Source organism: Eubalaena glacialis, chromosome 3 (assembly GCF_028564815.1).
Source record: "Eubalaena glacialis isolate mEubGla1 chromosome 3, mEubGla1.1.hap2.+ XY, whole genome shotgun sequence".
Lineage (NCBI taxonomy): Eukaryota > Metazoa > Chordata > Mammalia > Artiodactyla > Balaenidae > Eubalaena > Eubalaena glacialis.
The window spans coordinates 182,872,742-183,001,270 of record NC_083718.1 but is presented as its reverse complement, the minus strand read 5'-3'; the positions used below and the strand labels follow the sequence as shown (position 1 = coordinate 183,001,270).

Below are 128,529 nucleotides of genomic sequence, written 5' to 3'. Positions count from 1 at the left end.
TTCTTAACCCGCCCCAAGCTCTTTACCTTGCCATGTAATCCACTTCCACCCAACCCCGTTTTTGAAATCCAGAAGGTTAAGTAAGGTCGTCTTGGCAGAGCATGGAGGCTTGCCACTTTTCCAGTCTGAGCTTTGTTTCCTTGCCACTCTTCCTTTTGAAGTACCTTCGTTTCCCCAGTGGAGTAATTGTCTTTCTATATTCGTTAGCCGTGTAACGTACCTTCAAAGCCTCAGAGATATAAGGTTTAAAAGAGGGAGCTTGTTTGCGAAAAAGGCACCTTTCGGGGCTCCTAAAGACTGACGTGGCGGTTGCAATTTGGCATTTTATCGTCGCGAGCACCTGCTAACTCGCCACGCCGAGTCCGAGGTCAGTCCAGGTCATCGCTATGGGCGGAGCCACTCAGTGGGTCCTACCTCAGGGAGATCTTTCTTCCTGGTGGGAATTTTGAGTTGATGCCAGATTACTAACAGGAACTCTTAGCTAGCTATCTCGAGGCTGTTGAAGTTCTAGCAAGCAATAGAATTCTACTCTTGCTAACAAGGCTATACTGTCATTTGAGGCTTGGAAATGACCAGATCAAGAGTCCCTTGAATTTGCAGAACTTCTGTTAGAGATTCTGCCTTAACAAATTATGGTTAATGAGAGTATTTAAAGACAAAGTTCCTACAATAAGGATAATGCTACTAAAAAAGGGGAAGAAAAATTTGAGTATGTGCGTTTTGCAATTTTAGATAGGCATAAAATCAGAGTTCTTATGTGCTGTCTAATAATTAGAATCTTGGGAAACTGATCTCGAGGGAAACAATGTATTTAAGTTGAAAACTATGGAGAACAAAAGTAACCTGGTTTAAAGCCACTTTTTCGGGTGAATGTTTTTTAAGTAAAGGGTTTAGGCTTGGGTGTGTGTTTAAATTATCTTGTGGGGGTGGGCAAAACACAAACTCCTTTTATTAGTTCGTCTCACCGTGCCCCTCCCACCAGCTAACAGTATACAGTGAAATCTTTAGTTGTGACTCTTGCTGGTTCTGTTTTCTTAGAAAAAAACATTTTAAGTTAATCTCCTGTCCTCAAAGAGAGTTATCTTGGGACTTCCTTGGTGGCGCAGTGGTTAAGAAGCCTCCTGCCAAAGCAGGGTACACGGGTTCGAGCCCTGTCTGGGAAGATACCACATGCCGCGGAGAAGCTAAGCCCGTGAGCCACGACTGCTGAGCCTGCGCTCTAGGGCCCGCGAGCCACAACTACTGAGCCCGCGTGCCACAACTAACTGAAGCCCGCGCGCCTAGAGCCCGTGCTTCACAAGAGAAGTCACTGCAATGAGAAGCCCGCGCACTACAACGAAGAGTGGCCCCCACTCAACGCAACTAGAGAAAGCCCGGGCGCAACAACGAAGATCCAACGCAGCCAAAAATAAATAAATAAATAAATAAATAAGAGAGAGTTATCTCGAGGCGAATGCTTTTCAACCCAAGAATTTTCCAAATAAAACTGTAAGGGATGGTTCCTAGGACTTTTGTAGTGTATAGCCTGAAAAAATTCTATTACCTCCTTTATCAAAATACTGAAATTTAACTTTTAAATATACATTTAAAAATAATTCCAGCATTTAACTCAGAAATGCATCATGTCCTACCTAGCCTTTAAACAGAATGTGGTTTTATTTTAAGCCAAAGGTTTCAAGTGTCTAATTATGGAATATTATGTAAAATTAGCAATCATTACCATCCTGAAGATTAATAGCAAAATATTGAAGCAGTTACGTGATTTAAAGAAGCATTACTGGGACTTCCCTGGTGGCACAGTGGTTAAGAATCTGCCTACCAATGCAGGGGACACAGGTTCGAGCCCTGGTCCGGGAAGATCCCACATGCCGCGAAGCAAGTAAGCCTGTGCGCCACAACTACTGAGCGTGCGCTCTAGAGCCTGCGAGCCACAACTACTGAAGCCCGTGTGCCTAGAGTCCGTGCTCTGCAATAAGAGAAGCCACTCATTCACTGCAATGAAGAGTAGCCGCCACTCGCCACAACTAGAGAAAGCCCGCGTGCAGCAAGGAAGACCCAACGAAGCCAAAAATAAATAAATAAAGGGCATTGCTATTAAATAGCAATAATTTAATTAAAATGGAAACAGGTTTTTTAAAAAAAATTATTTATTTTTATTTTTGGCTGCGTTGGGTCTTCGTTGCTGCACGCGGGCTTTCTCTAGTTGTGGCGAGGGGCGGCTACTCTTCGTTGCAGTGCCCGGTCTTCTCATTGGGTGGCTTCTCTTGTTGCAGAGCATGGGCACTAGGCGCATGGGCTTCAGTAGACGTGGCACTCAGGCTCAGTAGTTGTGGCTCGCGGGCTCTAGAGAGCAGGCTCAGTAGTTGTGGTGCACAGGCTTAGTTGCTTTGTGGCATGTAGGATCTTCCCGGACTAGGGCTCGAACCCGTGTCCCCTGCATGGCAGGCAGATTCTTAACCACTGCGCCACCAGGGAAGCCCAGAAACAGTTTTAAAACATATTTGGAACAAGTTCATGATGTTTTGAATTCTCTACTTCAAACTAGAGCAAGGCTTTCAGAGGAGCAGTAGGGGAGCTTAACACCCAAAGTCTGAAAATGTCAAGACACATGTAATAAGTTACTAAATATATTTTATTTGGTATTATTGTTTTTGAGATTCCATCAAGTGCACTTTGATAGTCTTCTCTGAATTAAATAGTAGCCTTGATTTGCATTATGTGTATTCTGCTGACTTCCTGATGTTTAAGTGACAATCTCTTAGACCTGGGGTGTTTTTGCTATTGTATATCACTTATAATGAAGAGGTTAAGTTTTTTCTCACATGAGGATTAGTAGTAGAATTTTAAAAGGTTGAATGAACTCTCTGAATTAAATAGAGAATAGTAACGTTTTGTTCATGTGGGATCTGTTAACATAAATATGTTGATTTAATGTAGTGAAGTATCAGCATTTCAGAGGAGCCCTAAACTAAAGTAACCCAGATGCTGACTTCCAGCTCATTTTACTGTAACTTTTTCTAATTATAAGAGCAATATATGTTAACCAAAGAAAAGTTTAGAAAATATAGATGAATAAGAACTTAAAAAAAATTGAATTCTACCACATAGGCACAACAATCATTAATATTTGCAAGTATCCTTCCAGTCTATCTTTTATTCAGTGCCATAAACGTTAGTAAATTGTATTCACAATTCTATTAGGTATAATCTACTGTATAGCACAGGGAACTCTGCTCAAAGTTATGTGGCAGCCTGGATGGGAGGGGAGTTTGAGGGAGAATGGATACATGTATATGTATGGCTGAGTCCCTTTGCTATGTACCTGAAACTATCACAACATTGTTATAATTTATTTATTTAAAATAATTTATTTATTTGGCTGTGTTGGGTCTTCGTTGCTGCACGCAGGCTTTCTCTAGTCCTGGCGAGCAGGGGCTACTCTTCGTTGCGGTGGGCGGGCTTCTCATTGCGGTGGCTTCTCTTGTTGCGGAGCACAGGCTCTAGGCACGCGGGCTTCAGTAGTTGTGGCTCGCGGGCTCTAGAGCGCAGGCTCAGTAGTTGTGGCGCACGGGCTTAGTTGTTCTGCAGCATGTGGGATCTTCCCGGACCAGGGCTCGAACCCGTGTCCCCTGCACTGGCAGGTGGATTCTTAACCACTGCTCCACCAGGGAAGTCCCTATCACAACATTGTTAATCGGCTATACTCCAATATAAAATAGAAAGTTAAAAAAAAATAAAAAATAAATGTTAGGTATATTAGCAGTATTTCCTCATAGAAGGAAGAAAGTTACCTTTAGCAACTTTCCAAGGCAATGGTGGAAATATAAAAATTGATTTTTTAAAAAAGAAAATATCAGCCATTATATTCATTTCTGGAAAACCAAAAACAGTGTGTAATAAATTATTTAGCTTTCTTAGAGAATTGAACAGTAAAGTAGATTATGAAGTGTTATGCTGAAAGAATGATTTCGAGAAGGACTAGCTAGCTAATACTATTCAACTGACTGGAGTTTTGATCATTTATGTATGCATAATTTCAGTACAGTGAGCCTGCTGTATCAAAATAAATCGATCAATAGACTGGTCTGTCTTTTTCACTAGTTGACCCTCAGAACTAGCAAGATGTCAAACACTCTTTGACAATAATATATTAGTGTTGTCTGTTTTATTTTCTACTGTTTAGGAAAAAGCAAAAAGGAAAAAACAAAAAACAAACCCTGATTCTAATAATAGGAGTTTGTTAGTATTGACAAGTTCTCATGTGGTTGGGTCTTTGATCATTTTAGAGCTAGTTAATATATTTTTATATGATGCCTTTAGGAACAGTGTTTATATTTTAAATATATGTTTTCTCATGAAACAGTTCAATTTTAATAGTGTGGAACTCGATTGGTAACAACATTTTTGTTAAATATCTGGTAACTATTCTGTTCTCCTGTTTAGATGGTGATAGTAATTTATCTGCTCTATTGGCTAGGTTAGCATTCAGAGCCTGAGTTTGAGGCTCAGATGCTTTCCCCAACTGGGCTTCCATTATGCATGACTGAACTCTTTGAGCACATCTAGCATGCTAAATACAGGTGCTCTTCACAGTGTGAAAGTAAGACCTGATTAAAAACACACCTGTTTTAATTCCACTTTGCAAATGCCTCTGCTTTAATGTCACCTTTCTGAATTATCTTTCACACTCAAATGGGGAAATTCACTTCACCATCCATTTATCATAGATGAGAGAAGAGATCACACCCTACTTTCTGATCGTTTTCAGTGAGCGTCAATTATTAATTGTTAAACTAAATTAAAAAAATCAGAATAAGAGTGGGTTGTATTTCTATTGAAAACATACAAAAATAAATGCTTATGAAAAAAGTTTGTAAATATTTGTAACAAGGACGGAAACAGAGAAAAGCTTTCCCAGTGTTTCCTGTTACATTGCCAATAAACATGAAAGCACTGAGAAAACCCAACACTTGATTTGGGGCTGTGCAAAGGGCATGTACTTATCAGTTTTGTTGTTATTAAGAGTTTTGCAATAGAAAAAGTCAGCAAAAGAGTGCAAGGAACTTCGTACTTGATATGCAATCACTGCATGTTGATTTGATTATAAGACCTGGCTATAATCCTGAAAATGTTATAAATTGATCATGGTATGTTTTTAACTTCAACTGATGCTTACTTTTGATATTCATATGAAATTAGCAGTCAACTTAATAGTATTCATGATACTTTTATGCTGTGTTACTTCCAAATACTTTTACATATATTATATCATTTGATACTTCTAGCAACCTTACCAGGTAGAGAAAACAGATATTTTTATCCTCGTTTTGCAGATAAGGGTATTGAGACTTTGAGGATTTAATTGATTTTACCTAGGCCATATAGCCAGTGACAAAATTGGAACTGGAATTTTTGACTATTTATTTATTTATTTATTTAAAAAAATTATTTATTTATTTTTGGCTGCATTGGGTCTTTGTTGCTGTGCACGGGCTTTCTCAGAGCGGGGGGCTACTCTTTGTTGCGGTGCGCAGGCTTCTCATTGCGGTGGCTTCTCTTGTTGTGGAGCATGGGGTCTAGAGCGCAGGCTCAGTAGTTGTGGCGCACAGGCTTAGTTGCTCCGCAGCATGTGGGATCTTCCTGGACCAGGGCTCGAACCCATGTCCCCTGCATTGGCAGGCGGATTCTTAACCACTGTGCCACCAGGGAAGCCCCTGGAATTTTTGACTCTTAACCCAGAGGTACTTCCATTATACTATAATGTCTCTCATTCATACCATCAGTGTTTTTCAGTATCCCCCAAAGTTCAAGGTCAAGTAGCATTATGCTGAAAGAATCTGTAAGGAGCATGGACATTACTTTTAACCTGCAAATATTAACTTTTATAGAGATGGATAGAATTCCCACCTGAATTGCTCATTTGAACTTAGCATGTATAATGTGAACTATTTTTCCTTCAAATGAATCTGCCTTATTGAAATTAGAATAATATTTTTGGGGGCATCATAGGAACACATTAAAAATTTGAACAGAAATGAAATTTGTTTTACACATTAAATAATCTGCATGTCTATTTAAGCTGATGTATTGACATTTTATAAACTGAGAATTCTCTTTTGAGAAGTGTGTATCAGATTTTTTAAAACCCAAGAAGCTAAAATGAACACCTTGTGTGCTATTTTTGGTGCCTGTAATTCTGAAAACAAGTATTTTGATGAAAGTAACACTTCAAGAGAATCTGAGTCTGAGGTGCTATCAAATGATGTTTAATGGAATTCTGCTAGCATATATATATATATATATATATATATATATATAGTGTGTGGTGTGTGTTTGTGTGTGTGCGCGTGCAGGCACGTGCCTCGCTGCTTGTGGGATCTTAGTTCCCTGACCAGGGATTGAATCTGGGCCCTGGGCAGTGAAAGCGTGGAGTCCTAACCACTGGACTGCCAGGGAATTCCCTAGCCTTTATATTGTTAAACAGAGACGGTTTCTCAGTCGTTTGATAAATCTCTGGTAAAATGAGAAATGATAATTAACTTAATTTGGCATTTGCTAATCGTCTTTTTGATATCCTGTGATCTCTAAAGGTCTTTGGGAGAACTTTAACTCAACTTTGTTTAACAATTTGTATGTTAGTAATTTTCCACCACAATTTCTCTTCTGTTACCTCCCAAAGGTGGGGAGCTTGAAAGTATTTGCAAACAACTTTGTCCATTTTAAATTAAATTTTATATAAAAATTATGTATCTACTCTGCTTTTTACATGGGGAAACAGCACTGCTGTAACAAGACCTTTAGGATAATCTAAGAGAACTACATTTAAAAAATTTAGCTGGCAAACATGTTGCTTTTAATTTTCATTTAATGTCTCCTTATTCTTGTGCCATGGAGAAAGCATAAATACCTCTTAATTGGTTCTTTGTTTTAGCTTATCCTTTTACTGTTCTGTGGGAGTCATAGATGGATACAAAATACCACATTTAATAATGACTCTAACTAGGCTCTCTTCTAATGATTTTGCTCTAAAAGCCCCACCCCCCCTTTTTTCAGCCCTTGAATTTTCTTCAGCATGATTTTAACTGAAGGCTGCATTCAAGGTGAGATATGCCCTTTATTTCTCTAATTGCAAGGTAGTGTTTTCTGAATCCTCTTCTTTGTCTGTTGCCCCTTTTAATGTGATTGAGCTCAGCCTTTTCTGTTCTTCCTGGTGACACCAAGAAGATGCAGCTAATTCAGGGCCTATCAGGTTTTATTTATTTTATTTTTATTTTTTAAAATTTATTTTATTTATTTATTTATTTTTGGCTGCGTTGGGTCTTCGTTGCTGCACGCGGGCTTTCTCTAGTTGCGGCGAGCGGGGGCTACTCTTTGTTGCGGTGTGCGGGCTTCTCATTGCGGTGGCTTCTCTTGTTGAGCACGGGCTCTAGGTGTGTGGGCTTCAGTAGTTGTGACTCATGGGCTCAGTAGCTGTGGCTCGAGGGCTCTAGAGCACAGGCTCAGTAGTTGTGGTGCAAGGGCTTAGTTGGTCCGCGGCACATGGGATCTTCCCGGACGAGGGCTCGAACCCGTGTCCCCTGCTTTGGCAGGCGGATTCTTAACCACTGCGCCCCCAGGGAAGCCCCGCCTATCAGGTTTTAAATGAGTAATTTACATAATATTTTAAAATATGTTTCAAATTGTGGTTGCTAATATTTAAATTTATGCTTCGTGGAAAAATGCCCATTGGTTCAACACTAACTGCAGCCACATATACAGAACTATGAAGTTCGTGAGTTTAGTTAACAGTGTGCTGGCCTGACACTCCTTATGTGATAGTTGTGGCAAATGTAAATGGCTAATCCTACATCTGAATGTAGGTTGATTTGCTTTCACTTTTACTGAGGAATCAATTCCATAATATTTTCAAGAACAAAAATTTCCATATCATTTAATGACTGATTTGCATGAAGACAAGGTCAACCTCTGTGGTGGCATTAAAGGCCTTAACTGAATTATGAATGAGTGCCACTATTGTGGTGGTGCTTTTTCTAACTTTTCTAAACCACCTCTTTTCGTTTCTGCGTGTTACTGGCCGCCCCCCCCTCAAAAAAAGTGTGTTGAAATAGAAAATGTAAACATAAGCCAGAAAAATAGCATAGAAAAAAATTAAATTACCTGGCTCAGAATCTAGAATTTTTAGAAGTAACTTGTCAAAATCCAAAAATTATTTCAATGGATGGTAAGGTTATTACCTGAGCTAGCACATCTTGTTCTGTAATTGTTGCAACTGTGTAAGACAGGGGCTTCCTTAGCCTTCTAACATCCTGAGAGAGGAAGGAAGAGAGATGATCTCAGTTGAGCAGACCTGCTGAGATCAAGTTTAAGTATAGTATAGACTATTAAACCAAATACAAGAAAAGTTGATGTGACTCTCTGACACATCATTAAGAAGCTTATGTTAAACTATATGGCAAACAAAAAAACTACTTGGAGCTTTACCATCTGTGGAATTAAAGAAACAATTTATGCACAGGTGACCCCATATATTAGTGCTATTTATTATGGTGACCATATTTTCCAATTCAAAATAGCACAGTTTGATAATAAGTTGGCTTGTATCAATATTTATGGAGAAAGTGAATGAGATCGAATATTTAAAATCTGGTCTGTACCTAAAGCACTACACCTGTGATATTTTATTTCTGTAGATAGAAAATGTAAAAGAAAGCTGAGTTGCTGACTGTTCTAAAAAAGTCCATTTTTCTGGACTCAGTACTGTTGCCTTAATTTTGTGGGTTTTCCCCGGGGTTCTGTAAACTAAAAATTCAACTGTAGGCTTTAAAATTTAAAAGCTTTTAGGCCTGGAAAGGCTGGAGTTCTAATCCCCTCCTCGGCTTAGATATTAAATTATAGCAAATCCTCTGAGGGGAACACCATCAGACATGTAACCGTCTCACTTCATTCAGTTCTATTCCTGGTATGCCATTACGATCAGCAAAGAGAACGTGCAAACGGTTTCGCAAGATTCTATATAAAATAAAGTTGCTTAATGTTACAAGCTAATGATTCTTGGGAGGGATGTGTTTCTGAAGCCGTCACAGCTTAGCTGGGCCGTGAGAAGGGCGGCCTTGTTCTGACACTTTCCCAAGCAGGCGCGGCTCTAAGTGCCCGGAAACGCCAGAAGCTGGCCAAAGGTGAGCAGGGGAAGAGGTCCTGGCTTCTCCTAGGAGAGAAGCCTTGGCAGCCGCTTTGACACGCAGCCCTGTGAATACCAACCCCCTTTCTCTCTTTTATTCCCCCAGGCCAGCGCCTGGGACCCCTACTCGAGGGGCTGGAGGCTGCGCCTGCCTCTGCAAGCGCTGCACCCCAGGCCTGACAGGGCGCCCGCCCTAACAGAGTGCTGCGCGCCTGCGCACCGGGACCGAGCGCGCGAGCGTTCCTTCCAGGCCCTGCGTTCCTCCCTCCCCCGCGCGCCTGCGCATCGGCTGGGAGGAACTCGGCGTCTCAGCCTCGGCGGGCTGTCGGGCGGCTGCGCGCGCGCCCGCGGTGAGGGAGGCGGGTCGCGCGCGCCGGTGGGAAGCGTCCGGCTGCCACAGCGCCAGCTCCGTCGTAGTCGCTGCCGCCCGGGTCTCGCTCGCCCCTCCTACCCGCTCCCCCTCCCGCCGCCGCCCGGGCGCATGCGCTGCCGGAGCGCGGGGGTCGGCTTCGGGTGTGTGGTGGCGGCAGAGCGGAGCTGCGAGGCCCGAGAGTCAGAACCTGGGGGAGAGGGATGGTCTCTGCACGGGGGGGAGCCGGAGGAGCCGCCGCCGCTGCCGACGCCACCGCCGCAGCCGCCGCCGCCGCCGCCTCGGCGCCCGCCTCCCAGCGCTGACGGGCTCGTACGAAGCCGGCGAGGGGGAACCCGCACCAGCGGTCGCCGGCACACCGCCCAGCATGGTCCGGGAAACCAGGCACCTCTGGGTGGGCAACTTACCGGAGAATGTGCGGGAAGAGAAGATCATCGAGCATTTCAAACGGTGAGTGACACGAGGCCCGGGGCCGCGCTCTCTTCTCGGGCGCCGCTGCCCCCTCCGGCCCGTTGCCGGCCCCTCCCCGTGCGCGGAACTGGTGAGGAGACCCGGGCCAGACCCACGGACGGGTGCGGGGGGCGCGCGGCTGCCTGGCCGCTGCTCGGCCCGTGTCGCAGCGTTGGGCCTCGGGCCTCGGCGGAGCGGGCCCGGCTGCCGCCCTCTCCGTTCCCAATAAGGAGGCGGCTGTCGCTCGGCCTCCGCGAAGCCGGCGCCGGGAGGGTGCCCTCAGGCTGGCCAGCCGGCGGTGGGGTCGCGTCCTAGCGCGCCGCTGCCCGGGCTCCGAGCAGCCGCCCCCGCCGGCCCGGCAGATGCGGCGGAACCGAGCCGCCGCCGGGCCGGGACCCGAACCCCTACTCCGCCCCGACAGCCCCCGGCTCGGCCAACTCCAGAGTCCCGCAGCAACTCGCGCTCCTCGCCCTGCGGACGCGTGGACGTGTCTGACCTAGAGAGGGTTTTGTGGGAAAGGAAAGGTTATACAAAAACAAAAGTCTTGGTAGGTATCGTAGGGATGTCTCGGCACTGGGAAGACCCTGCTGGATTTTAGGGACCTCTCACGGAAGGTTCACAGACCTAGAAACTAAATGGAAATGGCAAACGCAAATGTTTTGGTTTCTTCCCCTTGTTTATGTGGGGTTGGGTGGAGGGTGGTGTCTGAAAATAAGTTGGTGCGTCTGTTTCGGCTCTTTTCGCCTTCCTCCCTTCAGCGCTCTGGGGTCCCTGGGTGAGGAGGATGGTGGGGACCGAGTGCTCGCAGAGGAGGAGCCACCTCATGTAGCAGAGTCCCCACCGCGCTGTGCTCCTAGCCTCGGGAATCTCCGCTGCTGCGGCCGCGCCGGCGTTAACACTGCAGAGCTTTTTAAAAAAGGATGGTGTTTCCCTCCCACCCAGAATTCCTAAATCAGTGGTTAAAAAACGCATGCCTTTTCAGATTAGAAGATGTAGCTCTTTTAAAAAAAGATGTAGCTGTTAAAAAGGTTCTTCCCAGAATATTTTTTTTTGTTCATGGCGTAGTAGGAATGAATGTTCTTGATACATTTTACTTATTTAGTAGCTTTTACCGTTTGTTTTTGTTTTGTGAAATCTATGTGGGTCATAGCTGATAGAGCCCTCCATGTGAAATACTGAAAATGACGGTTTACTTACACTGGTGTAAATTGAGAAGGACTGTAGCAGATATGTGGTTGTCCTCGAAAATTACTGTTTCTTGCGATATTAAAGACTTCGGAAGGTTTTAAGTTTGGTATACTCTAAATTCCTCTTACTATCTAGTGAGTGAAGGGGAAATTATGGAGCGCCCTTATTAGTGAGTCACCATGGGAAAAATAGATTGCGTCGCTTGCTCTTGAGCAGCTTGCATAAGGAAATGGAAGCAGAGGCAGCGGAGCTCCGCTCTTTCAAATGGAGGATCATTGATTCTGTTGGTGGTTGCTGTTACTGGGGTATTAAATCTTCACCGCTGGAGCGCGCGTCTGCGCGTGTCCGCGTGTGAAAAGGAGCCTGGAATAGTGAGGCCATTCATAACCCACTAAAGCTGTCCTCGGCAGGACTGGGGGAGGCGCGCTTCCAGGGACTCCCGGTGTTTACTACGTTGTGCTGAGAAATCAGGCAGCGGGAAGGCAGGAGCAAAAACTCGCCTCTGTCGCCTGTGACAAAGGGGAGATCTCGGGCTCAGTGGGGAAACAGATGGGAACGCTCCGTGGCGCGGCTCCACCCCTTACCCCATATGGAGGCCCCATATCTTCAGTGTTTTGGTGGAAAAATCATTTAGGTGCAGATTATTGGACTGGAAAAGCCACTTAGATGTGCTCACTTTTATCTCCTTGTGGACCTTCTCTGTAGGTGTCTGCCTGGGAAATTCGTATGCACCGACGTGCAAACACGTGCATTGCAGCATTTGCTTTGCCCCCTCCGTATCATGTGGTCAGACGTGTCATTTCGCATTATGCAGATTCTAGAGACACTGTATGCCTATCGCGGGGAGTTTGACCCCTCTGCAAGATGAGGGGTTCGAGAGGAAAGAGGAAATCGTCCGAGGGAGTTTTGGAAGGTTTTTTAAGTGGATGGTGCTGCCGGCCGGCTTGTGTGAATGACTTTCTAAAATGGCGGCCAGGACCCACTTCAAGTGGGAATCAGCAGAGCAGATCTCAGAATGCACAGAGGGAGGAGCGGGCAGAGGATGCGAGCTGCCTTGGAAAGCGGCGGTCTGGAGGAACGTTGCTGTATTAAAGAGGGCTTAGCTGGCACATTGCTCACGACTGCATTTAAAGGAGTGTGTTACCTATTGCAGAGCAAAAGCAGATGCTATTGATAAGATTATCTTAAAACTAAGTAGACCTAGTGTCCCTGAAATTCCTTTATTTTAAAAGCGACTTTTGAAAATTTTAAACAAGTTTGCTTAGTTCTTTGGGTAGATAGTGCATTCTTAGTGGGTTTAAAGAGTGTAAAAAAGGTTTACAGAGAAAAATCTCCTCTTTACCCCGACCCTGGGAATTCCAGTTCCCACTCTCCCCTTCCCATCTCCACCCGCTAACAGGTAATCTCTATTTCTGGCTTCTTGTGTATCCTTAAAACGGGTACAAGAAATGTTCTTGCTGATCCAGCTGTGAAGCTAAATGGACTTTGTTTGGAGAAATTCAAGGTCTTTTATCCTTATTGTGGAAAATGTTTTGTAAAGTGTGTGGTTGCTACCGGGAGGAAAACTAAATGTGAATAATTTAAGTAAAAGGGATAAAACGGTGCTTGTACCAGAATGAGAATTCTGCAAGAAAATTTAAGAACATTCAATTCTGATGTCTTCTAGAAATCATAATGAGAAAAACCATGCAATACCTATACTAAAACTGAGGTTAAAGTGCCTACTTTTACCGTTTTCCCTAGCTGATTTCAGCATTAACTAATAACTGTTTTACAGGATTAAGAGGTGTACACTGGGAATACATCATATAAAATGTTTTCAAAATGAATGTTCTCGTAATGGTGATTAGGCTTTTGTAGTAAGTATTTGGATTAAAGAACGATTAAATGAGGCAGCTTTCGGAGCAGGGCAGTTTAAGAGGCATTTTGGGATGGAGGGTCAGAGCCAATTCTTTTATTTATATTTTGATCAGTGTTTTTGGTAGAAAATAGGTTGAGGGAAGGTTGCTGATTTGGCTTTTTTTCCCTCTGTGCCAAAAAAAGAGCAAACCTTTAAAATATAATCAGAACATTTTCAAAATTTGGCTTTACCTTCTTGCAATAAGAGTAATCTATTGTGCTCATGATTTTAACAGCATTCAATATGCTGATTGAAAAGAATTAAATGAGTATTTCTGAATCAGATTTAGTTAACAAAGATCCATTGCAGGGGCTGAATTTGCACAATAGAGAAAGTCCTTTCCTTTGTATGGTATGTTAGCTGGATTGAAGGGGGAAGGGAGGAGTTATACAACAATTGGTCGCTGTCTTAGTTGTTAGAGGGAGAGAGGTGTGTGCAAAGGCGACTCCCTGAATTAGAATGAGCAAATGAATAGAACCCTTTAAAGGACATAAAAGTCTCTGTATCTTATTTTCAGGTTTGAAGTAAATCACATATTCAGGTTCTTCCCATCCATTCTCCAGTTCTAGAGAGTAAATTAAAGATCATGCAGAGGTTGAGCAAGGTAGCAGCTCATGTAACAACTTTGTCAAAGAATGAAACTCATTTAAAAGTGTTTTGTTTTGTTAACTTTATCTTGCTGCAGTCACTTTATTTTTTTAACATCTTTATTGGAGTATAATTGCTTTACAATGGTGTGTTAGTTTCTGCTTTATAACAAAGGGAGTCAGCTATACATATACATATATCCGCATGTCTTCTCCCTCATTTTGCTAACTTTACATGTCCAATCATAATGGTTTTCCTGCGTTTAAATAGCTGGAATATATGTTATGTTACATGAATTTGGTTTACTTCTGGGACGCAATATAAAGTATTGTGGTAAAGTTTCCTTGTCCTTACATACTCCTATAACTAGAGATACTTTTAGACTTAAACAAATTTGACTCCCTAGCCCGCATCACTGCTACATGGTTTATTCTCTTGAGCTGAGCCAGTTTCTTTGAAGAAACACCTCTGTTTTTGAATGTTATAATTTTGAATACCTATTTTCATGACAGGCTTTTTGAACATTAAAAAAAAGTAAAGTAAAATAATTTTATACTTATCTAGAGAAATAGCATTAGAAACTAATATAGAATGCTTGCGATGTATTTTATTTCCTGAGTTAGAATGCTTCTGGCAGATTGGAGGAAAACATAGGGCCCAGTGCCCAGAAGAACGATGGTGTTTGACTTGTGTAGAGGGCACCTTTTCCCAACTACCTTTCTTGTGGACCCTTGATTGCTCAGGCGTTGTACTGTTTGGTATGCTTATGAAGAGATTTCGGGGTTGATTTAGGAGACATTTTTAATCCTGTAAGCACTAATGGTTTGGAAAGATTTGTATAGAAGTTATAGAGATAGTGGTAATGTGGAAGTTTTTCCAAATAGTCTTCCAGGTCTCATTTTTCTCTCAGTTTGAAATTTTGCCTAAATTTAAAAAAAAATTGAAATATTTCATGAAAACTAGCATATTCCAGTTGGGGACTATATATTTTTTTGCTTTTACTTTTAAGACTCCCTAGTGTTTGAGCTGTATTTAACTAGTCATAGTATTTAGAGTAAACACTGCAGGCTGAAAAATACCTTGAGTATGTATATTCATTCAGATTGTGCTCCTGAATGTTGATATTGGATGATTTGAAATAAATAGTTGTTTGTCAACTTTAAACTGACATATTAGTCTGCTGAACAAGGAGACTAATAAATAAAGTAACACTTTTCTTTTTTCTTTTTTTTTAAAATTAATTAATTAATCTATGGCTGTGTTGGGTCTTCGTTTCTGTGCGAGGGCTTTCTCTAGTTGTGGCAAGCGGGGGCCACTCTTCATCGCGGTGCGCGGGCCTCTCACTATCGCGGCCTCTCTTGTTGCGGAGCACAGGCTCCAGACGCGCAGGCTCAGTAATCGTGGTTCACGGGCCCAGTTGCTCCGCGGCATGTGGGATCTTCCCAGACCAGGAGCTCGAACCCATGTCCCCTGCATTGGCAGGCAGATTCTCAACCACTGCGCCACCAGGGAAGCCCAAAGGAACACTTTTCTGTAGTTCAGTTTCTAACCTTTACTGTTTGTTTTGTTTAATGTTTTCTTTATTATTATATGTCTTACAGCTACTCAAATTTTTTTTTAAAATTTTCTTTCTTTCTTTCTTTTATTTTATATTTTGGCTGCGTTGGGTCTTCGTTGCTGCGCCCGGGCTTTCTCTAGTTGCGGCAGGCGGGGGCTTCTCTTTGTTGCGGTGCGTGGGCTTCTCATTGTAGTGGTTTCTCTTGTTGTGGAGCATGGGCTCTAGGCGCGCGGGCTCAGTAGTTGTGGTTCGCGGGCTCTAGAGCCCAGGCTCAGTAGTTGTGGCGCACGGGCTTAGTTGGTCCGCGGCATGTGGGATCTTTCCGGACCAGGGCTCGAACCCGTGTCCCCTGTATTGGCAGGCGGATTCCTAACCACTGTGCCACCAGGGAAGCCCACTACTCATATTTTGAATGAAAATAGCATACTGTATTGTAGAAACCAATTAGGATGTTTAATCAATTTATTAGAAATTATATAATTTTGTGTGCTGTCTAGCTGGTTTTTAGTGTGTGGAAATACGCTTTGCAGTGAAAAGATGTTCTTGGTATAATGTTAAAGTATTGCAATATTCCGATTTTTCCCCCTACATGTGTCACTGTCTGCCAAGTTGAAAATTATAAACATCTAAAAAAAACCCACAACGGGATGTCGCTATAAAACCCTAACTTAAATTTAGTGAATTTTTGGATTTAATTACTTAGGATTTCATTTTGAGTATAGGGATGAATTGAAATCTAGCATGTTTAAAGATTTTTATTATATAAGAACTGCTCCACCTCTTACAGCTAAGGAATATTTCTGGGAAAATTCAAATGGAAGACACCTATTATTGCTTGTGTTATGTACTTGGTGCTAGATTTTTAGTCCAGCATTAAACTCTGGGGGTATGTGTATGTCTTTGTATCTTTGTATTAGATGCTGAGTTTGGGTTACATTGACAAATGAAATGAAGATTTTTCTGTTTATATCTTGTATTGACTTTGTAACATTCTTATGTTTACACACAGTATATGTACTTTTACATATAATACATTTATAGTTTCTTTGATTCTTAAAGTTGACTCAGTGATTTTTTAAAAAATACCCCATCATTTTATTCCTTTGATTAAAAAACTAGGATATTTTTACTCTACTTAAAAACACTTCGTATTTTACAAACTACATTTGATGTATAGTGATTTGCATCTTTTGTAAGTCAATAAATTGGTAAGTGGTGGATTTTTGTTTCAACCATTAATTTTTAAAATTTATGCTGTCTGCAATAAAGGCTCTTTTTCACTCAAGATTTTTTTATTCTTTATTTTTTTAATGTTTTAATTTTTATTTTTTGGCCACGTGGCACAGCATGCAGGATCTTAGTTCCCCAACCAGAGATCGAACCCATGCCCCCTGCAGTGGAAGCAAGGAACCCTAACTACTGGATTGCCAGGGAATTCCCCACTTAAGATTATTTAAGTAACCTTGGATGAAAAGAAAAAAGATTTTAAAAGTTTATCACTTTACTATATCAAAAGGATGTTAGAATGAAAACTATTACTATTTAGACCAGAATTTAGGAGGAGGTACTTAAATTTGGATAGGAAAATAGTATATCTTTATTTTCACTAACTTCTTAATCAGAATTTAGCATTTCCATCAATTATAACTATATTGTGGTGTAGTACCAACATGATAGTATTAGTAGTACCTGTGATGATTTCACCACCAACACCAGTCAGATGTATTTTCATATTTTACATTACAGTTGCAGATATTTCATTTATGCTCATCACAACTTGGAAATGACAGTAGCTATTAGACCTGCTGCTAAATACTTAATGCATCAATAAAGATGCATATATATATTACTGTATGATCAATTGGTGTTGTGGATATACTTTTAAAACTTTACCTTGGAGAATTTTGAACATACACAAAAGTAGAAAAATAGTAAATAAATCTCATGTACCCATCGTTCAGCCCCAATGACCATCAACCATGACGTATTCTGCCTTATGAGGAAAAATAAAGCAGAGGAGGGGATGGAGAGTAATGTGAGTGGGAGTGATGAGGAAGGCCTCTTTGAAAATACGGCATTTGATACACAGGAATGAAGGCCTATCCATACACCTAGATCCACTTCTCGCCTTCCTGTGTGTTTGTTTGTTGTTGTTGTTGTTTTTCATTTAAAATTTATTTTGAAATAGTTCAGGAAAAGTGCAAAGAATTCCCACATTCCCTTCACACAAATTCCTCAGTTGTTAGCATTTTGCCACATGTGCTCCATTACCTTCTCTTGTCTTTTCCTGGCATGACATCCTTAAATTCTCCAGTGTATATCTCCCCAAAACTGCATTGCACCATACAGTATTTTCGGCAAGGAAATCAACATTGGTATAGCACTATTACTCAATCCATAGACCTCATTCAAATGATGCCAGCCATCCCAACAATGTCCCTCTTTCCTTTTTGGTCCAGGATCCTAGCCAGTACCATGTATTGCCTTTGGTTGTCATGTGTCGTCCGTCTGGAACAGTTTCTTACCCTAATTCTCATGTGCCTGATAGTCTTAAAGAGCACAATTCTTTTTTTATTTTTAATTAATTTATTTATTTTTGACTGCGTTGGGTCTTCGTTGCTGCGTGCGGGCTTTCTCTAGTTGTGGCAAGTGGGGGCTACTCTTCTTTGCGGTGTGCGGGCTTCTCACTGTGGTGGCTTCTCTTGTTGTGGAGCACGGACTCTAGGCATGCGGACTTCAGTAGTTGTGGCACGCGGGCTCAGTAGTTGTGGCACACGGGCTTAGTTGCTCCGCGGCATGTGGGATCTTCCCAGACCAGGGCTCGAACCCGTGTCCCCTGCATTGGCAGGCGGATTCTTAACCACTGAGCCACCAGGGAAGCCCAAGAGCATAATTCTTTCATTCTGCAGGCTGACCCTCTACCCAGGTCTGTCCAGTATTACCTCATGACCAGATCAGGTCTTAAAATCTTGGCAGGAATACCAGAGAAATGATTCTGTGCTTTTTCAGAATATGGAGACAGTATTGGATCCATCCCACCACTGGTGATGTTAACTTTGATCACCTAGTAAAGTTAGTGTCTTCACCATTTTCCCCCCTTTATTTGATTAGCATTTTATGGGGAGATATTCCCATATTACACTGTTAGTCTCTTCCATCATCAACCCTAAACCCAGTAGCCTTAGCATCTATTGATAACTTTTGTTTTAATATTTATTTATTCATTCATTTATTTTTGGCTGCATCGTGTCTTAGTTGTGGCATGCGGAATCTTTCGTTGCAGCATGCGGGCTTCTCTCTCTAGTTTTGGTGCACGGGCTCAGTAGTTGTGGCGCGCAGGCTTAGTTGCCCCGTGGCATGTGGGATCTTAGTTCCCCGACCAGGGATCAAACCCACATCCCCTCCATTGGAAGGCAGACTCTTAACCACTGGACCCCCAGGGTAGTCCCCCATTGATAACTCTCGACTGTATTATATACTGCTGTGATGGTTGCCAAATGAGAATCTATTACTGTGATTTCTTATACATTTATTCTGCTGTAGGTAAGAATTTTCCATAATTATATTTGGAAATATATATACACACACGCATATATATGATTTCCATTTTTTTCAATGGGTTTTAATTCAGAACTTGCTTATTTTGATACCCAAATCATTCTAGATTTGACCAGTGGGAGCTCCTTCAAACTGGCTACCGTGTCCTTTTGATATCTCCCCACTACTCTTTTAAGCATTTCTTTATTTCTGGCAACAACAAAGGCTCATCTTGTATTTTCCCTTTCCCAGTCCTGTAATCAGCCATTCTCCAAGAGACTCTGGTTCCTTTTAGGGAGGGATGGTATTTAGAAACGCAAGATCTGGGTGCACAGTTTACCCACTGTTGCAGAGCTAAGAGGATATGTATTGTCTGTGTACACATGTATATATGTTTACATGTATATATAATACATGTATCTCTATATAATATATTTTGAAACTGTGTTCACACATGTTTCAGTTCATGAGGATTCTTTCTAACCTCCCCATTTCCATGTTTATAAATCCCTTCTCAGACAGTGAGAAACCTCTCATTATTCTCAATATATTTACTTACTTGCCCAGTATGTTCTCAGTGTAACTAATAGGCCAACCACTCTGCCTCCCCCACTTCTGCCTGCCACCTCTGGGCACCTCACCCCTGCTGCCTCTGCATCAAATCACCTCCCTCTTGCCTTTTCTCTTTGGAAACCAACATTGTGGGGGAGGTGGAAGGCAAGGCAAGAAAAGGAAGGTGGGGCTGGAAATGACTTGCATGTTTTTATCTTCAGTTTTTTCTCTCATAGGAGACAACTTGTGGATGAATGAATTACCTGCCTCTGGTGCCATTTGTAAGCAGATTTAGAGCTACCCCACTTTTAAAATTTTAGTTTTGGTTCTACTTCCACCACTGACTTTATGACGTGAGGTTAATCACAGGATCAGTATGAGCTGTATTATATGCTGAGTCATTCAGAAGAGGGGCTAGTAAGAAGGGAGTTTGTTTTTTAAGTATCATCATTGCTTCATTTATTTGGGCGTCAGTCACTCACTTTGTGTGGTATCTCAGCAGAATCTTGCCCTTGCCCTACTTCCCCCCAAGCTTATTGACCTCAACCTTATTTCTTTTTTTGTTTGTTTTAACTTAAAAATTTTAATACTAATTTTAAATTAATAAGTTTTAATTAATTTAATTCTTAACTGAAGTATAATTGACATATAACATTATATTGGTTTCAGGTGTACAACATAATGATCTGATATTTGTATATATTGCAAAATGATCACCACAATAAGTCTAGTTAACATTCCTCACCATACATAGTTACAAAAAACGTTTTTTTTCCTTGTGATAAGTACTTTCAAGATTTACTCTCTTAGGAACTTTCACATATGCAATACAATATTAACTGTAGTCACTGTGCTGTACATTATATCCCCATGACTTATTCATTTTATAATTGGAAGTTTATATCTTTTGAGCCCTTTCATTCCACCCATCACCCCAACCCCCAACCACCAATCTGTTTTCTGTATCAATGACTTTTTTTTTTTAAGATTGCACATATGAGTGAGTTCCTATGGTATTTGTCTTTCTCTGACTTACTTCACTTAGCATAATGCCCTCAAGGTTTATCCATGTTGTTGCAAATGGCAAGATTTCCTTTTTTACGGCTGAATAGTATTCCATTGTGTGTGCGCGTGCGTGTGTGTGCGCGCGCGCATGTGCGCACACCACATATGCCACATGTTCTTTATCCATCCATCAATCCCTGGACACAGGTTGTTTCTGTATCTTGGCTTTGGTAAATAAAATGCTGCAGTGAACATGGAGATGCATATCTTTTCAAATTGGTGTTTTCCGTTTCCTTGGTTATATACCCAGAAGTGGAATTGCTGTGTCATATGGTAATTCTATTTTTAACTTTTTCAGGCACCTCCATACTGCTTTCCATAGTGGCTGCATCAACTTTTTTTTCTGCTCCCTCTACACTACTCTTCACCCCTGTCCAAAGAGTTCCTTAATGAATTAAGAATCTTATTCCTTTGCACAAGCCCTACAATGTGTATAGTTGGTATTATTTTGAAGTAGATCCCAGACATCTTATTTAATCCACAAATATTTCAGTGTTTATCTCTAGAAGATAAGAACTGTTTAAAGATATTCAGCAATACTGTGGTATATCCTTATTTCAAATACCCAGTCAGTATTTTCAAATATCCAGCCAGTACTCGAGTTTGTAATTGTTTTAAGAATCTTTTTTTTTTTTTTTCACTCAGGCTCTAAATAAGGTACATAAAATATATTTTAAAAAGTTTATTGAGGTATAATTTGCATACAGTAAAATGTACCTATTTCAAGTGTTGAGTTTGTTGAATTTTGAGAAATGTAGGCATCCTTGTAATCACCAGCACCACAGTCAGGATACCACAGTTTATTTACTTACTGATGGACATGGGACTATTTAAACCTTTTTTAATCCATAGGTTTTAATCTCTCTCTCTGCTTACAACTAATTTGTTGGAAACCAAGTTGTAGAGTTTCTCAGTGTGTGTTTTGCTGATTACATGCCTGTCCTGTGGTATACATTAACATCACCTTTTGTCCTCTGTATTTCCTGTATGTTCAAAAGTTGATAATCGTATTTCAATATAATTGGTTTCTTTGTAATTTGTGCATTTTACTTGATTAATTTAATAATAGTCCGAGAAAGGGTTTATAGGTTTCACTGGCTGTCAAAGCAGTCCGTGGAAAAAAGTGTAAGAAATATTGGTTTAGGCTAACCATTATGTTAAGAATAGAATGCTAGCAGTATATTTAAGTACTTACTTTAGCTTTGACATAAAAAGGTTGAGGTTATAAAGTTAAGAATCACCGAAAAACTTTAAGACTAGTAAACAAAACAAAGATAGTGTCCTGTGAATAGCTTTATTTTTCCCCTCCTCTTTTTCCTCTTTGTAAACTTATAGGATTAGAATTGCTGTTTTTCTTGTGGGAATATTTTTCTGTTTTTTCATCCACCGCCCCCCTCCCCCCCAGTTTTATCGTATAAATCGTGGAATCCTTAGATTTTTAAAGGTTGTTCCTTTTAGTCAGCTTGAATTCTTTCAATGAAGTGAATTTCAAGCACATCCAATGTTAGAATTAAATGCCATAATAGATATTAATTTCTATTATATGGGTGGGTTCAGCCTTAATCAAAGAAAACAAGATTTGTAAAAATCTCAATTTATAGAGAGTATCTAAAATTCAATTAGTGTGTGATGCTGTATATAAAAAAGACAGGGAATTCCCTGGCAGTCCAGTGGTTGGGACTCTGTGCTCTCACTGCCTAAGGCCCAGGTTCAATCCCTGGTCGGGGAGCTAAGATCCTGCAAGCTGTGCGGCGCGGCCAAAAAAACAAAAACAAAAACAAAATAAGACACCTTAACTCTTCAGTAACACATTTATTTGTTTATTTATTTAAATATTTATTTTGGCTGTGCTGGATCTTCGTTGTTGCACTCGGGATCTTCCTTGTGGCACGTGGGATCTTTATTGCAGCATGTGGACTCTTAGTTGCGGCACGCGAACTCTATAGTTGCGGCATGCATGTGGAATCTAGTTCCCTGATCAGGGATTGAACACGGGGTCCCTGCATTGGGAGCACGGAGTTTTACCCACTGGACTACCAGGGAAGTTCCCAGTAACACATGTATTATCTAAAGTAGATACATTTATTTTCTCCCATAAATTGAATGGGTCGGATTATAAGATTTATAAGGGGACTTCCCTGGCGGTGCAGTGGTTAAGAATCCGCCTGCCAATGCAGGGGACACGGGTTCGATCCCTGGTCTGGGAAGATCCCACATGCCGCGGAGCAACTAAGCCCGTGCACCACAACTACTGAGCCTGTACTCTAGGGCCCGCGTGCTGCAACTGCTGAAACCCATGCGCCTAGAGCTCCGCAACAAGAGAAGCCACCGCAACAAGAAGCCCGAGCACCGCAATGAAGAGTAGCTTCCGCTCGCCGCAACTAGAGAAAACCCGTGCACAGCAACGAAGACCCAATGCAGCCAAAAAATAAATTAAAAAAAAAGAAAAGATTTCTAAGGTCTTTTTGGTTTAGAAAATCTTGTTCTAGGGCACACCGTGTTAGAACTGGTAAAGGGTCTTTATTGGCATGGAAAAATATTAAATGACAAAACAAGGTGTAAAATGGGACATGTAACATCTCTATGGGATCAGTGAAAATCTATACGTGACTCTCCTTTGTATATGCTCACTGTGTCAGCTTTTGATACAAATGGTGTTTCTGTTGATAACTGAAAATCTAAAGTGAGAGATGAATAAGTATAATATTAAAAGCTCTCTCATGCAAAAAAAAAAAGAAAATCTCATTCTACCCATTCTTCATAGTGCATAAAGGTCACTGGAATGCTGTGAAGATTTAAAAAAAGTATATTTTGATGATTAGTTGGATTATAAAAGAGCTTAATATCTAGAAATACTGTGTAGCCATCATACAAAACATTGGCGTGCCAGTTCCTTTCAGATGAATCATTCTCCTAACCAGCTATGCTCATCAATCAAAAATAGTCTTTCTTGGGTTCAGACTTAAGTGGCATTTGTAAAGTTTCAAATAGTTTTAAATTATATTGCAGTTAATTTAAAAAAATGGTGTCTGTGCTTTGTTATACTAATCTAAGGTGTATAAGGATATACTCTAGTTTTTCTTGTCACTTATACCTCTCTGTTATTTTTTTTTTTTAATGAAATAGCCCTTTCCACGGTGGTTTTTGACACAGATTATTCCTTTTCAGCATAAGTTTGCTGTGCCAGTCTAAAAGTAGATGTATAAAAGGAACTTTCATCACAGCTTGGGGTTTCACAGGGTTATGACATTTGATTTCCTTTGTGTTGATCTTATTGGAAATTTGTATAAAGTTTTTGCTTGTAAAGAAAAGCTTTTTGGTTCTAGAGATTATAATTAATGAATAAAGTGTTGACTGGAGAAGTTTGCATATTTAATAAGTTTCAGGAATGATTGGCATAGAGACTGGTGACTTATTTCTTAATTTAATAGGCTTAATTTCCTGCAGAGTTTTTATTGGGAAGTATGATTATTTAAAAGTTTATAAACCATTGGAATTGAGTAGAAAAACCCAAAGACCTTTTAAGATTAAAGAGTGATGAAGAAGACCCATTTCCTTAATCTGGAAATATAGGTAGTCTTTAAAGATTTACAGAAATACAGTGGTGGATGAAAAGAATATGGAATTTATGTATATTACAAAAAGATCACATTTGTCCTGATTCTATTCTAAGTAACCATATATTGTGAAATAAGGATAGAAGTCTAATCAAGTGAAATATTAGAGGAAATTTATAAATTTCTCAAAGTCTTTTTTTAAACTGTTATTTAACTAAGAAGTAAGCCATAGGTTAGAAGTTAATTTCCTTCTCAGCAGTTGTACTGTAATAGTCCTATTAAGCCAGGTAGGAAGCACATTTTCAAAGAGTCCTTTGCATTTACACCCCGGACTCTTGATGTAGATTTTTGTTAGTTTCTTGGCTTCTGCTACTTCAACTTTGTTTTCTCCAGCCTTCCCCTTTTGATCAACTTGCCTTGCTCCTTTTTTTCTTCATCTAACTATTTTATTTACTGCCATTACTTTAAGAAATGGTTAATCATGGTCATTTGCATTCTATTTACAATTATACTTGAGCTTTTCTCAGTACTGTGTAAATCAGACACATTTATGAAGTTGTTCATGAATTATTGTGAGAAGAAACGTCCAAATGTTAACTTAGTGGCCACCATCGTTGTCTGTATTCTTGCACTGTGTGTGTGTATATATATATATATATATTTATATTTATATATATATATTTATATTTATATTTATATTTATTTATTTATTTATTTGGCTACACCGGGTTTTAGTTGTGGCACGTGGGATTTTGCGGCGTGTGGGATCTTTAGTTGCGGCATGTGGGATCTTTTAGTTGCAGCATGCGGGATCTAGTTCCCTGACCAGGGATCGAACTCAGGCCCTCTGCATTGGGAACATAGAGTCTTAACTGCTGGACTGCCAGAGAAGTCCCCATCACTATATATTTTGACTTTTAGAGTGTAAACTCCTCCCTCCTATTCTCTGAAGAAGTACCTTATGAATTCTTTCTAAGATTGTCTAAAAGATTCGGGCTTCCTATTTTATGTAACCAGTAACATCTAAAGATCATAGAATCTTTGGGATTTTTTTCTCCTTATAATTGGATAATCTTTCAGAGGTTTACATATCAGTTGCGCACTATCTTTTTGTTAACAATTAATTTTACTTAGTAAATAGTTATTTTGCACCATTAGATTGGTGCAAAATAATGCATATACGTATTTTTTCACTGAAGTAATGGTGCCGGTAATAGTTCTGAAGAATTTTGTCATTCAAAGCTTTACTGAAAACATTGCCTTTTCCCAAGAGTTGTAGTCATCAAGTTTTCATGTACAGGAATCTAGGCACTAACCATGGATTTGATGAACAGCTGACTATAGTTTTGTTGGTTGAATTAAGCTTATCTTCAGTCTTCCAGGTTTTCTTAAACCTTTTCTAATTAGAATCAATAAATCGTTTTTCATTTTTAAAAAGTAATGTATTATGTTCATAGAAGCATTTACAATAGCCAAAAGATAGAAGCAATCTAAGTGTTCATGACCCATGAAAGGATAAACAGAATGTGTGACAACAAAATATGTATCATGGAGGAGTATTCAGCCTTAGAAAGGAAGGAAATTCTTCTTTTCTAAATTGAAGTATTGTTGATTTACAATATTATGTTAGGAAAGGCAATTCTGACACATGCTTCAACATGGGTGAACCTTGAAGACTTTATGCTAAGTGAAATAAGGCTGTCACAAAAGGACAAATATTGTATGAGTCTACTTACATTAGCTTCCCGGAGCAGTCAAATTCATAGAGAAAGTGGAATGGTGCGTTGCTTTTTTTTTTTCTTCTTTTTTTTTCTTTCTTTCTTTTTTTTTTTTTAACTGTTATAAGCAGTGTTGCTTACTAAGCAGTCTATCAAATTGTCTTCCTAAGAGGTTTCTCTAATTTATACTCCTGCAGACAGTGTTATGAAAGTATCTATTTTCTTAGACTCTAGCTAATATCTAGGTATTATTAAAATTTAGGTCTTTGTGTTGCATGGCACTTTTTTTTAAAATTTGGATTTTTGAAATTTTGAGTGGAAATTGAGCAGCTTTTTTGAGTGTGTTTGTTCTGTTTACCATTTTGTGTGTATGGGTGTATTTTTAAAGAATTTCCTGGAACTTCCCTGGTAGCGCAGTGGTTAAGACTCCGTGCTCCCAATGCAGGGGGCCTGGGTTCGATCCTTGGTCCGGGAACTAGATCCCACATGCATGCCTCAACTAAGAGTTCGCATGCCACAACTAAGGAGCCCGCCTGCTGCAACTAAGACCCGATGCAACCAAATAAATAAATAAAATAAATATTAAAAAAAAAAAATTCCTATTTGGGTATTTTGCCTCTGTTTTGTTTGGACCTCTGTCTCCCTTGATTTGGAAGAAGTTTGTATATTTAGGAAATCACTTATTTCTCATGTGCAAGTATTTTTCCCCATTTGTCTTTTGACTGTATTTTGCTATTTAGGAGCTGTAATTTTTATGTGGTTTAATTTATATGGTCTTTTCCTTTATGACATAGGGCTTTTATCTCAGGCTGAGTGTCTTTCCCAGACCGAAGACTACAACAAACTAATATATATATATATATATATATATATATATATATATTTTTTTTTTTTTTTGGCAGAGAGAGAACACAAATCAGCAAAATATTACAAATCATTCTCCCGCCCCCCCCCTTCTTTTTCCACCTCTCCCCCATTCCTCCAAGTAGAGAAACATTTTAGGATATTAGCTTTTTCTAAAATGGGGCTAGGGGCCTGTGTTTGACTGCCCTTTGCTGGCTTTAGGGATTCTGAGTCTGTTTTTTTCATCTTTAGTAATCATTTGTACTTACTCCAAAGATAAAGTGATTAAAGGGGAATATATTAATTATTTAAGAATAGTTTTAAAATCTTTTATACATAAATTTATTTCACAGTAGATTTCCTGAAAGAATTCTATATCTCCATGAAATGAAGATAGGTTTTGGCTGTCATCTAATGGGTTACTTATCTTCCCAGGCAGGCATGCTTGAAATAGAAAGTGTCTTCCTTAAATGTGCCCATTTACAGGAAACATGGCAGACAGTTGATTTGTATTGAGATAACGCAGACACTTGTGACTAAAGGAGATGTAAAATCTGTTGTATTAAAAGACGGTGACAGGGACTTCCCTGGCGGTCCAGTGGCTAAGGCTCTGTGCTCCCAGTGCAGGGGGCCCAGGTTCAGTCCCTGGTCAGGGAACTAGATCCACATGCCGCAACTAAAGATCCCGCATGCCACAACTAAGACCCGGTGCAGCCAAATAAATAAATATAAAAGACAGTGACAGGTACTATTTTTTGTCTTTTTTCTTTTAATAACAGTTTTAACGAGATGTAATTCACATGGCATAAAATTTTTCCTTTGAAAAGTGTACAGTTGTTTTTAGTATATTTGCAGAGTTATGCAGCCATCACCACTAATTTCAGAACATTTTCATCACTCCAGTATGAAACCCCCATACCCATTAGCAGTCATTCCCCATTCTTCCTTCTCCCCATCTCCTGGAATCCACTAATCTATTTTCTATTTCTGTGTATTTGCCTATTTTGGACCTTTCACATATATATGGAATCATAAAATATGTGATTGGCTTCTTTCCCTTGTAGTGTTCTCGAGGTTCATCCATGTTGTAGCATGCGTAAGAACTTCATTCCTTTTTATTGCCAAATGACATTCCATTGTATGGACATAATACCACATTTTAAAAAATCCACTCAGCAGTTGAACATTTGGTTTGTTTCCATTTTTTTGGCTATTATGAATAATGATACTGTGAACATTTCTGTATGTGTTTTTATGTGGACTTCTCTTTTCAGTTCATACCTAAGGGTAGAATTACTGGATTATACGGTAATTCTAAGTTTAACATTTTGAGGAACTGCCAAATTGAATTCCGAAGTGGCTGTACCATTTTACAATCTTACCAGCAATTTATTAGGGTTTAGATTTCTCCTTATACTTGTTATTGTCTGTCGCTTTTATCAATATTCTAGCCATCCTGTTGCGTGTGAAGTGGTATCTCATTGTGGTTTTGGTTTTTATTTTCCTAAAGTCTAATGTGGTTAAGCAAATTTTTGTGTGTTTATTGGCTGTTTGTATATATGTTTAGAGAAATTGTCTATTTATATCCTTTGCCTATTTTTAAATTGCATTATGTCTTTTTCATTGTTGAGTTGTAAGAGCTCCTATCAGATAAATAATTTGCAAATATTTTCTATTTTCTGGGTTTATATCAATTTTTGATCATTGTCTTTGGATAGAGTAAAACTGTTAACTTGTAGTTTATCATTGTCATGCTAACAATTTAAATTTATCTTTGTCATTCTAGATAATTGTTAAAACAAGTTCTTCTTTTGGATTTTAACTTATTTTAACTGATTTAATGAGACATATGACATATTAAAAATATTACCGTCTTATTTGGGTATGTCCAAACTGCAGGAGTTTTGCCATCTAAGTGTATGATTCTGAGCTACTTACTACATTTAATGGTTTGAAGTATGGGGGGTATCAGTAATTGTGAATGAGGTAGCTTTAATGTCTACCTCTACTATGTTGATGACAAGAAATAGCTGTGATTAATTTGAAAAGATTGGGATTGTACACTTAAAAATGGTTAAAATACTAATTTTATGTTATATTTTATCACAATAAAAAACTTGACCTGTGATTATGTAGGAAAAATGTGGCCAGCTCCAATTTAAATGCTGTTATGATGCATTATTTAAGTTTCTAGGGGATTCTGCCTTTTGGCATTCTTGAAGTATTTGTAGTCACTGGTATAGGAAATAAAATAAAGGTCTAACACAGAGGGGAAACCAGTCTTTTGGTCTAAATATAGGATCAAGTGGTTGATTTATAAATTAGTAATTCCTTCATAAAAATTTTTTACTATAAAAGGGTTATATAAATAAGTGTTGATGTTACTGCATTATTGCAGATAATTTGGTGGTTGTAATGGATATATTTATGACCCAACTGTCTGAGTTTGGAAGAGGAATGATTTTGAATATTTTCGTAATATAAAAAATAAGAAAACACAAATATTTATTGTTTCTACTATTAAAGGTCACCCAACCAGACTGTAATACTCATCTCTTAGGCCTCTTTTTTTTTTGGCTGTGTTGGGTCTTCGTTGCTGCACGCAGACTTTCTCTAGTTGCGGCGCGCGGGCTTCTCATTGCGGTGGCTTCTCTTGCTGCAGAGCATGGGCTCTAGGCACGCAGGCTGCAGTAGTTGTGGCACGCGGACTCAGGAGCCGTGGCTTGCGGGCTCCAGAGCGCAGGCTCAGTAGTTGTGGCGCACGGGCTCAGTTGCTCTGTGGCATGTGGGATCTTCCCAGACCAGGGCTTGAACCCGTGTCCCCTGCATTGGCAGGTGGACTCCCAACCACTGAGCCACCAGGGAAGCCCTTCTTAGGCCTTTTTATCCCTTACAGCATGCTCATTTGCTTTTTGCTTTCTGTCTATTCATACTTATTGATCATTTTCTTTTGAATAAGGAACAGCTTAGCCATGATGGGGTGGAAGGGTGGAAAAGTGGGCAATACACAAAGAATTGATAGTTTGATAAAATATGTAATCTTTGGAAAGTGATGTATTGGGTTTTAGATGAATGGGTGTTTTAGGTTAATTGCATGCCTCTTCAAAGAGGCTGATATTCTCCTCATTACAATTCTGTAAGTCTATCCTGAATAACAGGTAGACGTTTCAAGAATGACTTGGGGAGGATTGTTTTCTGTAGTAGGAGGACTTGTGTGAAAACGAATAGTGGCTATTCTTTGCTTATTATTAATAGGGTCACTTGCAAAAAAAGGTAGGATTAAAATTAATAATTACATTCTTATTGATAAACCAGCTAATAATGGATGAATGTAGTAACTTTTAGAAAGAAAGGGTATTGAGAGAATTCATTGGGTTTTAGCATACTAATGATCTTTAGCTTTATGTATTTGGTGTTGCTTTGGAAATTAACAAAGTAAGTTTCTTGTAGGGTTGAGGAAAAGTTTAGAATAGGAGGAATCTTCTTTTCACATATCAAGGAGCTGAAAATTGTAAATAAATCAATTCCATGAGACTAGGGATCTTTGTTTTATTCCCTGATATGCATCCAGTGCCTACAACAGTGCCTGTTAAGAACCATAAAATTAAAAATAATTGATTCAGGATTAGAACCCTACTCTTTTCTCATAGTGGAGGAAAAACATTAGAGTATATCATGATGCTCTCAAATGTAAAATGTGTGGCCATTAATACACTGCAATTATATTCTTCAAGGAAATGCTAAGGACTATATAAATTTGACTATATAAATAGTCACATGTTGAAAGACCAGACATCTCAGCAAATCTGGCATTGTTTTGGGTTATTTTAAAATTCTCTCTTAAAAACGTAGAAGAATTATAGTGTATGTTGATCAATTTAATATTTTTTGATGGTGAATATTTTTGACCAAACGGAAGCCAATTTAATGTTGTTTTTTGATTGTGCTTTTTTGAAGACAAACCCATTAGATTGCTATATACTGCAGCTTGTAGCAATCAAGCACACTTTCTTAATTTTATGTTCTCATTTAAAAAAAAATTAGGTTTTCTTGATTCTTTAAAAATTACAAATGAGTTAACTTATTACTACAACCTTTGACTATGTAATTTAAGAAAATATTTTGTGCATATTACTGGAGACTATTCCATAGGTTCTCTGAAAACCTGTAACTAAGGCTTGATGTTTAAAAAAAAGAAATACTATTTAACTGTGGTTTTATTATTTTTGCTCTTTTTTCTTTTTTAATTAATAGATGTCAGTAAATGTTTCATTTGAATACTTAAGGAATACTTGAATACTATAGGAACTGTGTTGTTTTGGAAAGAGTAGATAAAATCAGGACATCACATTTACATTTACCAGCTGAGTTCTCATGGCTGTGAAGGGTTAAGCAGGTTTTTTTTTTTTTTTTTTTTTTTAATTTGGGAGTTTCCAGTCTTCTCAGTATAGAAGATAATGTAATACCTGATAAAGTTCTCTTATGTTAAATTTGGAGATAAATTCATATTTTGTTTCCAGAGTGTACTCTCCTTATGTAAAAATTATGGGAACCGTGAGCCCACCCTTTTGAGGACGGAGGGCCATTTGACTTTGTTCTACACGCATAATCTATGCATTAAGTATTTGGTCCTTCTTTTCAGTATTGCATTTAGCTCTTTGTTATTAAGAATTTAAGCTTAAATATTTGTTTTCCCTGTATTATGCTTTGGCTGACTGACTTTTTTGATGGGGAATTGGCTGATGCTTCCCTCTTTTTTCTTTTTTCTTCTTTCTTCTTTCTAATAGAAAAACCTATGTGGTCTTGGGCTTAGTGATAAGTTGTGTGTGTGTGTTAAAATATACAAAATTTATTATCTTAACCATTTTTAAGTGTTCAATTCAGTGCCATTAAGTGCATTCACAGGGAATTCTCTGGCGGTCCAGCGGTTAGGACTCGGCGCTTTCACTGCCAGGGCCCAGGTTTGATCCCTGGTCGGGGAACTAAGATCCTACAAGCTGCTTGGTGCGGCCAAAAAAAAGTGCGTTCACAATGTTATGTAACCATCAGCACTATCTATTTCTAGAATTTTTTTCATCTCACACAAAAACTCTGTGTCATTAAGCAATGTCTCCCCAGCCCCTGTTAACCTCTGTTCTACTTTCTGTCTCCATGAATTTGTCTATTCCAGATACTTCATGTAAGTGGAATCATAAACTAATTGTCCTTTTGTGTCTGGCTTATTTCATTTAGTATGATGTTTTCAAGGTTTATCCATGTTGTAGTGTGTATCGAAACTTCATTTCTTTTTATGTTTTAATATAATATTCCATTGTTTGTATATACCACATTTTGTTTATCCATTCATCCATTGATGGACAGTCAGGTTGTTTCCATCTTTTGGTTTTTGTGAATAATGATGCAGTGAACATTCGTGCAATGTATCTTTTTGAGCCCCAGTTTTCAGTTCTCTTGGGTATATACCTAGGAATGGAATTGCTGGGTCATATGGTAATTCTGTGCTTAACTTTTGGAGAAAAATGCCACTTTCCATAGTGGCTGCACCATTTTACAGTTCCACCAGCTATGCAGGAGGTTTCAAATTTCTCCATATCCTTGCCAATACTTGTTTTGTTCTGTTCTGTTGTCTTTTCTAATAGCAATCCTAGTGGGTGTGAAGTGGTATTTTATTGTGATTTTGATTTGTATTTCCCTGTGACTACTGATTTTGAGCATCTTTTTCTGTGCTTATCTGCCATCTGTATTTCTTCTTTGGTGAAGTGTTTTCCCTATTTTTAATTTTTATTTTTTTTTACAAATCTATCTATCTATCTATTTATCTATCTATCTATATTGGGTCCTCGCTGCTGCGCGTGGGCTTTCTCCAGCTGTGGCGAGCGCGGGCCACTCTTCGCTGCGGTGCGCGGGCTTCTTATTGCGGTTGCTTCTCCTGTCGCGGAGCATGGGCTCTAGGCACGCGGGTCTCAGTAGTTGTGGCTCGCAGATTCCAGAGCGCAGACTCAGCAGCTGCTGCTCCGAGGCATGTGGGATCTTCCCAGATCAGGGCTCGAACCCATGCCCCCTGCATTGGCCGGCGGATTATTAACCACTGCGCCACCAGGGAAGCCCATCTTCCCTATTTTTTAAAAATGGGTTGAGTTGTAAGATTTCTTATATTCTAGATACAAGTCCTTTGTCAGATACATTGGAAGGTATTTTTTTTAAATGTTTGTATGGAAAGAGCTATTTCAGTTTCTATCATTTTCTCCCCAAATTTAAGAGATCCTTTCATCAGTTAATTTACCCCAAGTAATTTCATTACATCTAGTTCAGTTGCCTGATGAAACTGGATTTTAAGATTATGTTTCCCTTGTGAGAGGTAATAACTTAAATCATACTGGAGGATATAAAAGGAAAGTTCGGCTTTCTGATAATGTTGTCAGCTTCTTCAGGGGAAGTGTAAAATTATGATCTTGGGGACTTCCCTGGTGGCACAGTGGTTAAGAATCTGCCTGCCAATGCAGGGGACACGGGTTCGAGCCCTGGTCCGGGAAGATCCCACATGCCACGGAGCAACTAAGCCCGTGTGCCACAACTACTGAGCCTGTGTGCCACAACTACTGAAGCCTGTGTGCCTAGAGCCTGTGCTTCACAGCAAGAGAAGCCACCGCAATGAGAAGCCCATGCACTGCAGCAAAGAGTAGCCCCCATTCACCACAACTAGAGAAAGCCTGTGCACAGCAACGAAGACCCAATGCAGCCATAAATTAAAAAAAAAAAAAAAAAAATTATGATCTTGGATTGCCAGCATATAAGAGTGCTATATTTAAAAGTGCTGTGCCCTTCTTTCTAAAATGCCAAATTATAAGTATACATAAGAGTCTGTCAAAAGATTTTCTGATTTATTAATTTATATAAATAACAGTTATACATAAATTATAAATTTTAACACTTTTTCTTATAATCCCCTGGAAAAGAGAATTAAATGGCAAAAGATTACGTTAAAAACTAGACTGACACTTGCAAATGCACAAAATATTTGAATTTATTTTGCCTTCCAGTAAGAAGTGTTTGAAGTCATCTCATTTTTTCACTAAGATCATTTTCACTTAATGAATTAAATTAAAATGAGATATGTAAAATAGCTATTTTTAGCTACAGTTTTTACTTTAATGAAAATCTCTTAAGATTGGTAAGTTACTTTGATTATCTTAGGTATAATATCCTTTTTTAGAATGTAAAAATTCCTAAAAACTTCTGAGAGTCATTTCAGCTAAGTGTTCCAGAAAGGTAAAAGGCAGTTTATAGTAAATACTATATTTAAAAAATGAGAGCAATAAAATAATGTGGTAAAAATGTTTGTAAATATTTGCCTCAGAAAAGAAAAATGTGAGTTTAAAAGCCATTTTAAATTAACTCGCAGCCCTTTCCCCGTACATGCATAATGTAAATTGTTTAAAAATAACAGTTTATAAAACTATTTTTGGAAAATTATTACTATGCAACAATAACATTGACTTTATTTTTTTTCAGATATGGCCGCGTGGAAAGTGTCAAAATTCTCCCCAAGAGGGGTTCTGAAGGAGGAGTGGCTGCCTTTGTGGATTTTGTGGACATCAAAAGTGCACAGAAGGCTCACAACTCAGTCAACAAAATGGGAGATAGAGACCTACGCACGGATTATAATGAACCAGGCACCATTCCGAGCGCTGCTCGGGGATTGGATGATACAGTTTCCATAGCATCTCGTAGTAGAGAGGTTTCTGGGTTCAGAGGAGGTGGTGGAGGGCCTGCTTATGGCCCCCCACCATCACTTCATGCACGAGAAGGACGTTATGAGCGGAGACTTGATGGGTAAGTTCCAAGGTTTCTGTAGGCAGGTATTTTGTATTTGATATGGTGAAACAGAAACTCATATTTAGGGGCCCCAGATGGATTTAAAGTTTTGGGCATTCTCAATGTTTCCTATTTTGGGTTGGAAACGGAAGTGATTTCTATCCCAGTGGCTGGTATCTTATGGAATCGTAGAGGATATTTCCTGCAGCTGGTTGGATATCTACTCCTGAGATATAAAGTGGTGGAGGATTTTGTATGGCAGCATCATTTTTGGAGTTACCTGTCTTCTAGAATTAATTATTCCTTCTCTTGGATAATGTTAAGTCTTTCCTTGGATATATCCCTTCTACCTGATGGAGCTACTTGGCTACAGATTTTGTGGTTGTACTATATGGAATATTTCTGGAATATTAGAGCCTACAGATTCTTTTAGAATTTGATATCTGCTCTCAATTTTCACTACACAAAGTGTACAAACGAATTGGATTGTCACCAAAAAACCTAGCAGACCATATGATTCAGCCTCTTGGATTCTACAAACAATACTTTAACCTGGAAATGTGTACTTGGATGAAGAAGAGTGAAGGCAGTGCTTCATTTTTCCATTTTGGATCTACACAGTTTCCATGTTGGAATTATACTCCTTGATGGAATGGGGAAAAATTGAGATGCTGGACGTTCCTAAATCCTGGAATATAGCCATTCTTTTCTATTTGCTGGAATGTATGGGATGTCGTGCCGTCAAGATCCCATTAGCCCAGGAGAAGAGGATTACTATCTTGTTTCTTAAGCAAGTTGCTGTCCAATTGAAGGTACTTTAGCTTTGAACACATGGTGACGATCAGTTGTGGATACAGCAATCAAAATTGACTGTGCTGGATGGCTACAAAGGTGAACTGTTGGCCAGCAACTGTGCCTTCCTCATTTGGTGGAATCATAGAGGATATTTCCTCTTCTGTCAGCTGCCTGATTCATACTTAGGGCTGGACATTTTTGTGAATGTGGATCAATTTATAATTTTCTGCTATCTCAAGAAAGAAGTCTGGGGGTTTGAGAGTTACAGTTTGTCTGGGACTGCTTGCTTCCAGTGGAATTATTTTATCTGGTCATTAAGATTTTTTTTTTCCTTGTGGTTCATCTAAATATCATTTGACACCCTTACCCATTAAGAAGGTGGATTACCCCCATAAGAGGGGCCAAAATTGGGGAAGTTATGTTCACAATTCTCTCCCTAGATTTAATTGGGATTATAGGTCGTGTTTCCACACTTGGAAAAGGTTGGTATGTCCTGACCTGTGTATATTAGCCCCTCTCCTAACCCAAGTCAAACTTTCTTTTTTTCCCACTAACTCTAGAATCATTTAGTACTAATAGATGAATCAAAGAATAGCTATTAGATTTCAGCTCTGCTAGCTCTTGTGCCTGCCTTCTATATCTTCCTAATGGATAAGAACTTTGCATATTTATAAAATATCAGCTGTAGCAGTAATTCTCCTAGAACTAGTGCCTGTTGCTTCTGTTATATCATTAATAACAGCTCTTACTGATTAACATTTGATAGGGTACTAATGGAATTATTTATGAAATTCTCTCTTGTCTCAAAGGAACACCTCTTGTTTGTTAGATGTTGAAATATCTATTCAAATTCCAGAAATAGTGAATAAAAAAGGAGAAAATCATTTAATATATTTAAGTAGGAAAGATAATACTGAATTTTTGCCATGCCAGTTGCTTTTAATAATAAGAGTAAAAAGAAAAAACAGCCTAGGAGAAGGTATGGTTGCTAAGTGAAATGGTGGGTGAAAATGAAGGTTAGTGGAGAGATTTGGAATCTAAGCACGTACTGGGGACATAGTATTAGTTGTAAGATTTTGCCACATATTCTTCATTGGAGAGATTCTAATTCTTCTATGTCTTTCATGATTCCTTAATCACTTTTGATAGAAGATAGACCCAAAGGTAAGGTTGAGAAGAGACTCAACCTCATGTTTGAGATTCAAGTGAAATTGTCTTTTAGGAACTCTCTTAAGTAGAGAACTTAAGATTTCTTTGTAGGATTGGAATCGGTTTTTAATATTAACACGTAATTGCATGTGTGTAATTGTACATGCAACAGTTTTTGTACTCTTAGATTGACAAGTATTCATGCCCTACAGGAAGATTTTTTAAAGTTAAACCATTGCTAATAGCAGTCTTGAGCGTATCTTACGGTTTCCCAAGTTGACTTATTTCATCAGAGGCAATTTGAATATAGCTGAACCCTAAGAGAATATATTTCCTGTAACCATTAAGTAATACATTAACCCATTGAATCATGGAATAGGCATTTTAAAAATTATGTGGAGTTTGATAGCACAAGAAGATAAAATAACCATTATTCTTTAATTAGTTAAGTTTATCATAGAATAGCATGTGGCAGCCCAATATTTTTATATCCCAAGTGGTTTTTTGGTTTGATTTTCTTTTTAAGATTTCATTTTTATTATTAAATGTGATTGTTTGGGCACAACAATTTACATAATTTAGTAATTTTTATAATTACCCAAGAAGTTGAAAGTTAATGAGAAAAAGTTACACTTAACATTTTTTTCTGTACTTCTTTGAAAATGCCCTCCTATTGCTGGGACATGGGCATGCATTGCAATGGGGCTTTCATGTCTGTGTGAAAAATCTATCATGGAAATTTTGCCTGAAATACATTTGCAAAGTAAATAAAGTTTGGTATATATTTTAATCAGATGAAAGTATAGAAAACTTTCATATTAAAATGAAAGTCTCTTCTTGTTCCATTAAATTTAAAATAAAAAGGAGATGGCATATGTATATTTCTGTATATAAGCCAGAAAATCCCTAATAAAAAGAACAACTGACCTGCAGAACACTAGTCATGAAAGTCCAATATACAATTACAACAGTGATTTCTCAGCTGTGAAAATAAGTTTTGGAGTCAAGTAAAATGTTAAGCTTATTAGTGTTTGCTTACTAAGTAGGTTAATGCTGTTTAGAAAATGACCAGTTGCAAAGAGAAAGACAATGCTCAAGTGAATGTTTGCATGACTTGCTTTTAGTTTTGCTTTCCCCTTTCTGATTGATTAAATATTTTTCCCCCCTCCTAAATGCAGGGCTTCAGATAACAGGGAGCGTGCTTATGAACATAGTGCCTATGGACACCATGAACGGGGGACGGGAGGATTTGATCGGACAAGACATTACGATCAGGATTACTATAGAGATCCTCGCGAGCGGACTTTACAACATGGGCTCTATTATACTTCTCGGAGTCGAAGTCCAAACCGTTTTGATGCTCATGACCCCCGATACGAACCTAGGGCTCGGGAGCAGTTTACACTGCCCAGTGTGGTACACAGGGATATCTACAGGGATGATATTACCCGGGAGGTACGAGGCAGAAGGCCAGAGCGGAATTACCAGCACAGCAGAAGTCGCTCACCACATTCATCCCAGTCTAGAAATCAGTCTCCTCAGAGGCTGGCTAGCCAAGCGTCTAGACCCACAAGGTCCCCTAGCGGCAGCGGCTCTAGGAGTAGATCCTCCAGTAGTGATTCAATCAGCAGCAGCAGTAGTACCAGCAGTGACAGGTAGGTTAACAGCCTTTTGTTGTAACAGATGAGCTGTTGAATAAATTGTTACAAATTTGCTACTATCAGTGGTACTGATTTTTAGTATAGTAATATTTTTAAAAGAAAATAATCTTGGATCATGTATATAATGAATGAAGAAACTTTGATTAGCATTGTGGCCATTGAATTAACCATTCGCCCAAGTACTTAAAGCTAAATGGTGATTTGCAAATACTGTTTCATCCTCCAGTTGCTCAATATTAAAATTGCCAAAAAGGAAGAAAAGTAGTAACGTTAGTTGTATGAAGCAAATCTTGTGCCATATAATGAACTTTTAAAAGTTCTTAATTTCTTGGGTATATAATACTATTTCTGTTATTTGGTTGAAAATTTGTAAAAGCGCTGTTTGGGTAAAGATGTATTGGTGAAATATATTGTTGACACGTTTATTATCAATGTATAAGTTAACTTATGTACATTTTAACTAATTTTAACATCAAGATGGTAGTCAATTTATAAGCTCAAGTAGGAAAGCTTTCTTTAAATTCAGGTTGTAACTTTGCTGTTCACTAAGGCTGAGTAAGCTCATTTCATTAGTTGGGAATTTTTTTACAAAGGAGTTTTATTCCAAAGATGAAAATAATAAATTGAAAATAATCTTAACAAGAAACAGCTTAGAAGTTAGGTATATGGGTTTTGAAATAATAGATCAAGGTAGACAGTATACTCCTTTTATAATCTTTGGACAAGTTACTTAAGCTCTCTAGGACTCAGCTTTCTCATCTTTTATAAGAACCATGCTTCATAAAGTTATTTTGAATATTAAAATGAAAAAATACGTAAAGTGCTTAGCTTGATACCCATATATGTTAAATAAATACAACCTTTAATAACTGCTAGCTATAATTATTACTACTATTCAGTACTTCACATGTTGATAGTCTTTTGAGTATTTCCCATTTCTAGTGATTGTTATTCAATCTGTTAATCTCAGATATTCTAGTTTTAAATTTAGGTGGTGTGTGTATTATTTATTTATTTTTTATTTTTTTGTCTGCGTTGGGTTGTAGTTTCGGCACGCGGGATCTTTCTTTCGTTGCGGCGTGCCGGCTTCTCTCTAGTTGTGTTGCGAAGACTCCAGAGTGTGCAGGCTCAGTAGTTGGGGCGTGTGAGGGCTTAGTTGCCCCAAGGCATGGGGGATCCTAGTTCCCCGACCTGGGATCCAACTGGCATCCCCTGCATTGCAAGGCCGATTCTTAACCACTGGACCACCAGGGAAGTCCCAGGTGGTGTGTGTTTTATTTTATTTTATTATTTTTTGTTTGTTTGTTTTTATAAATTTATTTATTTATTTATATTTATTTTTGGCTGTGTTGGGTCTCCGTTTCTGTGCGAGGGCTTTCTCCAGTTGCGGTGAGCGGGGGCCACTCTTCATCGCGGTGCGCGGGCCTCTCACCGTCGTGGCCTCTCCTGTTGCGGAGCACAGGCTCCAGACGCGCAGGCTCAGTAGTTGTGGCTCACGGGCTTAGTCGCTCCACGGCATGTGGGATCTTCCCAGACCAGGGCTCGAACCCGTGTCCCCTGCATTGGCAGGCAGATTCCCAACCACTGCGCCACCAGGGAAGCCCTGGTGTGTGTTTTAAATTTACAAGATACAGATTCTTCAACCTGATTAAAAATGCCCAGATTATTTTTCCTTTAGTATTGCCTGTTTAGAATTAATTTTAAAAAAAGTAAATGATCATGGAATTGATAAATGGCTCCTTTTAGCCTCCTAAATTTTCAAATTCAAAATAATAAATGAAAACATTTTATATATCTCTCTGTCTACCTAGATATAATTCAAACATTCTAGAAGATGTAGCATATTATAATGAAACAAGCACTTAGTTTAGGAAGTCAGGAGAGTTAGGAAGTCAGGAGAGTTAGTTTCTGGCTCCAGCTTTGCAGCTCTGTGACATGGGTAAAACCCTTAACTTCTTTTGATTTCATTTGGTATATTATTGAGTTAAGTGATTGACAGTATTCATTTGAATTCTATAAACTGATTATAAAATCTTGTCATGATTCACTTTCTTCTACGTAGAATTGTCTAAGATACTCAAGTTTTTAGTCATTTTCCCCAGACCTACCTCAATAAAGGGATGGCACTGCATTCCACTGGATCAAACCTTTTTTTTTTTTTTAAATAAATTTATTTATTTATTTGTTTATTTTTGGCTGTGTTGGGTCTTCGTTTCTGTGCGAGGGCTTTCTCTAGTTGCGGCGAGTGGGGGCCACTCTTCATTGCGGTGTGCGGGCCTCTCACTGTCACGGCCTCTCTTGTTGCGGAGCACAGGCTCCAGACGCGCAGGCTCAGCAGTTGTGGCTCACGGGCCCAGTTGCTCCGCGGCATGTGGGGTCTTCCCAGACCAGGGCTCGAACCCGTGTCCCCTGCATTGGCAGGCAGATTCTCAACCACTGCGCCACCAGGGAAGCCCTGGATCAAACCTTTTTGAGAAGCCAACCAATTGTGGAAGTGTGGAAGTTAGAGGTGAAACATAATTCACAGCTTTCAGGATGGCATTGTACTTTTGGTGGGAGTTACAGTGGTTTGAGATCTGGCCCTTGGCATTGTGGGCTCAGAAGCTTGAACCCAGAGGTGATCTGATGAATTTGATGGAGCTAATTCCCTATTTACATAATCAAAAGAAACAGTTATATGCTTCTGAATATTTACATTTAGAAAGATAACTGCCCCAAAGGCAGGATGAGCTTGGAAAATCTACATGGGGACTAAATTACAACCGTAGAGGATATATTCTCTTCTGTCAGCTGCCTGATCCATACTTAGGGCTGGCAGTTTTTATGATTTAGGGCTGTGAAGGGTATGTATTCTTCTCTTCAACAAGAAGAGACGGATTTTAGGCTAGACAGGGAACATTGTGAGCGGAAGGAACAACTTGAAGAGATACGAGCGGGTGGAAGAATGTTTTGAGAGCAGCAAATAATTTAGTATGACTTAACCATGCTAATGTTTTTGGGTTTTTTTCTTTATGCAGAGATGAGCCGTTGAAGGATTGAGAAGGGAAATATCTTGTTGAGATCTGCTTTAGAAAGGCATCTGGGGACTTAGAATAGGAAAGACAGAGATTCCAGTTAGGAGACTCTTTCAGTATTTTGGAGAAGGCAAACTTGGACTATGAGAGTGCCTAACTTGGGAAAAGCAGAAGGGACATTGTATTAAGAATCAGATTATGTTGATTTATGAAGAACAGCATCAACTTTTTTTGAAGATATGACCAAATGATGAGCCTTTTGGTGTCATCCTGTAAGAATAGGGCCAGGTCTTCCTTTGTGCACACTGCAGAGCCAACCAAGTGTTTTTATTGCCCTTCTCTGAGTACATGTTCAAATAGTTGAAGTACTTAGATATAATTCTTAGCTAATAGGAAGGTAAAAGCAAAATTGATGTAAATAGTTAAAAGATTTGGTCATTATATTGTGATTGAAGCAAGTACAGAGAAATAAAATCCTTTAGGGTTCAGAGTATATCCATTATCCCTGGGTTCATCCCCCCTTTTATCAGATGTCCTCTTTTCCTCTATAATTATATTGATTTCAGAATGTAATATTTTGAGATGTTATGTCAACTCAGAATGTTTAATGCCCTTTTGGAAGAACTAAGTTCTTTTTTGTAATCTTTAAAACTTGATTGTGAAATGGTGACATTCCAAGTCCTTTAAAAATGTTTAAAAGCAACATGTTATAGTAGACAAAATATAGCTTGTTTTATCTATGAAAACAAGTTGCTATTCTGTCTGTATGACTGACTGGGAAATTAATCATCCTCCATCCCCCTTAATTGTTACAGCTTTGGTGAACAGATTCCTAGCAGTGCATTTCAAATGACTAAACGTGGGATTGATGACAGTCTAGTTGTGAAGTCCTTATAAGTGATACACTTAATGTTTCTGCCAAACTATTCACAGTATTTAGCTGGTGAGAAGTTTGGGGGAGGAGGGGGGCTTAATGTTACACACTTTCCTGTGTGCAGCCCTGTGCTGCTGTATGTCTATTTCTTTCTCTGCCTTGGTCATTTAGGGAGTCCCTTTGCTTTTCAACATAAAAATTTAAATACATAAATTCCACAAAAGCATTTATTTTAAAAGTCCTTGATTGAAGTTGAACGTATTTTATTTCTGTAGTTCCCTATCAGTTTTTTTTTTCTATCATCTTGTAAGAATTTGCTTTAATTCAGGTTAAAGGAGTTGAAGAATTTATTGAAATTAAATTAGTTCGTAATATCCTTTCCTACTATCTTAAAGTAATTTTAACTGAGATTTGTTTCTCCATTGTTTACTTTGATCACAACTAAAGATGATTAGACTGGCTCAGGGTCCCTGAACCTTTTTTTTTTCCGGCTGTGCTGCGCAGCTTGTGGTGGGATCTTAGTTCCCTGACCAGGTATTGAACGCAGACCCTCAGCAGTGAGAGTGCGGAGTCCTAACCACTGGACTGCCAAGGAATTCCCGTTTAAATTTTTATTATTATTATTTTTTTGGTCCCTGAATTTAGATGCAGGGGAAAAAATTACATCTTTTCACTAACCTGAAAGTGAATTAATAAGCATTGCCTCCCATTATATGAAAGTAGCCAACAAAAAAACAGTAGATTAACAGTATGACTGACTTTGTTCTCAGTATAAATACACAGGTAATTTATGATTATTATAGTTGCAGAGATCTCAAAATTGGGCTTATATTAATCATTACTGGGAAATAGTTATTAAACTCAAGTGTTAGGTATTGTTATTTAATGTTAATAAAGGCATTACTATATCACAAAAATTTTAAACATTTTAATAACTATGTCAGTATAATTTGTTTCCATTTAATTCCTATTTTATTTTATGCATTTAGAAACATTATTCTGAAAAGGAGTCCATAGACTTCACCAGATTGCTGAAAAGGGGTCCTGGCTCCTTTGGAGCTGCAGTTAGCCCTTGATTTTATATCCTGTAAAGGTTTACAGAATGAATGAGGGGAAATGGATGAAAAAGTAATGGGAGGGAGTTGAGATTTGGATAATCCAAAACCTTTTCTTATTTTATCCCTTCCCCCTCAATAGATTACTTCCCTAAATCTTCTTTCAGGGTAAAGTTAACTTTTTTTGGGGGGGGGGCCCTGCTGTGAGTCATGTGGCATCTTAGCTCCCCTACCAGGGATCGAACCTGCGCCCACTACATTGGAAGTGTGGAGTCTTAACCACTGGATCGTCAGGGAAGTCCTAAAGTTAACTTTTGAGTTTATATTCATCCATCTATTTGTTTAACATATATTGCTTATTTTTTGCACCAAATTTATGAAATAAAATAGCTGGTTGTATGGAGTCCCAAGAATAGAGCCATTTTGGATTAAACATTGGCTGTGGCTAATCCAAAACAAAATCTACATATGTCTAATTAAGAGTTAACATGTAATTAAATTAACCTGGGTGTCTATGACTAGGTACATCTTTACAGTTTTATCAAAGGCAACCCCATCTTCTGCCCCCTTAAAAATTTTGGAGGTGTCTTGTCAGCCTTTTTCTTTTTGTTCCTCTGAATCCTTTTGGTTTGTCTAAAGAAGAATATGTCAAGTAACCTACAGACTTTTATTCTTTCTAATCACAGAAATAGGCATTTAGATGGAAACGCTTAAAATAAATGTAGTAGGAGTAAGCACAGAAAACTACATGAAAATAACTGTAGTGGGTGACATCTCATTGTCTCTTGTCTCTGTGGCTTTCAGTAAGCCCTGTGGCCTTAAATTGTGCTTAGTTTACCTGTTTGAAGAAATCAGAATTTTAGAGCAAGCTTTCTTCTTAAGTAGATTTTAAGAATTGAAATAAGTTGATTTAAAAACTGTATGTAGGGAATTCCCTGGTGGTCCAGTGGTTAGGACTCCATGCTTTCACTGCCCAGGGCCTGGGTTCATAAGTTGGAATATATAAGGAAGACGCTTGGAGACAGGAAGCGGGAGAAAAAGACACACATACAATATAAGTTCCAGGACAGGAAAACTAGCATGTGAAATAGTCTTTGTGGTGTTTGTTTAATGTAATAAGAAAAGCCTATAGACCTGCAGGCAATCAGACTTTTCAACTCTGATGCCGTATTAAGATAACGGCATGCTTTATGCCCGTCTCTTGTCCAGTATATTAGCTTTGCATTAGAATAATTACTTTTTATTGAAAGGGAAATGAAAAGTCTTTCTTATTGCTGGTATTATTTGTAGAACTTGTTTGTATGTTTCTTTTATATGTTTTGAATAAAATATATCAAAAGTTGTCTACAACCGTATTAATTTTTTTCTGTTAGAAAATATAAGAATATTTTACCTGAATTATAGTTAAATAGTAATTAGAATATTGACCAAATTCTGGATTTTTACAACAGTTAAAGTTAAAAGAAATGTGACCCTTTTAACTAAATAAGTATTAACACGACGACAGTCCCTAATATTTTTTTTTTTAATAAAGACCAATTCTGCTAGTCATTTTGTGAATGATCTAGACGTTTTATTTTTATTTATTTATTTTTGGCCGCGTTGGGTCTTTGTTGCTGCGCGCAGGCTTTCTCTAGTTGCGGTGAGCAGGGGCTGCTCTTCGTTGTGGTGCGCAGCCTCTCATTGCGGTGGCTTCTCTTGTTGCAGAGCACGGGCTCTAGGGTGCGCGGGCTTCAGTAGTTCTGGCGTGTGTGCTCAGTAGTTGTGGTGCACGGGTTTAGTTGCTCTGTGGCATGTGGGATCTTCCCCGACCAGGGATCGAACCCGTGTCCCCTGCATTGGCAGGCGGATTCTTAACCACTGCGCAACCAGGGAAGTCCTGATCTAGATGTTTTAGATTACAATTTCTTAGAGGGGGAATTTTTTCAAATATCCTTTTGTCTGATTTCATGAGGAAGTTTTGCAGTTCATTTAGTTTATGAGAGAGAACTTCCTTTCAAATTCATGTAGAAAAATTTTCAAAATTGCTGTCATTCTGAAGCTTTGTGGAAGAACATGGATGAAGCTGAAAATGTAGTTCCCAGTGGTTATTGGATATGGTGGCAACGCATGTATCAGAGTGATAGTGACAGTGTACTTTCCATTTCTCTTAAAGTATGCTTATTTAGAATGTTGATTGGGGGAAGGAATGCTCATTTTATTACCTGGCTATATAATTTGTTATGATATATATTACGTGCTAGAACCTGTCAGATACGGCACCAGTTTTAACAAGTACATATATGAAGTAAGAGTCAGTTTCTTAAAGTTGTTAAAGGAATTAATAATTAGTGGGTTTTTTGGTGATCGTTGCAATGCTTACTCATAAAAGCACATTTGTCTGAAGTTTTATCATCAAAGGTGATCTTATCTATAATAATGAATAGTAGATAATTTCTGTTTAGCCGTGTGTGCTTTGAAGAGAAATACACCCCCCATATATATTAATGTATACATAAATTTTGATTTTTATTGATTTATTTGGCTGCACCGCACGGCATATGGGATCTTAGCTCCCCGACCGGGGATCGAACCCACGCCCCCTGCATTGGACGCGCGAGTCTTAACCACTGGACCTCCAGGGAAGTCCCTATTTTTTTTTTGGAAGTCCCTATTTTTATTTTTATTTTTATTTTATTGGTAGTATTTTTTTCCATTCTCATCAGTGGCAGGCAAAATGAAGAGCCCATATTTTGGAAACAACATTCCTTTGTAGGCTATTGTGTAGTTTGTTACTGGGCAGTAAGCTATACACTTCTGTCTTTTGGGGTCATGTTAGCCAGCCAAGCCTTTTTTTGTGCTAAATGTGGAAAATGGACGTGTTTGCTTTCTAATTGCTCTGGTGGGCTTAACTTTCATTATGGAGATTTATAAATCAGACTAGTTCCTTTCTGTTTTTACTTTTTTGTCAAGTACAGCATTTCAGTAAGGCTTTTGAGAGGTGTAGTTGTTGCCAGTTTTAGCGTTCTGTGCGGAATGGGCAGCTGGCTTCGGAAACAAGTGCGGGACTGACCCATATTTGCTGTATTGGGAACCTTGCTTTCATTTCGAGCCTCTGCTGCTAGGGAAATGAGAATGAGGTAGGCTTAGATCTGAGAATAAATGAGGAGAGTTCATTGTGCGCAGCCTGAGCAGCCAGTGCCTCTGAATATGGTGGGGAAGGCTAGGAACTGCTTGTTTGTGACTCAAACCAGACTAAACTGGAATCATCCAGTTTGAGTTGGCTGCTTGCCACCTCCCAGAGGCTTCCTTATTTTGCCAGAGTTTTTGCCTGGCCCTCAGCCCAGGGGGCGGGGCTTGCGCACTGTGACCGGCCGCTTAGGGGAGGAGAGGCTGTGAAGTGGGTGCCAGTTAACCCGGGTTTGTTCATGGGAAGGAGGCACTTCAAATAAAGGATTGAGGAGCCGAAGACTGGAAGCTGGTGTGAATGCTACTATTTTCAGTGCATCTTTCCGTTATTACTCCCTTGCTTTAACTGTAACTTTCTGTCTTATGCCCCTTAGAAACTAAGGCTTGAAAAACAGCTTCTGCCATGCTGCTGCTTGGGTACATCACAGCATGGTCTGCGTTTAGTATTAAAGAATTTATTACCAAAAAATTAATTAATTACCAAAGTTCCCCAGGAACTTGCTTTTAGTTGTTAGTCTGTTTGCAGTAAAGAACTCTCTCCCATGCCCCTTTTCATTCTTTCCACTGGGGTTGTGCTGGAGTTTATTTTGGTTTGATTGATTGTTAGGTGGAAGGAATGAAAATAGGTTTCTGGGGTAAACTTGTGACTTGGTATCTTGTGAGTTTTAATTTAACCTTGAAGTAAATTTTTTAAATGTTGCCTTAAAAATTAACAAAAAGTAATTCACATTAAAGTCCTAAACAACAAACTTTAAAATTAAAAATGCTATGCTAGATTGTATTTGTTTGATTTAGAAGCGAACTCTTAAAAAAAATGCTTAAATTGCATATTTTTAGTGTCATGACTGCTTTGTGCATAGCCTCTGTGTCAGCTTTCCTCTTTGACAAGGGAGTTAAACATGGCCTAATTCCTGATCAGAGAACACTCAGAAGTCACTAAGAAATATTAAAGCCACAAATAAAGGGGTACATTTATTTTTGTCTTTATCAGTGCCAGGGCTATATAGAAAATGTACGTTCCTATAACCTTGCTTATGTTTTAAACTTTTGGAATGACATCGTAACCTCTGTTAGTCTTTTTTACTTACGGTGAAAGTTTACTCAGAGCAGTTTCAGAGACCTTGTTATTCTCTTTTATCCTTTTTGGGTTGTTTTCACTTGGAGGCCTTCTATAGTCATTCTCAGAAGTCATGGTATAATTTTACCCTGCCCTGAACAAAGGGATCATCCATGCACAGAACTAAAGGAAAATGTGGTGTTCTCATTTTAAAATAGACATTAGCATTTTCTGAAGCTCAGAATTAGCCAAGATTTCATTACCCACACCCTCTCCTTAATTTTTTTAAAAAAATCTGTGTCTTAGACTACAAACTAAGTGCTTGCCTTTATCTATAAAGGGTAGTTTTGTGATTGCTTCTCCTATGAGAAAATGGAAAGAGCACCCTCTGATAATTTATTTACTTAAATTATTAGTCATTACTTAATCTAAATGCTGTTAGGGTTTCCTGCTGCTACAAATTGTACAAAGTCACTTCTGTGGAACATCTTCCTAAAAGTCTACTTTGTAGGATGAATGAACTTCCTCTTTCCAGGTAGACAAGATAGTGAAATATATTTTAAAATTAACTTTGCAAAACAGAGTTGGTTTTTCCTAAGAATCTGAGTTACACTCTTTTTAATTTAATTTAATTTATTTATTTATTAATATTTATTTATTTGGCTGCGTTGGGTCTTAGTTGCGGCACATAGGATCTTTCGTTGCGGCTTGTGGGCTTCTCTCTAGTGATGCATGGGCTCCAGAGTGCATGGGCTCAGTAGTTGTGGCATGAGGGCTCTTTAGTTGTGGCACATGGGCTCAGTAGTTGTGGCACCTGAGCTTAGTTGCGGTATGTGGGATCTTATTTCCCCAACCAGGGATCGAACCTGGGCCCCCTGCATTGGGAGCTTGGAGTCCTAACCACTGGCCCACCAGGGAAGTTCCTAACATGGTCTCTTATTTAAGGCTGATATGCTTGTTTATTGGGGAGCTTTCTGGTTCTAGAACTAGGTTGTCCAATACTGTATCCACTAGCCACATGTGGCTATTGAGCACTTGAAATTTGGCTAGTCTTTGCACCAATACTGATTCACACTATAACATGGATGAACCTCAAAAAAATGCTTAGTGAAAGAAGATGGTACGAATCATATGATTCTCTTTATGTAAAATGTCCAGAATAGGTAATTACAGAGACAGAAAGTAGATTAGTGGTTACGTAGGGCTGAGGATGGAAGAGAATGGAGAGTGCTGCTAATAGGTATGAGGTTTCTTTCTGGGGCAGTGAAATGTACCAGAGTTACATTATGGTGATGATTGCATAATTCCATAAATATACTAAAAACTATTGTATACCTTTATTTTTTATATTTTTATTTTTTAAAATTTTATTTATTTTTGGCTGCGTCAGGTCTTTGTTGCTGTGCACGGGCTTTCTCTAGTTGCAGCGAGCAGGGGCTACTCTTCATTGTGGTGCGTGGGCTTCTTATTGCGGTAGCTTCTCTTGTTGCGGAGCATGGGCTCTAGGCGCGTGGGCTTCAGTAGTTGTGGCACGCAGGCTCAGTAGTTGTGGCTCGCGGGCTCTAGAGCGTGTGGGCTTCAGTAGTTGTGGCACTTGGGCTTAGTTGCTCCGCGGTGTGTGGGATCTTCCTGGACCAGGGATTGAACCTGTGTGCCCTACATTGGCAGGATTCTTAATAACCACTGTGCCACCAGGGAAGCCCCAGTAGAACTATTTTTAAAAACACAGAATTTTGATGATATAGCACAAAAAAAAGTATTACTGGTTTTTATGTTGACCGCATGTTGAGATAATATTTCAAGTATATTACATTAAATAAAATACATTAAATTTCACCTGTTCTTACTTTTTAAATTTTATTTATTTATTTATTTATTTTGGCTGTGCCGGATCTTAGTGCAGCACTTAGGATCTTCGTTGCGGCATGTATATGGGATCTAGTTCCCCGACCAGGGATTGAACCCTGGCCCCTGCATTGGGAGTGCAGAGTCTTACCCACTGGACCACCAGTGGGTAAAAGTCCCTTACTTTTTAAAGTGTGGCTATTTAAACATTTTAAATTACATTTTTGACTTATATTAAATTTCTGTTGCACAGCACAGAATAGAAATGAGCTCTATCAAGATAGAATGTCATGGAGTGATTTATGTGTCGATTTACTGCTTTTCATTTTGTTTAAAGAATAGAGTCCACTATTTTTATTCTCAAGACCCTTCTATTCTTTTGAAATTATGGATTAATGGAAAAGGCTCTTGGGACTTATAAGCTTAAAATATATATTGAACTGTTTTGCAGATTCTGTCTTTAACAAATTTAGGATTGGTCAGGCTAAAATATTAAAATGCATGTTGATTTCCAGGGTGGCCAAGGGAATGTCTCAGCTGTTGAAAAACTTTAATATGTAAGTCCCCAAATAAATTAGTTCAATCCCCCAAGAAGAAAATTAAGTCATCTTAACCAGAATAATTTTTTTTAATTAAAAAAGAAACACACACACACACACACACAAATCCTTAATCTGAAGGTAATTTTGAAGCGATGGCTAATACTTTTTTTTTTTTTAATTTATTTATTTATTTTTGGCTGTGTTGGGTCTTAGTTTCTGTGTGAGGGCTTTCTCTAGTTGCGGCAAGCGGGGGCCACTCTTCATCGCGGTGCGCGGGCCTCTCTCTGTCGTGGCCTCTCCCGTTGCGGAGCACAGGCTCCAGACGCGCAGGCTCAGTAGTTGTGGCTCACGGGCTTAGTTGCTCCGCGGCATGTGGGATCTTCCCAGACCAGGGCTCGAACCCGTGTCCCCTGCATTGGCAGGCAGATTCTTAACCACTGCGCCACCAGGGAAGCCCGGCTAATACTTTTGATAGAGGTTTAAAATGTGTCTATTAACAGGCATGGAGTTCCGGTGTTGGAATTAGAATAAGACACACATTTTATAGATGCTCGTCTTGCTTCTAGATATGATTTATGTAACCACACCTGGGGAGTTCCATGGTTCTTTGAATGTTATTTTTGATTGTGTGGGGAGGGGCACAGTAGCTTCCTGAATGTGCTGTGTCATGGTGGTTGGAGCCATTTGGAGTGTAGCTTTGTGTTTGTTTCCACTGGAAGAAACTGCAGAGGAGTTATTTAAGTAGAAGGACTTTAGGCTGGCGTTTCTTAGTAATTTGAAGTCATTTGTAAATAATTAAACAAGTGCATCAAACCGGGGGTGGCTTTAGGCTTCCTGGTGGGGAGTTAGGTGCCCTTCTAACCTCTTGAGTATGGAGCTGCCTTAATAAAGAGTTCAGAAGTGGGAAATAGCAAACTTTTTTATTCTGGATAGTAAGGAGATGTAATTAGCACCAAAGTTAAATTGGAAAAAGGCAAAACCCGAAGTTCAAATTTACTTGCAGGTGTGGTAAAGGCTACGGCATTTGTACATAACCATTTGGAACTTAAAAACAACAACAACAACAAAACGGTTTCACGTGATCTGTATGCTTTCTTGGTTTATGCCTTTTAAACCATTTAGTTGTTCATGTAAGAAATATATCTAGTTTTTATACTGCATGTGGTTAAGGAAGTAAGAAATCTCACTGTTACAATTAACAGTTTAGATTTCTCCTGAGTTTGTCCCTTGAGTGAGGCATCCATCCCATGGATGTTCTAAGGGCTTTGCTGCCATACAGGAAGATTTCTTGTTCCTTAGGCAGGTGTGTTATATCTGCTTATTACTTCTAGGGCGCCTGCATGTTTGATGGTTTTTGCTTTGAGTTACCTGAGTAGCAGGTTTTGTGAGTCTTAAGGGATTGCCAAGAATGTAATGACACTGCAGGCCTAGGCTCTTTGGAATTTAAGACAGAAGTACTCTTGGCCCTAGAGTAAGGGCTGTGTTTTGGACACAGAATATGTAGAAAAATAATTTTTTCACTTTATCCTCTGTGAATTTTGTACTTAGCAGAATCTGTCTGAAGCAGAATCTGATCACATATCTGCCCCCCAAAAATCTGTTTTAAAAAAAAAATGGTAAGCTGCACTTTGTGACTAGATCTCTGCTAACCCATCATCTTATAATTCTTAAAGTTAACTAGGGAATTTTTTAGGGTCCCATAAAGCCCACCAGCAAATACGCCACGTGATTCTTAGTAATAGATTTATAAGAGCATAGCCACTTTCCATTTTTGCTATTGTTATTAGAACACTTAGATTTGAAACCACGAAATTATGGTTTTAATGCCAAAACTTGTAAGCCTTCAATTTTTAAAAAATTGTGGGAAAAATATACATAATGTGAAATTACCATTTTAACGTTTTTTTTCTTTGAAATTAGATCTAAGTTGTTTTCGTTTTTTTTTTTTTAATAATTTTATTTATTTATTTATTTATTTTTGGCTGCATTGGGTCTTCGTTGCTGCGCGCGGGCTTTCTCTAGTTGCGGCGAGCGGGGGCTACTCTTCATTGCGGTGCGTGGGCTTCTCATTGCAGTGGCTTCTCTTGTTGTGGAGCACGGGCTATAGGCATGTGGGCTCAGTAGTTGTGGTGCACAGGCTTAGTTGCTCTGCGGCATGTGGGATCCTCCCGGACCAGGGCTCGAACCCGTGTGCCCTGCACTGGCAGGCGGATTCTTAACCACCGCGCCACCAGGGAAGTCCTGTCTTCCTTTTTAAGACTGAAAAATATTCCTTCAGGCTTTTTTTGGGGTAACCTTTAATTATCCAGCAGTCATCCTATAGATTAACTATTTCCATATTCCTTTTGTTTAATTCTACTAAAAATAGTAGTAAGCTTAAAAACATTAAGTTGTAGCTGTAATTGCATCCCAAAGAGTTACTTGTGCATAACCACACATAGCATATTTAAGCTCAATTTTAAACAGTATTTTCCACCAAAATAAGGTGCTCTTTAAAAACCTGTCTTTAATGATTTTGTTTTTTCCTTCATTTATGTAAACTATTGGACTTTAGAATAGGAAGATAAATAAAACCATTTATTTTAATTACTGTGGTTGAATTTACCACCACTTTAGTGACCATGAACACTAAACATGTTTAATCTTATCTACCTATAAAATGGAGCCAGTACCTGTCTAAGGTTTAGGCATGCTTGATATTTATAAATGCTCACAGGGGAAGGCTAGGTGGAAACTAGAACTCAAGAAAAGTTAATTTTTGAGGTCTAGATTTTCTGTTATATTTAGAAATCCTTAGGAAATAAATTATTTTTTTGTATCAGCAATAAAAACTGATTGCAGTGAAAGGAAAAAGTACTGCTGGTGGATTATGGCTCTCTTTCTGCTTCTACCTGTTTCTATTAAGAGAAGACTTACACACACACACACACACTTAGGAATATTACTCAGCCATAAAAAAGAATGAAATAATGCCACTTGCAGCAACGTGGATGGACCTAGAGATTACTATACTAAGCGAAGTAAGTCGGAGAGAGAAAGACAAATATCTTATGATATCACTTATGTGTAGCATCTAAAAAGATGATACAAGTGAACTTACTTACAAAACAGAAATAGACTCACAGACATAGAAACAAGCTTATGGCTACCAAAGGGTAAAGAAGGGGGGAGGGATAAATTAGGAGTTTGGGATTAACGATACACACTACTATATATAAAATAGATGAACAATAGGACCTACTGTATAGCACAGGGAACTATACTCAATATCTTGTAGTAACCTACAGTGGAAGAGAATCTGAAAAAGAGAATATAAATAACTGAGTCACTTTGCTGTACACCTGAATCTAACACAACATTGTAAATCAATTATACTTCAATTAGAAAAAAACAAATGATGAAAAAAACAAGGAGAAAAAAACTTCCTCTGTTGTCAGTTTTACTCTATTAATTTATTTAGTCATAATTTTTAAAATCAGATCTTTTCCCATTAGAAGTCTTTGTGGTTTCTAATGATAGAAGAAGAAATATGTGGACCAAAACAAAATTGAAGTTAAAATATTGGTTCCATAATTTAAAAAATGCATCTTCACTGTTTAATATATTAATACAGTTTTTCTCAATAAGTATCCTAAATACCAAGAATTTAGACAACTTTTCATTAACTTTGGCTCTAAAGAGTTTAATTTATCATTTATACAGTCAAGTTCTAAAGTGCTTTCCCCATTTCTTTTGCAGTAGTTGCAGAATCACCAGTTAGAGCTGACTCATTTCTCTGAAATCATTTCTGAGGAACTTTTACCTTGATAAGCCAGGTTGTGAGACCTCTTGATTCAGCAGAGCCTTATTGACAAAACCCAGCAGGTAGCCTGTTACGTTGACTGGTTTGGAATCTCATTTTTTTCTAAGGTGCAAAGAGAAGAACAGTTCATTTTTGTTTTTGTTTTTTTAAAATATTTAATTAATTAATTTATTTATTCATTTATTTGTTATTTGGTTGAGCCGGGTCTTAGTTGTGGCACATGGGCTCCTTCGTCGCAGCACGTGAACTGTCAGTCGTGGCATGCATGCGGGATCTAGCTCCCCCACCAGGGATTGAACCCGGGCCCCCTGCATTGGGAGTGTGGAGTCTTATCCACTGCGCCACTAGGGAAGTCCCAAGAAGAACAGTTCATTTTGTACTTTACTTCTTAGGTCATGTTTGTATGTGTGTGTGTTTGTGTGTGTTAAAATAACATAAAATTTACCATTTTAACCATTTTTAAGTGTACCGTTCGGTGGTATTAAGTACATTCACCTTGTGGTGCAGCAGTCACCACTATTCATCTCTAGAACCCTTTCATCTTTCCGTTAAACAACTCCCATTCTCCTCTTCCCCAGCCCCAGGCTATGCCACCATTCCTTCTGTCTTTATGAATTTGACTGCTCTAGTTGCCTCAAAAAAACTGAATCATACAGCATTTGTCCTTTTGTGACTGGCTTATTTCACTTAGCATAATGTCCTCAGGGTTCATACAAGTTTTAGCATGTGGCCGAATTTTCTTTCCCTTTTAAGGCTGAATAATATTGCATTGTATATAGATACCACATTTTGTTTATCCAGTCATCTGTCGCTATATACTTGGGTTGCTTCTACCTTTTGGCTGCTAAACATGCTATGAATGTGGGTAAACAAATATCTATTCAAGTACTTGCTTTCAATTCTTTTTGTTATATATCCAGAAGTGGAATTGCTGAATGATTGTGGCAATTGTAAGTTTTTAAGGAACTACCATACTGTTTTCTATAGTGTCTACACCATTTTACTTTTCCACCAGCAGTGCACAGGGGTTCCAATTTCTTTACATCCTAGCCAACATTCTTATATTCTGTTTTTTGATAATAGCCATCCTAATGAGTGTGAAATGGTATCTTGCTGTTGTTTTGATTTGAATTTCCCTAACAGTCATGTTGAGCATCTTTTCATGTGTGCCTTGGCCATTTATGTCTTCTTTGGAGAAATGTCTGTTCAGGTTCAAAGATGCCCATTTTTGCACCTGGTTGGTTGACTGGTTTTTTTTTTGCTGTTGAGTTATGTTGTCATTCTTAAAGGCAAATTTTAAAATGTTTTAAAGTTATAAGACAAAATACCCCCTTAAGCTCTTTATGCAGAATAGAAGTTTTATTCATTCTCTGACCATGGTACTTGATGAGAAAAAATCTAGTTGTGATACTAAACTACCATCTTAAGTCCCTAGTTTGAGGGTAAACAAAGCTATTGAGCTGAGAAACAATTTTAACATGAATTGGAATAGTTATCATTGATGTAAGCCTTACTAGAGTAGGGGTAGCAGTGCTATATGTTTCACCCATTATTTGTTCAAAATTATAAAATAGTTTTGTCTACAAATACTTTGACCCTGCTATTGACATGGCAAAACACATACTGTAAAAAGCTGTTTGCAGTTTCTCTTTTTGTCATGTTTGCCAGAATCGAGTGACATCAGAACGTTTTGGATCCCAGCTTCTTCTCAGTCTAATCTTTAGAAGTTGACCTTTTTTTTTTTTTCCCCTGTAAGTTTTGGACTTATTCAAAGATTTTTATGAAGTGATATATTAGTAATAAGGAAGAACAGTGACTGTAAGGATCCTGCATTTGAATTGCAGCTTAAAATTAGCATGTTGGATTTTCAAAAGAAGGGAAAGCGGTCAAAGAAGGTAATGCAGGCTGGGGTTTCTCAACCTTGGTACTATTCACTTTTTAAAAAAAATAAATTTATTTATTTTAATTTTATTTATTTTTGGCTGCGTTGGGTCTTAGTTACTACGCGCGGGCTTTCTCTAGTTGCGGCAGGGGGAGGCTACTCTTCGTTGCAGTGTGCGGGCTTCTCATTGCCGTGGCTTCGCTTGTCGCGGAGCATGGGCTCTAGGCACGCGGGCTCAGTAGTTGTGGCGCACGGGCTTAGTTGTTCCGCGGCATGTGGGATCTTCCCGGACCAGGGATCGAACCCGTGTCCCCTGCATTGGCAGGCGGATTCTTAACCTCTGTGCCACCAGGGAAGCCCCCACTATTCACTTTTGAGGCCAGATAATTCCTTGTTGTGGGGCTGTCCTGTGCACCGTAGGATGTTTAGCAGCATCCCTGGCTTCTACTCACTAAATGGCAGTAAGCTTCACCACCCACCCACAGTTGGACAACCAAAAATGTCCCTTGGGGCGCAAAATGGCCCCAGTTGAGAGCCACTGATGCAGGTATTCACAATTATAGGATTTATGAATGAAATAGAATAGTGCAAAATCCACACTCTGGACTTTGTTAGATATTTAAAGCACTGTTTTATGTGTTATAATTGTGCTTTTGCTTATATCCCAGAAAAATGTCTATTTAAAAAAATCATCTTCTACAAAGTTCTAGATGACAGGATCCATGAAGTGTTTTTGTTTTTATAGTTACCAGTGATTTTTCAGTCAGGTTATTAACATATGTCAAAGTCCTAGAGTCTTGGCTAGAACAGCCATTACTTTTCTTGAATAATTAATCAAACATTAAAGAAGAAAGACATACTTTGCAGTTTTCAACAAAGTAATGTTTTCTCAGAAATTTTCATTTCACTCTTAGATACTGAATGTAGTTAATACCTTCATTTTATCGAGCTTGGTGTACTTTCCTAGGCATTAATTTCAGTTGCTTGGATAATTCAAATCAATAATTTTCTGGAGTCACACATCCATTACATATTGGGCACCATGCTAGGCTCTGTTTACAAAGATGAATCTAGTCTTGGACTTTTAAGAGGCTGGTAAATGAGTAGTTATAATCCAGAGTGAAAGGGTTTGAGATAGACATTGTAGTAAAAGAGGCTTAGAAATACACAACTAAGAAATCAATGAATGCTATGGGGTGGGGTGGGGATGTCAAGAACAGCTGCAGAGCAGGAGGTTAACATTGGAGCTAGCTAATCCTTGAAGGCAGGGCAAGCAGGGAGGGACAGAAAGGTGTCTTCAGTAGGAATAGGTATGGACAAGAGCTCTCATATTCTTGCTGTATGCTAGGCAGAGTGCTAAGTACCTTACAATCACAAACTCATTAAATTTTCACCATAGCCCCTCACAAGTGATAGGTATTATCACCATTTACATACAAGAAAGTGAAATATTAGGAAGTAATTTAACCAAGGACTTATATCTAATAAGAAAAAAAGGGGGGTGCCCATGATTAGAAACTGGTATACTCTTTTTTTGTTTGTTTTGGCCACGCTGTGCGGTATGCAGGATCTTAGTTCCTCGACCAGGGATTGAACCCGTGCCCCCTGCTGTGGAAGCTCAGAGCCCTAACCACTTGGTGGCCATTCCTGGGCCACCAAGGAATTCCCAAAACTGGTATACTCTTATGTGGATAGATCATTAGTGGGTAGGATAAAGAGTGACAAGGGAATGAGAATAAGCGACTAGAAAATTAGTTTGGGACCAAGTTGTAAAGGGTCCCCTCTCTCCCTTGTTGAACAATGTGGAGCTGTCAGAGCTGGAAGGTTTGGAGGTAGGTGGAGAGTCATAGAACCCTAGAGTTAGCAGGACCTTTGAAGGTCATGAGGTCTGGTAACCCACTAGGGAAATTAAAGTTTAGAGAAGCAAAATGTGGTACCTTACCAGACTGAACAGTTGAGTATTTCCTTCCTGATTTTCTTATAAAACAAAAAAGAGACTTAATTCAGGTTGTATCAGAAGTGGTAGAGTTGAAAATGGAATTAAGATAACATCAGAATGCCTACTAAGCTAGTGGGGTTTTTGTTTTTAGTTTAAACTTTCTGGGCTCAGGACCCTTTTACATTCTTAAATTATTGAGCTTTTGTTTACTTTGTAATATCTATTGACATTTGCCATATTAGAAATTTAAACTTTAATTTGAAAATTTTATTAATTCTCCATAACTTTTTTCTTTCTTTTAAATTTTAGTAGTTTATTTGAGCAAATATCTATTTGAATTGGGCAGTGCGAAACTGGAAATGGTTAGGAGTGCTCCATCAACAGGAGCTGGGGGAGAAGCTTTTAGAGAGAAAATCAAAGCAGAAAAATTAGTTGATCAGTTATAGCTTTAGCTTTTGCCTTATTTGGAAAAGCCTAATTGGCTGTTTGTTATTGGTTGTCCTTAGGTGTGATTTCTTAGCCTTGAGGCAGTTACAGGCTTAGGTTTTTGTTTGCTTATGTAGGGTTGCTAAGGTATTAGAACCACCTCAGTCTAATGGTCTCCTTGTTTAATTAATTTAACACATTACCCCCTCCTTTTGGCCCTCTTCTCATATCGGAGAGTTTAACCAAAAATTTGGTGATAGTGCCACTCTTGGTCACCATCAGGTTGTTGTTTTTGTCTCGTCGTGAAACTCATAGGTTATGAGTCTGGTCTGTGGAAGAATTGTTTTTGCTGTTCATCTCATTGTTTATCTTATTTCTCTGCAAGTGCAGTGAGACCATCTGATGTATTGCTGATGGCTACAGACATGAATTTAAGACCCTTGAGAGAACATAGCCCACCAGGGAGATTATAATGATGACGGTCAGTCGGATAATACCAAGAGACTGAGTATGCTCCTTACGGCTCCCTATGAACCAAACAAGTTCTTATCAAATAAAGCAAAGAATGTAACCGAAGGGCCATCAACCTGTTTTAAGTCAAGAGGCTTCTTTGTTAATTTCCTGTATTTGCTATAGTATCGGAGGGTGTGATCCAGTTATATAGCAGGAGGTATTTGCTATGGCACAGACTTATGGCTTGTTTTGCCAGTAAGTAATAGAAAGCAATGCTATTATCCAAAACCACCTTAGCAAGAAATTCTAGGGACTTTTGTTGTGGAGCTATGGCCTTAGTGGTAGATTTAGAGGCAGTTGCCAGAGTTAAGGAACATTGTCTTTCTGTGCATTTACAGAGAGCAAAAGCAAGAGGCAAAAAGGCAAACGGAATAAAGGTTTCATATTGGAGACAAAGATCTTCATCCATGATATTGGGAGAACCAGATACCTCAAGATGTTTTCTGCTTCTGGAGAGGAAGCTCCAAAGTCTATTTTATTTTATTTTATTTATTTATTTTTAAAATTCATTTATTTTTATTTTGGGCGGCACTGGGTCTTCATTGCCGCACGCAGGCTTTCTCTAGTTGTGGCGAGTGGGGGCTACTCTTCGTTGTGTTGCGCGGGCTTCTCATTGCGGTGGCTTCTCTCTTTGCAGAGCACGGGCTCTAGGCACGTGGGCTCAGTAGTTGTGGCGCACGGGCTTAGTTGCTCCGCAGCATGTGGAATCTTCCCGGACCAGGGCTCGAACCCATGTCCCCTGTATTGGCAGGCGGATTCTTAACCACTGCGCCACCAGGGAAGTCCCTATAAATTTTTTATTGAAGTGAAGTTGATTTACAATGTTGTGTTAGTTTCAGGTGTACAGCAAAGTGATTGAGATATACATACATATGTATCTTTATTTTCAAATTCTTTTCTCTTATAGGTTATTACAAAATATTGAATATAGATCACTGTGTTATACAGTAGGTCCTTTTGGTTATCTGTTTTATATATAGTAGTGTGTATATGTTAATCCCAAACTCCTAATTAACCCTCCACTCCCTTTCCCCTTTGGTAACCATAAGTTTGTTTTCTGTGTCTGTGGGTCTATTTCTGTTTTGTATATAAATTCATTTGTATCATATTTTTTTTAGATTCCACATATAAGTGATATATATTTGTTTTTCTCTGTCTGGCTTACTTCAGTTAGTATGATAATCTCTAGGTCCATCCATGCTGCTGCAAATGGCATTATTTCATTCTTTTTTATGGCTGAGTAGTATCCCATTGTATAAATATACCACATCTTCTTTATCCATTCATCTGTCAGTGGACATTTAGGTTGCTTTCATATCTTGGCTATTGTAAATAGTGCTTCAATGAATATTGGGGTGCATGTATTTTTTCAAATTATGGTTTTCTCCAGATATATGCCCAGGAGTGGGATTATAGAATCATATGGTAGCTCTCTTTTTAGTTTTTAAAGGAACCTCCACACTGTTCTCCATAGTGGCTGCACCAATCTACATTCCCACCAACAGTGTAGAAGGGTTCCTTTTTCTCCACACCACCCTCTTCAGCATTTATTATTTGTTGACTTTCTGATGCTGGCCATTCTAATCGGTGTGAGGTGATACCTCATTGTAGTTTTGATTTGCATTTCTCTGATAATTAGCGATGTTGGAGATATTTTCATGTGCCTCTTGTGGCCAGGTAAATTTAAAGTTCACTTTCTTAAAACTATTAGTTGATGCACCATCATTGCCACTACTTTAGACAATGTAGATTGAAAAGCTTCTTATTAACTACTTCTGGCTTTTAAGAAACAACTAAAATACTATATATCATAAGTTTTGGTGAATTCTTGTGATTCTTCAGTTTTAACAAGATTCTGAAAATAAGAATTTTTTAAAGTTAAAATTGACACAGATATTCTGGGCATTTGGATTTTCTTTCACTTTATAGGACTAAAAAGTATTTGGGGGTCTAAATTTGTGCCCCTGTTTTGATTCAGGACCTTAAAATCCATAGTACATTTAATAGACTACACTGGAAATATACATTGCAGTTTTGGGTTAGCATATTAAAATGTGACCTCAAAAGTTGTATCGTTCTATCATTTCATAATTTATTTAAAAACCTTTCCTTCTTTTTAGTTATAACTTCAAATTGGTCAACAGATATTTCTGCCAGTTAAATTTTACATCTTGTTTCAAAATTGGTGTGGTAGCAGGGAATTCACCAAAAGTGTGATGACATTTATAACAAAACTAATTTCTGTCACTATTTTATACTTTGAAATCATTGCTCCCATTGATTCCTTTGCATTTTTATAATATGGACTTAAACAGAACTTTGTTGGCTCACTATTTTAGTACCCAGAAATTCTGCTCTTGCCCATATTTGTTTACTTTTTTTAAAAATTAAATTTAATTAATTAATTAATTTATTTATTTGGCTGCGTTGGGTCTTCATTACTGCCCGCGGGCTTTCTCTAGTTGTGGCGAGCGGGGGCTATGTTTCGTTGTGGGGCGCAGGCTTCTCATTGCGGTGGCTTCTCTTGTTGCGGAGCATGGGCTCTAGGCGCGCGGGCTTCAGTAGTTGTGGCACGTGGGCTCAGTAGTTGTGGCTCGTGGGCTCTAGAGCGCAGGCTGAGTAGTTGTGGCGCACCGGCTTAGTTGCTCCGTGGCATGTGGGATCTTCCCGGACCAGGGATCGAACCCGTGTCTCCTGCATTGGCAGGCAGATTCTTAACCATTGTGCCACCAGGGCAGCCCCTATTTGTTTACTTCTTTACCCACTACTGCCATTGATTCCTCTACATTTTTATAATATGGACTTAAACAGAACTTTGTTGGCTCATTATCTGAGTACCCAGAAATTATGCTCTTGCCCATATTTGTTTACTTCTTTACCCACTACTGCTAAGGAATTTTGGTGTATATATTATTGGTGGTATTGTAATTAAAGTGTTTTCCTTAATGGTTATTTTATTATTCCTTGGAATTAAGTTGATAAGTCACATACATATTCTATACTGTAGTCATCTGGTGGCCTTATGAATAATCTTGTATTGCTTGGAGTACGTTATACATGTAGAACGTTTTTTTCTTTCTGTGCTAAAAACAGAAGATAAATTAATTTTGTTAACCCTTAATTTCAGAAAGTACAATGTCCTGTTCACTTAGTACTAGTAATACTACTTTTGCTTAATGATACGGAAAAAAATTTCTTTTTATTGTTGGGAAAATTGAAACCCAGTCATTTCTAGGAGGCCTGGCAATGATGACTTGTGGTTCTACCTTGAGGCTTTTATCCATAGTAGTTTGTATTTTGTAACTCAGGTATCTCCTTTTGGCTCTTACTGGCATAGGTTTATTTCTTTATGTTTCAAACTGCAGAAAGTTCTGGTAACTTCATAAAGTTTTTATCTTTTGCCTTATCATGTGAGAGCTAAATAAAAATGCTATGTAAATTCTATTTTTTTATGGTATTTCTTTTTTTAAAAAGCAATAGCAAATTTGTCTCAGATCCTGGAGTTAGACTTATTCATCTGGCTGGTTTAGAGTTTGTGCTGGATGTGAGAGCTGTAGTCTGGATGCAAATGACAAAAACTGTTGAACCTGTCCTCTACAGAGTGTGCCTAAAGTGGATTAACTGCCTGCACTCCCCGCCCCCCACCCCGAGTTATTTGCTTTTATTTTTTTTATTTTTATTTTTATTTTTTAAACAATCGTATTTATTTATTTATTATTTATTTATTTATTTATTTATTTATTTATGGCTGTGTTGGGTGTTCGTTTCTGTGCGAGGGCTTTCTCTAGTTGCGGCAAGTGGGGGCCACTCTTCATCGCGGTGCGCGGGCCTCTCATTATCGCGGCCTCTCTTGTTGCGGAGCACAGGTTCCAGACGCGCAGGCTCAGTAATTGTGGCTCACGGGCCTAGTTGCTCCGTGGCATGTGGGATCTTCCCAGACCAGGGCTCGAACCCGTGTCCCCTGCATTAGCAGGCAGATTCTCAACCACTGTGCCACCAGGGAAGCCCGTTATTTGCTTTTAGAATTAAGTCTTCCGCAGCAAGGAGGGGAGAGTATGAAGCAAAATTTCAGAAACCTGTAAATAGCTTTTTATTAATGTATTTGAGAATGCTATAAAAGAACTTAAAACCATAGCAGTCTTGCACATGCAGTACTGAAATAATTTAATATTTCTCACATGGTTCTTGGGCATAATAAACTTGTTCTGACCATGTTGGTAGTATTTTCTCCTTGTCTTTCAACTGTGACTGTCTCTCCCTTTGAGGTTTGTATTAAACTGAAGAGAGAAATTAAATTTCATTGCCTCTCATTTCCCACATTATTCGCAGAGAAAAGAGCCTAAACTAACAAGACTCAAGTAACTTATATAATATTTCTTTATTAGTCCTTCAAAAATTTAAAAATTAAAATTACCTGGTAATTATTTTGGATGTCTGTTTTTTCCTAAAGAATAATTTACCCATGAGGCGGTGGTGGTAGTAGTAGTAGTAACAGTAATAGTAACAGAGCATTGCCACTTCATTTATGGATTGCCGTCATATTCCAAACTCTGTTAGCCTGTGTGTTATTTTATTAAACTCTTAACCTTGTGAGATAGGTGCTGTTATTATTTCCATTTTACAGATGTAGAAACTGAGGCTTAGCAAGAGGTTAAGTGACTTGTCCAAGGATACATGCTGTATGTCTGAGCCAAGATTTGAATCGAGATCTCTGAATCCAAAACCCATATATCCACTATTCTATTGATATTACCCTTAAGTCAATTGTGTTTACTAGTCATATTTCATTTGGAAAAAATTGTTCACATTTTGCACAGAACGAAACATTTGTCTTTCGGTGGCATGTGGTGGTAAAAGATTGTTACTTTTACTTCCACATTCCCAGGCTGGTATTTGCTGTGTTCTGCCATCTCTGAAGGTAGAGTATGAAATAGATGTGGAGAAGGTAGGGTGTCTAGAAATCCCAGACCTGAAATTTAGACCTTTTAATTATTGCCATTTGTTAATTTTAAGAAGTTTTATATGCGACTCATTTTCTGTTTGATTTTTCACGTAAGTTTTTTTCCCCCCTTCTGTAGCACTGATTCCAGCAGTAGTTCAAGTGATGACTCTCCAGCCCGATCAGTTCAATCTGCAGCAGTCCCAGCCCCCACTTCCCAGTTGCTTTCATCCCTGGAAAAAGATGAGCCCCGTAAAAGTTTTGGGATCAAGGTTCAGAATCTTCCAGTACGCTCTACAGGTAAAATTTTGTGTTACTCTACTTTCCTCTCTTCTACTATTGGGGAATGAGAGATTGAGCAACTTAAATTCTATACTTTGTATAGAATTTGTTTAAATAGCTCTCTTTCTTATCTGACTGTGTTGGTAATATTTTCTATTTGTCTTTCAATTTGACTCTCTCTCCCTTTTTGTGGTTCATTGATATTTAATGCCATGTAATAAAAAGCAAGTGATTATAACTGTATGTAGTTTCTAGATTGTTATATATGTAAAGATTTCATGTTACTTGTACTTAATTATATACACATACATATATAAATACACATTATTACGCATATTATATGCATATACATATACACACATAAAGACTTTATGGTGCGTGTTATGTAGAGAAAGCATGGTTCATTTTTTATTATAAATGTACTTTTTTTTTTTTTTTTTTTTTTTTTGGCTGCGTTGGGTCTTCATTGCTGCGCGTGGGCTTTCTCTAGTTGAAGCGAGTGGGGCCTACTCTTCGTTGTGGTACGCGGGCTTCTCATTGCGGTGGCTTCTCTTGTTGTGGAGCACGGGCTCTAGGCATGTGGGCTTCAGTAGTTGTGGCTCGCAGGCTCTAGAGCGCAGGCTCAGTAGTTGTGGTGCACGGGCTTAGTTGCTCTGTGGCACGTGGGATCTTCTGGTTCCAGGGCTCGAACCCGTGTCCCCTGTATTGGCAGGAGGATTCTTAACCACTGCGCTACCAGGAAAGTCCCAAAGCATGGTTCATTTTTGAATAAAAATGCTTTCTGGATTAAATATTTTGATATTAGGGAAAATTTGGTACAATGAAATTGTAGAAATACTATTTTCAGTTAGATTTATATTGGTCTGGAGTCCTGTGTGAAATAGCTTGGATATAAAAAAATTATGATAGGAAATCCATTTCAAAATATTAACATTTTAAATGAGGAAAGTCATGAATAATGACTTTATATAGTTAAAAGCTATACCGTTGTCTTTTATTCCTAATATTTTTGATTGACATTTGGCCATAATATATTTTTATTTCTATGTCAGGCATATTGAGAATGTAAACAACTGTTAGTAGATGGTCTAAACAACTGTTAGTAGATGGTCAAACCAACAAAGACCAAACTAAGCATTTCTTAGCTAAGTGCATTTTAATGATTATTTAAATTATTTATTAAAACAGCCTATAAAACCTACATACCAGGTTTATGAATAGAGATATTGAGACACAAATGTTGGTGAACTTTTGATTTAGATTACTTTGTAATTTAGGAATGGACAGGGGTTATAATTGGCTTGTCTTTCTCTACAATTTAATTTTTATAAGGAAGCAAATTAACACAAGACCTCCAGATAGTATAATTCATCTGTAAAAGGCCTTAACGTTGTTTAGCATGTTACATGCTATTTCCCACACAATTTTATCATCAACATGATGCTTGGAAAACTAGAAATATGGCTTTCTTTCTAAGTCTTTAAAGTTTTATATACGCATATATATGTGTGTTTGTATAGTTTTTATCATGAAAATTTTAAACATACCCACAGGAGAAGGAGTAACAAAATGAACTCCCCTTATACCATACCGCAGATTAAAAAATCATCAGTATTTTGCCATATTTGCTTTGTCCGTCTCCATCTTCCTTCTTTCCTGTTCTTTGTTACCTTTTTATCCTAAAGTAAATCCCTGATGTTACATCATTTCACACTTGACTTAAAAGATCTATACTTTTGTATTTATTTGTAAAATATAAGGGTATTTTCCTGCATAAGCATGATATCATTCTTACCTAACAAATAACTAGTAATATCTTCTAACCCCCAGTTTATTTTCAGAATTGTACGGTAGTCTCTAAAATGCATTTTTAGAGTTATTTTATTTGAAAAAGTAAAGTTTTAATGCTAATTAGGTCAAAAATCAGGCTAAAGATTTAGTAGCTTACACTTTGAGTTGTAACTAAATTAGAAAAATAAGCAACTTGTTTTTGTTTGGGGATTTAGATACAAGCCTTAAAGATGGCCTTTTCCATGAATTTAAGAAATTTGGAAAGGTGACTTCAGTGCAGATACATGGAACTTCAGAAGAGAGGTATGGTCTGGTATTCTTTCGGCAGCAGGAGGACCAAGAAAAAGCATTGACTGCATCAAAAGGAAAACTTTTCTTTGGCATGCAGATTGAAGTAACAGCATGGATAGGGCCAGGTAAGAGACAAAGAAGCTGAGTTTTAGTGTAATTTTTATTCCATTATATGAAAGGGCCACATGTTATCCTGAATGTGGACACTATTCCAGCTCTGTTTATTAAAACATACTTTCAGTGTCTTCTGTTTTAAAGAGTGGTTACATTTTGTCATTCAACTTAATAAAATAGTTTGTTTTGGCTAGGAAGGGTTAAAGATTGTTCTGTTTCTGTTAGAGAACATGCTAACTTTTAAGAGTTGTGAAAGGCAAACTTCATGTTGTTGAATCCTGCTTTCCCAAAAGGATTGAGTTGATTGAGATAAGGTGATAGTTCCGAGGAGAATGACAACAGAATTATTCTGAATTAGAAAACAGACTATATCAATTTGAGGGACTAGTTAGACCAGTTTTCTTTCCATTATGCCAGCACAAATTGGATCTGTTATTCTAGCTTCCATGACCTTGAAAGATAGTGACAGAGTGGCAGGACTAAGTCTTTTGAGTGCAACCCGTTGAAAATTTCAAGGGGACATTTTATTGCTTGAACCTACCTGTAAGACCTATCTATTCTAAGGCAGGAAGTCTTGTCAGGCATGACTTGGGTCAGTATTTTTCCTGTTTCAGAACCACCTGCAGTGCTTGTTTAGAATACAGACTCTTTGATCATACCCCAGCTTACTGGTTCAGAATTTGCATACTCAAGTTTTAAAAACCCCTGATTTACTTGTGAGTAAATCTGTAGAAGAATGAATAGAAATGTTAAAATTATGCATTCACATTATGTGTGTGGGACAGTTGAACTTTTAAGACTAAAACTTTGAGTGGAATTTATAGGGTAAACATAGCCCATTTTCTTGGAATATTCATTTTATGTGACAATTAAGAGGAAAAAAATAGAATTTCCCTGATAAGAATGTGTCATTTGTATATTAAAACAGGCACAGTCAGGGTTTTTAGAGTGAAGACTATAAAGGGTGCATAATTTTATGATAAAACACAGGAATTCAAAGACATACTATCTTTTCAAAGGAATTATAAGTTATGCCTTCACATTCCCTCCTCTACAAAGTTTGGGATGTACTGCCCTAACTTGTACTGGGCTAAGAGCAACTCAGGAGTTCTTATTTAACACAATTGGAACAGGTCAGAACTGACTTTGAGGAATAATATTTAGAATGTCATATCATCTATATAAGTTTTTAGAGCCATATATAATTATTAACTAGTGAAGATCTAACTCAGGGGCATTATCAATAGGTGACTTTCTAATCGCCAAGTAGTGGGCTTAGCTTGAGATATTTATTGTAAAAAAAAAATCATTTTACCTAATTAGTTAGCACCCAGGATGTTAATTGGGCTTTTTAACCACCTGCCACTGAAGATGTTGAGAAGTTTGATTGGTTCAAGCATCGGAAAGCTGAAGGTACTTTTTCCAGATGGGACAGCATTGAAACACCAGTTTAAATGGGATATTTGAAAGCTGAGTAGGGACACTTGGTTGGAATTATGCTGTTGGATGGTTGTCATGAATGTTTTATATTGAAATGTATGGAGCTGATTGCTTCCTTAGGTCAAGGACGTCTTGGAATTAAAAAGATCCAAATCCAAGAAACCTAACTCTGTAGACAGATCTCTGGTGGCTTCTAAGATTGTGCTTTTCTACTCCTATGCACAGCATTACAATCCCCTAAACATGAAATTGCAGGATAAAACAGTCTTTTCAATGATGTGTAGACAGTAAGACTTAAAACTGGTCATGAAGGTTGAATAGATTACATGTGGAAAAGACACTCCCTCCCTGGCCCCAACTGAATTTCTGATTTTGAAATTTTAAGTGAGCTATTTGGTAGAAATGAAGTCATTACAGATTTTAATGGCTGCAAATCATGCTTTATCCTTCTGATTCTGCCTTTTTTTTTTTTTTATTCTACGCCACGTGGCTTGCAGGATGTCAGTTCCCCAACCAGGGATTGAACGTGGGCCATGGCAGTGAAAGCCCAGAATCCTAACCACTAGGCCACCAGGGAACTCCCCTGATTCTGCCTTTTGAAGTACAAACCTCAAGATGTGCCTGAATTATTTTTTTCTTTTTCTCCTTTTAAATGAAATATTCCTAAGTATGTGCCCTCTGTTAGTTACATAATTTTAAGAAGACCTAGTTGAGCTTAAAATGAGATATACCCCTGTGAAGTAAGATGAAAATGTAGAGATAGGTGTATGAGCACTGGGCAGTTTCTGGGTCCACCTGACTGAAAAAGTATGTACTCTCTGATGACACAGGTAAGATTAAGCTGAGCTGCCATTAGAACTATCAAACTGGAATCAGGAGTGAGATGTATTCTGGCTGAGTTCACCCAACATCTCAGAAGTTGAGTCTTTTTAATACCGGCGTTGTCATTGACATCATCAGTAATGTTTCAGTGGCTGGCACTAAACACTTTGTTTTAGTCAGGTTGATCAAATATTAACTTTTTGGGATGGGTTTGTTTTACATTAAAAAAGAGAGCGAGAACATACAGGCTGTTATAATTACTATCCAGAAAACGTTGAATGTCCCTGCCCTAGACGAAGTTAATAAATGGAGCTTCAGAGAAAGCCTGTGATTGAATTAGATGTTGAACCAGGGCTTTTGATCATAAGAAATAGAAACCTTAAGAGTCATTTAGTCTCTTTCTGTTTGTCATTGGGTACCATGCAACACCAAAAGAAGGTATTTCATAAGCGTTACTTCAGTCAGTTTTCATACAAGTATTATTCTTGTATTTAAAAATTGCTGCATTTAGACAATTGGGTATGACAAACATAAAATGCTAACTATTTTATAAAATGTTGAAATGTAAATTAAATAATGAAGCTGGACTATTTTTAGCTGAATTTTATGTTTATTTCAGATTGTAGTTTTATACTCCACATTCAGAGCCTGCCACATAATTTTGGAACCTAAGATTAGGCTCAAATAATTACTGTTTTTTGCTGGGGATTAAAACCTATTTCTGTATTAGTGATTATTTTTTAAAACAAATCAACTTAGATTGAAATTCAGTCTTTTCTATTTTAAAGATCAGGCTGTTAACTTTCTCTTAATTTTTTGGACAAGTTTCTGTAGCCTCTGTATTTCTCTTTTGATTTGGAGCTATTTCTGATGGTGTGTATAATTTTTCAGATTATATGAGAATTAATCCCAATATTTCAGAGATTTAATTTTTTTAAGTAGATTTTCCCATGATATATGAATACATTAAAACACTCTCTGTCCCCATCCCACTTACAGAAACAGAAAGTGAAAATGAATTTCGCCCTTTGGATGAAAGGATAGATGAATTTCACCCCAAAGCAACAAGAACCCTCTTTATTGGTAACCTTGAAAAAACCACTACTTACCATGATCTTCGCAACATCTTCCAGCGCTTTGGAGAAATTGTGGTATGTTTTGTTTTGTTTTGTTTTTTTACAATAAAAACAGTGTTAGATCTTTGTCATAAAACATAAAGCATAGCAGAGATTATATTTGGAAAAACGATACTTAGATGGTGTAATGAATATTTTTCCCATTTGCCCTATATGTTTGTTTTTTTTTTAACATTTTTTTATTGGAGTATAATTGCTTTACAATGGTGTGTTAGTTTCTGCTTTATAACAAAGTGAATCAGTTATACATATACATATATCCCCATATCTCTTCCCTCTTGCATCTCCCACCCTATGTGTTTTTAACTGCTGCTAAAAGATGATCTGGCAAAACCCAGCAGGGACTGCTTTATGTGTGTATGTAAAAATATATAATATATAATTGTCTGTATTTTGTTTACATATATATTTTCCTTTCTACTTTTCTTTTCTTTGTCCATCTGGTGCTGTTTTAATGCCATCTCTAGTCCTGTGGGTTGAAAGGAAAATCTGGAAGAGAAAACGTGTTTGTAAGAAAGAAGCAGCAGATTAGTGTATGACTATTTTTATCACAATGCACATCAGAAGTACCTTGGGGATTACTAGAATGTGGATAGCATGCTGGAAACTCAGTTCTATTTTGAAATTCTAATTAGAATCATTTTTTAAATTATGCAAGTCATTGTTAGATTTAGGGATAGAAGGATTTTTCTATTCCCCATGACTTAAAACTTGAGTCAAATTATAGTGAAAATAGTTTGGTTGCAGCTTTGTACCCTTAGGATATACTATTTTGTTTTGTGTTTGAAAAAACAGGGAAATACTTCTGTTTTCCTAGGTTTTCTCTATATTAATAACAGTGAAGAAAGTACTCTAGTATATTTGGACTTTGGAGAGTAAAAAAATGTTTTGGATAGAAACAGCTATTGTTAGTCTTTTAGGGGTGTGTGTGATGTCCATTTGTCCATCTGTATTTATACACTAATGCTCTAAGCAAAAGATTCTTAATTTTTTTAATGACATAATCTAGTCCTGTGAATAAAACATTACTTGTGCTTGTGGCTGAGCTAAACCTCATCTTTAGGGGCTTGAGGCAAGAGATTGAAGTGGTTGGTAGAAGTGAAGAAAAAACAGAGAAGCTGTATATTTAGATATACCAGCAAAACATTCATCTTTCTTTGTCAATTATTTCGACTTTTCTCAGTTTCTTATTTTTGTGAAGGTAGTGTATACTCTTTTTTTAATTTAAAGTAATTTATTTTATTTTATTTATTTTATTTTTGGCTGCATTGGGTCTTTGTTGCTGTGTGCGGGCTTTCTCTAGTTGCGGCGAGTGGGGGCTGCTCTTCGTTGTGGTGCGTGGGCTTCTCATTGCAGTGCCTTCTCTTGTTGTGGAGCACAGGCTCTAGGCGCGCAGGCTTCAGTAGTTGTGGCTTGTGGGCTCTAGAGTGCAGGCTCAGTAGTTGTGGCGCACGGACTTAGTTGTTCCACGGCATGTAGGATCTTTGCGGACCAGGGCTCGAACCCGTGTCCCCTGCATTGGCAGGCAGATTCTTAGCCACTGCACCACTAGGGAAGCCCAGAGGGTAGTGTATACTCTTAATTCCAGCTCTACTGCCTACCTGGATGAGTGACTAGACGCTCAATTACCTATCTGGGCTCCAGCTGCTTCTGTCTTTAGACCACGATCTGTTATTTAATTTGCTGTTTGGCATTCATGAGGCTTTGAATTGATAAAACTTTCAAACATACTTTTATTGAATGTAGCTGCTACTATAAATTTTGGAGGAGTATAAAAGTTGTATTTGGGCACACGGATACATTTTCATCACCAGGGTTGCTAAAAATGGGATGATTATTGTGTTTTAAGAGCTATGCTTATCAATAAGGTGGACATGTCAGTACTCTGTTTGAAAACTGTTATCTTACCATGTTTGCAATTGCTCATGATTGTCACTGTTGTAATGACATACAAACTTTGAGAACATGGTCTTCTGCTTATCGATAACGGATTATGCTATAGCCGGAAGCACCAATTTAGTGAGTCTACCCACCAATATTCCTTTGAAACATTTCTCTTAAGTAGAGCTATCCTGGGTTATTACAGTCTACATAATGATGAAAACAGCTTCTGTTTACCATTACTTAGAAAAATTTTGAGTGTAAATTATTGCTTTTTTTTGGGGGGGGGATTTTTTTTTTTTTTAATTCAAACAGCAAGTCACAAAAATTATACTCATCCTCATCAGTTCACTCAGTCCCATGTAATTAATTTTTTTTTTCATCTTGATCTTTTGTTAGCACTTTTATGAGTTCATCAGTTTTTCATTAGAGTTCTGAAAATGCTTATTCATTCAGTTCAGCAGTACAGTCAGTTACCAGAAACCTGTACTTGTCAGAGTCTTTTCCATGAATTTCTTGAAGATGAAACCCTTTTATAGGAACATATTTGCAAAAGCATCAGAGTACACCCAGAACTGTCTGTAAATGACAAAAGACTTAAAAATGACCACGGTTAAAGATTTGATGAAAGTTCATAATAATGCAGTTGACAAGAAAATTAGTTATTTCTGAGATATACATTTTAAAGTAATAACTAGGATTATGACTTATAACATTATACCAGAACATATAAGATTTTTAGAAATTTCATGTAATGTCTGCAACATTTATATTAACATATTTCCATACAAATAACCCAATGAAAGTTTAGTATTAGTTGTTTTGTTTGTTTTTTTATACTGCAGGTTCTTATTAGTCATCAATTTTATACACATCAGTGTATACATGTCAATCCCAATCGCCCAATTCAGCACACCACCATCCCCACCCCACCGCAGTTTTCCCCCCTTGGTGTCCATATGTCTGTTCTCTACATCTGTGTCTCAACTTCTGCCCTGCAAACCGGCTCATCTGTACCATTTTTCTAGGTTCCACATACATGCGTTAATATACGATATTTGTTTTTCTCTTTCTGACTTACTTCACTCAGTATGACAGTCTCTAGATCCATCCACGTCTCAACAAATGACTCAATATCGTTCCTTTTTATGGCTGAGTAATATTCCATTGTATATATGTACCACAACTTCTTTATCCATTCGTCTGTTGATGGGCATTTAGGTTGCTTCCATGACCTGGCTATCGTAAATAGTGCTGCAATGAACATTCGGGTGCATGTGTCTTTTTGAATTACGGTTTTCTCTGGGTATATGCCCAGTAGTGGGATTGCTGGGTCATATGGTAATTCTATTTTTAGTTTTTTAAGGAACCTCCATATTGTTCTCCAGAGTGGCTGTATCAATTTACATTCCCACCAACAGTGCAAGAGGGTTCCCTTTTCTCCACACCCTCTCCAGCATTTGTTGTTTGTAGATTTTCTGATGATGCCCATTCTAACTGGTGTGAGGTAATACCTCATTGTAGTTTTGATTTGCATTTCTCTAATAATTAGTGATGTTGAGCATCTTTTCATGTGCTTCGTGGCCGTCTGTATGTCTTCTTTGGAGAAATGTCTATTTAGGTCTTCTGCCCATTTTTGGATTGGGGTGTTTGTTTCTTTAATATTGAGCTGAATGAGCTGTTTATATATTTTGGAGATTAATCCTTTGTCCATTGATTCGTTTGCAAATATTTTCTCCCATTCTGAGGGTTGTCTTTTCGTCTTGTTTATGGTTTCCTTTGCTGTGCAAAAGCTTTGAAGTTTCATTAGGTCCCATTTGTTTATTTTTGTTTTTATTTCCATTACTCTAGGAGGTGGATCAAAAAAGATCTTGCTGTGATTTATGTCAAAGAGTGTTCTTCCTATGTTTTCCTCTAAGAGTTTTATAGTGTCTGGTCTTACATTTAGGTCTCTAATCCATTTTGAGTTTATTTTTGTGTATGGTGTTAGGGAGTATTCTAATTTCATTCTTTTACATGTAGCTGTCCAGTTTTCCCAGCACCACTTATTGAAGAGACTCTCTTTTCTCCATTGTATATCTTTGCCTCCTTTGTCATAGATTAGTTGACCATAGGTGCGTGGGTTTATCTCTGGGCTTTCTATCTTGTTCCATTGATCTATGTTTCTGTTTTTGTGCCAGTACCATATTGTCTTGATTACTGTCGCTTTGTAGTATAGTCTGAAGTCAGGGAGTCTGATTCCTCCAGCTCCGTTTTTTTCCCTCAAGACTGCTTTGGCTATTCGGGGTCTTTTGTATCTGCATACAAATTTTAAGATGATTTGTTCTGGCTCCGTAAAAAATGCCATTGGTAATTTGATAGGGATTGCATTGAATCTGTAGATTGCTTTGGGTAGTATAGTCATTTTCACAATGTTGATTCTTCCAATCCAAGAACATGGTATATCTCTCCATCTGTTGGTATCATCTTTAATTTCTTTCATCAGTGTCTTATAGTTTTCTGCATACAGGTCTTTTGTCTCCCTAGGTAGGTTTATTCCTAGGTATTTTATTCTTTTTGTTGCAATGGTAAATGGGAGTGTTTCCTTAACTTCTCTTTCAGATTTTTCATCATTAGTGTATAGGAATGCAAGAGATTTCTGTGCATTAATTTTGTATCCTGAAACTTTACCATATTCATTAATTAGCTCTAGCAGTTCTCTGGTGGCAGTTTTAGGATTCTCTATGTATAGTATCATGTCATCTGCAAACAGTGACAGTTTTACTTCTTCTTTTCCAATTTGTATTCCTTTTATTTCTTTTTCTTTTCTGATTGCTGTGGCTAGGACTTCCAGAACTATGTTGAATAATAGTGGTGAGAGTGGACATCCTTGTCTCGTTCCTGATCTTAGAGGAAATGCTTTCAGTTTTTCACCATTGAGAATGATGTTTGCTGTGGATTTGTCATATATGGCCTTTATTATGTTGAGGTAGGTTCCCTCTATGCCCACTTTCTGGAGAGTTTTTATCATAAATGGGTGTTGAATTTTGTCAAAAGCTTTTTCTGCATCTATTGAGATGATCATATGGTTTTTATTCTTCAATTTGTTAATATGGTGTATCACATTGATCGATTTGCGTATATTGAAGAATCCTTGCATCCCTGGGATAAATCCCACTTGATCATGGTGTATGATCCTTTTAATGTGTTGTTGGATTCTGTTTGCTAGTATTTTGTTGAGGATTTTTGCATCTATATTCATCAGTGATATTGGTCTGTAATTTTCTTTTTTTGTAGTGTCTTTGTCTGGTTTTGGTATCAGGGTGATGGTGGCCTCATAGAATGAGTTTGGGAGTGTTCCTTCCTCTGCAATTTTTTGGAAGAGTTTGAGAAGGATAGGTGTTAGCTCTTCTCTAAATGTTTGATAGAATTCACCTGTGAAGCCATCTGGTCCTGGACTTTTGTTTGCTGGAAGATTTTTAATCACAGCTTCAATTTCATTACTTGTGATTGGTCTGTTCATATTTTCTGTTTCTTCCTGGTTCAGTCTTGGAAGGTTATACCTTTCTAAGAATTTGTCCATTTCTTCCAGGTTGTCCATTTTATTGGCATAAAGTTGCTTGTAGTAGTCTCTTAGGATGCTTTGTATTTCTGCAGTGTCTGTTATAACTTCTCCTTTTTCATTTCTGATTTTATTGATTTGAGTCTTCTCCCTCTTTTTCTTGATGAGCCTGGCTACTGGCTTATCAATTTTGTTTATCTTCTCAAAGAACCAGCTTTTAGTTTTATTGATCTTTGCTATTGTTTTCTTTGTTTCTATTTCATTTATTTCCGCTCTGATCTTTATGATTTTTTTAAAGACCCATCAAACAGCTCTTTAAATGCATTACTCATTTTGCTCTGTTTCGGGTTTTGATTATTGGCTTGTGACCCTTAAGGAGGCTTAGATAATCACAATACATAATCTGCACTATATGGCCCAGCTCATTATTGTTTAAGTACAAGTTTTGCCATCCAGGTGTCTGGTTTCTCTGGACCATTTTCCTGTGTAAGCCAGGTTTTTTCACTGCCTCCTTTTAGTAGGCAGGACAGGAGTGTCAGATGTGACTACAGGTTTTGAGCATTCCAAAGAGTTGGGGGTATTCCTTTATAGAGTGTTTCTTTAATCCAGGGATGGTGTTCTAATGCATCTTCACGGAGTAGTTCAGGTATTTATATAATCCATTCATTCTGGTTATGAGAGATTATTACCACATTTATCATCACCAGGTTTGATTCAGTTAGATATACTGATAGAATGAGTCTTCTAATTTAGGATTGCGTATTTTAAATCACTTTTTGAAAACTTGATTTCTTTATCATTCTTACTCTTCCCAGATACTATATTTTAAATGGCTTACCCCTAATAAGGATTTTAGATATTGCAGAAGGGAATTATTTCTTAGATTTTCATTAAATAAGCTGCCTTTTTTTCTTATCATAAATTTCTCTTAACACAGGTGTTGTGGATTTAAAATTTTGAGTTTTGAGTTGCACTGCAGTTGCTCTTCTGCAAAGAGCTTCACGTGAGAAGGATTTCATGGTTTGTGACTACAAATGCTGTGTTGAATAGTTTTTTAGGCTGTTAATTTACAGTTGCATTAAGATGTATAATTGTAACTAAGAAAATGATTTTGGGGAATATGACTATTTTGAGAAATACGTAGCTCATATGGACTTGGTTTATTCTGATTTATTTTTTTATTGGCATATCACTAAGTGGTATCCATCCATTGGCTTTTTCAGGATATTGATATTAAGAAAGTAAATGGAGTTCCTCAGTATGCGTTCTTGCAATACTGTGATATTGCCAGCGTTTGTAAGGCTATTAAGAAGATGGATGGGGAATACCTTGGAAATAATCGTCTCAAGGTAAAGGAATTTACATAAGTTATTGTGCTGTTAATAGTTGCTGCATTTTTTTAAGATTTGGAGTTTTTTGTTCATATGTCTGATTATTTAAAATTGTAGTAGTACAGTTAGATAACCATAAAGGTGATAAACTTCTTTGCATCCTTATCCTGTTATACTGTAATCTGAGTTAATCCTCGCTTAGCCAGGCAGGATAATTTTTGTGTCAGTTTCTGTTTGATTTTAACCTGATGGTTCCCACTTGAGGTGTTGGTTTGATAAGATTCCTACAGAAGACAAGTTTTCTCAGAATTTTGTTGTTGAATAATTGGTGACTTAACTAATAGAAATTTTGCCTTTTGTATTCAGCTGGGTTTTGGAAAGAGCATGCCTACAAACTGTGTGTGGTTAGATGGGCTTTCTTCAAACGTATCGGATCAATATTTAACACGACATTTCTGCCGATATGGGCCTGTGGTGAAGGTAGGTGGGAGGTTTGGTTGTGTGGTTTAAAGTTACTTCTGACTCCCCTTTTTTGGTATTCTGTCCTTTCAGTCCCAGTTTCTAGTACTGACTTTTTCTTTTCTTTAGTAACTCATACATTAAAATTCTCTTTTCCAAAATTGGGTTTAGAAGAGCATTTGCATCTATTAGCTTATGATATGAGTGAGTATTTTGAGAAACTATCTAGAACCCGCCAAAATGATTAATTTTGGAACTAATCTGCATAATACTGTTAAATAGAATGTTTTTTAGGGATTTCTGTAACTTTATGTCACATTAAAATTAGACAGTCTAATTATATAATTACATTCACACTAATATGTAATTAGACTTGATTTTTTTTAAAACCATGATGACTTTAAAGGGACACAACAACAGAATACTCATCTAACCAATGTTTGTTATGTAACACATTCACAAACATAACAGGAAAAGGGTCTCTGGACCCCATTCCATTATGTGAAGGTAAAGATTTTAACTTCTTGAAAGCAGATTTACACTGTGGTAGGTATGTTGCATAACTTGGACATTTCTTTAAATGTAGCTTTTGTTGTTTGGAGAAGCACATCTTAAAGACTATTAGTATAAATAAAAAATCTAGAAGCTTTAAGACAGTAGTGCTGCTCATGACCAAAATTCATTGCAACTTACTATTTTTTTCTTATTTTTCCTTTGCTATAGTGTAGTTTTTTCTTTTTTTTCTTTTTTTTGCTGAAGTACAGTGGATGTACAATATGAAATTTATGTTGATTCAGTACTCTTTACTTTTTTCCCCCTTTTTCAGGGGTGTTGTTTTTTTGAGCCAAAATGAGTCAGTCAACATAAAATAAAGAAATACAGTAAAATAAAGTAAATACAGAAAAACAAAGTAAAGGCATAATATACCTCAAGCCACAATTTCCATGGTTCTAAATGGTCCCTACGACATTTTGTTGTGTTTTCAGTATAACATGCATCATCGGAAAAGCCTGAAATTTTTTCTAGAATAAAAAAAATATATATATTTTTTCTTAGCAGTGTCTTTGTGATTTAGGATTTTGTTGGGACTGACACTAAGTCTAGTGGATGAGCCTCTTGTTTTTTTTTGTTGTCGTTTTTTTTACAGGTGGTGTTTGACCGCTTAAAAGGCATGGCCCTGGTTCTCTACAATGAAATTGAATATGCACAAGCAGCTGTAAAAGAGACCAAGGGGAGGAAAATCGGTGGGAATAAAATTAAGGTGTGCAGAATAACTTCAAACAGAAGCAAAACAAAATCGTGTTCAGATCCCAACCTCTTAATAATTGGCATTTTGTTGGTTTACCGGACATGCAGTATATATGGCCTCAGTTTCTAAGGGCGATATTACATTTTTTATATTTGGCTAGCTACTTAAGGGCACAGTGTCTTTTAAACCATTAGCCATAGAACCGTCCCTAAAAATCCTCTCATTCAAGGACGTGTGCTTCTCTGCGCCCCAGGTACCTGATGCTCACTTGTGTGCTCTTAGTGCAGGCTGGCCCACAGTCACCTGTGGGTATCTGCACACCCAGGAGCTTCAAGTATCAGTCCAGCTTCTTGAATGATCCTCTCTTCATCTTCTTTCCTCCTCTCCTAAAGAGTGGGTAACCACTGAAAGCACGATATTTGTCTGGTGTTTTTGTTTAGAAACTTTTGTTTATGATAGTTTGAAGGAATTTATGCACTTAATAACTATGACAGTTAGATTGAAATCAGTCTTTTCGAAATAAGATATTGATAGATGGTGGGTATCATGCTTTAGTGACTCTGAGGCCTGGCTGTGAGTAAAGTTCAAATGTTCTTCCATATTTTATTTTATGTTCTAACTGTGGTTCCAGCAAATTATGCACAATAGATTACTGGATTTAGTTGGTCTGATTATTTCATTGACAACCTAGAATCATGATAGGTATGTTTCAGTTTTCCATATTGCTTTTTCCACTCCTCAGGATTGGGTTCTAGAACTTTAAATTGTAATTCTTTATCAAGATTTGTGTAGAATTTGAGAGAGATTTCAGGTTAACAAAATACAGTTTTAGTTATGAGGACTGTTTCACTTAAATGAGATAAGTTACTTTTTCTTGAAATTTATCCAGAAGGCTATGTTGGGAAGAATTTTTCAAATTTGGTAACACTTTCCATCATTAAAATCTGAAACTTGCATTAAACACGCAGTATTTTTTTTTTTTTTTTAAAGGTGGATTTTGCAAATCGGGAAAGTCAGCTGGCATTTTATCACTGTATGGAAAAATCTGGTCAAGATATCAGAGACTTTTATGAAATGTTAGCAGAAAGAAGGTATGTATTTTAAACCTATCAGCATAGCTTGAATTTTAAAATTTCTAATACATAAAATTTAGATGGGATTAAATTCTGTTTTTTACCCCTTATTGCTACTCTCATTCCCCCCAAACTTATCCCTTTTATCCCCACATACAGAAAGAAACACATAAAAAACACATAAAGGGACTTCCCTGGTGGTCCAGTGGGTAAGAATCCGCCTTCCAACGCAGGGGACACCGGTTCGATCCCTGGTCTGGGAACTAAGATCCCACATGCCGTGGGACAGCTAAGCCTGCATGCTGCAACTACTGAGCCTGCATCCTCTGGAGCCCGCGTGCCACAATGAAAGATCCCGCATGCCGCAACTAAGACCTGACGCAGCTGAATAAATAAATATTTTTAAAAAACAAAACAAAAACAAACACACATAAAAACTGATTTTTATGGATCCAGTTTTCATGTAGCTCATGGGAGTTGGGGTATTTTCTCCCTGAGAATACTCATTAAAAGAGTTACTGTTTTCCAGGTTATAACTATGTACAAATCATTTTGCCTTACAGTTTAAAATTAAATATAATATGTTGAAATGCATTGTAAACTTTTTTTTTTAATTTATTTTTGGCTTTGTTGGGTCTTCATTGCTGCGCGGGCTTTCTCTAGTTGCGGCGAGCAGGGGCTACTCTTCGTTGCGGTGCACAGGCGTCTCATTGCGGTGGCTTCTCTTGTTGCAGAGCATGGGCTCTAGGCGCATGGGCTTCAGTAGTTGTGGCACGTGGGCTCAGTAGTTGTGGCTCGTGGGCTCTAGAGCGCAGGCTCAGTAGTTGTGGCACACAGGCTTAGTTGCTCCGAGGCATGTGGGATCTTCCCGGACCAGGGCTGGAACCCGTGTCCCCTGCATTGGCAGGCGGATTCTTAACCACTGCGCCACCAGGGAAGCCCCGCATTGTAAACTATTAAATGCCCTGTGAATTTAGTAGTGACAACATCCAGGTTGTCACCATGCCTGAGCTCATGGAATTAATTTAAAAAAACAAAAACAAACTTTCAAAAGACTGTCAAGAGCTTTGTTTTAAATTCAGATCTCTTAAATTTGTGAATCAGTAAGCCAAAGCTGATATAAATTGGTAAGTTTAGCTGTGTAAAAAGTAAACCTTGGGAATTTCTTGGCGGTCCAGTGGTTAGGACTGGGTGATTTCACTGCCGTGGGCCTGGGTTCAGTCCCTGGTCAGGGAACTAAGATCCCGCAAGCCATGAGGTGCAACCAAAAAAAAAAGAAAAGAAAAGTAAACCTTACTTCTCCTTGTTAATGTTTTCAGTCATGGGACTGTAATATTTTTTTCTGCAGCTTGTGGGAACATTTCACAATCGTTTAAGGTCTCACAGTCTGAATCAGGCTGTCTCCGTTAGCTTAAAAATTGCCCGAGAACTGATGATTGATTCTTTTTTAGACTAAATATATTAAAACATCCTAACAGTGTCACCAGGTTCTTCAGTAGCTGATCACATTTGAAAATGGAAACTATCATCCATATGATGAACCTGTTTGTCCAAACATGCCTCTGATTAAGTCTCCTGGAATGTTACTACTAGTTCTCCACCCCTGTAGATGTGTGTTAGACAAAAGACCGTTTGACAAATGCCTTTAGACACTCAAGTTCAAGTATAAAAGGGCTTTATGACAAGGATGAGGCAAATCCTGATCATGCTACCAGAAACCTGTTGAATGCATTCCCTTTTTACTGCCTCTTCTTGCCACTTCATTTTTGTTTAAATCATAGAAGGTATATATTTCTTTTTCATTTCCTTATGGAGTATAGTGTAATGGTCATTGAATACTTGAGAGGTTTTTAAATGAAAAATGTCCCCTACAGCCAAATTTCCAAAAGGTTGAACTTCTAAGGTTTCGATGGTTTTTCACTAGTGGATTGGAATCCACATTCTAAATTTCTCTCTCTCTCTCTCTCTCTGTGTGTTTGTGTGTGTGTGTGAGACAGAGAGAATGAACACATGTAAGAGAACATATGTGTCTGTAGGGAGGGTTCTCCATCTTGGCGGCCCTCATCCCCCACCCCAGCAGTCTGAAGTCATTGTTAATACTTTAAGTGCTTATAGGAATTCTTACCTATAAGTGAGTGAAAAGTGTGTTGATGGTCTAGTGGCACTTAAGACATAAAAATTCCATTAAAATTCTCTGTGTGCACATTAAATATTTTTCAAAGAACGGTATCTTGTGAGGGTTGGATAATGTTGTGTGGGTGTTAATTTTTGTATATTATCCTTAAATTCACTCACTTTACTGATGATCTGGCTCTGGCTTTGTTCTTTGGTTCTTACCTGCGGTTATTTATCTCTGTTGAATGGAGTTTATCTCCTAAAGTGGGAAGCAGGAGGGTGTGGGACTTCACTGTGACCCAGTTTTGCCCCATTTGGTTTCAGATGTCAGTGCTTCTGGAATGCATTCCTAGCAGTAGAACTTGAGAATCTTTGCCCTTTCCATAGAGTGGAAGGAAGTCATCCCACTGAATAGTTGATGAATAAGTGGGAAAAAAAAAGCTTTACCCCTAATGACAGTTCAGCTCAGGAATGCAAATGATGACCCATTTACATAGGGCCCTGCAGTTTAAAAGTAATATTTCTTTTATTCCTTTAAATACAGTATCAGGGAAATAGGGCCGTGGCTCTTGTCATATATTACTTATGGTGGGAACTGAAGATCAGATGACTTTGCTGATGAGGTCACAGGCTAGTAAGTGGTTGGGCTGGGGGTAAACCCAGGGCTCCTACCTGCTAATGCATTGAGCCTTACAGTTTACCAAAGTGATTCTCAAGACATTTATAGGGTCACATTATGCTTTAGATGAATTTCCCACCTACTTACGGTAGTTTGGATATTGTGCAGTCATGGGAACAGAGTTCTCTGAAAACCTGACATTTCAAAGTTCCTCAGGGTCCTGCCAGAGCCTTTTGTATATAGTACCAGTGTGCAGTTGTATTGTCTCTTGCATAAGTTGAGTTCCTTGGTGGCAGGAATGCTCATTTCTTTTGGTACAGCCCGGAAAAATATGTACAAAATCATCATCTATTAAACTGAACAGTGCAGCACTAATGTTTACACGTATACCTTTTGACTTCTGTAACTTTTTTTTCTTTCATATTTTGGATATAGTTTTAGTTTGCTTATTTTAGAAAATATCTGGAAACCATTTTTAAACGTACTTTTAATTCAGGCAGCAAACTAGTGGCCATTCTAGGTGTCTTAACCACTTTATATTAGAAAGTTAGGGAATTCCCTGGCGGTCCAGTGGTTAGGACTTGGCACTTTTATTGCCAGGGGCCCAGGTTCAACCCCTGGTCAGGGAAGTAAGATCCCACAAGCAATGCTGTGGCGAAAGGAGAAAAGAAAGCTTGTAGTGTGTTCACCTTTACATATGAAAGTGATGCTTCCTTGGAGTTTGTATTTATGATGGTAATGAGTTAAATTAGCCTAATTTCATTCCTAGTAACATCTATTTGCAAGGTGGCTGGCCAGTATTCAGGCAAAGAATCTGATTCCTGTGGAACTGTAGAAGGATCATCTTGAATCCAATTAAGTCAGATATTATAGATATGTCATAAACTATTCTCTTTGAAATGAGAAAGCTCAGTATAAATGCGTATAATAATGTGTTATTGATGCTTCCAGTGTTTGAATGGTAAGTCTAGATGCTTCATTTGCTATTGAAAATGGGTTAGAACATTGCCCAATAGCAACTTTGACATATTTTTCTAAGGTTCATTTTTTCAACAAATGAGTACCTGCTGTGAGCCGAGAAGACAAAAGCTCATGCCTTCAGAGGTGTAAGTTCTAGGTTCGTTATGTTTCATTGAGCCGTCATTGACAGTACTATGTAGACTGAGTAAGCCATACCTGCTTGAAAGACAAAAATGGAAAGTGAACAAGAGTAAAGGAATTGGCCTCTATTACAGGTGAATTTCATTTTATACACCATACATGTTCTTGCATGTAAATTTAATCCTATTTTGAATGCACTGGGACATGTCACTGTGGGAGAAAATCTGAGGTGAATTCTTTTACAATTAAGGAATTATCTCACACAGTTTGTAATCACCTAATTTGTTAGTTGGCAGGTTGGGGAAAAGTAACATTTACTGAAGGCCAAGTATGTGCCTTGTATTACGTTAGGTAAGTTTTTACAAATGTTATCTTATTTAATCTTCTTAAGAGCTTTGTGAAGAAGAGTTATAATTTTATAAGTGAGGAGACTGAGCCCAGGGAGACTGGCCCCCAGTGTGTGGGGGGATTTTTTCTGTTTTGTTTTTTTAATATTTATTTGGCTGCGCCGGGTCTTAGTTGCGGCACATGGGATCTAGTTCCCTGACCAGGGATTGAACCCGGGCCCCCTGTATTGTGAGCGCGGACTCTTAGCCACTCGACCACCAGGGAAGTCCCCAATGTGTTTTTTTAAATTGTGAATTGAGGTAGAGGTGTTACCGATATACAGGTTGCATAGGTGGGAAGATTTTAGTTAAATTGTTATCTGTCTTTTCAAACAGTACATTTGTTTCCCAAGTTGTGGTAAGAATATCTTTCGGCAGGAAAGTAATTATGAAAGACTTAGAAATGTGGGATGTGATACTGTTTAATACTAGTGCTCATCATAAGTCACAACACCTGATACCAAAAGAATAAAAAGGGGCTGAAGCACTGCTCTCCAAGTCCAATAGAAATGTAATGCAAGCTGTATATGTGGTTTTACATTTTCTAGTAAAACTAAAGGTAAAATTAATTTTATTTAACCCAATATGTCTGAAATACTGTTTCAACATATACTCAATCTGAATAAATTATTGAAGTGTTTTTTTTTTTTTTTGAAACTAAGTCTACCAAATCCAGTCTGTATTTTACACTCACACCTCAACTGAGACTAGCCAAATTTCACGTTCTCAGTAGCCACATGTGGCTTGTGGGTATGGTATTGGACAGTGCAGTTCTAATGATTAAAAAATGGAAAAGATTTTTGGAAGCAGGACTTTGTAATCTCATATGTATGATTAATGTGTAAGTGACGAGGAAACAAAAAACTAATACATTCTTTTTTGTCTTTGGCAGAGAAGAACGAAGGGGATCGTATGACTATAGCCAAGATCGTACATATTATGAGAATGTTCGTACTCCAGGCACATATGCTGAGGATTCCAGACGGGACTATCCAGCTCGAGGGAGAGAATTTTATTCAGAATGGGAAACTTACCAAGGAGACTACTATGAATCACGATATTACGATGATCCCCGGGAATATAGGGATTACAGAAATGATCCTTATGAACAAGATATTCGGGAATACAGTTACAGGCAAAGGGAACGAGAAAGAGAACGTGAAAGGTTTGAGTCTGAGCGGGACCGAGACCACGAGAGGAGGCCGATTGAACGCAGTCAGAGTCCAGTTCACTTGCGACGCCCGCAGAGTCCTGGAGCATCACCCTCACAGTCCGAGAGGCTGCCCAGTGACTCCGAGAGGAGGATTTACAGCCGGTCCTCAGACCGGAGTGGAAGCTGTAGCTCACTTTCCCCTCCAAGATACGATAAACTTGACAAACCTCGTTTGGAACGCTATACAAAAAATGAAAAGACAGATAAGGAACGAACTTTTGATCCTGAGAGAGTGGAAAGAGAGAGACGTTTAATAAGGAAGGAAAAGGTGGAGAAGGACAAAACTGACAAGCAGAAACGGAAAGGAAAAGTTCATTCCCCTAGTTCTCAGTCTTCAGAAACAGACCAAGAAAATGAGAGAGAACAAAGCCCTGAAAAATCAAGGAGTTCTAATAAACTGAGCAGAGAGAAAGCTGACAAAGAAGGAGTAGCAAAAAACCGCTTGGAACTCATGCCTTGTGTGGTTTTGACTCGAGTGAAAGAAAAAGAGGGGAAGGTTATTGACCACACTCCTTTGGAAAAGCTGAAAGCCAAGCTTGATAATGACACTGTCAAGTCTTCTGCCTTAGATCAGAAACTTCAGGTCTCTCAGACAGAGCCTGCAAAATCTGAGTTGTCTAAACTAGACTCTGTTAGAATGAAAGCGCCAAAGGAAAGGGGGCTTTCAAGCCACATAGAAGTGGTAGATAAGGAAGGCAGGCCTAAACCCAGGAAGCACCTAAAACCAGAGCAAACTGTTGATGGGGTAAGTGCTGTGGATCTGGAGAAGCTGGAAGCGAGGAAAAGGCGTTTTGCAGATTCCAATTTGAAAGCAGAAAGGCAAAAATCAGATGTTAAGAAAAGTAGCCCAGAGATGGAAGATGCTCGGGTGCTTTTAAAGAAACAGCCTGACATATCATCTAGAGATGTCATTCTACTGAGGGAAGGAGAGTCTGAAAAAAAGATGGTGAGGAAAGAAATTCTTAAAAGAGAATCTAAAAAAATCAAACTAGACAGACTTAGTGCTGTTCCCAGCCCCAAAGACTGTCAGGAGCTTGCCAGTATTTCTGTTGGGACTGTTTCAAGGCCCAACTCAGATCTGCAAGCAAGGCTGAGAGAACCAGTAGGTGAATCTGTGGAAAATCAAGAAATCCAGTCAAAAAAACCCACTCCTTCCAAACCACCACTCAAACAGCTGGAGCTATTAGATGATCAAGGACCAGAGAGAGAAGATAATAGGAAAAACTATTGCAGTCTTCGTGATGAACCACTTGAATGTAAATCAGGCCAAGATAAACCACATTCAGTAAATACTGAAGAAAAAATTGGCATTGATATTGATCACACGCAGAGTTACCGAAAACAAATGGAGCAGAGTCGTAGAAAACAGCAGATGGAGATGGAAATAGCCAAGTCCGAAAAGTTTGGCAGTCCTAAAAAAGATGTGGATGAATATGAAAGACGTAGTCTTGTTCACGAGGTCGGCAAACCCCCTCAGGATGTCACTGATGACTCTCCTCCCAGCAAAAAGAAAAGGATGGACCATGTTGATTTTGACATCTGCACCAAGAGAGAACGGAACTACAGAAGTTCACGCCAAATCAGTGAAGATTCTGAAAGGACTGGTGGTTCCCCCAGTATCCGACATGGTTCCTTCCATGAGGAAGATGACCCTGTTGGTTCCCCTAGGGTAATGTCAATAAAAGGGTCTCCTAAAGTAGATGAAAAAGGTCTCCCCTATTCTAATATAACAGTCAGAGAAGAGTCCTTAAAATTTAATCCTTATGATTCTAGCAGGAGAGAACAGATGGCAGACATGGCCAAAATAAAGCTATCTGTCTTGAATCCTGAAGATGAACTAAGTCGGTGGGACTCTCAAATGAAACAGGATGCCAGCAGATTTGATGTGAGTTTCCCAAACAGCATAATTAAGAGAGACAGCCTTCGAAAGAGGTCTGTACGTGACTTGGAACCTGGTGAGGTGCCTTCTGATTCTGATGAAGATGGTGAACACAAATCTCACTCACCCAGAGCCTCTGCATTATTTGAAAGTTCTCGGTTGTCTTTTTTATTGAGGGACAGAGAAGACAAACTACGTGAGAGAGATGAAAGACTCTCCAGTTCTTTAGAAAGGAACAAATTTTATTCTTTTGCATTGGATAAGACAATCACACCAGACACTAAGGCTTTGCTTGAAAGAGCTAAATCCCTGTCTTCATCTCGAGAAGAAAATTGGTCTTTTCTTGATTGGGACTCCCGATTTGCTAATTTTCGAAACAACAAAGATAAAGAAAAGGTTGACTCTGCTCCAAGACCTATTCCATCCTGGTACATGAAAAAGAAGAAAATTCGGACTGATTCAGAAGGAAAAATGGATGATAAGAAAGATGACCATAAAGAAGAAGAACAGGAAAGGCAAGAATTATTTGCTTCTCGTTTTTTACACAGCTCAATCTTTGAACAAGATTCCAAGCGATTGCAGCATCTAGAGAGAAAAGATGAAGAATCTGACTTCGTTTCTGGCAGGTTATATGGGAGGCAGACATCTGATGGAGTGAACAGCACAACTGATTTGATTCAAGAGCCAGTAGTTCTTTTCCATAGCAGATTTATGGAACTCACACGAATGCAACAGAAAGAAAAAGAAAAAGACCAAAAACCCAAAGAGGTGGAGAAACAGGAGGATACAGAGGATCACCCCAAGACCCCAGAATCTGCTTCTGAAAATAAAGAGTCAGAACTGAAAACTCCACCTTCGATTGGGCCTCCTTGTGTCACAGTTGTAGCTCCAGAGTCTGCAGCAGCATCACTGGAGAAGACAGCTGGTGAAAAAACAGGAGAGGTGCCTTTGGTGACAGAAGAGAAGACCACTGAGCCAGCCTCTGTCTCAGAAGAAGCAAAACCTGTATCTGATCTGACTCCCGTCGCTGTGGAACAACCTGAACAAGTAGACTTGCCCCCAGGAGTGGATGCCAGGAAAGACGTTGCTGAGACTCCTTTAGTTGTTGAAGAAAGTTCATCAGTCGATCAGCTGCCTTATTTGGATGCCAAGCCTCCAACTCCTGGGGCCTCGTTTTCCCAGGTAGAGATCAGTGTAGATCCAGAGCCTGCCAGTACCCAGACACTTTCAAAACCGACTCAGAAGCCTGAGGAAGCCGATGAGCCAAAAGTGGAGAAGCCAGACTCAGCTGCTAATGTGGAACCTAATGCAAGTCAAAAAGCTGAAGATGTTCACGAGGTCCCGCTTCCAGCTACTGAAGATGTAGAGGTTGATCCTCCAGTTGCTGCAAAAGATAAAAAGCCGAACAAAAGTAAACGTTCCAAGACCCCCATTCAGGCAGCTGCAGCAAGTATCGTGGAGAAGCCTGTCACAAGGAAGAGTGAGAGGATAGACCGGGAAAAGCTCAAGCGGTCCAGTTCTCCTCGGGGAGAAGCACAGAAGCTTTTAGAATTGAAGATGGAGGCAGAGAAGATTACAAGGGCTGCCTCTAAAAACTCATCCACGGACCCTGAACACCCCGAGCCAAGCTTGCCCCTCAGCCGAACCAGGCGCCGGAACGTAAGGAGTGTCTACGCTACCATGGGTGACCATGAGAGCCGGTCTCCAGTCAAGGAGCCCGTTGAGCAACCACGAGTGACCAGGAAGAGACTGGAGCGGGAGCTTCAGGAGGCCGCAGTGGTTCCTACAACCCCGAGGAGGGGGAGGCCTCCAAAAACACGCCGTCGAGCTGACGAAGATGATGAGACCGAGGCAAAAGAGCCAGTGGAGACAGTCAGACCAGCTGAGGGATGGAGATCCCCACGATCCCAAAAAGTAGCTGCTGGTGTCCAGCAAGGGAAAAAGGGGAAAAATGAACCAAAAGTTGATGCTGAACGTCCTGAGGCCACCACTGAGGTGAGTCCCCAATTAAACGTGAAAGAAAACAACACAAAATCCAAGGCTGATAAAGAAGAAGCAGGAAGTGAACAAAAACGTGATAGAAAAGAAATTAGCACAGACAAAAATCCACCCGAAACCCCCCCAGTTGAAGTGGTGGAGAAAAAAACAGCCCCTGAGAAAAACTCCAAGTCCAAGAGAGGAAGATCTCGAAACTCTAGGTCAGCGGTGGACAAATCTGCAAATCTAAGAAATGTGGAAGCCGCTGTAAGTCCCAGCGTGGCTGCAGGCCCTGCGGCACTGCCAGCGGAGGAGGCGGCTGCGGTCGTGGCAGTTTCCCCTGAGAAGAGCGAGAGTCCCCAAGAGGAGGGTAGTTTATCGTTGGGTTTGAACAGTGAGCCAGCTGATCTGGACAAGGAACCAGAGAAGGAAGATGGGTCTGCCTCTAAGCCGTCCCCAGAAGCAAATCAGTTAGCCAGGCAGATGGAGCTGGAGCAGGCCGTGGAGAACATCGAGAAGCTCGCAGAAACCTCCACCCCCACGGCTTTCAAGGCGGCGGCAGCAGGTGCCCCAGAGGGCCTCTCCACAGAGGACCGGGACAAGCCCACACACCAAGCCAGCGAAACAGAGCTGGCTGCGGCCATCGGTTCCATCATCAATGACATTTCTGGGGAGCCAGAAAACTTCCCAGCACCTCCACCTTACCCGGAAGAGTCTCAGACAGATCTGCAGTCTCCTGAGGAAGGAATGGAGCCTGAGACCGATGAGGCTGTGTCTGGCATCTTGGAGACTGAGGCCGCTACAGAATCTTCTAGGCCACCAGGCAGTGCACCTGACCCCTCAGCAGGCCCAGCAGATACCAAGGAAGCCAGAGAGAACAGCAGCGAAACCTCCCACCCAGTGCCGGAAGTCAAAGGATCAAAAGAAGCAGAAGTTACTCTTGCTCGGAAAGACAAAGGGCGCCAGAAGACCACTCGATCACGCCGCAAACGGAATACAAACAAGAAAACTGGGGGCGCTACAGAGACCCATGTCTCTGAACCTGACCAAGTTCAAAGCAAGAGCCCTGCTACAAGTGAGGGGGCCACGGTACAGCCCCCAGAAACTCCACAGGAAGAAAAGCAGAGTGACAAGCCCCAGTCCACTCCCCCTGAGTCATGTGCTTCTGACCCAAGCAAGACTACATCCCAGGGAAATTTGTCCCAAGAAAGCAGTGTTGAAGAAAAGACTCCAACCAAAGCATCTGCGCTCCCAGACCTTCCCCCGGCCTCGCAGCCAGCCCCCGCGGATGACGAGCCTCGAGCCAGATTCAAGGTGCATTCCATCATTGAAAGTGACCCGGTGACCCCGCCCAGTGACTCAAGCATGCCCACCCCCCCAATTCCTTCTGTAACGATAGCAAAGCTCCCACCCCCTGTCACTGCTGGGGGGATCCCAAACCAGAGTCCCCCGACGAAGGTGACAGAGTGGATCACGAGGCAGGAGGAGCCACGGGCGCAATCCACCCCATCTCCGGCCCTTCCCCCAGACACGAAGGCCTCTGACATAGACACCAGCTCCAGTACGCTGAGGAAGATCCTCATGGACCCTAAATACGTATCTGCCACGGGCGTCACTTCCACGAGTGTCACAACTGCCATTGCAGAGCCTGTCAGTGCTGCCCCTTGCCTGCATGAGGCACTGCCCCCTCCAGTTGAATCTAAAAAGCCTCTTTTAGAAGAAAAAGCAGCAGCTCCAGTAACTAACACCTCCGACACACAGGCCTCAGAGGTTCCAGTGGCCACTGACAAAGAAAAGGTGACTCCAGTCATTGCTCCAAAAATTACTTCTGTTATTAGCCGGATGCCTGTCAGCATTGACTTGGAGAATTCGCAAAAGATAACTCTGGCGAAACCAGCTCCCCAGACCCTGACTGGCCTGGTGAGCGCCCTGACCGGCCTGGTGAATGTCTCCTTGGTTCCAGTGAATGCGCTGGCCGGCCCAGTGAATGCCCTGAAAGGCCCTGTGAAGGGCTCAGTGGCCACGCTGAAAGGCTTGGTGAACACTCCCGCTGGCCCCGTGAACGTCCTAAAGGGACCAGTGAATGTTCTGACGGGGCCCGTGAATGTTCTTACGGCTCCAGTGAACGCCGCCACGGGCACAGTGAACACTGGCGCGGGTGCAGTGACAGTTTCCGCGGGTGCGGTGACTGCTGCATCTGGGGTTGTGACTGCCACGACAACAGGTGCAGTGACTGTGGCGGGTGCAGTGATTGCACCATCCGCAAAGTGCCGACAGAGATCCGGCACTAATGACAACAGTCGGTTCCACCCAGGGTCTATGTCTGTGATTGACGACCGTCCGGCAGACACGGGCTCTGGCGCTGGGCTGCGTGTGAACACTTCAGAAGGGGTTGTGCTGCTGAGCTATTCGGGGCAGAAGACTGAAGGCCCACAGCGGATCAGTGCCAAGATTAGCCAGATCCCCCCAGCAAGTGCGATGGACATTGAGTTTCAACAGTCGGTGTCCAAGTCCCAGGTCAAACCCGATTCTGTCGCGCCGTCTCAGCCTCCGCCCAAAGGCCCTCAAGCTCCTTCAGGCTATGCAAACGTGGCCACCCATTCTACTCTGGTACTAACTGCCCAGACATATAACGCATCTCCTGTGATTTCATCGGTTAAGGCCGACCGTCCGTCCTTGGAGAAGCCTGAGCCCATTCACCTCTCTGTGTCCACACCCGTCACCCAGGGTGGCACAGTAAAGGTCCTCACCCAGGGCATAAACACACCCCCGGTGCTGGTTCACAACCAGCTGGTCCTCACCCCAAGCATAGTCACCACTAACAAAAAGCTTGCTGACCCAGTCACCCTCAAAATAGAGACCAAGGTCCTTCAGCCAGCAAACCTGGGGTCCACTCTTACACCCCACCACCCTCCTGCTCTGCCCAGCAAACTGCCTGCAGAAGTGAACCACGTCACCTCGGGGCCCAGCACCCCGACAGATCGGACTGTCTCCCATTTGGCAGCCACCAAGCCAGATGTGCATTCCCCTCGACCTAGCGGGCCGGCTCCGTCCCCATTCCCGAGGGCATGCCACCCCAGCAGCACGACGTCTGCCGCACTCTCCACTAATGCCACGGTCATGCTGGCTGCGGGCATTCCTGTGCCGCAGTTCATCTCTAGCATCCACCCAGAGCAGTCCGTCATCATGCCACCCCACAGCATCACCCAGACCGTGTCGCTCAGCCATCTGTCACAGGGCGAGGTGAGGATGAACACGCCCACGTTGCCCAGCATCACCTACAGCATCCGGCCAGAGACACTTCACTCTCCTCGGGCCCCCCTGCAGCCCCAGCAAATAGAGGTCCGGGCCCCGCAGCGTGCGGGTACCCCGCAGCCAGCTGCAGCTGGTGTGCCCGCCCTGGCCTCCCAGCACCCTCCAGAGGAAGAAGTGCATTATCACCTCCCCGTTGCTCGAGCTGCAGCCCCTGTGCAGTCGGAGGTGCTGGTCATGCAGTCTGAGTACCGACTACACCCGTACACTGTGCCCCGGGATGTGAGGATCATGGTGCATCCTCACGTGACGGCCGTCAGCGAGCAGCCACGGGCAGCGGACGGGGTGGTGAAAGTGCCACCAGCCAGCAAGGCCCCTCAGCAGCCAGGGAAAGAAGCCGCCAAGATGGCAGATGCCAAAGCCGCCCCCGCCCCCGCCCCTGCCCCCCACGGTGAGGCCCGCATCCTCACAGTCACCCCCAGCAACCAGCTGCAGGGGCTGCCTCTGACCCCGCCCGTGGTGGTGACCCACGGGGTGCAGATCGTGCACTCCAGCGGGGAGCTCTTCCAGGAGTACAGGTACGGGGACGTCCGCACCTACCACGGCCCGGCTCAGCTCGCGCACACGCAGTTTCCTGCTGCTGCCTCCATTGGCCTGCCTTCCCGGACCAAGGCTCCTGCTCAGGTGAGAGCGCCAGAAATCTGCCTTCTGGTCCGAATAGTGGTGGAGGTGCCAGTAAGGTCCCTAAAATATGTTGTCCTTTTTGTGGATTTAAAGAGGCGCTTCCTAAGTTTCAGGATGGAGGGGTGAGTCACAGCACGGAGAGCCCAGGGACATGAAGGGAGCTCATTGTGGGAGCGGGTGGCGTGGCGGCTCTTGCCTGCGGGGGGTGAGGAGGTAGGGAACGGGTGACCTTTTACCGGAACCCTCAATCCTGAACGCCCGAGAGGATGGCCGTCTGGTTAAAGTCCCTTCCGGGGGCCTGGCCTACGGGAGATGCCCTGCAGCTGACCTGCCCAGGGGCTCACGGCTGCTTGGTTGGGGCAGGATGTTGTTGGTGCGTAACAGACTCTGACTCTGTTCCTTTCTCTTCCCGCCCAACTCCAGGGCCTCCCTCCTGAAGGCGAGCCCTCGCAGCCTCTGCAGTCCGCACAGCCGGCCCAGCCCACGCAGCCCTCCCAGCTCAGCCAGCCAGGCCAGCCACCAAGCAGCAAGATGCCTCCGGTCTCCCAGGAGGCAAAGGGCACCCAGACAGGAGTAGAGCAGCCGCGCCTCCCAAATGTACCTGGAAACAGGCCGGCTGAGCCTCATGCCCAGGTCCACAGGGCGCAGGCGGAAACAAGCCAGACCTCGTATCCCTCCCCTGTGTCTGTCTCGATGAAGCCTGACCTCCCGGCCCCTCTTCCTGCTCAGGCTGCCCCAAAGCAGCCGTTGTTTGTCCCTACACCTTCAGGCCCCAGCCCCCCTCCAGGACTGGCTCTGCCGCAAACTGAAGCCCAGCCCGCCCCCAAACAAGATTCCTCTCCACATTTGACTTCCCAGAGACCTGTGGATATGGTCCAGCTTCTGAAGGTAAGCCTGGGCAGGGCCTTCCCTACCACCCTCCGAGCTTTGTGCTATTGTCAGTGTCCCGAGAGCCCCACTTGACTTAGATGAGCAAGCTGCTGCCTGGGGCCGTGGCCAGCACAGCTGTGTTCTCCAGCCGTGAGCTCACTTCTGTTTGTTTCCCTGTGAGCAGAAGTACCCCATCGTGTGGCAGGGCCTACTGGCCCTCAAGAACGACACAGCTGCTGTGCAGCTCCACTTCGTCTCTGGCAACAACGTCCTGGCCCATCGGTCCCTGCCGCTCTCTGAAGGAGGGCCCCCCCTGAGGATCGCCCAGAGGATGCGGCTGGAGGCCTCACAGCTGGAGGGGGTTGCCCGAAGGATGACGGTAAGACTCAGGGCCCAGGTGAGCAAGTGCCCCGCCCACAGCAAGGGAAGGCACGGGTGGCCCCCACTGCCTGTCCCCGTGGCTTGTCACGGGGTGCAATAATGGCTTTCTTGGAGTGGATGATGAAGGGCATGTTCTGTCTCCACTAGGGGTGTAAGGTGCCTCTAGATCCAGAGATGAGGCTTTTTTTCATTCAGCAAATATATGGATGGCCCTCAGGGTCATCATAGAGGTGGGGATTTAGGAGCCGAATCACCTGGGTTGGACAGGCCTCTTCTTGGGCTGTTTTGTGAGGTGCCCCCCCCCGCCCCCACCGATCACTGACAGCTTCCTCTTCCCCAGGTGGAGACAGATTACTGTCTGCTGCTGGCTCTGCCCTGTGGCCGTGACCAAGAGGACGTCGTGAGCCAGACCGAGTCCCTCAAGGCTGCCTTCATCACGTATCTGCAGGCCAAGCAGGCGGCAGGCATCATCAACGTTCCCAACCCTGGCTCCAATCAGGTCAGCCCAGTGTCCCGCCTCGGTGCACACATACATGGGGTTGGTCCCGGCTGGTCAGGCGGTCTGACTGATCTGGTGGCATGGGCTGCCCGTGCCAGCTAGAGTAGTCAGGACAGCTTCCCAGAGGAGCTGGACAAAGGGGCATTCTGGATAGAGGAAACCAGCGGAGTGCATGGGCCGGACTACTGCTGCCCATCCTGGAGACAGTCAAGGGACGGCTGAGGCAGCAGAGGGTTTTCTTTAGCTTAATGATAGAGAAGAAGTTCTCAGGGGTTAGTTTCATGTTAGTTTTCTGATACCTAGTTTTCTTCTGGTGGACAGAGTCTTGGAGACCTTAGCTGGTTGGGAAATTGACTCAGCCTGGCTCTCTGTTGGGCCTTTGCGCCCCCAGTTGGAAATGTTTTAGGGAAGAGTGGTAGTGGGGTGGGTGATGTGAAGACAGGAGGTCCCATTTTTCTCTCTTGGCCCTTTCTCCAGCCCGCCTATGTGCTGCAGATCTTCCCGCCCTGCGAGTTCTCTGAGAGTCACCTGTCCCGTCTGGCCCCCGACCTCCTGGCCAGCATCTCCAACATTTCTCCCCACCTCATGATCGTCATTGCCTCTGTGTGAGCCACTGAATGGTCACCACTCGGCATATCTTCCTGAGGCTCTGCAGCAAAAAATAAAACACAGGACAACCCAGCCAAGTGGAGGAAGAAGCTGCCGAGGGGGACAGACTCCACTGCCAGACGGCCAGCCTCGCTCTCCTACCCGCCCGCCCGCCCGCCCGCCCGCCCGGCTCAGTCAGACAGACCCCCCTGGGCAGTGGTGCTGCTACTCGTATGTTTACATGACATTTAGCCCAAGGACAGACCACCAACCAATGGACTTGCAGACACCTTGAGGCTGGGTTTCTCTCTCCTCTTTTTGGAGAAAAGGAACAGGGCAGTGGAATTTTTTTGTTTTTGTTTTTAAGAAACAAAACAGAACTGCCTTTGCACTAAATTAGTGACTTGGACTTTTGCACAGTGAAGACAGGCTGTGACACTCTGGATGTCTTGGTGTACGTGAACACACATGGCACACACATCGCAGACTCTCACGCAGGACTTCAAACTTCTGCTGAAACCTTGGGGTCAAGGAACATTTCATTGGGCTGTGTTGTCCCCACCCGTCCCTTCCCCTTGCTCATTTGGATGTCACCTCTCTTTAATTCTCCTGCGCCACCGTCTTTGATTCACCCAGGATGTACAGTTTACAATCAGAAAAGAGCAAATGGAAGGATTTTCTCTCTTGGTGGAATATGCAGAACTTGGGATGTGTGTATATATAAATATATAATATATATAAATATATATAATACTGACTTAAAAATCAAATTCCCCGACATACATTTTTTTTAATCTGTGCCAAAAATGTGTTTTCAGAGAAAATCTTATTTTCATACTCAGACTTTGTATTGTCACTCATTTGTATAAGTGCGCTTCGTTACAGCACGGGCCCTGCTCCCGCAACTTGGAAGTGTCACACACACACAAAGACTGTACAAAAGACTGGCTTCCCTTCTTCCTGTGACCTTGACCTCTCCCCCAACTTCCTAACAACACTTATTAATTTATGAAAACTGTTTTTCTCAGCGCAGTTTTGTTTTGTGTGTCCATTGGATTACAAACTTTATTAAAAAATACAGAACATGTCAAGTGTGGATGTGATTGTCACTTGGATGGGAGGACCAGGGGTCCTTGGCTTATGGGAACAGCTAGCCTTCGTCCCACTTTTGCTTTCAACCCCGCACCAAGTCTGTATATGGAACCTATTATTTCCTTTCTGCCACTGATCCTCCCCAAGGATCATTTTATCTTGTACAAAAGAAGATTTTCATCACAGACTGAACTTGAACTGTTTGTTTTTCAGTGCTGTGGTGTTTATCTGACACTTCAAGGTCCCAGTTGGCTCCTGCGTAATGTCGAAGGCACTTCAAATTTGATTGATTAAAGAATAAAGCCACCTCCCACTCAAAACTCAGAAACATCTTAAGGAAGCTTTGGGGTCTTGCCTCTTCTCCCTTCCTCCTCCGGGCGTGGTGCAGGCTGGCCCTGCAGCAGCAGCTGCCTCCCAGTAGGAGGATGGCACTGGTGGGCCAAGCTTCTCCAGCAGCTGGACCCACCACAAGCTGGGGAGTTGGGCGTGGGGGACGGGAACACAAGGACCACAAAGTTGCTGGTCTCACTTGTAGTTCCCTGGGGCTCCTCCAAATAGAGCTATGCTTTCGGTGCCAGATGGTACCATCTCTGGGTGAGGAATTAACAGCTGCTGGGGACAAGCTGTATGGAAAAGCGGCAGAGAAGGCATCTCATGCCTCCCCGCTGACAGAGGTAAGAATGAGCTGCTTCACCGTCCGCACTGCTGCTCCTAGTTTAAGCAGTGCTGCCATCTCCCACCTCCCCATCACAGCTCCTGGCCGCTCATTCCTGTCCCTCCAGGCTCTCAGCCTTGTAGAGACGCCACTGATTCAGGGCAAGTAAATGTTCTCAAAAGATGACACTGGCTTGGCCCTGATCTCGCGGCCAGGGTTACCGTGAAGCGAGTGTGGAGCTCTCCCTCTTCCCTAGGCCCAACAGAAGCAGGCCTGCGGCCTGTTGGGTCTGGTGCTCTGCCTACCTTGCTGCTCTGGCTGAATGGGCCCCCGAGCTGGGCTCTGTACGGGTGGCCTGGATCCTGGTAAGCAGTTGTGGCCAAGCCCTGTGGGCCCAGTTCCCAACACAAGGGCGCAGGGTCACAGCCGTGGCTCCACAGCGGAGAGAGGTGGAGAGGGGAGGTCCGATCCTCACGCCGAGCCGAGGAGAAGCCTCCAAAGAGGAGGCCAGATGGGGCTCGTGGAGCCGCAGTTTCTCTGGCCTGAGTGTGCTGCCCACACCCCAACTCAGGCAAAGCAACCAGCTTGCTTCTAGACGGGTCCCGGGGCTCCAGTCCCATTCTGCAAAGGGACAGCCTGGCTTTCCCCACAAGCAAGTCTCTGCCGACTGGTCGCTGGGTGGAGCAACCCTTCCCCGGCATCAGCCACAGCTGCCAGCTCCCCTCCCCAGCCCCACAGGGAGCTATAGGCAGCGTTAGAAAATAATCAGATTTATTCTCTCTAGGGAATGGGCTCACCCCTCTCAGTTCTAGGGTGCTGTCCAACCTTAAATAAACAGGAGGAGGGGGTGCCTGCTCACTCAGCAGATGGTGGACATTCAGGGGCTGTGGGAGGTGTCTCTGCCAGGGCCGGCTGCCCATCAGCCCCATCCCGAGGGCGGAAGACCAGCTCCCCAGCCTGCAGCACCTGCCCGGCCGGCCACGTGCTGCCTGGCCCGTACTGCTGGTAGAAGTCCGCATCCGTCTGGAACATGACCAGTGCCTGGGCTGTGTGGATCCGCACGTGCTGGGCCAGGCTGTTGGCATCCAGGAACTTATCTCCACAGGAGTCACAGGCGTAGAGGATGTGAGTGTTGGGATCTGTGGGAGTGGGGCTGCAGTAAGGACAGGGAGGGCCCCTGGGTCCGGCAGCTTTCCCCCAGGCGGCCCCTCTCACCTTCTTCCTGCACTTGCTTCACAGCTTTGCTGATCTCGGCTTTAAGTACTTCTGTCTCATCAGCGGTCACCGCCGCCCCCACTGGCACCACTGTGGGGGCATCGGCAGGGCCTGAGACCAGACTCACCTGCCCCTTTGCTGCCACCCCAGAGGCAACCCCTGCTGTGACCACCCCCTGCTGCCCTGGGAGCTGAGTGATGGTCCCCACCTGTGAGCTGAGTGACGGCCGTTGCTGCCAGTGCCTCAGTGGCCAGCGTGACCATGTCATCGACGGTGACCACGCTGACCTCACCGCCCTCCTCTGGCTCCAGGATTTTGATGCCTGCCTTGCCCTGGTGCACAGTCTTCACATGGGAACGAAGGTTGTCCACCCGGTTGAAGCCGCGACCGCACTTGTCACACAGGTAAGGCTTCTCTCCTGGGGGGGGAGGCAAGGTTCTCTCCTGCCATTGGGGGGGGGGGTGCAGGGGGGGAGGACCTCAGTGGCCTCCAGCTTCCCCCGCAACCCTGTCTTTTCCAGCAGGAAGCGCTCTGGGGCGGCCACCTGAGGCACAGGGAAGCTTCCAGTGGCCCCTGCACCTTCCAGAAGCTCTGAGAAAATGGGGCCCTCCTTGGAGTTAAACTGCTTTCAAGGCCGCCTTCAGCAAGTGCCGGCACCGAAGGCTGGGGTCCGGGGCACCTCCCACCCCACCATGTGCCCGAGAGTCAGGGCTTGGGACAGAGAGGCGGGTGGCACGCACTCACCAGTGTGGATGATGATATGCTTGGACAGGTCCCCCACGTTCACGAAGGCCTTGCTGCACACGCTGCACTTGTGAGGGCGGATGTTGTCATGGTGGCGGATGTGATTGGCCAACTGGCTGGATTGGACGAATCTGCAGGGCCAGAAGGAAAGGCTTGCACAGAACCGCCCAGGCCTGGGCCGGGGTGCTGGGCTGGGGCCTCCCACCTCAGGGTCTAGACCCGAGAGGACCCCGGGACCTGCGCTGGAGCAGTCTGCCCGGCTACCAACCGAGCCCCGGGCTTGTTCTCTGACCCCCTCCACCCGCCGAGTGCCGGGACCCCACAGGGCGCCGGCTGGGGGCCGGAAGGGCAGGACCTCTTTCCGCAGCGCTCGCAGACGTAGGGCTTCTCTCCGGTGTGCTGGCGCACGTGGGCGATGAGGGAGCTGGCCTGGGTGAAGGCTTTGCCGCACATCACGCACTGGCATGGCTTCTCACCTGGGGATGGAGGCAGGGGACGGGAAGGTGTCGGCGCCTGCTCTCCTCCCTTGTGCCCGCACCCGGGCGCCGCCGGGCCGCTCACCCACCCGTGTGGATGCGGACGTGCCGCTGCAGGGCGCCGGGGTCAGCGAACTGCCGCTGGCAGTGGACGCATACGTAGGGCTTCTCACCGCTGTGAATCCGAAGGTGCCGCTTCAGGTTCCCTGTGGCGAGACCGAGGGTGGGCCTGGCACGGGCGCCCGGGGCCGGGGGCGGGGCCGGGGGCGGGGCCAGCCGGGCCCTACCTGAGGTGGTGAACTGCTTCCCACACTCCCGGCACTTGAGGGGCCCGTCGGCGATGTGGATCTTCAGGTGGGCCTTCAGGTTCCCCACCTGCACCCAGGCAGGGGGTCAGACGGCAGGGAACCACCGATCCTCGGTCCTCCCGGGGGCCTGTGCGGGGCTCCCCCTTTCCTCAAGGCCGGGGGAAATGGGAAAACCACCCCCCTCAGTTCTTCCTGGCCCGCGCCCGTCCCCGCAGCCTGCCTTCCCAGTTCGCTCGGCAGAGCAGTCAAGAGCTCCACCCGGCAGGGTCATTTTCTGCTCAGCCAACACCACCTACTTCCCCGCTAGGTCCCCTGGGCCCCCGAGACGGAAGCCGCCGGAGCACAGGGGCCCGGGGCCGGCTCCCCCCACCTGGTTGAACTTCTTGTCGCAGTGAGGGCACTTGTGCTCCTTGTCGGTGTCGTGCGTCTCCAGGTGGCGCATCTTGGACGTGGGGTCGGAGAAGGAGCGGCCGCAGTAGTCGCACTGGTAGGGCTTCTCGCCGCTGTGCACCAGCTGGTGCCGCTTGAGGTTGCCGGACGTGGTGAAGAGCTTGCCGCAGTCCTCGCAGCGGTAGCGCGCCTCGCCCGAGTGCCGCTTCTTGTGCAGGTTCAGCAGGCTGATGAGCCGGTAGCTCTTGCCGCACTCCTCGCAGCCGTATGGCTTCAGCGGGCTGGCGGCAGAACGCGGGGACAGGAGGCTCGCGGGGCTCGCGGGGCCGGGGCGGGCGGGCATGGGGGGCGGCCGCGGGGCCTACCTGTGGGTCTTCTCGTGGGCCTTGCAGGCTGCCGGGTCAGAGAAGGCCTTGCTGCACTCCCGGCACGAGAAGGGCTTCTCGCCCGTGTGGATGCGGATGTGCCGCTTGAAGTTGCCCGTGTGCGTGAACTCCTTCCCACAGTCCTGCGGGCGCAGGGGGCTGGGTGTCAGGGGCGGCGCCGGGTGGGGGGCCCGGGCGGGGCCGCCACCGCCCGCGGCGCACCTCGCACTTGTGGATGACGGAGCCGTAGGCCTTGGACTCCGTGCGGTCGCCGTAGGTGCCCAAGCGCAGGCCCCGCGCCTCCGCGCCAAGCTCCTGGCCCGAGTCCGTGCTGGCCGACTCCTCGCTCTCCTCGGGGCCCTCGCCCTTCTCCAGCGGCGGCCCCTCTTCCTTGACCACCGCGGGCACGGCGCCCTCCTCCTCTCGTTCTTCTCCCTTCCTGGCTGGCTCCACCTCCATTTCTGCCACAAGAAGGGCAAGTACTGAGGAAACCGACCTGGCAACTGGCCAAGTGAGGCCTGGGCACGGCTCATCTCTGCACACACCCTCTCTCTGCGTGGGCGCCTCGCAGGGGCAGGGCAATGTCTGGGAGCTGCAGATAAATGGTCCCCAGCACCGCCAGGGCAAGCCCAGGGGAGACCAATGACTGGGACAGCTACCGCTTGGAGGATGCAGATGGGCCTCAGTCCAACGGGGGCCCCATATTTGGCGACACAGGTGGGAAGGGTGCTGTCAGCCAACAAGCACTGGGGGCGGGGGCTGGGGTGGGTGCCATGGGCGGCCAAGTTCCGCCACGGTGCTCAGCCCAGGGAAAAACAGCAGGGCCAGTACTACGACAAGGACACTTCTGTGCTAAAGGGAAGCATGGCCAGGGTGTACAACCAAGAAACTGATGTCAAAATTCAAGAATGAGGAAAGATGTCGGCCCAAAAGCTGATGTGAGTGACTCACAGTGAGATCAGCTAAGGGAGGAAGAGAGGGCCCCTGGCCGGGGGGGCGGGGGGGGGGAGGGGGGGTGACGTGTGAGTGGGGGATGCCTGCGTGAGGGTGGGCACCCCAGCTGGCGGAGGGTACCTTGCTCTGAGCTCTCTGACAAGGCAGCCTCGGCCTCAGCAGCAGCCATTCCACTTATGGGGTCCGGCTTGAGCTCCACAGGCTCCCGGGGGGCATCGGCCTTCTCCGTCTGCTCTGCACCTGGTGTAGAGGTGTGGGGGCATCCGGGGCTGGACTGGCACCCTCTGTCCAGGGGCCGGTCGGCTCTCCTGGACCAGACCCCTGGAAGCGGCTATGGCCCCGGGGGTGGGGGGAGCACATCCAAGCTCGGGCTGCTTGAGCCTCTGCTCTGGCTTTAACAGATGCCCCAGAAAAAATAACCGGTGGTTTTTGGGTAACCTGAGCTCAAGGGATGCAGTTGCCTGTGCCTCCCTCCCTCCCTCCCCCAGGAGCCTCCTGAGAAAGCTGCTCACTGCGCTGGGGCCCACGCTGCTGGCAGGTGATGGACAGTCAGCCAGGTCCTCAGCATCACAACTCACCGCTGGCCGTGCTCTCGGCCTGGCCGCCCCGCTCCTCTTTGGGCTCCCTGCCCAGGCCCGTGGGTGGACTGCTTCTGGCCAGGTCCAGCTCGCTCAGTGTAGTGGCAGCAGCCTTCTCTTCTTTGGCTCTCTTGTCCCCCACTGGAGATGGAACAGGACAGACCTGCCATTTCCCATCAAGTGTCCACCACTTGGCGGGGTGAGGTAGCCCAGAGCTTGCCAGCTCTTCCAGACCTCCCTGGGGATACATCTAAGTAGCGGTTTGTTGGTTTGCTCATTCAACAGATTATTCATAGGCACCGACATCACACCAGGCTGCCGCTGGGCCTGGGGTACAACAGTCGTGGTTGCTTCTCCCATGGGGCTCGCAGACTGGTCGGGGAGACAGTCATCACACGTGAAATGACGCTGATCAGAGATCGGTGCTTACAAGGAGAGGAGCGTGGTTCTCTGAAAGTGTGCCACGAGGAATCTGGCCCACACTGGGCCTCAGGGGGCTTTCCTGAGGGCACTAAGAGGAGCAGGAGGAAGGGTGTGGGAGAGGAGACCTGCCGAAGAGGGAAGTCCTGTGCAAAGGCCTTGAGCCAGGCGTGGCTGCCGGTGCCCTCAGGCAGGGAGGGCAGACGGGGCCCCTCTGAGAGGCGTTCTCAGACTTTGCTGCGGCTCCTCCCCACGAGCTCCCCACAACACAGGCGAGGCCAAAGAGGTGACAGAGAGAGGCGGGGGCAGAGCTCCCATCAAAAGCCACCTGCTCAGGAACAGCCTGCCAAGAATCTTACCTTCCAAGGCCGAGGCCTCCATAGTCTCCCCAGGGCTGGCAGCCGGCTCAGCCAGTGACTTGAGGGCATGGCAGGCCGTGATGATGTCCTGCATCTGCAGGAAGCTGGCCACAGCCAGCACATCGTCCACGTTCTCAGAGCTCAGGCTCAGCTTGGCCGTGTACATAAACTCCAGCACCTGCCCCAGGCCTGCCAAGGACACAGACAGCCATCACGGACCCACCTCGAGGCCTGGCACCAGCAGCCTGTCCAGCTGCTCCACTCCGTGGCGGGATCCAGGGATTTGTGAAAAGCAGAGTGGCGGTGGCAGCCCACTGTCTCCCCATCTCCTGTGCCGGTGGAGAGGCGGGCAACCTGGGGATTCTCAACCCAGACAACAGCCTCCAAAAAGAAGCACACCCATAGAGGGCGGAGGGTGTGAGTGCCCACCCTGAACACTCTCTGCCCATTCACTGCACTTCAGCACCAGAGGACAGAGTCTCTCACCACTGGCTTTCATCAGGGCTCTGCCACAAACTCTCTACCTGACCTCCAGGCCAGTCACCTGATCTCTCTGGGCCTCAGTTTCCGCATGTGTAAAATGGGGGAACGACACCTTGCCTGAACTTCTGGCGGCATGGCACGTCATTCTGGGTTGGGAACCTGAATCTAGGACCAGTTAACTCCTTCCTCAATCCCAAGACCTTCCTGACACCCCTCCCGATCCCAACCCTTGCCATTCCCATCAAGGTGAGCACTGGGGTAGGGGGTTGAGGACTGACTCAGCAATGGAAAGGGACCAGGGCTCAGAGCCCTCCCGCTCTCTGTCCCTCCTGATGAGCCTGTCCTGTGTTCACTCCGGAGCTTATCATGAGCCCTTCCTGCCAGCTCTCCCCTTCCACCCCGCTCCCAGTCAAAAGAGGCCCCGCAAACGTGGTAAGAACTTGGTACCCACGCACTCATGGCCGAGTCTTGTGTGGGAGGTCTGGCGCACCCCACAGCCGGAAGGTGCTGCTCAAAGGAGGGCCTCGCGTGGCACGGGGCCCGCCACAAGCTCGGCCCTGGACCCAGTGGGGTACCTGCCGCGTTACTGATGTCCAGGTGCACCACATCCTTCTGGTCCACGAAGAGCATCTTGAAGTACTCGCTGCAGGCCGCCAGCACTGCTTTGTGAGCCTTAAAGTCAACACCATCCACCACAAAAGTGCAGTCACACAAAAGCCCCAGTTGCCGCTGCTGGTTCAGCTGCTCCAAGACATGCTGGCTGTGCTGGGGAAAATCCATGGCTGGGGAAAGCCACAGAGCCCTCGAGTTAGCACGAGGGAGGACACCAACCAGCCCCAGCAGCAATCCCAGCACCCCCAGGTGAGAAGCAGGGGGATGGGTGGGAGGGTGGAACCAAATCCACAAAGGGCAGGTGCCTCTGCAGGCCCAGACCGACCAGGGGCTGGCTTCTAGATTCCTGGGCTAACTGGTCAGGAAAGTTCCAAAACCCAAAAAGCATGGAGGGACCAACACAAAACAGCCACCTTTGTGCCTTGCCAGGTAATGACATTAAAAAATCAAAAACCAAGCACACACAAAACACTGATTACTGTCAGCATTTCAAAAAAAAAAAAAAAAAGACATGGTCGCTTAACTTTTCTTTTTTTACAAAAAGAATGCATGACATAATCTTAGACTAAAAGATCTTTCGATTGGATACATGTGGCTTCATGAAAACCTTTCTATTTTGTTTCTATTTTTCTCAGTTTGTCATGTACAGGTGAAATATGCGCTTGGGAAGGCAGACGTTTCATCATCCAGCATTTCAGGAATCAGCCCCTCTCCTGCTGCACCCACAGGGGTCTGTGCAGGTTGCCTTGTCCTCGGCAAAGCCTGGCCCTCGGGGGTGAGGATCCATCTCTCCCCCACTTCCCCCACCTCTGATTCATGGGCTCAGGGAACTACACAAGAGCTGGTGAGTCTTCTGCCTCCAGAAACCTCTCTAGGCTGTCCCTGGAGAAAGAATGAACTCTGATCCTGAGCCCAGGAGCTGCTGGCCTGCTGCAGTTTCTCTGTCAAAGACCTCACTTGCTGCCTGGAAATTCCACAACTGTCTCAAGTAAAAATGCTCACAAAAACTCCATGGCCTGGTGCCAAATCGTCCTGAACTGCACAAGCCAGGACTAAGTAAGTATCTAAAATGGCTCTCCCCTCCCCCTCAACACCACACCAGAGTCAGTCTCAGGATCGGCAATTTTCTAGGGAAAAGAAGCAGACTCTCCTTTCAAGAAAGAACCAATTTCTAAGTAAACGTCAGTGCCGACTCCTGGGACCACATTACATAGATCCAACCGGGCTGGGCTGTCACACCCTGGCCTGGAATCCGGTAAGTGGCAGGGGTTTCTCTTCCAGTTCTTCTAGAACCTTTCTTCTGAGGCCTGGGTCTGCTCAGAGCTGCCCCAGGTGGTTTCTGGGCAGGTGAGCATGACCCTGGGAGGCTCTCGGCCTCCAGGTTTCAGCAACCACTCATTGGCTCCGGCTGTTCCCGTTACATCAGCCTCTCGGGGCTGAGTCACCGCGCTGCAGCTCTGGAGCTGCAGTGACCATGTATGGCTGTCTGGCTGTGATGAGACATAACGAAAGCCACGCCCCCGCGCACGTGGCTTAGCCAGCACAGATCGGCTTTGAAGGATGCAAAGCCCACCCACCCATGGTGTCTGGAAACTTTTCACAAGTGGAAGGGTATATTTGCTGAACTGGGAGAAGTCACCGAGTAGGTGGGTAGGGCTCCATCAAGTAAGGGGGGACAGGCAGTGGCAACAGGCCGTGTGCCATGGGGTGCCAGCCCCTGAGTCATGAGTTCAGAGTTGCTGCTGCTGGAGACTTGAAAATACCCTTTGTCTCCCTCCAACGTCCCCAGGACTGTCCTTTGGTCCCAGCCTCCACACACAAGCTCCCAGCCAGAGGCACAGCTTCTTGGACCGCTCAGATCATAAGTGGCTGAGGCGCAAGCTCTTAGGTATAAGCAGGGGAGAGCCGGAAGCCAGCCCTGGAGTCAAGCGGTCAGGCGCAAGGCGGCTGGGCCCTCTGCATCTGCTGAGCAACCTGCTCGGTGACAAACCAGCCGGCACAGCACGAGCCGCCGGAGCAAAGGCTACTACTGACCAGGACACCCCATAAAGGCATCCTTCTCTAGGTCTTCAGTCCCTAGAAAAAGCAAGTTCTCATTCGTGACCTCAAGGGATGCAAGGGAGAAGTTCGGCTGTTCTGTTCCTGAGCAGGTCAAAGCTAAAACAGAGAAGTTTTGGAGGACATGGAAAAGAACCAGTGTCCAGCCTGTAGGGTTAAACAGGCGGGCCGGGCACTTAGGCCTAGGACCTAAAGGGGGTACACACAGGCAAGGTGTAAATGGAACCAAAGGCAGGTGGCAAGGAGAGGCCTGGGCCAAACCGACCTGAGCTGTCTTCTCTCTGCTGTGGAAAAAGCCACGTGAGCAGACAAATGTGTGCACATGTGCATGGGCAGCCCCTGAGTTCCAATCACCAGTTCACCCTCTTTGTCCTCAGGTGAAATACACGCCAAGTGCAGAAAGGGAGGGACCACCAGGGCCCACAGGTGCCTTCTCAATCAGCTGCAGAATAATCCCCTTCAGAACTTTCCAACCAGATCCAAACTCTTCCCTCCTGGCAGTGGGCCTGGCTCCCTCACTTCACCAGGAGCCAACCCAAGAACTGAACTGGGAAGAAGTACCTCCCAGGCTCAGAAACAACTGGGGAGCACTGGCTGAGCACCCATGCCCTGCGCCCCCTCCTCCCCCGCCCCCCCCCCAGAGGTACAGAGTTGTTCCCAGGCCCCTGGGCTGGAGCCTGCTGAGAGCAGAACCCTCCAGCCAGAAAGCAATCTGACTTGCTGGGAAGATAAACATGAGAAAAGACTCCTGGCCAACAGGGTGGAAGGGACCTGCCAGCTCCAAGGTCAGGTGGTTACTGGCCTTGCCTGGGACAAAGGCCGAGAAGAGCCCTCAGCAGGGACACGTCGGGGCGGGGTGCACTCACTTCCAGAGGCCTTGGGAGAAGGCTGGTACAGGTCCCTGCGAGAGGGTGGGCGGTGGCCCAGCACCCCAGCCCCTCCCCGCCCCACACAGGGGAGCAGCTGCGCGCCATGAGTAATGTTTTCCACCCAAAGCTAACTGCAGTGTTCTGATGCGAGAAGCCCGCCCAGAAGTGGGCTCCTCCCCAAATGTGGGTGTCGGGAGAACACCAGAGGCTTCTGGAATCCCTCTGAAGCCTCCAAAGCTGTTCCAACAAGAGAAACAGTCCTAAAAGAGCATCTGTTCTGACAAAATCAAAGAAAGAAATGGACGAGAGAGAAAACACACAAGGATAAAAGGGAAGGAGAAAGCAGGGAAGGATGGGGGAAGTAGGGAGAGGAACTAGAAGGAAGGAAAAAGGAAAAAAAAGGCCATCCCCACAAACAGATAAACAGCGCTTAAACATGCACTCACAAGCCCCATCTTGTCATCGGCCCCCCCAGGGGGTGTGAGGGCCCTTGCGGGGCTTGCCGAGTGCTAAATGGTGTCACTTGTCAGCAGCACAGTGGATTTTATAACCGCACAGCCCCCAGGGGCAGTGGAGCTCAGAGCCTCCAGGCTGTCGTCCAGTGCTCACCCACTCACCTCCCCCAGCTGCCTGCCTGCTACAAAGCTCCAACAGCCTCTCTCTCCTCCCAAAGATGGTGCGGTGAGCCGGTGAGGGGTCAGCCGGCTCGGTCCTCCCCTCAGAGGGGCTGAGCTAGAAGCAGGCCGTGCCCCACCTCCAAACCTAGGTGAACTGTTGTTCTAGAATGAGCATGCAGTTCTCTGTCTCCTGTCTCCTCTTTTATACTCTACAGTGAAAGGAACCCACCAGGATCTGGCCAAGCTCAGAGGGAACCAGGAAAAGAGGTGAGCGCGTGGGGCAGGATGCACCTGCCTGGGCCACACAGAGGGACGTGGGGGCCCCAGGGGCGGGCGGCAATGTGGGAGCCGGTCCCGAGTGCACGCAAGGAGGGGGCATTGTCTGAGGGGACTTGAACACAGTAACAAGATCAGCAGCCAGCCCGCTGCTCATTAACCACGGCGGGGATCGAGTGTGGTTCCGCCGGCCCACCCGTGGTGTGCGGTGCCCTCCGCTAAGCACGAGAGTGGGGTCCCTTCCTCCTCGTTTCATCTTGCTTCAAGGGTGCTACGTGTGGGCCTTAGTTAAAACTGCTTCTAAGAAAGACCCCCCCAAACTTAGCACAACAGAAAACTCACACAGAACTAGACCGCAGAGCCCATCGAGCCCAAAGTCCTCATGTTTCCGACCAACTCCGGCCTCCGAGCGGGCACCTTCCATGACACTGCTGTCTGCTCGATCCATATCCTTGATTGATGGGGCAGACCTCGATGTCAGAGGTGGGATGCTCCCCTGAGGACAAGCAGCCTAGCTGGACACAAGCCCTGGCCAGCCTCACAAGGAATTCATTTGGGAACGAAAACGTGAGGGACCTGGGGAAGCCCCGCAATGTGGATACAAACAGGCAACACGGACATGGATGTGTATGTGTGGGCACCGTGGGCGCAGTCTCTGAGGACGGCCGCCAACAATCCCTCCCATCCGACCACACCTGCCGTGAGACTCCAGCTGAACCTGGGTGGCCCTGGGATGACTCTGACCAACAGGATGCAGTGACTCTGTGCCAGTTCCAGGCCTGGCCCTTAAGAGGTCTGGAAGATTCTGCTTTGCTTTCTTGGAACCCAGGCACCCCACTGCAGGGATGCCCGGGCGCTCCTGTTGGGGGGAGAGGACACATGGAGGGGCCCTGGAGGAGACACCAATGTGCACGGGCCCCTGAAGAAGAGCTGAGATGCCCCAGCTGACAGCACCAGGGCTCCAGCCCAGCCACCGGCTGAATGCTGGCACACGAGTGACCTCAACACCTTGTAGAACAAAAACAACTGCCCAGTCGACCCACATAATGGGGAGAAATAATAAACTGCTGATGGTTAAAGACACTAAGTTTTGAGGTGGTTTGCTTACAGCAAGAGATAACTGATACAGATGGTAAAACTGTAAAGAAAAGGGGATGATTAACAAAAAATTTCAGGGTAACAATTCTCTCTGGATGGGAGGAGGAGCAATTAGGGTCTTCGGAGATACTGGGAGTTCTCTATTTCTTTATTTGGATACACCTAAATTTATTATTTAAACTAAATATGTGCATTTCATATACTTTTATACGGGAACATTTTTCAAAATTTAACAAAATTTGTAATAAGAAAAAAGTGAGGTAAAAGTGCCACACTCAATCCGTGCAGAGATAGGATGTTTCCAACCATGTTCCCAGATGCTCTGGCCAGGGCTGCCCTGAGGAGGGGAAAGAGCCACAAAGGTGGACAGGGGTGTGTGTGTGTGGGGGGGGGGTAGCACTGGAGAAAACACAATCCCTCTCATTTGCCTTTCGGATCCAAAACATCCACACACAGACTGCTGCCATGAGAAAAGTTTCTCCCTGGGTCGTGAAATCCACTCTGCTCAATTCAACAAAACCTGAATCCCAGATCCCCACAGTAACAACAAAATGGCATTTATGGAGGGTCTTCAACACACCAAGCAGCATGGCACCACGTGTGGCACAGTCCAATCACCTAAAAACTAAGAGCATGGCTACACCAGGCCCTAAGCTCTGCCCTGCTGCCTCCAACAGTTAGGACTTGAGAGGCAGCACGGCACCACAGAGGCAGCAGAGCCTCTGGGGCCAAAGCCAAGTAGGCTCACCTCCAGGTCCTGTCACCTACCACACCCGCAGGTGACCTACAACAAAGCTCTCCTCTGGCATAGTGGAGCCAGTGGGACTACTTCCCACGTTCTTTACAGGATTAAGCTAGGTAACATAAGCAAAGGGCCTGCCCAGTGCCTGGCATGTGGTAAGCACTCAGCAAACGACTGTTACCAGGAAGCAGAGATGCTGACTCTATATATTTTTTTAGGCCAAAGACCACATCAGATGGTTTCTACATATCCTTTTATGCTGGGCACCTCGTGTATACTCAAAAACTACTTGGTGACTTGAACCTTGTTTAGATGTTGTAATCACAACCCATTATTCCTTCTAAATGCAGTCTGGAAAAATCCCGGAGCCCAATTAACATGAAGAGTCAGGGGGCACTGGGCAAGAACCACTCAGAGCGATTTTCTCTGTCAGGGAAGCACTTTATATTGAACAACTGTTCCATAAACCCCAAGGGTGCTCCTGGCTGAAGGCTGGAGCGCCTGCCCAGAGCTCTAAGTGGGTCCACAGAGCAACGCTCCATCTCAGAGTCAAATGGGCACCTGTCAAACATGAAATATTGCCCAGGTTATTAGCAAGCACTGAACTGCATGCATTTCCAAACTGCTGCACAGAGGGAAACCATTAGCCAGGAAACAACTGGCCTACCACCAGGAGATGCCCGCCAATCTTGATGAACAACAGTCCCCAGCTCCCGGAACAGGCTGTGCCAGCTGCAGGCCTGGACAGGAGACAGCCATCCAAGGGCCTCGAGGCACCTGAGAGCGGGTGACAGGGATCAGCGTTCCTGATTTTCCAGAAATACTGGTGGCTCGTGTACACAGCCTGGCATACACCAACTCAGGCCAAGGGAACAGAGTTCCCAGCAGGCCAGCCCTGCAAACATGAAAGCTACCTGCTCAACTCCACCAACCCACCTGCTGTGACAACCCGTCCCTTTTCAGCGCAACGTGGCAGAGAAGCAAATATCAACAAAACCAACCGTACTGGAACTTTCCTCCTCGCCCAGCAAACACAGCTCTTCTATTAAGCTTGTGTTTCTCAAACTTTTAAAGTCCATTTCCACTTTGTAGAAACACACAAACCTGACTCAGCCCTTCCCAACAGCCCCAAATGCTTCATCTTCTCCTGAATAGTGGCCCCCACCCTGAAAAGCACTGCTTCCTTCTACAGAATGCACCCTGCCAAGATTCAGTACCGTTTGCTTTGCTGAAGTTTGTGTTATAAAAAACACTGACTTTTTTCTAAATCTAAAAGTAATGTCTGAATATAAAATTAAACTGTGCTACTGACTTTGCTTTTCAAACTATACAACTTGTACTATCTCTAAATTTAACCACACTTCTGAAGAGGGAGTGGACATCCCTTTCCCTGACCCCCGATGGACCCCACTGCTCTAGGAACGTGGCTGAGCGGGAAGGCTGGCTGGCCCTGAAGAAAGTGTGTCCTGTATCCCAGCACCTGTGCCAGTTTATTTATTTTTATATTTTATTTTTGGCTGTGTTGGGTTTCGTTTCTGTGAGAGGGCTCTCTCTAGTTGCAACGAGCGGGGGCCACTCTTCATCGCGGTGCGCGGGCCTCTTCACTATCGCAGCCTCTCTTGTCGCGGAGCACAGGCTCCAGACGCGCAGGCTCAGTAGTTGTGGCTCACGGGCCCAGTCACTCCGCGGCATGTGGGATCCTCCCAGACCAGGGCTCGAACCCGTGTCCCCTGCATTGGCAGGCGGATTCTCAACCACTGCGCCACCAGGGAAGCCCCCCTGTGCCAGTTTAGAACCCATTATGCTAGTACTTGCTCTGGGGACTCTTGAAGCTTGACACGGGATAAATCAAGGGCCTTGCTACCAAAAAGACAAAATCAGAACATGTGGGACTGGCATGGGGTCTGATCATTCTCCCAACGTCCCCCCTGCTCCCCTCTGCCCAGTACTCCCTGAGTGGTGGTGGCACATGGACACAACCTGAAATTATACTGGTAGGTGGACTCCCCCACCCAGTTTAATAAACTCATTGCTGGGTACGCCGACTTCTTGTTTCTTCCTTACAGCTGTTTACAGCACCTACCCTAGGACTTTGCCCTCAAATCAAGTTGGGGAACAGGCCTGGTATAGAACGAATTCCTGGCCTTGTTGAATATGACCAACTCAAGGTCAAAATATTCTGTGGACCCTCATGAAATGATCATTGTACTTTTGATGCTTGTTAACTGAAAAACTATAGACAAAAACCACTATGAAAAATGAATCTCCAGTCTATTAATCACAACAGCATTAATATGTATTTGAGAAACAGTTCTATGTAAGTGAATGATAAATCTCCCCTAATATACAGAAGATCTGTGGTGTGATACAGCTGCACAACTACTCATACTTACTGCATTCCCCCTAGGGGTCCTCAGTCCATAAATTAAGAAACAGATATAAACAAAGACCAAAGAATTTCTCAAACATTTAATGAGTGCCTACTCTGTGCTCACCTTAGGGACAGTATTCTCACTTTGAGCCTAGCGGGGAAGACAGGTAATACATCAATATAACACATAATGTCACGTACTAAGTGCTGTGAAGAAAACCAAAGCAAGCCGAGGCAGAGGCTATTAACTATCTAAGAGGAGGGTCAAGGAGGACCTCTCTTGAGGAGGTGGCATTTAAGCAAAGAGCAGAATGAAGAGTGAGCCATGCTACCATAAGCCCAGGGACCATTACAGTAGGTACAAGGTAGAGCAAATGCAAAGGTCCTAAGACAGGTGTGACCTTGGCAAAAGGGGCCGGCGTGCCTGAAAAGGAGGAAGCGAGTGGGAGGATGAGAAGCGCTGAGGTCGGCAGCAGGAGAGGCTGAGATCACTCAGGGTTTTAGAGGCCAGTTAGGCTTTGGAGTTCTAAGTATGCTGGGGCGCCCTAGGAGGGTTGAGAGCAGAAGAGTGACTGCAAGGGGGCAAGCGTGGACACAGGAACACCAGGAAAGAAGCAAGAGAGGGAGGTGGCCTCCACCAAGGTGGAGGTGGAAAGAAGTAGTCAGATTAGGGATATGTTTTGGTGGAGCCAACATAATGGCTAATCAAGTAGATGTGGGTTGTGAGAAAAGAAAGGAGTCAAGGATGACACCAAAATTTTTAGCCTGAGAAACCTGGCCAAGGTTTTAGCCTGGCCAAGTGGCAGTGCCACTTACTGAGGTGAGGAATGATTGTGGGAGCAAAGGTTTAGCGGGAGGAAAGCAAGAGTTCTGTTTCGGCCAATTACAGTTGAGATGTCAACAGCAGAGGTGGTTGAACAGATCTCTTCACTTCATTCTGGTCTTTGCCACAAGATGGAATGGGACCACCCTGGGAGAGATTATTGTATAAAGAAGAGACAAGACCTATGGACTCAGACTCCAAGCACATGCATTTGAATCCTGGCTCCAATATTACCAAGGGGGGCTCAAGCAAGCTTCCCTGAGTTCTAGATTGCTCACCCATTAAACTGGAGAACCACCATATACACAATGACTGTGAGGATTAAAGAAGATAAACAACAGGGAGTATTGCACAAATACTGGCAAAAGTAGAATTAGATATTTTTTCTCTAACAAAGTCTGTGACTGATACACAGTGAAACAAACAAGGAAAAAATGAATTAATTAAAACAAAACAAACCAGGTTATCCCAGTGAAGTCCCTTTACCAGTGAATCGCATGGCTCCTTTTGGACAAGGCAGCTGGTCAAGGCCTCGGGAAGGCAGTTGGAGACCAAAGTAGCCACACTCTGGTCCAATGTGACAAAAAAGCACATGGACTTTGTTCCCACCTGGCTTCAAATTTCTGCTGTCAGGTCTTTGTGATTGTGTGACTTAGGGCAGAAAGCCTGGGAAGAATCACCCACTCAGGTTAAATACAGATGGATTCGGGGTCCAATCTTTGCAATGTGGTGGGCTGAGGGGACAGGGTAGTGGACAGTACTTTAAAGTCAACTGCAGAGCACTACCTAGTGCAGGTGCCCTGCTGGGAGCTGGCGGCTCCAAGAGGAGTAAGGCCAAGGCTGTCTGGGCACCCACTCTCGAGGACCTTCCCCTGGAGAGAAAGACCCAGACTGTCACTCCCCACTGATGAGAGCTGAAAGGTGCCACTGACTGCCAACCTGGAAGGAAGTGGTGCCTAGTACATCTAAAAACACACAAACAAAGGCAGGAAGGGCGTCCAGGTAAAGATCAGCACAAGCAATGGTGTGGATGCATGACAAAGAGTGGTGTGCACGCTTGGGGACTGGGCCGGCGGAGAACAGCACGCTTCACATCATGAGAGTAACAAGTGAGTGGAAAAAGTGGTGAGAAATGCAGCTGGAGGGACAGGCTGGAGGCCACACCTATCACACCAGGACTTAGCTTCATCCCCAGCTGATGGGAGTCACGCCAGGGGTTCAAGCAAGAGAGAGCCACGGTTAGACTCACATTTCTGAAAGGTCACTCTGGCTGCATGAGTATGGAGAACAGGCTGAGAGGGCAAGACCAGAAGCAGAAAAACAACTCAGGACATCCCGCAGCGCTGGACCCTCAGGACGTGAAGAATGGGACAGCGTCACCCCCCGCTGGCACCAGGAGGATTTGGCTGGTGCCCAGAATCCAACACAATTACTGTGGATCTTTCGGAGCAGCCTGTGCAAGCGGCCCTCCTGCTGAATATTATAACATCCTTTGAAGGTTTTAAGTACCTCTTCCTCGAGTGCCTCAACGTCCCTTAATATTTAGTACCCGACCCTTCCTGGGAGAAGCTGGGCCATGCTGCTTGTCCAAAACCACATCCCAGGCTGAGAATTCCTACCTCTTACTCACGTTTCAAAGAAAACGCCCACATCTCTGGAGGGACATACAAGAAAGTGGTAACTGGGATCCCCTCAGAGCAGCAGGGGAAGGGTGGAAAGGACTTACACTTTTCACTCTGTATCCTTTCTGGGTTTTTTGTTTGTTTGTTTTGTTCTACCATGTGTAAATGTTAATATTTTAATATTAAAATATTAAAACTGAGAAAATAAAACAAGGAGGGAAGAAGGGAAGAAAGAAAAAAGAGAGAAAGAAAGAAAATGTCCACAAAGTCAGAGTTTCTTTGTTTCTATTCACCGTAAAACCTTTCAGACATTTTCTACAAGGCTTGGTGACTGAAAACTTCTCAACAGGAAAAATTTCTCGTAAGGGAAATGGAAAATTATGATAATTTGCACAAAGAATGTGTCACTCGGGAAAACTTGATGAGCAAAAATTCCTTAAGGGGACAAAATGGAAAATCCCCTAGAAGAGCAGCTGGTAGCCTTTTCCAGACCCAGATGAACCCCTCCGACACTTCGAAGGCACTGAAGGCCTCTCCTGGGAGAGTCACACACACTCAGGGGGCTGACTGACTCCCCACACCCGGATAAAACCCCTGCCTTGGAATCCAGCCAAAGCTGGTTAAGTCCCTCGGGCAAGAGTACTTAAATCTCTGCACCTCAATTTCCTTTCTGTAAAATGCAGATGATAATAAAAGCTTCCACTTCACAGAGGTGCCGCTGGCCATCATTATTCTTATACGACTACATATAAACCCATGCCAGCAACATCGATCTATTACAGGAAAAGGGGGAACCCAATGCTCTCCTCCCGGCCCTATCTTCCAAAAATGCACGTAAAATCTCATCAGTAACCCAGGCACCCACAACAGATAAAGTTTCAACCTGAAAAAAGATCAGGAAAAGGCCCTGCAAACTGCAATGCTTATTCCACTCAACCATAACCAGAAGGCAAGGCAGAGGTGCTTTGTACTTGAAGGCAAAAGCTACCTTCTTTTTTTTTAATTTAAAAAAAAATTTAATTAATTAATTTATTTATTTTTGGCTGCGTTGGGTCTTCATTGTTGTGTGTGGGCTTTAGTTGCGGCGAGCAGGGGCTACTCTTCGTTGTGGGGAGCGGGCTTCTCACTGTGGTGGCTTCTCGTGTTGCGGAGCACGGGCTCTAGGCGCGCGGGCTTCAGTAGTTGTGGCTCGTGGGCTCTAGAGCACAGGCTCAGTAGTTGTGGCGCACGGGCTTAGTTGCTCCGCAGCATGTGGGATCCTCCCATACCAGGGCTCGAACCCGTGTCCCCTGCATTAGCAGGCAGACTCTCAACCACTGCGCCACCAGGGAAGCCCAGCAGAGTTTTTTTGTTTCATCTAAAACTTTCCCTATATTGGAAATCTTGAGATTTCCAACTATGAACATGAACTACATAGGACATGAACATCAACTACAAACTGTATACGAACATCTATGAACTACATAAGTCAACATCAAGTTGTACATTTACTATTCCGAATAGGATTAAACTAAAGTTAATATTCTGTAAAACTTGACTGGGCAAAACTAAATGTGTAAGAGGATATTTTAGAGGAATATTCTAGGAGACCTCAAAAACTTAAGATAGGCCTGGACACAAAGTGGTCAAGAATTCAATGTCTCAATTTCCAAGGATTTCTTCAAACTGTGAGGCTACTCAAATCCAGCTGCTGAGTGTCGCTCCAGAAGACAGTGTTTGGACAGCAGCCCTGGGAGGATTAGAAGCAGCTCAGGCCCCAGCGCTGGCCCTTGAAGAAACAGCGCTGCGGACCTCCTGCCCCTCCCACCCACCACCTGCAGCAGCCTGAGGCCTTTTAATGGATGACTTGCAACCCTGGCGGGTTTTCAGCCAGCTACTTTGAAGTGCGAGCTTCTGAGAGAAACTTGGAAAGCGCCCTAAGTGCTGCCTGGTTGTAGGGCAGGCAGGCTGAGAGACAGAGACACAGAGAAAGAGAGACAGAGAAAGCACCCGCAAGGCCATGTAAGGAAGCAGGCCAGCCCCAAGGGGCTGCTTATGGGGACTAGGGTGGGGAAGTGAGGGTACACAAACTTAATTCTTAGGGGTATGAAAGACTGGTCAGAAACCTAAATGTTCTGTTTCATTCACATTTCTACCCTTATCTTCTCAACTTCCCAAATGCAAATATAAACTGGGGGAAAATGTTTACAGCCTATATGGAAAATAAGGGTTAATAGTCCTGATATATAAAAGGCTCTTAAAATTAATCAACAATGAAAACATACATCCACACAAAACTTGTAGACAAGTGTTCACAGCAGTGTTATTCATAATAGTCAAAAGGTCAAAACAGCCCAAATGTCTATCAACTAATGAACGGATAAATAAAACGTGGTATATCCATACAACAGAATATTATTTGACAATAAGAAAAGTACTGATATGTTCTACAACCTGAATGAACCTTGAAAATATTGTGCTATGTGAAAGAAGCCAGCCACAAAAGGCTACAAGTTGCGTGATTCCATTTATATGAAATGCCCAGAACAGGCAAATCCATAATGATAGAAAGTGGTTGCCTAGGTCTGGGGGAGATAGAGGTAAATGGGGAGTGACTGCTAATGGGCGGTGGGTCCCTTTTGGGGATGATGAAAATGTTCTGGTGGTGACGGTTGCACAACCCTGTGAATAAACTAAAAGCCATTGAATTGTACACTTAAAATAGGTGAATTGTATGGTATGTGACTGTCTCAATAAAGCTGTTATTAAAATCAAACAACAAGAGAAAATCTCCCAACAGAAAAATGAGTCAGAGAAATGAACAGGCAATTCACAAAAGAAGAAATACGAGTGGTCAATATACTCGATACAGAAAAAAGATGTTCCACCTCACTAATAATCAAAGAAATATGAATAAGTCCAAGTTACCACTTCCAGTTTCAAACTGGCAAAGACTGAGTTTCCACTGTAGGTCAGTGCACGTCCCCAGCGAGCTGGAGCAGAGGGTGGTACACTGGGTCAGACCTGTCAATACCGATGTAAATTCTAAATACATTCATTGCTTAGGTGCAAATTAATGCTTGGATGTAAGTAACTGATCAGACAGTCCACCATGCAGAGGCTACAGTTTCCCAGCCTGACGGGGTATTACCCAGCTGTAAGGAAATCGTGAGTCCTGGTAAAGGACTGTGGGGGGGACTGTGGGACTGCAACTAGAGAAAACACAGTCTTGCTAATAGTAAGTCCCACCGTGCTAAACGCTTGAGGGGAGGTCACTGCCAAGAGAAAGAGTAGGCTCGCTGTTTCCCAAGGGCAGCGACCTGTGGAGAGCACACGTCTAACAGGGGCCACTAAGGGAGTAACTGGAGTAGCTGCCGTGGCAACCTGCCTGCAAAGTGTTTCATATATACATGCTACCTCATCCATACCCACAACAGTCCTCTGGGAGGGTATTAATATGATCACCCCCATTGTGCAGATGAGCAAAATGAGGCTTAGAGGGGTTGTCATCCGACCCAGGTCTCAACGACATGCCCAGATTCAAGGCCAAAGTCCACCACACTCTATAAGGTGTCCTCTTTTCACTTTAAACAAGGACGAAACTTCCGTGGACAGACACGGAATTCTGGGTTCACCAGGTCCTTAGTCTGTCCCAAAAGGGCAAATTCTCTGTCATTAATTGGCACTTACCAACTCCCTTTCCTTATACTAATCAGTGTCACAAAACACGTTATAAAAAAAAGTCAGAAGTGAACATTACTAAGTCTTAGTTCTAACCTGCAGAGTTTGTTGCTGCTAAATGAAACACAAAATTGAAACTCTGAAGCATCTTAATTTCTGGAAGCACGGCACACCAGGTACCCTGGCTGGCTCTCATTACGAGCGGCTACCAATACTGAAGAAAAATTGTTTGACATCTTTTAAAATGCATCGAAGAACCGGCAAGTCAGTAAGGAGTACTGACAGATAAACAAACTTAAGCAAAGGCTGGAATCCAGAGAGCAAGCGGAGCTATGCGGGTGGGCAGCGAGGGCATTCGCAGAACTGAGCGAGCTCGAGTTCGCCCCCTGCCGCCAAGAAGGGAGGTCTCTCGGGAGGGCCCTCCAGAATAAAGCTGGCCCCAAAGGGTTATATCTTAGTGGAAAGAAGATGGCACAGAAAAAGCCTATATGAAATCTTGGCACCAAATGGAGGGGTATAAAATTCTCCCTGGGAGAATCTGTAACCGTTAGATGGCCCCCAAATGGACTACAGCCCAAATTCACACATTATAAAAGGTATACTTCAGGTAGATAAAAAGTGATCCCAGAATGAAAGTATTAAATGCAAGAAGGAGTGAGGACCAACTAAAGTAGTAAGTAAGAAATAAGTAAATCTAAACAAATACTGAACAAATGACGTCTTCTAAAATTGAAAAAGAACATACACACCTATAGAATAAAAGTTGAGGAGGGAGTGTTAGGAATTAAAGTGCATTAAGGTCCTAACTGCTTGAGAGTAAAGTGTAAAGACACTAACTAATGTTAGAATTTGGTAAGTTATGTAAATTGAGAGATATACCATATTCCTGGATCAGAAGATCAATATCATAAAAATGTCAACTCTATCCAAATTGGTATGTAATAAATTCAATTCTAATAAAATTCAAAGCAATTCTAATAAAAGACTCCAACAATTTTTATGAATTTGATAAGCACAATCTAAAATGAAGATGGAAAAGCAAAGGGGCAAAGCCTTACCAGATACCAAGAATTATTATATGAAAACTTAGAAATTAAGTCAGTGTGATACTGGCACACAGATAGAGAATAGATGGTAAAGAGGCCAGAAATAGACCCATACATTTGTGGACACCTGATGTATGATAATGGTTACTGGTGACATTAAAGACCCACAAGAAAGGGATATATTTTTTCAATAAATAGTACTGGGACAATCTGATGTGCTTATTTAAAAAAAAGGAAAAAGAAATTAGCTCCTTATCTCACACCATACACAAAAATAATTATAAACAGACTAAAGAACTCAATGTAAAAGGCAAAATCATAAAATGTTTGGAAGACAGTATATGGGGGAATACCTTTATAAACTTGAAGTAGGAACTTCTTAAAAAGAAACAAAAAGTGCTAACTATTAAAAAACTGATAAATGACATTAAAATTAAGAATTTCTGTTCATTGGGGACTTCTCTGGTGGTGCAGTGGTTAAGAATCTGCCTGCCAATACAGGGGACACAGGTTCGTGCCCTGGTCCAGAAGGATCCCACATGCCGCGGAGCAACTAAGTCCATGAGCCACAACTACTGAGCCTGCATGCCACAACTACTGAAGCCTGTGCACCTAGAGCCTGTGCTCCACAACAAGAGAAGCCACCGCAATGAGAAGCCCACACACCACAACAAAGACCCAACGCAGCCAAATAAATAAATAATTAATTAATTTTTAAAAAAAGAATTTCTTTTCATTAAAAAAAAAAAAACTAGAGTGACAAGACAAGCCACAAACTGGAAGTGGATAATTACAACACATCTAACTGACAAAGGATTAGTATCAAAACAAAAAACAAGAAAAAAAGTCTACATATAAATAAAAAGACAAACAATTCAATAAAAAAAAAAAATGAGCAAAAGATTTAAGCAGTTGTTTCAGAGAAGCTGAAACCTGAATGATCCATTAGTGCATGAAAAGATGCTCAACACACTAATAATCATGAAAATGCAAATCAAAACCATGAGGGGGGCTTCCCTGGTGGCGCAGTGGTTGAGAATTCGCCTGCCAATGCAGGGAACACGGGTTCGAGCCCTGGTCCGGGAAGATCCCACATGCCGCGGAGCAACTAAGCCCGTGCGCCACAACTACTGAGCCTGTGCTCTAGAGCCCGCGAGCCACAACTACTGAGCCCATGTGCCACAACTACTGAAGCCCGCACACCTAGAGCCTGTGCTCCGCAACAAGAGAAGCCGCCACAATGAGAAGCCCATGCACCGCAACGAAGAGTAGCCCCCGCTCGCCGCAACTAGAGAAAGCCCGCGCGCAGCAATGAAGACCCAATGCAGCCAAAGATAAATAAAATAAATAAATTTATTAAAAAAAAACAAACAAACAAACCATGAGGGGGCTTCCCTCGTGGCGCAGTGGTTAAGAATCCACCTGCCAATGCAGGGGACACAGGTTCGATCGCTAGGCTGGGAAGATCCCACATGCCGTGGAGCAACTAAGCCTGTGCACCACAACTACTGAGCCTGTGCTCTAGAGCCCGTGAGCTACAACTACTGAAGCCCGGGCGCCTAGAGCCTGTGCTCCACAACAAGAGAAGCCACCGCTATGAGAAGCCCGCACACCGCGAGGAAGACAAGGCCGCGTGCAGCAACAAAGACCCAATGCAGCCAAAAATAAATAAATAAAATAAATTTATTAAAAAAGAAAAAACCACATAAGGCATCACTGACCTTCCAACAGGTTAGTAAAAATTTTTAAATGTGATAATACCATTGTTTGGAGGATGTGAAGCAAACAGAATTGTCAGTTGAAGTGTAAATTGGGGAAACCACTTTGGAAACTATTCGGTATTATTTGGTCAAATTGAAGATGCACGCACTCTGTGATCCAGTCCTCCTCCCAGGGGTGTACCCTGAGAGGCTGTACATGTGTGTCCCAGGAATGGTCACAGCACCACTGTCTGTCTCAGCAAAATTCTGGAAACAAATCAAATGTCCATCAATAATAGAACGGATATGTTCTCATACAATGGAACATAATTCATCAGTGAAAATGAAATACACCTATATGTAACATGGATTAATCTCAAGAACATATGTTAAGGAAAAAATTTAGATCACTGAAAAATAACAAAATGATTTATTTAGTTCAAAAACATGCAAAATTAAACAATATATTGCTTAGCAATACAAACACATGTGGTAAAACTATAAAGAAAAGCTAGAGGTGGGAATTCCCTGGCGGTCCAGTGCTTAGGACTCAGCACTTTCACTGCTGTGGCCCAGGTTCAATCCCTGGTCAGGGAACTAAAATCCCACAAGCAGGCACAGCGCAGCCAAAAAAAAAAAGTAAAAAAAAGAAAAGCAAGAGAACGATAAAAGCCAAATTCAGTGATTAGGTGGGGGTGGGAATGGGACAGGATCAGGGAGGGGCACTCCAAAGGTAATGGTAACATTCTTTTTTGTAAATTGGATACATGGGTATGTGGGTGTTCCTTGTATTCTTTTCCTTTATATGGTACAGTATTCTTTTGTATCTACTCAATATTTAAAAAGACAATTTACAAAATTAAACAATGTTCCTTCTGACTTTAAGCAATGATTTGAAGCATTAACTTGGGCAGCTGACTGAGTTACACTAAACCAGGAAAGTCCCTGACAGGGGCCCACCCAGCCCTGAGACTATAGTAATGAGAAGTGCTTCACCACCCTGGCTGGCTCCGAATCCGGAGAGATACAACTTCCCACTGAGCCCTGGAGCCTTCCATTCAGGACAGGAAAATTACTGCTTAGATTAATCGGCCAGTACAGGAAGTAGTGCGGGTGGGGTGGGGAGAACAGGTTCTGCTGCCAGACCTTTTAAGACCAGAAGCTGAGTATTTTTTTGATGTTACAATGAACCCACCAAGCCTCCCTTCGGGCTAGGTCCCCCCTCTCAGCTGGAATTGCCACCTCTGAGCCTCTGCATTCTGTGGTTGAGACATGAGTGAACAACTCTCAATTCTAACCATGCCCTTTGCTTCCTTCCTTTGAAGCTCAAGGCTGATCTCTCCAATTCATAACAAGCAGGTTTGAATGGAAGAGCCCATGCTCTGGTTTTCTGTACGTATCTGTGACTACATTATTGAGGTCAACCTTAATTGGTCCTTGGACTGTTGAGCTACTGACACCCATGAGGACCTCCGAGAGTGCCAGGCACCTATGCTGACACTCGACACACACATCTGCAGCAAATGCTGAAAGCACTCGGTGCTAAAATGCCTCTCTTTGTGACCTCTATGATTTCAATCATTTAAAAATATGGCCAGCAAAAGAGGTAGATTATGGTCTCCAGGACAATATGCTTTGTGCACAAAATGTACTGGGAGTTTTTCGTTTCCTCTAAGGTTGGGGTCCCTCCCTTTTGTGGTGTCTGTTACCCTGCCAGACACCATGTCTGAGTACCTCCGTGCCACCCACGCAGCACCATCTTGGGGGAATTCCAGGACGGTAGAGAGTGGGCCACCTGCTCTCTTCTGTGGCCAACTGTTAAAACTGAAGCTCTGCCCACAGAGGCTGCCCTTTCAGTGTTCTAAATGGAAGGTTCAGTATATGTGCAACAAAATCAAGCCATTTGGCACTTAAAAATGGTCTTCCTTATATATACATACAGACATATATATGCACAGAAGAGCCCGGGCATGACACACAAACGCTGTTAATAGTTATCTGGGAGGGGAACCGGGTCAGGCGTGGGAGGGTGACTTACTTTCCCCAGTACTTTTGTTAGAACCTTCTGATTTTTGGACCTCATGCATGTATTCCTGTCCTAAACATTTTTTTCTTCCTCAACTCTGCACACTTTCTTTCTTGACTCTCACAGGGTCATCCTCTCCTAACACATAATAATGCTAGTTACCAATTATGGAGTCAAGGACTTGACTAAGCATTTTACATGCATTACCTCATTAATAATTCCACCCAATAAAGTTAGTGTGAGGTCATCATTATCTCCACTTCACACCCGAGGCTTAGAGAGGTCAAGTACTTTGCCCAAAGGCACACAGCTAGTAAGTATAAGGACCAGCTCAGGTACGTTTGGCTTAGAAGTTCATGCTTCTAACCAGCACCCTGTACCTCAGGGGCTCTTAGCTGGGGACAATTTTGCCCCAGGAGACGTACAGCCTCCTCTGGAGACATTTTCAGCTGTCATAGTTGAAGGTAGGTGGGGGCTACTGGCATCTGTGGGCAGAGGCCAGGGATGCTACTCGCATTCTGAAGTGCACAGGACGGCCCCCAAGACAAAGACTCACTAAGCCCCAAATGGCAATAATGTCAACGTTGAGGAACCCTTCTCTACTGGAAAAAGAAAGACAGAGAAACTGTCTCTGAACTAAACTCTCATAGTTTAGGTCATAGTTCACCATGTCCACATCCCATATTACACCCAGACACCAAATAAACCATTGGGTTCTCTCTTCATTAATAGCATGCCAAACCCTCATCACACTGGAGGTCTCTCCAGCCCCACTGGCCGATCATCCACTCATCCAACAATGTTTATTGAGCACCAACTGCGTGCCAGGAAATGACCTACACAGTGGGAATACCAGGAGAAATAAGACCCTGTCCCTGCCCACGAGCTGCTGGTGGTCTCACAGGGAGACAGGCAAGAAAACCTATGATCATCATAGGAGGTAAGAATGTACTCCGAGGGGCTTCCCTGGTGGCGCAGTGGTTAAGAATCCGCCTGCCAATGCAGGGGAGACGGGTTTGAGCCCTGGTCCAGGAAGATCCCACACGCTGTGGAGCAACTAAGCCCGTGCGCCACAACTACTGAGCCTGCGCTCTAGAGCCCGCGAGCCACAGCTACTGAGCCCACACGCCACAACTACTGAAGCCGTGCGTCTAGAGCCCGTGCTCCGCAACAAGAGAAGCCACCGCAATGAGAAGCCCGCGCACCACAACAAAGAGTAGTCCCCGCTTGCGGCAACTAGAGAGAGGCCACACACAGCAACAAAGACCCAACGCAGCCAAAAAAAAATTTTTAAAAAGTACTGCAAGGTCATTGCAGGATGCTAAGAAATCACAAAGGAGGGGCTCCAAACTCAGCTGGGGCGGGGGCACAGGGGTGGGTAGGGCTGGGAGAAGGTTTCCCAGAAGCATTTGAGCTTGAAGGAGTTAACCAGGCAGAGGGAATCCTTTCCTTCCCAAAGGACCCCTCACCAGAGCTTTCAGAGTATGGTCTCTGAGAATCCAGGTTGACAACTTTAATTAGAACGTTGGTGGAACTCCTGAGAAAAACAGGGAGTGCACAGAGCAGTCCTTGATCCTCTGAGTACAACCTGGATAATTCCTGCCTCAACAGGGACAGACCGCAACCTGGCTTCCCTATCGGTCTGGGCGTTCTTCAACTGCAATCCTAACTGGTCTCTCTGGCTTCGAACCACCCCACACCTTGCAGCAGGAGGCAACTGACATATTCACAGCAGATCCCGTGAATTACATGCTTGACCTCACATAATTCTCAAAACAATTCTCTGAAGTAAACATTGTTATCCCTATTTTACAGATGAGGAAACTGAGGAACAGGAATGAAGTAACTGACCCTCAGGACAGAGAGCCACTAACCAGGGAAGCAGGGATTCACACCCAACTCCAGCATCCTTGCCGCCTCTATCTGAGGGGACCTTTATAGTTATCAATCCAAAACATGTCATGTACTCTGAATCTTCACCACCTCAGTACAGCCTTCCAACATCAGTCATCCTCCTTCTGTACACCACACACTTTTGAACAGGTATCTGTGGCGTTTCTTGTGTTGTATTGTGATCACCCATGTGGCTAAGAGCTCCTTGCTCCCAGGATCCAGTCTCACCTATCTTCACATCCCGAGCCCCCGGCGCAGTGTCTGACACGTCAGGCACAGAAAACACTGAATGGGTAAACAAGCCTGGACACCCTGGGCCCAAGCAACACAAACTACCCAAAGCCAGGGGAGCCTGCCTTGGGGACCCAGAGGCCTGGGGAACACACCCCGACCTCTTTCACCAGTGCAGTGGACTTCCCTTGGGCTGGGCCCAACCCCCAAAGCCAGCAATCCAGTCACACTGGGGACAGAGCAGGTTCTGTCAGCCAGCTTTCTCTCTAGCATTGGAATAGTCGTGATTCCTCCTTTGGTTGTACACCAGATGCTTGTGTTTGGGGACACGTTGTACAAAAATATGTATCTCTAAACATTAGAACCTTAAAAGGAATGAGCGTGTGCTCCCCACTCTGTCTTTCCCTCTCTGCCAGACAGAGTGCACCCATGATGGCAGAAGCTAGAGCAGCCAGCTTAGTCCATGAGATGGAAGCCTGGGTTTGAGCAAGGAGAGCCACATGATCAATGAAACCCTGTGTCTGGATAACTTCATGGAACAGAGTGAGCTGCCCTGACCAGCTCTGGACTGCCTACGTCCAGTCTGTGAAGGAGCGAGGAATAAATTTCTATTTCCTTTCAGCCACTGTATTTTGGAGCATTTTGGTTTGTACTTACTTAAAACAAGGTGTGAACATTGCCCAGGGATTAACCTAGCATGATCTTTCTTAGTAAAACGACAATAATATTATCAACATTCTCCCAACCAAACTAACTAGGATTTTGTCATTACTGTATAATTTTAAAGAAAAAGTTATCTTGAAAGGGTGATTTGAATCACATTGAGCCTAGAGAAGAAGGACAAACAAACTGACCTGGTTTGTTTCATCTTTGAGTATTACTGACATACCTCAGATTTCCAAGTAGCCCAGGCTACTCTGTTCTGACAGTTTGTCTGGGGCAACTCCAGCTTGGCGCTCCTCCTCCAGCTCATTACCTGAATCGAAGACCAAGTGGAAAATCTGATGAGAAACTGTAGGGTACCTGCTCCCTAAGAGCTGCCCTTTCATCCACCAAACACAGGCAAACGCGGAGCACTGAGCACAGAGCCTGGCACAAAGTGTTCAGTAAGTGTTAAATTGGATTGTTACTGGCCTGCTGCATGCCAGACCCTGTGCTGGACACCTGAGACACAAAGATCAATAAACCCAGTCCCATTCCCTACACTCAGGAACGCCTGCTGACCCAAAGACATAACACAAGGTCGATAAGCAAAAGCAATGAGGCTGTGCCCAAGTATTATTACAGCGTTAGCATTCCTCTGGGATGTCCCAGACACCGTGCTTCTCATTCCAGACCCTCACCCAGGTGACACACCCCTGCCCACAACTTTAGTGACCTTCGCTGGATGCTAGATCACCACTGGACAGCTCCACTTGAACGTTTTACAGGCACCTACTTTCAACATGTTCAAAACGAAATTTATCTTCCCTCCTCAAACCGGCTCCCCATCCTGCTCCCTATCCCACGGAGCAGCACCACCGGCCAGCAGCCAAAAACGTGGAGTCACCCTGACTCCTCCCTGCCTCTAAACCCCTCATCTAAGTAACCACCAACTTTGGTCAGGTCTACCTCCAAACCATCTCTCCCCACCTTCTGCCTCTAATCTAACTCAAGTCCACTCTCGTTTCTCACCTGATAGTTCTAGTAGCCTCTTAATTGGCCTCCGGGCCCACTCCCTTTAATACATTCTTTAACTAGAGTGATCTTTCAAATCCACAAATCTGACTTTTAAATGGAGTCCCATTAACCTAAAATTTCAAGTCCACAGCTAAGTTTAAAAGGCCCTCTAGGGGACTTCCCTGGTGGTCCAGTGGTTAAGACTCCGGCTTCCACTGCAGGGGGCACGGGTTCGATCCCTGCTCAGGGAACTAAGGATCCTGCATGCCGCGTGGTGGCCAAAAAAAAAAGAAAAGCGGGGAGGGCCCCCTAGGACCAGACCAGATTGCCTCTTTAGTCTTACCTTTAATCTCTGTCTCTAGGCAGAGAACTTCATTTAATTATTACACTGGCTTCCCAGCTTTCTCACAAATTCTATCTTCAACTGAGAATACTCTTCCCCTTTCCTGCCCGCGCTCCCCAAGCATCCTTCAGGTCTCAGTTTCCTGGGGAACAGAAGCCTCCCTGGATTCGCCTAGACTGAGTGAGGTGCCTCTACTCAGTGTTTCCAGAGCAAGAACTTCTCTGCTTTTCTTCCATCATATCAGAATTGCCTATGTATCTGTATGTCTCCCACATGAATCTCTGAGCTCTGGGTGATGATACTGATATGAAAGATAACAGCAACAAACACATACAGCGTTTACTTTGTGCCAGGAAGCGTTCTCAGTACTTTACACCTATTACCTCATTTAATCTTTATAACCATCTTAGGAAGCAGATTTTATTCTCAACTCTGCTTTAAGGATGAGGAAACCGAGACAGGGAGCGAGAAACTAACGAAGGACACAGTTGGCAAGCACAGAGTCAGGATTCAAACCTGGCTGCCCGGCTCCACAGTTTAAACTTTGTAACCACTATGCCAGTCTGGATGACTCTCTCTATCCTCAGAACCTATCAGGAGCTGAACCACCGTCTGTGGAACCAACGAATGAATGAAATAATCTTATACGGGGGCAGTGTCGGCCTCCTACACGGCAAGCTCCTTCCTAGGCCCTGACAGGCTTGTGCCATCGGGCCCCGATGGCCAAAGTGAGCTGCGCCTGCACCCCGCCACCTCGCGGCCTCAGGACGCCCACCAGCAGCGGCGCGCGGGGTCAAGGGGCGGTGACAGCCGGGCGGCGGGGGCGGAGATGCTACCAGCTGGGGTGTCACCCAGCCCGGAGGCGACTCGCGCTCCCTCGCCGGGACGGCGGGTCCGGTCCGCCCGCCCACTCCCCGCCCGCTCGCCGGGCGGCGCCCCCCACCCATTTGCCCCGCACCCTCTTGTCCTGTGGGGTCCCCTCAGTCCAGGTTCCCTTCCCAGTCCACTTCCCTCCCCTCCCCCACACAACCGTCCCCGGCGTCCCGCCGCGCCCCATCCTGCGCCGCCTCTGCCCAACTCCTGGGACTCCTCCAGCCCCGGGTGCTTGCTGACCCTCACCTGCCATGTCCTGGACCCCACCGCAGAGGGAGGTGCATCACGGCCGCGAGGAGGCCGGGGACAGTACTTCAGAGCAGACAAAGGGCGCCGCCATGTTGGAGTCGGGCGGAACCGACCTCGCTGGCTTCCCGTCTGCAACTTCCGGCGCATGCGCAGCGTTCGCCCTAGCCGTAGCTCGTGGACAGGCGCATGCGCCTACTGTAATACAGTACTTCTGCACTTAGAATTGTTCGCCTGGTAACCCTTTCTTGGTTTTCTATTCCAAATATAACAATAACAGCTCCTACGTGTTCAGCGCTTACTGTTTGCCAGGCACTGTGTTAAGCGCTTTACGTGCATTATCTCAAGTCCTCTCACCAACATACGATAATGTTTTTGTCCCTCTTTTGAAGAAGGGAAAACGGCGTCTCAGGGTAAATGAATTGCCAGCTGTCACGCATCTTACAAGTGATGAAGCAGAGATGTGAACCTAGTTGTGGCATCAAAGCTGCAGAACCACGATTATGTTTTTCTACTTTCTGAGCCAACCACTACCCGCTTCCCTGTTTAGAGGAGATCCAGGATTAGCCTGGATGTGAATGAGGGTGCCTGGAAACAAAAGTCTGCCTGCAGACGTGACCAGCCACTCTGTGGCCTCTTTCCAACTTTTCAGCACCTTTAGGCCATTGACTTTTCTACTTCCAAACAGTTCCTCGGCTTTCTCCTTTCTTCACTTCCGACCCTGTTTATTTTTCATGATCCATAATTTTAAAAACACTCTTGCCACAATCCAAAACTCCTTTGCTCTTTGTCTTTTTGTCACATGGATTTGGTAAAAGTTTCAACCCTGGGTGAATCCAACTGCTCCTTTTCCCTTTGCCGACACCTAAACAGCCAAACACAATTGGAGAAAGTACCCAGTGGGACAGACTGTTCCCTACAAATCCATGACTGCCAGCCTTAAAAGGGACTTCAACAAATGTCAGTCTGGCCAATTGACTGCTCCTCTCTTCACAATAACTAGAGAAACTAAAAAACTCAGCAGCAGTTGACTTCACCCTTTCATTTACAGGAAAATGATAGCAAATCTGATAGGAACTCTCCTGTCTTCCCAATATTAAGCATGCAAATCTACTTCTGAGTCATCTGTGTTGGATGTAGTCAATTGAGACTCGGCATCCATTCCTTCCAGAATTTAAAAAGTTAAAGTTTTATTTCCCAGACTCAGTAGCAGTTAGAATCCCAGATATAGATGGTTCTGCCAGTAGGTAAGATTTGGAGGGTGGAAGAGAGGGAGTAGCCATTGGCCTGCTGATGTTAGCTGATTTTTGCTGACAAGAAAGGTCATGCAAATGTGGGGGGTTGCGGCAGTGCATTGTGGCCAGTCTCCAGCTTCATGAGTGTTCAGAAGCATCTGTGAGATGTTGCCAGCCGAACTCAGCATTCTAGTGCCTGGGAACCAGCTTCTAGTCCCAAATTTAGATCCATGGACCCTTGCTGTGGTGATATGTTCTTGAGTGCAATAATCTCAGTGGTGGCCTCTCAATTCCCCATCTTCCTGATTGTGGCAGAAGTAATAGCTCCTAATTGGTGAGTTCTATGGCATTCTGGGAGCCATTAATAAAAGCCCGGTCTAGAGACCATTCTTTCAGCCCCTCCAATAAGTTTATAAACATTTAATTCTCTGTATTAAATCCATTTCTAGTTAAAATAAGCTTAGAAACAACATGAGGGATCTTTGCAGTGATGGAAATGTTCTGTACCTTGACTATGTCAATATAAATATCCTGGT

At 42.9% G+C, this 128,529-nt stretch overlaps 2 protein-coding genes and 1 non-coding gene across 7 annotated transcripts; 2 read left to right on the top strand and 1 right to left on the bottom strand.

Annotated features, from left to right (window-relative positions):
* The first annotated feature begins 9,798 nt into the window (after nucleotides 1-9,798).
* On the top strand, nucleotides 9,799-95,041 carry SPEN (spen family transcriptional repressor). Of its 3 annotated transcripts, XM_061184893.1 has the most exons (15): nucleotides 9,800-9,998; nucleotides 34,017-34,337; nucleotides 37,442-37,918; nucleotides 63,120-63,280; nucleotides 65,269-65,469; nucleotides 68,720-68,871; nucleotides 75,502-75,627; nucleotides 75,976-76,089; nucleotides 77,216-77,329; nucleotides 78,308-78,408; nucleotides 83,504-91,616; nucleotides 92,040-92,504; nucleotides 92,671-92,865; nucleotides 93,208-93,366; nucleotides 93,844-95,041. In XM_061184893.1, exons 1-15 carry the CDS (start codon nucleotides 9,916-9,918, stop codon nucleotides 93,973-93,975), a joined length of 10,914 nt encoding a protein of 3,637 aa, XP_061040876.1. In that variant the 5' UTR covers nucleotides 9,800-9,915; the 3' UTR covers nucleotides 93,976-95,041. The 3 variants fall into 3 exon arrangements, with proteins under 3 accessions (XP_061040877.1, XP_061040876.1, XP_061040878.1); XM_061184894.1 differs by lacking the exon at nucleotides 75,976-76,089 and having other exon boundaries at nucleotides 9,799-9,998; XM_061184895.1 differs by lacking the exons at nucleotides 9,800-9,998; nucleotides 34,017-34,337 and adding an exon at nucleotides 35,445-35,596.
* TRNAK-UUU (transfer RNA lysine (anticodon UUU)) lies at nucleotides 81,681-81,753 on the top strand. The gene has a single exon. It is a non-coding gene; the product is annotated as a tRNA-Lys (tRNA).
* On the bottom strand, nucleotides 94,764-126,882 carry ZBTB17 (zinc finger and BTB domain containing 17). 3 transcript variants are annotated; one of them, XM_061184896.1, is made up of 16 exons: nucleotides 126,759-126,882; nucleotides 124,527-124,613; nucleotides 102,569-102,775; nucleotides 101,511-101,699; nucleotides 100,732-100,872; nucleotides 100,274-100,393; nucleotides 99,422-99,660; nucleotides 99,200-99,342; nucleotides 98,815-99,115; nucleotides 98,424-98,511; nucleotides 98,226-98,342; nucleotides 98,016-98,136; nucleotides 97,661-97,791; nucleotides 97,125-97,334; nucleotides 96,917-97,006; nucleotides 94,766-96,840 (listed from the first exon to the last, which is right to left on the bottom strand). In XM_061184896.1, the coding sequence occupies exons 3-16, from the start codon at nucleotides 102,771-102,773 to the stop codon at nucleotides 96,557-96,559; spliced, it is 2,379 nt and encodes a 792-aa protein (XP_061040879.1). In that variant the 5' UTR covers nucleotides 102,774-102,775; nucleotides 124,527-124,613; nucleotides 126,759-126,882; the 3' UTR covers nucleotides 94,766-96,556. The 3 variants fall into 3 exon arrangements, with proteins under 3 accessions (XP_061040880.1, XP_061040879.1, XP_061040881.1); XM_061184897.1 differs by lacking the exon at nucleotides 96,917-97,006 and having other exon boundaries at nucleotides 94,764-96,840; XM_061184898.1 differs by lacking the exon at nucleotides 102,569-102,775 and having other exon boundaries at nucleotides 94,767-96,840.
* Nucleotides 126,883-128,529: the final 1,647 nt, after the last annotated feature.

Coding starts and splice junctions, on each gene's coding strand:
- SPEN (XM_061184893.1), top strand. CDS start 9,916: ATGGTCCGGGAAACCAGGCACCTCTGGGTGGGCAACTTACCGGAGAAT. Junction 78,409..83,503: donor GAAATGTTAGCAGAAAGAAG/GTATGTATTTTA, acceptor TGTCTTTGGCAG/AGAAGAACGAAGGGGATCGT. Junction 92,866..93,207: donor GGGTTGCCCGAAGGATGACG/GTAAGACTCAGG, acceptor CCTCTTCCCCAG/GTGGAGACAGATTACTGTCT.
- ZBTB17 (XM_061184896.1), bottom strand. CDS start 102,773: ATGGATTTTCCCCAGCACAGCCAGCATGTCTTGGAGCAGCTGAACCAG. Junction 99,343..99,421: donor CCGTCATCCACAAGTGCGAG/GTGCGCCGCGGG, acceptor CTGCGCCCGCAG/GACTGTGGGAAGGAGTTCAC. Junction 98,343..98,423: donor GAAGCAGTTCACCACCTCAG/GTAGGGCCCGGC, acceptor GTCTCGCCACAG/GGAACCTGAAGCGGCACCTT.